This window comes from Mustela nivalis (genome assembly GCF_964662115.1).
Source record: "Mustela nivalis genome assembly, chromosome: 10".
Lineage (NCBI taxonomy): Eukaryota > Metazoa > Chordata > Mammalia > Carnivora > Mustelidae > Mustela > Mustela nivalis.
Genome location: NC_139029.1, coordinates 53,154,491 through 53,298,669, shown reverse-complemented (window position 1 = coordinate 53,298,669; position 144,179 = coordinate 53,154,491). Strand labels below are relative to the sequence as shown.

Below are 144,179 nucleotides of genomic sequence, written 5' to 3'. Positions count from 1 at the left end.
ATGCAACTAATGTTGCCACATATCTTTAAGCATTAGTGCCTGGGAGAGAATAGAGAATTCCCACAATAACATGGGGCCGGGCAGCCAGGCATCGGGTTCTAAGGATACAGCAGAGTGATTAAGAGGCAACTGAAAATACATGGATTCACACTGGGCTCTGCCCCTTACCAGCCCAGTAACCTCAAGGCAAAATTATAAGCTCACTGAAACTCAAGATTCCTCTTCTATAAAACAGAGATTATAACACCTATCTAATAGGGCGGCAGGGAGCTCCTGGCCTCCCCAGTTCCCGCAGAACTATCAAGGTGCAGACCTGGGTAGTTATCTGTAATTAGGTATCTCTACTGGGTCTAAGCACTTGATTTACGTGTACACACACTAAGTGGCCTTACCTTGTTTCATGTTTCTTTATGATACTTAACTGCCACCTGACTCTTTTCTTGTTGTTGTTCTGTTTATTGTTTTTCTCCCCATCTGTCCAAAATGGAAGCCATGAAGACAGGACCTTTGGTCATTTTTTCTTTTTTTCACTGCTGATTCCCCCCTACCCAGAACAGTGACTGGCACATAGGAGTTGCTTAATGAATAAATGAATAAATGAATAAATGAATGAAAGTCTCAAGAATGTCAATGTAACCTGCAAAAATTCTGATACTATTCCTGCCAGATTTCTATGCAGGGAGATAAATGGTGTATCAGTGGTCAGAGGTGAAATAGTTATGCCTAACGTTTTTCAATTTGCAATTTCTATTTAGGGTATATTGGTCCATTGCACAACCTGATCTCATAATTTTTTTATGCCTAAAACATTTAGGTAAGCTCATCAAAGGAAAATACTGGGTCATCCTAATGAAATAGGAGCTGGTATCTATAAGAAAAAAAACACAGACTCAGGATTTGAAAAACAGGATTTGAATTTTAGTCTGTCACTTAGTATGACTTTGGACAAGTTCCTCAGTTTCTCTGAACTCCAGTTTTCTCACATATAAAATAGATACACAATACTTTTCTCACCTGGTTGTTTTGAATATTGAATAAATGGTGTGTACAACCTCCTAGTACATGGTAGACACTCAAATAATGTTTTTTAAGAAGGAGTTTTGGGGTTGTGAGCCCCACACCCATTGAAATGAAAATGTATCCAACCGATAGCAAAGGCTGGCTAAGTCCACCTGAATCATTCTTTAAATTCAGTTTTAAGTGATCCTTATTGATTATTTTCCTATAAAAAACATGTAGCATATCTTATTATCAAGAAATTTATGCCTGAAACATGATTTTTCAGTTGGAAGATTCAAATGGCTGATAAGTAAAGACTACGTAAAAAACCCAAGTAGTATTTTCTTACCAGAAGTAAGACGTCCTTTAAAGATGGAAGCAGTTAGATGCTCAGAATTCTGAGTATCATGTTGGGATGATTTCTGTGTGACCTGGGGAACTTCAACAAAATGAAATAGGGTGAGCTTCTTACATTTTGCATTTAGGTTACCCAGTTTCCTAAAAGGGTTCTTCACTTGTTTGGAAATGATTAAAGTACACTTTAATAGGCTTGAATGTGGAATAAAAGCAAAGGCCTTCAAATATGTGTGTATTTTCTTCTCCCTTTTGTTTAATTGGGCAAATCCTAAGGAAGGAAACACTGAAAAGACAATAAAAACTACCTAGGGTTTGTAAAACTTCAAGGTGTGTCCTCTAATTTCATGAGGCTTCTAGGCAACAAATACCAAGGTGCTTTACTTAATTCACTGACCAAAAAAATGCACAGTAACTGGTCTCTACTTGATTCCTTCCAATAGATGATGCAATAAAGTTTAAGTTTCCTGAAGAGCCTCCAGGATGTGTCACTTCTGCCTTTGCACAATCTTTGAGATACTGTTGGGGAACAGTATCTTGGCTCCAAAGAAGCAGCCCAATTTTGATTAGCAGACACTTTGAGGTTATAACTCAGGTGTGGAATTCTATTAATGACTTCCCTCTGCTGCTTTCCCACTGGCAAAGATCCTGACCAGCCCTGTTTAGTCATAATGACTGTCAGGACACAGCTAATGAAAGCTTCTGACCGGGGTGTGGTGAGCAGCCTTGGCAGCTAACTCGCTTTCAGTCTGAACCCAAAAGAGTCCTGGTGCTTTCTTACTCATCTCCCTCCTGATATTTAAAAGCTCCCAGAGGTGACTTCAATGACACTATTCTTCCAGCTGACAGAAGACATTCCTGAAAATGGTTCTAAGCTCTGCATTCCCAAGTGTGCCTCAAGCCCTATTTATTCAGTTATTCTGATTTCAGTGTTCAGATTTTTCTTTTTGAAGAATTACTTGCAGGACCAGGGAGGAATCATGATTTGAGGCAGCTTTAACTGCCGCCATGATATCACAGGCTTGTATAACAAGCTGTATGGCCCAGACAGCTCTCTTTGAGAAAACCATCATGGAGTTTCAATAAAAAGGTTCTTATGGTCTTTGGAAATTTTTGAAAAAGGTTGACCTGGGTGCAGGCAAAAGCTCAGTAGTTTTCTAAGAACAATGGGTAGGGAATTTTAGAAGGTGAAAACATCAGAAGAACCAAAAGTTCTTTTCTATGTTTTTATTCTGTCTTTTCTACATTGAGAGGAAAATGTTGCACTGTGAATTGTGACAAATCAGGAATTCTTTTTGGCTTCTCAATGCTTCACTAAGTCTCTTTTGTTCCCGAGTATGTGGTTTCATCAAACTCTGGGAGCAAGGTTATGCCCCAGTGGTCACCAGCCAGGTTTATTCATCTAAATTAGTATTTTGTAGACTGATGTTCAGGCTTGGGAAGCCCAAGCAGGAGTCTGCATCTACATGATTTTGAAATTTTAAGACTAGATATATTACATTAAAATGTAATGCAATTTTCAACTTGGCAAGATCATGGGTTTATAGCATATATTGCTAGATTATTTTTGTTTTCACTTTCATTATTTTAAAATTAGCATTTTTATTTAAAAGTAATACGTGGTGCTGTGGCTTTTAATGCAGGTTAACTTAATTCTGTTGTATAATGTACAGGTGATTATTTAGCAATGAAATTTTGGTTATTAATTTCGTTTTACATAAAAGTAATGTACATATCTAACTAGGGCTTTATTAGCCCTAATAGGGAAAATAAACACAATTATCCTTTAGGGTCTTTTTGTTATCATAGTTTCAAATCAACCAGGTGCATTAATTTAAATTAGATTAGTCATTTTAAAATTCTTTTAAGACATGATTAATTATCAGAGCGTAATTTCACAAAGAATCAGATATCTGAAGTAAGACAATTTATAAACAAGATTGTCAGAGAGGAAATCAAGCCAATGACAAAATTTTTAAGCATAGGACTGAAATTAAACTATATATAGTGTAATTTCATGGTATACTGCCACCATGTGGCTAGGTCATTTCTTTTAAATCATACCTAATATTTATCATTATAAAAGCAGTAACCTTATGGAGAGAACTGTAAGAGGAAAAATAAAAGGGAGAGGAAAAGAACCATCCCTAATCCTATCCCCTTAATCCATTTGCTGTTAGCATTTTATAGTATATCCAAGTATTTTGACACAGAAAAGCATTCAAAAACGCAGAATGATGTACACACACACAGAGAAACCTTAGAACTAAAAAAAAATTTGTGTCTATCAGCTCTAATCATCAGTGTGTTGCCTAATGTGCCAGAAAAATACCATGATATTTTCATTGTTAATTTAATATCTATGGTGCTATATCCATAATGAGACAATTCTGTCCCTGCTTGTTTCCCTCCCAGCTCATACCTATACTCAGAAACTCAAATTATCTCTAAGTTGGTAAGAATTTTTATAAATCTTATGCAAACTGGTATCTGACTTTAGAATTAGTCTAGTCAAAGACAGTGCATTTAAACGAAATTTAGAGGGGAGTTAGAGTGGTTTTTTAAACAAAAAATGTAGTCTCTTGTTCTTGAATAAGACTAGAAACATATAGCATAACTACAGTCTGTACCATATCAAATGCCAGCCTATTTTAATCAAATATGCTCAGCAGTGCTTGGTTTTAGTCATGATGTATTTCATCTGTTTCTGAGGGATGATACCAAATCTTCTCTTGAGCCTTTCACTCTCTGGCCATGCCATGGGGCCAAGTGTGTTTTATTATTCTTTTTAGGTGACCATTAATTGAGTACTGAATATGTTCCAGGTAATGTTCTAGACATTACATGCTTTCTCTCATTTAATCCTTATAACAACCCAATCAGGCAGAAAATATTATTGTCCTCATTTCATGGATGAAGAAACAAAGGTGTACAAAAGATAGATGACTTAACCGAAGTCACCTAGGTAGAGGTCAAAGAGTGAAAATTCCCATTCAGTCCTGATGTGTAGTTTTGCTGGTCACTGGCTCCATTAATTAATAACCTCACTTCCACAGCAGGATGGCTGTGGGTGGGGCAGCTCAGTCAGCCCTGCAGCAGGGGCCCGCAAGCTGAGACTTAGCCATTGCGCCTCTGGGGGCTGGCCACGGTTTGTTAGAGCTGCTTGGCCTTGTAGGACTCCAGCCCCCACCACAGCGGGCTATGGTTGGGCTCACCCATGTAGTACTGATTCCTAGAATCTTCCAGCCTACAATTCTTTCCTCCTGGAAGCCAACTATTTTCTTTGATTATACATATAAGGCACACTAATTGTAGGATGCTTAAAAGGTATGGAAGAGTATAGAGAAGAAAGTACAACTTTATATTTGTTCACAGACTAGAAGCAATCATTTAAAAAAAATTTTGTGAATAATCTTTTGTGTATCTCTGTACCACAGGGTAGATCACACTCTTGCTAAATGTTGTGTCTTGTTTTTTCCTTTCTTTCAATATTATATCATGAACATTTCCTCATTTTATTAAAAGGTGTTCAAAACTATCATACTATAGCAATTTAATATTGTGTTTGTGTATTTATTCAGTCATCACCCTGTTGAGAAACTGTCTAGTTTGGTGGTTTCAAATAAATCTTTGGATTCAGACAAAATTCACTTCGAATCCTGGTTCCACCACCTGGAGTTGCATGGCTCTGGATAAGCTGCTTAACCCTTCTGTGTCTTCATTTACAAAATGAGATAATAATAGCACTTCACCCCTGAGATCTAGTGGAATAGTTCATATCAAGCAGTTAGTACTGTGCCATATGCAAATTAAAAGCTTAATAAGCATTAGCTATTGCTATTATTGGACTTTCAGGTTGTTTCCAAATTCTTACTATTATAATTAGTTTTGGGGTAAATATCATTGTACATAAATATTTTTTCTATATCTCTCATTTCCTTTTTAAAAAAGATTTTATTTATTTATTTGACCGAGATCACAAGTAGGCAGAATGGCAGGTGGGGGGGTGGGGAAGCAGGCTCCCTGCTGAGCAAAGAGGCCGATGCAGGGCTCAATCCCAGGACCCTGGGATCATGACCTGAACTGAAGGCAGAGGCTTTAATCCACTGAGTCACCACGGTACTCCTTATTTCCTTAAAAAAATATATTTTATTTGTTTATCAGAGAGGGCGATATAGAGAGTGAGCACAAGCAGGGGAGCAGCAGGCAGAAGGAGAAGCAGATTCCCTGATAAACAAGGAGGACAATGCAGGACTCAGTCCCAGGACCCTGGCATCAAGACCTGAGTGGAAGGCAGATGCTTAACTAACTGAGCCACCCAGACGTCTCTCTTTTTATTTCCTCAGGCTAGATTTCTTTAGTGAAATTACTGGCCCAAAGGGTATGGACATTTATAAATCTTTATTTACTTTTGCTTTTGCCAATCTTGGTGTCAAAGCCATGCTACCTGAGGCCTGTATCTTAAAGGCTTTGACCACAGCTGACACAATAACTTTTCTAGACCCTCCTTTTAGTAGCTTCTAGATAAAAGAGGTGTCATATTAAAAGACACAGAGGCACAAAGGGTGTTTTACAAATTATTTTTCTTAAAACAGAAACATCTCCTTTTGGGTTCTCTCTTTCTTATCTCCTAATAATCTCAGCTGTTTCACAGTGTTTATGTGCTATTTAACTAGGCCCGTTTAGTTCTAGGGTTGGAATTCAGCCTTTTTGGGTTAAGAGTAATAGTAAGGATTTGACACTAGTCTGAGTCAGTTGGCAAAGCAGAAGACAATGGGCAGACCTATCAAATAGGCACCAGAAGCCCAGGCCAGGGAAAATGATATGTCAGGACAAACTCATTACCACACCTAGAAAAACAAGTCAAATGATGAATCATTTCATGAGTTACAGTGTTGTCCTTGTGTATTACAGATATCTAGGAGGGTATGCCTAGACCTATTCAAGTATTATCTTCATGCTTATGTTCCTAGGCTCTAAGTACTTCCCATGTATAGGGAGAAGAAGGTAAGAAAGAGAAATATATATAATGTGATCACATGTTTAAAGAAAAAGATTAAGAAGAGAAAAAAGTAAAAAGCAGCAGTAAACGCAGGAAATTTTCCTAAGTGACATGGAACACACAGAGGCATGGGGCTGATGTCATTGTGTGACAAAACTCTACGTGCAGGAATGGGCAGCTTCCAAGTCTTACTCAGTAGTTTTAGATTCTTCAAAAGTGCGACCTTGCTCTCAAGCATATAGCATGTGCCAATTCCTGAGTCTGAATAGACTAGTGGACATTTGTCATTTTTTAGTTGCCCAGCCCCAGGACGTAATTCTTTGTGGGCATCCTAAAATAGGTAAAAAACAGGTAAGGCTTCCCACTGTGGAAGCCTTGATGGAACAAAGCTTCCCTCTCCCCATTGCCAACAAGTAGCTACAAGCAGATGACCTAAACCTACCCATTCAGATGCTTCCACAGGTACAGAGCATTCAGCTCCAGGAAATTTCTTATAGCAGCAGCTATACCAAGGGTCTGGTAACCGTAGCATCATGGGCAGTCCAGACAGGGCGCAGGGCAGGTAGTGGCAATGACCACAGTGCCAGCTGCAGGGTCCTCACCTGATTCTTCCTAGGCTGCAATTTTTGACTGCAGTTCTGGCTCTTGCTGTCCCTTGTATCCTACTTATGATCATTTTGCCAGCCTTCATATTGATTTCTAGCTATCTTTCCAATAGTTCCTTTTCTGCTTAAAAAGAACCGATTTGGTTTTTTTGCTGGCATCAAATCACAATAATTGTAAAAATTGCAATAATAGGTGGTGAGGTAGATAGGTGAGATGTGGTAGGATAAATAGTGATATATCCCTACCCCCTCAAAATATACCTGTCCCAATCCTTGGAGCCTTTGAGTTTATATATATATATATATATATATATTTATATAATTGATATAGCAAATATTTATTTGCTATATTTATATTTAACTATATTTTATATATAATTATTTGCTGTAGTTATAAATATTTATTTATAGATATATAATATAATATTCATATAAGTATATTTATATAAACAAATAACATATAAATATTTAATATTTTAAAAATTATTTACAAATAAATGTTTACATATAAATTATGTAATTTATGTAATAAATATATATTTATATTTATATTTATATAATTTATAATAGCAAGAGGGACTTGAGATGGGGAAATTATCTTAGATTATAGGGGTAGGTCTGAATGAAATCACATTCGGTGGGAGGGTCAAGGCACAAGGCAGGAGGGTCAGAGAAAAAGAGAATGGAAGATACTATGGTTTTGACTTTGAAGATGGAAGACAGGACCACAAGCCAAGGAATGAAGGCATTCTAGAATCTGGAAAAGGCAATGAAATTGATTCTCTCCTAGAGCCTCCAGAAAGAACATAGCTTTGCTGATATCTTGACTTTGGCCCAGTGATATCAATTTTGGATTTCCCACCTCCAGAATTATAAAATAATAAATTTGTATTGTTTTAAGCCATGTAGCATGTGACTTAAGCTTTAATAACTTGTTAAAGCAGCAATAGGAAACAGAAGATATTACTTCCTCATGGAAAATCATAATCTTTATTCTTAGTGGATATTGTGAACCTCAGAGAGATTGTAGCTCTTATGCATTATTTTTTTATTCTATAGAACTCTGATTCTTTTTTAGGAATAGGACATGAAGAAGATTAAATAAATTGAGGTTATTAAACTGCGTAGTATATCAGGGAACATTGTGTGTCAGTTTAACCTGGTTTAGTAACCATGAATCTATGCATTTATTTACATTTATTTATTTACATTTACATCTCAAATGTGAATGAATCAGAAACCCCTAAATACAAATAACAGAATTTTTGAAAAGTACAATTCTGTGTGCCAGCCTCTAATCTGTGTTTGATTTAATATCATTTATATTTAGTTCCATTGACATAACATTTGTTTTTTTCTCTTATAGTCTTTATAAGTTCTGAAAAACTAATGAGAATCTTCAGTCATCAGTAATGCAATAACCAATGGTGTTTTGTAAGAACAAAACATCATGTGGTTTAATACCTTGCTCATACTTGCCTTCCTCTGGAGAATTGTCAAAAAAAAAAAAAGAATAATACGATTTCTCTGGGAAACTTTCCTACTTCAAGTAGCAATTCAAGCAAGTTAACTAATCATTATGAAATATGACTGCCCTTCCCTCAGGCCTCTGACTTGTTGTTAAAGGGATTTTGGAGCCTATGCCTTTCCTTCATTGCAAAGAGACTTGTATACAGCAGAGTTGAACAACACTCCTGCTCAAAAGTCATCTGTTCAATATATATATTTCAGTAGTATTTAATTTAGGGAACTGACTTTCACATTTACAGTGTTGGTTTTCTACACTCAGAAATTATCTTTTCCCCTTTGGGATTCTTTCTGTACTGCTTAAAGACCCCAGGAATTTTTTACAGTGACTTTCCAGGGTGGTGGTGTTGTAGCTCCAACTTCAGCAGTCCTCATTGGTTCTCAGAACCTCAGCTGAAGCTTCACATAGAGAGGTGGGGCAGGGTCGGGGCAGAGGGGGTGATATGGGAGTATGATGGTTCACTGGCACAATGGTCCTGCATCCTGTGCTTCTAGGGACCCTGAGCTGCCAAGGTGGGCTGGGGTGCTCAGTAACTCAGGAGTGGCGGGCAGGAGAAAGAGAAGAGAGAGAGAGAGAGAGATGACCAGATAATACTAGAGAGAATGGCCTGAAATTCTCATGTACCCACCCTGTTCTGACCCCCAAGATCACTATTACTAAGGCAATAGCTTGAGCAATCAAGTCTCCCCATTTCTGTCCACATTTCCTGCCCACACCCTACGTCATTTTTCATGACACCTCTTTCTCTTAAAGGGTGTCTAACCCCTAGAGCAGTGGTTTTTACACTTTACTGTAGAAGTATCACTTGGCTAATGGCTCAGCAATCTGCATTTTAAACTCCTACCCAAGCATTTCTAGTGCAGATGATCCACAGACTCCACTCTGAGAAGTACTGCTTTCTAGATACTTTATTGGACCAAGACCAGCTAGAAAAACACATTATGAGTGCCCCTGTGGAGGTCCTATCTTTTTATTTTATTTTATTAGTGTTCCAAGTGGAGGTCCTATCTTTAAGAGAACCACTTTTCCACCTTTACTTTGTCTTCATCTCAGACTGCCCCATCCTATTCCCTGTTCTCCAGGTTCCTGGGGTCCTGTGGTTTCATTTTCATTGCCATAACCCAAACGTGATTCCTCATCTTGTATTCAGGTCAATATAGGATTAGTTGATAGCATCCTGTGGTTTCCTTTTTTTTCATTTATTTGCATTTTCATAACAAACATTACATTAAAAGTGAACTTCTTCTGACATTGTTTTATTTTTAGCTAATGTACAGAGGAGGATTTGGTGGGGTGGTTGAGGGGAGGTTGATAAAGGACCCTCTTAGGTCTCTTAGGAAGACCAGCAAAGCCATAGTGCAGGTGCTGGAATCCCACCGGATGGCTGATGTCCTGGCTTAACTGTTACCAGCTTTAGAACATTTGGAAAAACTGATTAATCTCTCTGGGCCTCATCTTCTTCAACTGTACAACTGGAATAAAACTTTCATAGGGCTTTAGTGATGGATAAAGGACAATTTGTATGTAAAATGCTTATCATGGTGCCAAACACATAGTAAGCATCCAATAAATGTTAATTATTATCTACATTATATTATTTATATATTTTACAGATAATATAATACAACTTACGTGTTATATATAATTTATATATTATAATTTATATTTATATACTATAATTCACATATACTATATATAAATTATATACAATATATAAGTTATATTAAACTATTTTATTTTCTATTATTTGCATACACTCTTCATTACCAGGATAAAAAAATATGCATCTCCAATCTAGAGAAACTTCTCCTGTGTGTTTGCTAAGGCCTGCTATTATATTCTGAGGTTTTGTTTGTTTTTTTCTTTTTTAGTGGAACACTTTGTTTTTCATTAAAGTCCTAATACTCAGGATGCCTGGGTGGCTCAGTCGATTAAGTGTCTGCCTTTAGCTTAGGTCATGGTCCCAGTGTCCTGGGATGGAGCCCCACAGTGAGCCCCACATTGAGCCCGTATATCTGGCTCCTTGCTCAGTGGGGAGCCTGCTTTTCCCTCTCCCTCTGCCTGCTTCTCACCCTGCTTGTGCTCTCTCTCTTTGTCAAATAAATAAAATCTTAAAAAAATAATAAAGTCCAAATGCTCCAAGGAAGGAAAAGAGAATAAGTGTAATAAATCATTTAATTCTTACTATAAATGAGTTTGCTTGGGGTTTTTTTGGAAACTAGGTTTTTAAAAACCAAGGGAATTGATACAGAAGAAAGCTGGGGGTTTGCAGGATAAGCCACATCTACTGGATGATTTACTCTGCAATACCATTTTGGCATAATTTTGAAAATACATTGCTTGGAGATAAATCTCTTCAGTGGTCCATACATAAGGATTTTAGAGGAAAATAGCAAATTCCTGCATGGGGGATATTTATTGCCTGAGCTATCTTTCTTCATAAATAAATCAGCTTTTAATTAGTGGGAAAATTGGCTGGTCAAAAAGCCCCATTTTCAAACAAGTTGGTTAATTAAAGTATTATAGAAATTGTATTTTTTAACTTTTTTGATTGTGAAGGAATTCAAATTTCAGTTGTGAGGTTTGATTCTTACTGCTTTTGTTTATATTTATAGTGCTATGTAATTTATTTTTTTATGATTGCTTTTATTGACTGTCTTCTCTAAAAGTCAGAGATCTTTGTCTCCCTTGTTCACAGAGATTCTGCAAGTACACAGCAATGGCTGGAGCATGGTAGAGGCTGCTTGAATATTTCATGAATGGCTAAATAAGTGACAGTCTTTTCCTAGATATCTTTTTAAAAAGCAATTAATATTAAAGATTTATTAAAAAGCAATTTGGAAAATTGCATCAAGCATCTTAAAATGTGCTTAAGTCTTGATTCAATAAGGTCTAAACATATAAGGAGAGTTTACCTAAAGGGCTATTCCAAGAAGTTTATTGATAATGGAAAAAATGGCATGACCTAGTATTGCCGAAATGGGGAAATGATTCAGTGTATTAGAGTACACCATACACTGTGTGACCATAAAATAGATTTTTTAACTCAACAAGAGAGATGAATTAAGAATATAAAACAATATATACACCACAACACCAATCATTAAAAAAATGACAGAGAAAGACACATACCTATGATTTTACTTATATGTAGAATATAAAAAACAAATCAAATGAACAAACAACCTCTCTCTTAATGCAAAGAATTGGTGGTTGCCAGAGGGGAGAGGGGATTGGGGGATGGGTGAAAGACAAAGGAATTAAGAGGTACAAACTTCTAGTTATAAAATAGTTAAGACATGGAGATGAAAATTATACCATAGGGAATATAGTAAATAATATTGTAAGGATGTTGTATGACAGATGGTCACTACATTTATCTTGGTGAGCACTGATTCATGTATAGAATTGTTGAATCAATGCCATAACCTGAAATTAATATATCATTGTATGTTAGTTGTATTCAATAATAAAAAGGTGCATGAAAAACTAGTGTTAAATTCATTAAGATGTAAACAGCAGTTATTTCTAGGTTGCATATTATAATAAATTTGCATTGCTTTTACAAACAAAAAATTGTTTTGAAAAGATTTAATATTAATACTTTCCCTACACATAATCACCATTTTTCATTTAATGTGTCTTGGAAGAAATTTGTATGGTTCCTCTTAGCTACGTGTTGAATTGGATAGATGCAGGTTTTCAGGAATATCTAATTTTAAGTAGCATTTTTGCCTCAAGTGATTTCTTCTCCCCCTTAGGAAACAAAGACTTTACATTTAGACTCATTGTAGGGTGGCTATGGATTCTGTTTTCTTCTACCTGAGGTTCAGGACCTTTGCCTTTAAAGGAGAACATTTGTGGTCCTATATTAAACTTGTAGAAAACTTCAGTAAATTGCTCCTTCACTTTGATGTAATTGGTTAAAGAAAGAACTTGATGAAGTTGCTGAAAGCTGGTGATGACTAAGAAAACTTATGTTCTTGTTTAGGTGCTTTTAGTCACTAGCAATGTGCTATTTAGCAAGTCATGCCTCAGTTTTCTCATTTGTAAAATGGTGCCAAGTAGACTACCAAATATGGCTGGTGTAAAGATCAGACAAGCTTATACATAGTAGTACTTTGCAGATGGTAAGTAAATATTAGTCATCATTTTGAATCATCTTGCTAGACAATTCTAAATTTCATTTAAAAATAACTGAGTTATCAACTAAATTCTCACTGTTATAAAATGGCATATAAAGTCTGAAGAACTTTTAGCAATATAAACTTAAGAAAGAATATTGTAATTTAAAAACTAACTTTTAAAAAGGAACTGATGGGATGCCTGTGTTGCTCAGTCGGTTAAGCCTCTGTCTTAAAGTCCCTCAGTTGGATAAGACTCTGCCTCAGCTCAGGTCATAATCCCTGGGTCCTGGAATCAAGTCCCACATCAGGCTCCCTGTCAGCAAGGAGCCTGCTTCTCTCTCTCCTTCTGCCACTCCCCCTACTTGTGTGCTCTCTCTCTCAAATAAATAAATAAAATCTTAAAAAATAAAAATAAAAAGGAATTGCTAGCATTGCAAATTATTCCCTTGATAATTCATTTCTAAGATATAGGCATTAGGGGGCGCCAAAAGAACTGTTTAGTTTGTCTGCCATTTCACTCCCTCTGCTTATGTAGCAGTCATCAATGTTTATAATGTATGCTAAAGTGTTTGTTTAAAAAAAAAAACCTCAATTCTAAGATGCTATATTATAATATTATAATAAAGATGGTATTAGCAATCCATGTGATTACAATTAAGTGCTTCAGTTCTGAAAAGAAAATTTCAATCTAGTATATAAGCTACCTACGATAGGGAGACATCATGAGGTTAATGAAAGACATTGTAGAGTATTATGACATTTGCAATAGATTCTCCTTGCTACTATTGAAGTTTATTTAGCCAAGATTTTACTGAATGATGTGTAAATGGATAGAAAATTAAACTAATAATATTAAGAGCAGGGAAATATCTAAAGATAAACAATAGGTCAGCTAAATTTTGCTGAGAAGAGAATTAAGTAATCCCATGATTGTCTTAACTTTCTGATTACTTTGCATATGGTAGGTAATCAGTATTTATTGATATGATTTGATTTGTGTCACTCGGGAGAATATATTGTGTCAGAGTGGCCTAAAGAGTTTAACGTAACTCTTAATAATGTGTTTCAAAATAAAGTCTTAGATCATTATATGCCTCATGGTCAGTCTGGATGCCTGTAAGATGCTTACTCTTGAGCAACCTGCACACCCACTCCCTTAAACCCATGGACACAGACCCTCGGGGAGCAGGGACGATGATCATGTATACCAGCTGGTTTTTAATTGGTTTTTATTCCCAAGAATGTTTGAGAACCATTACACAAATTATAGCCAACCTTAACAAAATCAAAGCAAAATGACAATTTAAATGTAACTACAAAACTTGTATCAAGTTTTGTAAATATTGATACAAGTAAAGAAGAGAGAACATATATATGTATATATATATATATATATATAAATATATAAATAATAAATTATATAGATATATAAAAAATATATTATATATATATGTGTGTGTGTGTGTGTGTATTTAGGAAAGACAGATGTCAAAAGAAAAGCCTAAGAGATTAAATATATAAATACACTCACCTGTTTCAGGTGTTTTGTGAGAAAAGGGGGAACTCCAGGGCTGCCAGTACTTTTTACCTGTTTCTTGACATCTCACTTGAAATATATAATTAGTGTCTGACTCCAAGTAGAATTCTGACTGTTGCTCATCTGTAAAATTGGCATCAAATTCTTTAACCTAAAATGAATGAATAACAATGTGAAACAATACAGTGTTCTTCGAAAACAAACAGTTCTTGTATTTAGGCAGAAATGTATGGAGAACCTATAATTATTATGATGATGACGATGATGATGATGATGTTCTAGGCACTCCTCTAGACCCTAGGAAAACAAAGAATAGGGCCCTTTATATAAAGCATGACCATAAATAACCAAATACGTCTTATTTAACATTAAAAGTGAAATACACATTGCTTTGTATTTGACAGTGCATTCAAGCTTTTAAATCTCAATTTAAGTCCAAAATGTAATATATTCTTAATTTTGGAGTAGCTGATTTTGATGGGATGGAGGAAGTGGGGAACCTCAACACAGTTGTTTGAATTCAGGCTTTCCCCCGCCCCCTTCTCCTTCAATCTTTCTCTCTCACTCTCTCTGCAGTTGGATATTTACATCAATAATTCTTCATGAATATTGAAATAATTTCACTTGCTAGTGATGACTTTTGGAGAAAATTACTCACAAACTAAGCTGCTAAACTGGTCCTTATTGTAGACTTTTGCTGATTCTATAAAGCCTATGTGTGTGTGTGTGTGTGTGTGAGAGAGAGAGAGAGAGAGAGAGAGGGAGAGAGAGAGAGAGAAAATAAAACACTTAAGAAGGCTGAGCTATGAAAACCCAATGGAAGATAAGCATGCACATAGCTGAGGTCTAAACTTACAAATCATTTTCTGGAACACTATGACCTGCTATAAACCATAATGAAAGATGACCCCCTGACAAGCTGGTTCAAATAGGAGAGAGAAACCAAGGCATTTACATACCTTCCGTATGTTGTGAGAAGTGGATTGACTGAAAAAAAGTGAAGCACGATTGCAAGTAACCATAAAACATGTCTAAAAATGCACTTATACAATAACCAGGAAGAAACAGTTACAAATACTCATGAAAAAGAAAGTTGAAACTGTAAAGATTTTTTTTAAAAAGAGCAAACTATCAATCCTACTGAGGGATTCTTCTGTGGAAACACAATCTTAACATAAATCTTTAAAACCTGCAATGTAGTGAAAATGTAAAATTCATGAAACTATCTGTTTTGGGAATGTCATCCATTTAAAGTACCATTCCGAGTTTCCATAAGCTATGTCTCCACCCTTGGCCCTTGGAATTTTGTGCCATGTAAGTATGACAGGCAGGCATCTAGGGTCTCGTGGGATCCAGGGAAGATTTTACTTGTAGTTGGAAGTTTGACTTTCAAATGTACTCTGCTTCTATTTGCTTCTCTTGGAAGGGAGTTATTCTCTAGTATGTCTCTTGCCATTACATTTATAGATAAGTCCCCTTGAAGAAGAGAAGTACACTGAAGCACAGCCAGAATTCTAAAATGCAAGAATTTTACAGAACTGTTAACAGACTTTTTTCCACCATGAGGCAACCCAGGTGACTGCTCAGGGTCTTGTAAGCACAAATTGTTACCTCAAGTTATTTTCAGAGGCTAAAACAAACATTGAGAGATGTAATTGAGTGCCTATGTAGAGATTATGATCTCAAGTGCAAGAAATATGACTATTTTTTGGCAGTTTATTTCTATTTAAAATCTTAATTCTGAATGGAGGTGAGGCATAGAAACTGATTCTCCATCAGTTTCTCTTAGGGGTACATTAAGTTTCCGGGAGCATCACTGGGTGGAGGGAAGGAGAATCTCCAGCCTAGTCAGACAGGTCTCTAATGTCCACTTCCTCCAGCCCTCTAGCTGGGGCAAGCCCAGGGTGAAGGAGCCCTTCTCAGGGACCTACCACTGTCTAAACTCTTTTGGTTCCTCTTCCTAACTCCCTCCACCCTTCTAACTTTCCCCTCTGCCTGCCCAGTTAATCTTTACATAGTGTTTGGTGGAGGAGGGAGTGGGATGTTGATTGAGAAAACTTGTCCTGACTAATCTCCCTTCTTTGTGATTATACCAGTATTTACACTTTTGAAATGCAAAGGTCAAATGTTTGATCCTTTGCTATCTGTACACTGTTCTATTAGCCTTTCCTGGAAAAGAAAGAATGCTTGGTTTTATGCACTCCAAGAACTGAGAAATGTTTTTACATTTTTAAATGGTTGTATGAAAATAAAAGAACATTTTGTGATGAATGGAAATTATATGGAATTCAAATTTCCATTTCCAAACTTGAAATTTTACCATGCCTATTCATTTGTATATTGCCTGTGGCTGCTTTCATACAACAAATGCAAAGTCAAGTCGTTAGATCAGAGAACTTAAGCCCTGCAAATTCTAAAATGTTTACTCTCTGGTCCTTGAATAAGAAGTTTTTTCACTTTCCGTGCTGATACTGCTCTTGCAAACATGGTGAATGTTTATAAAACCCACTGCATTTTCTGTAAGAAGTATAGCAAACTACCCCACAAAGTGATACAGTACAAGAAGGGCAAGGATTCTCTCTAGGTGCAGGGAAAGTGGCATTATGACAGGAAATAGAGTGGCTATGGTGGGCAGATAAAGCTGATCTTTTGGGAAAAGTCTAAAAAGTACAAAGAAGATTGTGCTGAGACTTGAATGTGTTGAGCACAACTGCAGATCTAAGAGAATGTTGGTTGTCAAGAAATGCAAGCATTTCTTGCAAGGGCCAAGTTCCAGTTCTAAGTTTCATATTTTGTTTTGTTATGAAGACAATAAAATCTTGAAGTTATATTAAAAAAAAAACAGGTTACCAATACCCTAATCGAGTTTAGTTAGAGAAAGGAGTCACCCTTAATCCACTTACTGGAATGTGCAGCAAAGACTTCTCTGCCTTACTATCACTACTGGTGGGCTCTTATTAAAGGCAAACAATAATATTTATAACTAATGTTTCACGTGTCATCTGCATGAACTACACGTTATAAAAATCATTGAAGATACAAAATACGATTATGGAACAGCCTGCCTTCCAGGGGACTATAGTTAAAGGATGGGGAAATAGAAGTATAAGCAGGTAAATATACAGCATGGTAATGCTCTTGAGATGGGATATACAGAAGTGAGCAAGGATTGCTGGTGAAGACTGTGAGCTTAATTTTTAACACAAGTTTGAGGTGCCAGGGAGATAATCCATGAGGATAAGCAACACGTAGATAAATATTTTCCCCATGGTGTCAGCCCTGCAGGATCACCTGAAGAACTGGCTGGTTCCCTTCAATACTTCAAAGTCTGTATAGGTTAGTTAAAGGCGGATGAAAACCAACCTCAATTCAGTAATCTTGATTTTTCAGGAGGGCTTCCTTTGCTCCACCGAACTAGTTGCATGGCTCTCCTCGTAGGTTAAAGCGAAGAGTAACAACAGCCAGTATTTACTGAACTTGAACTCTATTCCAGACTCGGGGCTAACTATATTATTTGATTGTCCCCACAACCATATGAGGTAGGTGACTATCTTATTCCTACATTAGGTATTGGGATAATGAGGCACAAAGAAGATAGGAACTTGCCCAAGGTTGCATAACTAGAAAATGGCAGAACCAGGCTTTAAATTCTAGTACTGTGCTCTAAGCCACATGGTTTTCTTGCATGGTTGGCTGCCTGTCTCTTTTAAGTAAAGAATCTTCCTCAAGTAATATGACAGAGGCACAGATGAAGTTGAAGATCAAATATGTAGTCCTTTATATCTCCTCCTCTCCTTGCCTCTGATTTCCTGTCTCCTGACAAGGGGATAAAGACAACACTTTGTATATGACCCAGATGAAATTGATAAAGTAGCAAATGTTAAAAATCAAACTTTCATTCTGGCTCTTACTGAGTAGACGGGTCATCTGGATAGAAATGGTAATTCACATTTCTCTGGGTGAATGGTTATATTTAGAGGAAGCATGGTAGAAGGGATAGGATATAGGTTTTGGATTGAAGCCTGTTCTTTCATTTCCCAAGTATTTTGGGTGCCCAAAGTAACATAAGGTCTGTGAGAGGCATTTAGTTACTAAAAGTGTAAGTTTGAAAAAAAACTGGCTTGAGGTCTTTCCAGCTCTGCATCCTCATTTCTGTAGCGGAGCTGATACTTACCTGTCCCAAAGGATCAGCATCAAGAGTAGATGAGATAACAAATGCTCTCAAGCTCCTTCATTTGCCTGCTTCTGGGTTACCAAATCTCAAAATGGCATAGTAGCACCAGCAGGGGGAGCAAAGAACAAGAGTTTCAACCAGAAAACGGTTTCTGAAAACTGTTCAGTGATACTGAAAGTGTAATTACTTTCTATTTTCTAAACATTTTCATAGCCTATAATCTCCTCCTAATTATGCCAAATAAGGGATTTCTGTATTATCAATAATATTATCCTATGATCATGACACTAAACAAAAGGCCCCAGGTGTCCTATTAGAATTAAATCCTATTGACTCAATATCTAAGACTCAGAGGATTTCATTTGAGTTGTTCTCAAATTTACCTAAATTCCACATTTGCAAGAGGATTGACTGTGGAGTTGTGTTTTGTTTTTATCCTGCTTGTCCCAGGCTTTAAGCGCAAACTTGCTGGGCACACATACGCCGTAACTATTTAGTCAATGAGTCCGGCAGGATCTTCACTTGATAATTGACCAAATGATGCACAATGTGGGATCACTTCTAAATGTAATCTAAACTGTAAAGTTCATATCACATTTCTGATGTAAATGAACAGGGGTAAATAAGGTTGATGTTAGGGATTTATTTTTAGAGAACAATCCTTAAAGCATGTCATGCAATCAGTATAGTTTTACCCTCACCTTCTCAACACTCTTGAAACACACTGCTCTGCAGCAAAGCTGATGGTTAGCATGATTCCAAAGATTAGTGTTAAATACATACCATTTTATTTAACTCCCTGAAAACAGATAAAGTCAAATATGGTACATAACTCTTAATTAAACAGAGCCAGAAATTCCAGTCCTTAATTAGTTTGACTAAATGGTAGTTCATTTTACTTAAAAATAATAAAATAGCATTTATTTTAAAATACACCAAAATTGGAACATTTTCCTTAGTCAGACTAGTGTTCTTCCATGGTTCAAATTAGTTTTTATTATAATGTTCACAAGTGCTGTTATGTGACATGACTTCATTAATGAACCTTGTACCAATGACTCTTCTAAGTCAGTTGGTAACTTGCCATTGACATTAAAGGATAATTTGTCTAGACATTCACTTTTTACTTTAACTTCATATAAGACTGAGGCCTATATTAGTTTTTTAAAATTTATTTAGAGATATAACTTATTTATTTGACAGAGAGAGAGACAGCAAGAGAGGGAACACAAGCAGGGGGAGTGGGAGAGGGAGAAGCAGGCTTCCTGCTGAGTAGGGAGCCCAAGGCGGGGCTCATCCCAGGACCCTGAGATCATGACCTGAGCTGAAGGGAGATGTTTAATGGCTGAGCCACCCAGGTGCCCCTGAGGCCTATATTAGTAACAAATCTTACATTTTGACTTGCATTTTTAATTTAAAAAGAGACTCTCATAAATCGGAAGTCCTTTTTTTGAAGTTATTACCAGAGATGCCTTTAAATTTTAGCATAGAATGCTTACATCTTATATATCATCACTGATGTAAATTTCACTCTAGGAGGCACGGAATTAAAAGGAGCCAAATAGATCTCTCTTAGTTGGTACTTGTCCATTTAACAACTTAAAAAAGGTTAAGAGGACATTTTCAGGAAACATGTATCCATTTGGAAACATATGGTAATGATTATTAAAATAAAAGTGGTTTTAGGGCCCCTGGATGATTCAATCAATTGAGCCTTGGCTCTTGATTTTTGCTCTGGTCATGATTTCAGAGTCGTGGGATCTAGCCCTGAGTCAGGCTCACACTCAGTACAGAATCGGCTTGAGATTCTCTCTCCCTTTGCCCCTCCCACCTCTCTCTCTCTCTCTAATAAATAAATAAAATCTATTTTTTATTAAAAATACTATTTATTAAAATAAATAAAATAATAAATAAATAAATAGTTTTAAACAAACAAAACTAAAGTGCTTTAAGGAGTGGTTCTAGGTAAAACTAGAGTGGTTTAAGGAGCACCTGGCTGGCTGTTGGTAAAGCATGCAACTCTTTTTTTTTTTTTTTAAGATTTTATTTATTTATTTGACAGAGAGAGATCACAAGTAGGCAGAGAGGCAGGCAGAGAGAGAGAGAGGAGGAAGCAGGCTCCCCGCAGAGCAGAGAGCCCGATGCGGGACTCAATTCCAGGACCCTGAGATCATGACCTGAGCCAAAGGCAGTGGCCCAACCCACTGAGCCACCCAGGTGCCCCAGAGCATGCAACTCTTGATCTTGGGGCCATGGTTTGAGCCCCGTGTTGGACATAGAGATTACATAAAAAACCCAACAAGCTAGAGTGGTCTGAGTATCAGACAAACAGATGAAAACATGTGAAATAGAACATCATAAGTCCATTGCAGGTTGACTTTTCTTTCATTCACTTATGTGCTAAAGAACAGTGAAAATTAGCTTACCTTCCAAGTTTGGTTTGTTGTAGTCCTGTATCTCATTTCACAGAAAACCTTTTCAAATTTTGTTTGACTATTCCAGTGAATTACTGTCTTGGGCACTGCAGTATTTATATCCTCAGCCCTGGAAATGATGGATGCAGAAGGTATCACTAGAAAATTAAATGAATAAATAAATACTTAGCAGTTTAAAACTTGCCTTGGGAGAAATCAATATCTTTTCATTAATAAATAGACGTTTTAAAACTCAAAATACTAAAAAACAATTTCGTGATCTGATTAACAATATTCACTTGTTTTCTAAGCTATTGTGTAGGCAAAACCTGCTGCTGTTAAGTAAAATTCTGTTCAACCTATTTTCTATTTCTTTTAAGTGGGACTCTTATAGTCCACCTTTCCTCCACATCCTATTCCCTTATAATCCTAAATGATGAAATTCCAAAGTCTGGCCTTATTAACAAAAGAGAGTGAAAAATAGATAAAGGAGATATCTATTTCTTCCTGCATCCATTTAGGGGAAAAATGATGTTTTGCATTCTAAATTTAGTTCAGAGAATCTGATTTGATAAGATATTAAATTGAGACCTTTCACAATAATATTTTTATTCTCTTGTGTCTTAGGGAAACATATGGAAACATATGAATAATTAAATCTATTGGTAACTTATTTTGTTATCTATTAAAATAAATCTCTACTTGAAAGTATGATTTGAACAAAGCAAGTCTCATAAGACTCTAAGGCTTTATAAATTATTGCCATGCTCTGTGATAATAATTTTCAAAAAGAAAGTGAAATTCTGTTGGGTTATGTTACTATAGTTTTGTTGTACCCTATAGGAGTAAAGGTGTAACTGGAATTTCTGTATTTCTAAATTGTATTAATTCTTGTACATTTGTTCTGTCTGAACAGAATTAAATCATTGGCACGTCCCATTTCTCCTATGTGTACCACAGAACAATGAAAACCCATGACTTTGTTAGACTTATTATTTAACAAAGAACTGAAGAGCCTATATGTGTGTTTTTAAGGACCATTATTGTAGCTTAATATTCTCTATGGATTAGTTTCCTTTTCATTTATTCTAGGGGTATAAAGGATTCTTTGGGAATATGATTGTTTTATTATTAATGATTTAGTATCTAAAACTATTTGCCCAGGTATATGATTTATAGAGAAATACAAAAATTAAAGAGTTGCTGTTTAGTAGCACCGTCCTATAATACTATAATAAAATCCTTGAGCTAAAGCTAACGTAGGAAGGAAGTAATGACAAAAATCAGTCTAATTAAAGAGATTACTGCACTGAACTTTTATCATCCGAATGCCACTGTTGATTTCCTTTTACTAGTGTAGGCTTCTTGTAATGAGGATCAGTATTTGCAGATTTCTGTAGTCAGAGAAGTTTCCCAGGGTTCTGAGACCAATTGGGACCATTTAAGCACCCTCAGGCTAAATTACCCACCCACTCTTCCCTCTCTTTTCTGAGTCTGGCCTTATTGGTAGAGTAGCACAAGCATTCCTGAGACCCTTCTGCAGAAAGAAATACTTCAGGGAGGAAGCAAAGTCTGTTTAGTCCTATGAGAAATGCAGATGGAACAGTAAGTCAGGTTTAAAATAGAGTCAGCACAGGGCAGGTCGATGCAACAGAGACCTAAGCTTTTAGGTTTGCATGACCTCATATGTTTTCAAATAAACATGCTATGTAATAAATACTTGACTATGTTAAATGACTCAAATGTTGAGCGTTTGCTCCCATTGCTTAGGTTTCAAACATTCCCATCGTATCTTAGGTTTTTAAAAAACTGTCAAATTCATCATAGATATCATGTGTTTAGTCTTCACTTGTATTGAAATGAAGTACTGGATTTATAGTCTTTTGGTATCTTCTGCTCCATAAATATGAGCTTAACCGAAATCATCCCTAATGATAAAAACAGAAATAATTGGTACTGGGATGTCCAAATAGATGTCCAAATGTCCACATATATTTACCTATGTGAGAATTAGCTTTCAAAATGGCAGCTAGAAGACACTGCACTTTCTGCACTGGCATTTATTTCTCCACAGAAGCTGAGGCACACCTCTCCCAGTCCCTTTGGCACAGTGTTACTGCACTAGTAGCTCAGGCCTGCCTTTCAACCCAGCCATCTAACTTAATTAAAGCCCAGCCCTGTAGCTGTTTTGTGGAAATTGTTCTCAGGGGAATCCTCTGCCCCCAGTTTCATAGAACAGTTCATTTATCTAACTTGCAATGTCTTATTCTTAAAAGTGTGACAAATGAATATAGCTCATCCATTAATTATCTGGTAGCTTTGTTGGGTGGAGTGTCCTACACAGTCAACCTATGTTTTTCTACCTGAGTTTCTAAGAGTCTGTTTTGAGATTTAGAGAAAAAAAAAAAAAAAAGAGGTGGAATAACAACTCCAAACAAGAGGCTTTCTGGTCCACAGTGTGAGAAGTCAGATTTGAAAGTGGTAGCCAGATGAGATTTTCCCTTTGTGGGAGAAAGGGTGGTGATTAACCTTCTTCACAAGACAGCAAGTCTGCAATAAAATCTGGCTCTCCTTCTTACCAACTGTGGGATCTTGAGCAAATTATTTATTTCTTTCTTTATCTGTAAAACGGGTACAGTAGTACCATGTATGATTGTTTCCAGAATTAAGTGTGATTTACATGTTAATTGTCTGGAACACTGTAGGCGTTTAATAAATGGATGTGATGATAGTAAGATCACAATGATATTAATAGCAGTGATACTAGTAATAAATAATTTAGTTCTAAAAGATGATATTGCCAAAGTGTTAACAGGACATGGTAGCCTCTAAACACCCTTAATCCGTTGAGGGGACCTTGTTTTAAGAAAAGGGAATTTTATGGCATCCTACCTCAAACTGTAAATTTACAAAAACAGGTACACCATGGTCAAGAGAACTATACATTGTGGACTACATCATCATAGTCAGCAGTGTTTGTTTTCAAATCCAATATTCAGAGCATAGGGACAGACTTTTCAACCAAACCTGTTAGCTGGAATAGTTGAGTTTAGTTGAAGCAGAAGTTGAGAAGTTGAGATATTAGTTCCAGTGGAAGACCACAGTGGTCCCCAAAGGATACCCATGTTGTACTGCAAAAGGTGAAACATCTTCTAGATCACTAATCAGCAGGGAAGTTGTCATGCTTTTAAATAAAGACTGAGGATAGAAGATGAGGATATTGGAATTGGAGCTTCCTAGCTCCACAGTCTCAAAATTTATAATGCCACCTAGCCTTGATTCCCTTAAGTAGAAATTACAGTCTCTTCTACAAAATAGGGTTGTTTGGGGGGTTAAATGAGGTAATTTTTGTAAAAGCAGTTAACACTTAAGAAAGCGCTCCATAAATATGAGCTTAACTGAAATCATCCTTAACGATAAAAACAGAAATAATTGGTACTAGGATGTCCAAATAGAGGGTGATTCACTTGGTGCTCTTTGGCTGAACTTTGGCTTTAGGACTGGGATGTAGCTCTAAAGAACTCAGGGGCAATTACCTTTTGGAATTTATCTTAAGGGAAAAAAAAAAATACCAGTGATGCCTAGGTGGCTCAGTTGGTTGAGCACTTGCCTTTGGCTAAGCTCATGATTTCGGCGTCCTGGCATGGAACTGAGTTGGGCTCCCTGCTTAGTGGGGAGTCTGTTTCTCCCCCTCTTTCTCCCCTTCCCGCCCATGCTTGCACACACTTTATCTCTGACTCTCTTAAAAATAAATAAATAAAATCTTAAAAAAGAAAAAAAAAAATTATCCAAAAGGTTATTCATGGTACTATAGTTTATAATGGTGAAAATTTGAAAACAGCCTACATTTCCAACAATAAAAGAGTGATTAAAGACATTCATTAAAAATAATATTGTAGGGGTGCCTGAGTGGCTCAGTGGGTTAAGCCTCTGCCTTCGGCTCAGGTCATGATCTCAGGGTCCTGGGATCGAGCCCCGCATCGGGCTCTCTGCTCAGTGGGGAGTCTGCTTGCCCCCCCCCTCTCTGCCTGCCTCTCTGCCTACTTGTGATCTCTCTGTCAAATAAATAAATAAAATCTTTAAAAAATAATAATAATAATATTGTAGATTCAAAAAATAGAAGTATTTATATTATAAGTTTTAGAAGGGAAGTTCTAAAGTATCTGAAGCAAAACCTGGCTGGTAAAAACAGAGACGTCCACATAATTCACCATTTTTTATGTTTTTTGTAAAACTTAAAAAAAAAACCCACAACTTTCAAAATAGTATATACAATAGAATTCTTTAGTATGCTATACTTCTCACAATGTAAGACTTATCATAGTTTATTATAATCCTTGTTTCTTTCCATCTTCCCTGGTAGATTACAAGATATTTAGGACAGTAGATATCTTGCTTATCTTATTATTCCTAGCCCGTAGAACAATGCTTGAACATAAGAAGTTCTCAATAAATATGTGTAAAACCACATGCATCCATGTAGAAATAAGACTGGAAAGATATGCAACAAAATGGTAGCCGTACTTATCTTTGAGTTGTCTCAGGCTGGGTAGTTCTTGTTTTCTGTATCATGACCTGCAGGACCTTTGGGGGAACTCCTTTCAGAGCTAGACTTCGTTTGACTAGGTCAGTACAAATGAGTTGTTTAGTTGTAAAGACATATTAATTTCTCATTCTTACCTATATCATCCAGATTAATTTGCAGTTGTTTTGACTTCTCCATGCCCAATGCATTTGCAGCTTGGACCCAAACCAAATATTTCTTGCCACCTTGCAATGAATCAGTAGAGATGTTAATACAACTTGAAGAAAGATATTGTTGCTCTTCTTTTGTCTCTAAACTTAAAAAAAAAAAAGTTGTGATGACAGTTATGTTTGGTTTGAAAGAGTTATTCCTCAATTTTTTAAAATATTTTATTTATTTATTTGACAGAGAGCTAGAGAGAGAGCACAAGTAAGCAGAGCAGCAGGGAGTGGGGGGAGAGAGAGAAGCAGGCTCTCTGATGAGCAGCGAGCCTGATGTGGGGCTCGATCCCAGGACCCTGGAATCATGACCCGAGCCGAAGGCAGCCGCTTAACCAACTGAGCCACTTGGGTGCCCCATTCCTCAATTTTTTCATACTACTTTTTTAGCCTGCTTTCAGAATACAAAATTTATTTAATTTTGAAAATTTTTAAAAATAAATTCAAGACTCTTCAGGGCCAGACTTTGACTTTCATGAGTCTTACGTCCTTTTGCCTTTATGGATTGATTCTTATACCCAGAAAAAAAATAGAACATATGTGTGTGGGTATGTGTATACTTATATAGATACATATATATGTTCATATAGGTTTTGTTCTATGACTGTTGATATAAAAGCAAATATATCAATATTACATCTTAAAACATTTTCTTTGACCTAATGGTTTTTTTCTTCTGATTTTATTTCATTTATATATTTTTTGAAGATTTTATTTATTTATTTGACATGGGGAGGGGAGGGAGTGAGAGCAAGCACAAGCAGAGGGAGAAGCAGGTTTCCACTGAGCAAGGAGCCCAATGTAGGACTCTATCCCAGAATCCTGGGATCATGACCCGACCTGAAGGCAGCCGCTTAGCGCACTGAGCCACCTAGATACCCCTTTTCTTCTGATTTTAAATGAAATTAAGCATTTTCATGGACTCCTAAAGATATCATTGGTCCTGGGCATTATGCCTACAGGATAAGTTGACTCTAGACTGAGCTTGAAATAAATGAGTACCCTCTGGGAAGGAGCATTGCATAGGAGCTCAGTACATGGGCTTTGAGTTGACATTTCTACCAGATATAGAGTGAGGGGTAAGAATGGCTTGAAGGATCAGGATAGGGTGAGAGATCTGGATGGGGTAGAGAAAGACCAACCTTCCAGGGGAAAAAAACAAAAACAAATAAACAATAACAACCCCCACCCCCGGCATGTTGTAAAACAAATAACTGAAGTGGCATGCCATTTTCAAGAAAGTTCCGCATGTTAATTCTCTGGAGCATGAATGTGCAAGAAATATCTTGAAGTAGACAAGATCAGAAAGACTTCCTGTGGACTTTGAAATGAGCACTGGCTGGATCTGGTGGCTGATTAGGTAAGGCAAAAAGGAAGTCATTTGCTGCCAAAGAAGATGGAGAAGATAGAGGAGAGAAGCACAGTTTGGAGTGAGAAATAGAGCTACTAAATCATCACTTCAAATTATATTTATCTAAGCTTTTATAATGGAATGAGTGAGAATCTCTAATCAGCCAGTTTAACTTAGTGAATTTTCAAATGTTATTTGTTAAGGCTAAAATTTTAAATTTTATTAGTTTCATTGGCTTTTGTTAGCAAGTTTGAGCCTTTCTGTTGTATCTGTTAAAAAATTTCTGGGACACCTGCCTGGCTCAGTCAGTAGAACATGTGTCTTTTGATCTGGGGGTCCTGAGTTGGAGCCCCATATTGGGTGGAGAGATTACTTAATCAGTCTTAAAAATTTCTACTCCACAATATTTTTAAGGGGTAGAGACTGAAGGTAGTGGTGAGGGGAGTATTGGGAAATGTTTCTTCCCTTTTCTTCTGGTTTCTGTGAGGAGAAACTGTTCTCAAAACTCCTCTGTTCTCCTCTGTCCCTCCTTCCCTCATCCTTCTTGAAGATAGACCCGATTCTACTAATGAAGAACTGGATTGTACACCTCACAGTCCCTTCCTCTCTCCCATTTTCCCTTGGGAGTCAGAAGACCACAGGAATTATCTTTTCTGGTCTTCTCTAATAAACTATAAGATTTAGAGGAGTTGGTCCCCAAGTGGGGTTGTGCAGCTGTTTAATACTGGCTGTGATTGAGGGCAACGGAAGTAACTCTGTTTATTCTGGGAAGATCAGTTTAGAAGGTTTACTTTTGCCACATACCAAAGCCATGCTCTCCATTAACAAGCTTCTTCAGTAATAAATATTATAAAGTATTTAAAATGCTTCATTATTTAAATATATATTTTAAAATATTTAGACATAACTATTTTTATATTTCTGTTTTCACCTATTGGCTTTTTTATTTCTCTCAGTTGGTTTAGAATTCATGAGGAAAATTTGCAGAGATAAATATTGAGCCACCTCAGACTCTTAAACACCATTATCTGTACTCAGATCCATTCATAACACGAAAGTGGTTTTCACTAGACTTCACTAAGTTTGAACCCTTTGAACTATGAACTCTTCTGATTTCCTTTTCTTAAGTGTCTCAATCAGATTTTCAATATCCTGGTAACTACATCTAAGTTACAATTTCCACTTGTTCTTTAAGCTTTTTGTTGTGACTTCTGTCTTCATTTTTCCCATGAAAATACTCTTCTAAAACGGTATCCTTTCCAAGGTGAAATCCTCCAAATCCTCTTTGTAGCAGTCTTCCCTCTTGAAAACTTACAAGTCTTAGCTTCCTTTGGCTACCCAGATCCTGCCTTCTGAATGAAAGAGCCTACATCTTTTTCTCACACATGCTTAGTGACGTCTTTCCTTCTTTAGCCCTCTACTTGGGTTGCCCACTCTACTCCTCTAACCCCACCACAGTGAGGGTCAGTCTGTTGGTGCTTACTGTTCTTTCAGCTCACTCAACTTCCTGGTCCAGTGACAACAATGGACAAACATTCCACACATAAAATACTGAATATCTGTACTCTCACTGGGAGCAGTTGCATTTGTATATCTGCCTGAGAACAGAACTATAGCATATTTATAACTGAATCATATATTCTTCTTGCCCATTTCTCCATTATTGTCAACAGTATGCTGCCTTTCTGATGTCCTTGGTTTACCATTTAACAACTTTTCCTCCATCACTTAAGAGCCAACCATAGAAGGTGAAGTATTTCTTTAACTATTATTTTCTTATCTTTTGTTCCTGTTTTGATAGCTATGGCCAGGGTCTAAGCCTTAGCTCTATATTATCTGTTTGGTATATTACTTATAGATTCCTATGTTAATTTTATTACATTGTGAAACCTAACAATATAGATCTATTAACTTGGAGGGAAACAACCTTGGAATTTGAACAAAGGTGAAAAGACAAGTACCCTAAATTCTTATATTTGACAAATAGAAAGGCTTCACAAATTTGTATGTCATCTTCGATTAAGGGTCATGTTCGCTTTCTCTGCACTGTTCCAATTATAGTATTTGTGCTGCTTAGGCAAGCACAGCTGGGTTTCTTTATCTAATACCATCAACTTTTTTCTGTCCTGGGGGACTGACTTGATAGGATTTATGTGGAAGGAAGAGTTTAAAAATCACAATCATTTCACCTCTACGGGTGCACGCTTTAGGTCCTATTAATCTATGCATCTATTCAGCAACTCCCCCAATTTCTCCAGCCCCACAGTATCCCAGCCAGGATTATAACTTGCCAGCCACTATGATCTGTTAGACTCTAGAGTGGCATGTTTGCTGAGACACAGAACTCAAGGGAGGAAAAGAGAGACCAGCCTCACTCTACCATGCGATAAATGCATTTATGAATCAAAATACTATAGAGTTTATATATCTGTATTTTTAAACTTAAAGCCACCACCAGAGCAGGAGAAGCTCAGCAGGCAACCAAGGAATCTCTTTAAGGCTGACAGGAATAATGTGGATAAGGGTGAAGAGTCTACATGGCATGGAGGTGGCAGTAACTACTCTAGTTCAGCTCAGGTTTTTAACCCTCAGTGTATAGTTTCCAATGCTACCTCTTTCCTTTCAGCAGCAGGGAGATCACTATGAGCACCAGGCTAGGACAAGGACATGTCATAATGATGAAAACCTCAGGGCATGGGTTTTAGAAAAAAAAAAAACAACCTAGGTTCAAATCCCAGCTCTGCCCCTTGATAAAATGTGGGACTTGGAGCCTGTTACCTAACCTCAGTGTACTTCGGTTTACTCATCTGACAACAGAATAACATCATTGTGATCATGAATAATAAGTGAGTGAGAGAAGGAAGCATGGAGCAGGTGGTTTCACATGCAATAAAGAGCTTATTGAACACACAATAATTATTTTGAATTAAAAGGTATTTATGATAAGATTTACACATTCTAAAGAATACAAATGAAACCTTTAAAGCTGTTATATTTCAACAAGCAAAATTTCTTTTGTATTACTTGTATATGAAATCAAACCCTTCCATTAAATTCAGATGTTTGCATAGTTCCCTTATATTTCTTTTGAAATAAGATGGAATGTAAATAAATTACAGAGAGTTTGTTTTGAGGTATGCTAAACTCATGCTCAATAAAATTTCAAATGTGAAAATAAGAAGATGGCAAATATAGGTAAGTAGCAAGTAGGGCATCTCTGAGTATTTTCCAGTTACAGAAAACCACATGTATGTCCTTGGTTTGTGGCTAATTCTTTTATCTTTTATATTGAGACCACAGTCAAAATGGAAATATATTCTTAAACCGACATTAACCATAGTTATTAGGTAATTTAATTCTGCTTTTAAAGTCTAACTCCTTATTAGCACCTAGATTACAAACACTGTTTTAGATGAAGAACTAGTAATAATGAATGAATGACTATAACTTTGGGGCAATTTTTACATGAAACTGTATATTGCAAAGTTTTCAAATTTCTTATTTCTATTTCTGGTTTCTGTGTGCTTATTAACACATAACGGATTATTTGTTGAAGGAAATCAGCATGATTTATATGTCTCCAAAGTTTCCTCGCCCTAGCTGTTTTTAATAGATTTTCAGTAAACACTGCCAATCTATGGTAATAATGGTGAATGGTATTTTCTATTTATTTAGCCACTCATTCAGCAAATATTTATTTAACTTTCACTATGGTCTGAGCACTACTTAAGACACTGGGAGTACAACAATGGACAAAACAGATAAATGTCCCTCTCATTCTTTCTTTCTGAGCCTATAGCACTTTCGCAAACATGGAGAACGTTTCCAAAACCCATCGGACTTTCTGCAAGAAGTATGGCAAGCACCAACCCCACAAAAGTGACACAGTACAAGAAAGGCAAAGATTCTCTTTAGGCGGGAAAGCAGCCTTATGAAAGGAAGCAGAGTGGTTATGGTGGGCAGACTAGGCTGATTTTCCGGAAAAAGGCTAAAACTACAAAGAGGATTGTGCTGAGACTTGCATGTGTTGAGCCCAACGGCAGATCTAAGAGAATGCTGGTTGTTAAGAGATGCAAGCATTTTGTATTGACAGGAGATAAGAGAAAGGGTCAAGTGATATAGTTCTAAACTTCGTATTTTGTTTTATCATGAAGACAATAAAATCTTGAGGTTATATTTACTTCATTTGTTTACAGTTTGTCTTTTAAGAGGAAAATAAACTAGTGCCAGCAGTGAAATTCCTCTTGTGGGGCAGTTTGTGCTTGAAAACAAACAAAATACAACAGGTAAAGTCCCAGCCTTCATGGAGCACGCATTCTGGTGGAAACGATATGCCACGTGGTGATAATGTTTAGAAAAAAAATAAAGCAAAAAGGGAGTAGGAAGTGCTTGAAGCAGGAGTGGGGATTTTTTTCTTTTTCTTTCTTTCTTTTCTTTTTTTTTTTTTTTTTTTGGAAGGTGAAGATGAGGAAGGCCTGTCTAGGAAGGTGACTTTCCTCCTTTCTGGAGAAAGAGCATTCTAGAGATACTCAATGACTCAGAATCTTGCTTGTCCTGTTCAAGGAACAGCAATGACATCAGTGATGTTTGGTTTAGGCAAGACTGATAGAAAGGGATTAAACATGAGATCAGAGAGTCTGGAGGAGGGGAATTTCAAAGTTATTGTAAGGTCACACAGAGCCATTGAAGGATTCTGGCTTTGATCTGTGAGTGAAATGGGAAGTTTTGAGCAGAGGAGTGACATGATCTGAGGTGCATGTGAAAAGAATTACTGCAGCTACTTGTATAATAATAACTGTAGGATAATAACCGCAAAAGTGGAGGCTAGGGCACATTTAGGAAGTTCTTCTACAAACTCAGCGGGAGGGATGATATTGTTTGGCTCAGGGTTGCAAAGTAGGTAGTAAAAAGAGGTCAAATATGATAGGTTTTGCTGATTAATTTTGTTAAGGGCATGGTGGAGAGGAATCTAGGAGGACTCCAGTGATTTTGACCTAAATAATATGAAGATGGAGTTGCCATTTACTGAGAAGGGGAATGCAGTGTGAGTAAAGGAAACAGGGTATTTGGTACTGAACAGGTTGGCTTAGAGATGGCTTTTGGATGTCTAAGAGAGAGTGTTGAATAAGATGTTAGATATATGGTAGCTGTGGACAGAGGAGATGTCGAAATGAGGTAAATTGTGAAGTTTTACACTTTGAATTTGCGTTATGTCTTTTAGGTAATGAGTATAGATAGAAATAAAAGAAGATCCTAGGAATAAAGCTATGGGGACCTATTACTTTACTAGAAATGAAGAGGCAACAGCCAAAGAGTCTAAGAAAAAGTGTTCAGGAAGTTTGGAGGAGAATCAAAAGGCAGCAGTGTCCTCCACGCCAAAAGAAGGAAGTGAAAATCTTAATTAAATGCTCCTGATAAGAAAGATAAGGACTGAGAGAAACCATTGGATTTGCTAATGGGGAAGTTGCCAGTGACACTGATAAGACCTGTCTCAGTCTACCGCAAAAATTTGACTAAACTAGGTTAAAGATGAGAGAGGAAGTAGAGACAGAAAATACAGACAACTCCTTGAGTTTTGCCACAAAGAGGAGCAGAGAGATAAGATAGTGGAGAGAGGAAGGACCAAGAAATTTTGCATTTTTCAAGAGGGCAGATGCTGAAGCTTGTTTGAAAACTGGTGGGAATGATCCAGTAAAGATAGAAAAGATGACCATGCAGAAAAAAAGAGAGGAAAATTGTTGGAGCAGTGTCCTCCAAGAGATAGGAGGGGTAAGATCTAGCACATGAGGTGGAGAGTTGACCTCAGGGCAACTGCAGTTCATCCACAGTAGTAGAAAGGAAGACCAAGTATTTGGGTCAGATGTTAATGCATCAGTAGATGGAGGAGACTTATGGTATTTCTCATTGCTCCCATTTTCTCAGTGAAATTAGAAAGCAGGTCATTAATAAAGAATGAGGAGGGAGAAAAGACACCGAAGACCAGAAATGAGAGGAAAAAGTAATGAAATAATTATTGACTTAGTGGGTGAATGACTTGGCCAGTGATAGGTGGCAGGATTGTGGGTGGCTATCTGGGCCCATTGAGATTAATGGTCATTAGTACAAAGTCCCATCAGTCAGTAAGTTTGTGTTTGTCCCCAGTCAGAATTAGCTTTCCTAATATGGGTGCAGAATCAGTGAGGAAATGGATTTAAAAACATGAACTGCTTATTAGGTCCTAAAAGAATTACTGAAATATAAGATCACAGTCTTCTAAATATTTAGAATCATGCCTAGGAACTCTTTCTGCTTATTAGGAATATGCATATGGAGGAGAAGTAGAAATGGCCCAAACAAGCAGAACTTATGAACTGACAGAATAGGCAATTGACCTAGAGGGTCTAAAATGATATTTCATCTAAAAATAATTGCCTTACTGATCTCTCACAGTGCCTGAAAATTCCATCGTTGGTGTTATTCTAATAAGTTTATGACCTTGTCATGCAAAGAGATGGTGCCTATCTACAAAAAAAATCTCTAGAATTTAACATGGTAATGAGAAGTCACAAAATGCTAAATAAATATTTGCTAAATTAGCTTGAATGGAATGGAATGAAGGGCCATCGTGCATTCATTTTTATTCAACAAGTATTTATTGAGTAGAAGACACTGCAATAGACATTGCAAGAATTTCCAAGATAAAGAACATATTTACATGACACTGTTGAGGGTAAGAGACAATAGTAGGTAGATGTTTATTAGCAGAGTTTCTTCTTCTTTGGTTTCTCCTATCACCACTTATTGATATATAGCAAAATACAGAGGGGTAGAGGAGGGTGTGTGAATTGCTGTGCAATTCTGCTGGTGGGATTACCAAAAAGATACTAGGGAGAAAGAAAGCTTTTGTAGCAACACAGATATAATTCCTTTCTTTCACAACTTAACCCAACACCAGTAGAGAAGCCCTGATGGACCCATAGGGTGCAGTGGAGGGAATACCACCTTTCTGCCACTAGTGGAACACAGTGGGTGGACTGAGGTAAAATACCTCTTCTGTATATGTGATTTTACTGGAAAACAGAACCACATGGGTTGGAAGTGAAACCTTACAAATGCTGATCTCTATACCTATCTGCCAAAGTGGAAAACACCCTGAGAACCAAGGATCTAGAATAACCTTTTTAAACTATTTCAACCACAGATTTTTTCTGGGGGGAAAGATCTTTTTGATGGTTATAAAAATTAACTTTATTTTCTCTAATTTTTTTCAACTCATTGGTGTGTTTTTAATTAACTATAAGATGAACAGATATTTATTCCTTTTCCCAATTTGTCTTAGAGGAGCTCTTTCTTTGAATTTGCTACAGGAGAATGTTCGTTTTTATGCTAATCCTTCACATCTTTTACATCCTTTTTAAAATATGATAAAATTACATTAATCTGGATTTAATTCGGAATTTGGGTTAAGTTTGTCTGAGTTTGACTATAATTTACTGTTATATTTCAGAAATACTGTGAAAATGTTTTTTCTAATATGTAAGACTTTGTATTATTATTATTTAACTAGATTGTGAAGGGAGAATGTGGGAAATGTCTATTCCTACTTATTGGAATAATCACTCAATAAATATTAATTGAGCAGTTACAATGCAGCAGGCCCTAGTTGAGGCTCAAGTGATAACAGAAGTGAACAAAAATTCTTGCCCATATTGAGTTTACATTTCTAGTCTGAATGAATATGTGGAGTTTTCCTTTGACATAGGCACAGCAGCTAAAAAATTAGTCTTACTTGTAATTTTTATTATTTTTTCCAGGAAAGTCTTACTTTTAGAATGCATTAAACATCTCTTTCTAGATATTCATCTACTTACAATAACTATTGCTTGGAAATAATGTAAATAAAATTATTGTTTATAAAATCTTATAAATGATCATTTTATTGGCCTTATGTTAATCTCCTCATCCAGATCAGTCAGTTTTGATGTAAGAACAAATCAAACAAGCCTAGGATGTCAGCCTTGAGTGTTGCCAAAATACTCTGCCTTTTTGTTGTTGTTTTTAAGCATTTACTATTTGCAATATACTTTTTATAGTTTGTGTTCTTATAAACTTTGGAACCCAGTATGGTATTATCCTCATTTCATAGGAAGCTATGGCTCGGCAAAGCTAAATAACTTTTCCAAGATCACACAGCTAGAAATTATGTCAGATACTGTTAGATGATAGTACTAGATTCTAGCAACCATACTCTTCTCCTAAGTACCCATCCAGATAGAGTAGACATGTAACCCAATGGGATGCCATGGAAGTCTGTGGGTGGGGGGGATGTTATTTTTCCTTCACCACTTTTCCTGCTTGGAACTGCCCAGAGGTGCAGCTTCTAAGGATTAAGGTCAACACAGTAAAACTTGTAGAGGAGAAAGGTGGAAAAAGCCTTTGGAATATCATGCCAGCTTTGTAATTCCTACCACTATGGCTTGATATAAGTAAAACCTGGTCTGTTTAAGTCATTGCATTTGGGTTTTCTGCTATTTGCATCAGAAAAGACAACGAACTGATAAATCTCAGAACTGGAAATCCAAAGTAAAACTTGAAACTCTCTGTTCTTTCCAATGGATAGTTCTGAAAGCATGCTCTTTTAATAAATGTATTCTTACCACTTTAAAGGTGACCTTTTGAGTACCGAGAACAATCTCAATACTCATAACTGCTACAGGTATTTCTCACTTTATAAGCTAGATGTATTTCTCAAAAAACCCATGTGTAAATAACTTAAACATATGAAACTGAATGCAATTAATGGATTTTAAGAGAAACTATAATAAACAGTCAAAATATTTGGAGAATTTTTTTAATGATACAAAATAGGGAATTAGGTGGTGGTTGGCAAATTTTTGTTCAACAAATACATCTTCTCAAATTGTGGTATGCCAGTTCCAAATTTATAATGCAATTTCATTGTCTGGAACCTGAGTTGGCAAGTAAGTGGGACCTGAAAGAATTAACTCATATCCACTAGGTTGGCAATAACCAATAAGATAAAAATAAGAGTTGGCAAGAATGTGGAGAAGTTGGAATCTTCATATACTTCTGATGGGAATGTAGCTGTTTTATAAGACAGTATGGCACTTCCTCAAAACATTAAACAGAATTAACACATGACCCAGCAATTCTATTCCTAAGCACATGCCCAAGAGAAGTGAAAAACCTATGTCTACCAAAAATCTTGTACATGAATATCTCAGAAGCATTACTTATAATAGCCAAAAAGTGGAAACAACCCAGATGTCCATCAGCTAATGAATGGATAAAGTAAATGTGGTATATTCATACATTATTTGACCATAGAAAGGCATGAGGTACTTATACCTGCTAGACCACGGATGAACCTTGAAATCCTTGTGCTGAATGAAAGACCCACTCAAAAAAGACCACACATTGTATGAAGTGTCCAGAGTAGGCAAATACCCAGTAGATGCCTCAGGATGGGAAAGTTGAGGGAAATTGAGTGATTACTATGGATAGTGTTTACTTTTGGCATAAGAAAATGTTCTAAAATTGTGGTGATGGTGGCATAACTCTGTGACTAATCATTGAATGCTATACTTAAAATAAGGTGAATCATATGGTATGTGAATTATACTCCATGAAGCTGTTATATTAAAAAAGAAAGAAAGAAACTAATCAATGAAGATCAGCGGACCCATGAGGTAGTAAAAGTTCCAGGAGATAGCAAAAATCCTCAAGGTGCCATGCTTTCTCTCTAAATCAGGCACTATCTAGTTTTTCTGTGAGCTTCCATTGCAGGGGGTGCTTCCATACTGCCTTCATTTTCAGATTTCTAAAGTTGACTTTATAAAGAGACTCTTGAGTTTTCTTGTCCTTGTGTCCTCTTTGCATGTCAAAAGGACTACTTTACCCTAGAGGCAAAGGGTAGTGGTTAAGTCTCAGATGTGTGTTAGAACCCAGCTCTCTTGCCATCTTGGCCAAGTGACTTTGGAGTGGTTATATGAGCACTGTAAAGTGAGGACAGTAATAATAGTTACTTTACAAGGTGGAGTTGAGGATTGAAGATGTAGTGCACCTGACAACACAACCTATGCCTAATATCCATGTTTCCGTCATTTCTTTGATACCCAGGCTTGCCTCTGTGTAATCCCTTCTTAGAATGAAAGGTGTTAGCATCTTGCCTGTGGCATGTAGCTGATGACTGCAGACTTTGCCTAGTTTTTACACAGAATTTCTTGAACAAAAAGGTTTTACCTTTTTTGTTTCACTTAATTAAAATTACTCTGAGTATGTCACAGGTGGAGAGAAAGAGAGCAATATTGGAAGATTTTTCTCTTCTACTGTGATGAGACCTGGTTATCATCTTTCAAACATGCCCTGTGGTCTGGTTCCCACACCATATCAGCAGAAAATAACTGAATTGGGAAGAAGGCAGTCAAGCCTGTCCAAGTTCAAATCCCGCCTCTCCCTCTCTAGCTGTGTGGCCCTGGATGTATTGTCTAACCCCACGGAGACTCAGTCACTTTGTCTACAAAATCAGAAAAATAATCATATGTACCTCACAAGGTTGTGTAAGGGATTAAATGAAGTAGCACATATAAAGCTTGTGGCTGAATGCTTGACAAATAGTAAGGTTCCATAAATGCTTTTTAAAAAATAAGTAGTTTGGGAAATTTTTTGAGAGTTAAACAAACGTAAAAAAAGTATATCTCAAATACACCATTGAAAGCATTCTTAAAAAAAAAAAACAACAAAAAACTAAACAAAATGAGAAACATGGATGGGTGACCAACTTAATCTTTTTTTTTTTTTTCAATTAATGGTTTCATTTCCAACTTTAACACTAACAGAGGATTCCAAAACAGACTAATATACGTGAATATAGTTTAAATGTAACAAAGAAAGAATTCAGCTATGTACATTGGAGGGAAGGGGATTTTTTCTTATCAACCTTTTCCTATTTTGCCATTTCTGAATGAGCATACATGTTTCCCAATTTCATTTAGTACATAGTAGTACAACTTTTATGGTCAACTATTTGTTTAAGCATAAAACTTAAGAGATTTTGGCTGCTTGGTCATTTTAGCTCTTGAGGTCTGGTTATTCTAAAAATGTAACAAAAGAGTATTTCCTCAAAGCCCTCTGGACTCCAAGTAGAAAATGATCACTTTTACTCAGTTATTACTTTCAGTTTTAAAACTGAAAGTCTTGTGTCCTGGGAACTTCCTTAGTCTCAGAAAAAACAGAAAAGATGGTCAACTATAGAGACATCTCTCTGCTCAGCAGGGACCCTGCTTTCCGCTCTCTGCCTGCCTCTCTACCTACTTGTGATCTCTCTCTCTCTGTCAAATAAATAAATAATAATCTTTTTTAAAAAAGTTAAAAGAAAGATTTGGAGATCATTATTAATAACTAATGGCTTCCATGAAATAATGCTAACGGTGGACCTGGCCCCGTGCTACATGCTTTAAAAGCTAAATTCCACTGAAATGATTAGAAAAAAACCTGTGCATTAGGTTTTATTGTTATGCCCATTTTGAAGGTAAAAGAAAGACAGTTTGGAGAGGCTGACCAATTTGCCTAAACCCTAGAAAGAGGAGAGAGCTGAGATGAAAGAAAAGATCCTTTTAAAACTATTCTGTGCTATATTGCCATTAAGTCCCTGCCCCCAATTTACATACCATTGAATTAAAGGATAGAAAATTTATAGAACACATTGTCCCAGAGAGTGAAAATATGAATGGCCCAAAAAAGGTGTGGGTAGCTTCACTGATGATAATTAGGGAATTGGGGGTTATCAGTGTACATTTACTGTTAAAGGCTCATTTTTTTGAATCCCTGCTGGAGGCAGAACACTGGCTGGACTGGAGTGGAATTGCTTGCGTTAAACTATTGCAGGAACCTACCTCTTCACATACACCACATACTTTGTATCTATGTAGGTGGGCTTCCCAGAATTCCAGGTACAAGTCATGTTGCCTGAATATTCATAAATGACACAGGTTACCTTGTCAGGAACATCTGGTGGATCTGCAACAAAATATATCACTTAGAAGCCACCCAAGAAACATGAAAGTTCTTTATCAAGTTGTTAGTTGATAAACTTCCCATTTTATTTAGGAAACCAGCCCAATCAGCACTCAGTACCTCCCTCATTCCATCCCTACCATCTCACCTAACAATCTACTTTGCCATCAAGCATTGCTATTCTTTGTAATATTTTACTATATTCTCTACTCCTCTAATATGATTAAGTTTCTCTCATAAAAAAAAAAAAATCACTCCTTAAATCCTCTCTCCTCATCTACTACAGTATCTCCTACTCTTTTTTTTTTTTTTTTTAAGATTTTGTTTATTTCTTTGACAGAGAAAGAGATCATAGTAGCCAGAGAGGCAGGCAGAGAGAAAAGGGGTGGAAGCAGGCTCCCTGCCGAGCCGAGAGCCAGACGCAGGGCTTGATCCCAGGACCCTGAGATCAATGACCTGACCTGAAGGCAGAGGCTTAACCCACTGAGCCACCCAGATGCCCCTGTATCTCCTATTCTTAGTATCTAGACTAAGGGTCCTATATTATACTGGCCATTTACTTCATCTCCCATTTGCTCTTTATATGTCTATAAGTAAACACACTCCTAAAATACATTTCAAAACAAAGTTATAGACAATAATTTAAGTATCTAGCCTCTGGAAAGCACTAGAAATACATTTAATGAAAGAGATTCTGGCCATATGATAAAGTGAAAAATGCAGGTTTCAGAATAATATAGTGATCTCATTGGAGAGAGAGACAGACAGAAAGAGAAGAGATTGGGAAGGAGGAGAGAGGGAGAAAGGGGAAGGGAGAGAGAGAAACTAAAACTTAAAAGACATATTTCAAATGATCAAAGAGGGATTGTTAGTAGTGAGATTATGGGAATATAGAGACAATGGGTGTTTCCTTTCTGTTGGCCTAAATTTTTAAAAGCTTTCTATATTGTATGCAATTTGATTTTACAATTAAAAAACAATTTCAAGCAGTAAGAACATACTAAACTACTTTAAAACATTCTGGTGAGTTGTAGCATTGAGTTTCAATGGAGAGAAACTGGACTCCAAATTAGTGAAAAGAAATATTTAAGTTTTATTTGGGTCTTAAAGGAGGTAGGTCTGGAAACATAAATTAAAGTCATTTTGAATATTGATTGAGTTGTGGTCCCTCACTGATTACAGTGATTTGTGCTAAAGTTATTTTCCCCCCTCTAGTTTTAGACAGCGTATCATTGATTTGGCCATCATAAAAGATAATGGTCAATCTTTTGGGCTATGTTATTCCACAGTATTCTATATAAAATGAATGCTCAGGGTTATAAATGCCTCATGGTTAATTAACTTTATAAAAGATCAAATAGAGTATATACATACATGCAGATAAGTGCAATATTTGTTAATGTGAAGTATATAAAGATGGGAGTATGATTACAATTATGAGAGTAAGACCTTATTGTTGTTAATCTCATTGTCAGTTTACCAACATCAAGGAGGAAAAACCTGCTCTATGGTCAGATATCAGGGAATACTCTAAAATACACAAGGATGAGGCTTATGTGTTTGCTTTATCCTACCAGTCCCATCCCTCCCCTATTATTGGAGCACTTAGTAATCACAGGCCAGATTTGTTAATTCAGAGTCTAGCCAAGGATCATTTTCTACCGAGAGTTTCTTGAAGGTAGAATCCTTCTTCTTTTAATTTCTATCATTTAAAACATTTTTGGTGCATGGCAACCACTCAGTAAAGATTATCTCATAATATGATTAGCTTTATTAATAAAGTGATAATGAGGAGAATTTAAAATGAACAGAGGCCCAATATTTCTGGCAAAGATCACTGCAATTCCTTTCTCAAGGAGAGCACAGGCTGGCTTAATTGTGCCCGGAGTGAGACGAGATAGCAGTGTTAAGGACAAATATTAAGGGACCTTTTTGGATTAAAAGGCTGTTTTTCCCACAATAAGTAGAGATCAAAGATGGTCAAAATTTAAGTCAAAGATATTTAAAATTTAAATAAATGATTAAATAAAAACAGACTGTTCCATGTATGGTTTACTTCTAATTTGGTATTTGTGAATGAATAAAGACACATTATAATATTTTATCCCATGATTGGCATGAAACTAATAAAACAAACTTCCCATAATATGTGTGCATTTAATCATAGATGAGATTCTAGGAACTGTTTAAAATGATGACTAAAAATGGAGATTGTGATATAATACTTTATATTTCACAAATTACATTTTAAAGTACAGAAACTTCTAAATATATTTGGATTTCTTTTCAAGGAAAACACTGACTCATTTATTTTCTTTCTCTTTTATGATCTGTTTCCAGTCTAAAAAATACACATAATCATTTTATTCAAAACAGTGATGATAAGTTAACATAGCAAAGCTCACAGGACAAATATCCTGTGATCAAAGTAACTCAGTGAAAGCAATGTGATTTCTAGAGTACCACAAAAACCTTCAAAAAACTTTTTTGACCTATTTAACTAGGAAGTTTTATTTGCTAAGAATGCAGAGCCCAAGAACATAGGGGTTCTTGGATCCAAGAGTTAGAGTAAATTCTTACCTGGCAGTTACAATTGAACACTCATAACCAAAACCCTATGTAAGAAGTCACAAAGTACATAAATGGAAAGAGTGATGTTCTTTCTAAGCAGCTAGCCCCAGTGAATTGAAATTTTTATGTGATATTGTCCCAGAGGGGAGCAAAGGCCGTTGCCTGATTCTGAACATGGCTTGGTGGTTGCATTTGGGGGCAAAACTAGAAGACCTGCTGGGGGTAATTCGTTACTCAAATTTCGTCACTCAAATTGCAAACCAAGGAAGGAGGCCATACTTCTTTTGACTCCTTTCTTCCTCTTTTTAAACTAAAAGCTAACCTTTCCTCATATTTGGAGGAAATCATCATATTTTCTTATTTGCCCTCCAAAGAAATTGCATCTTTTCTCAACACCCTACCTCCACCCAAAAAAGATAAATAGTAAAATATTTAAGCATTAAGTGATGTTTATGTGTCCTGAGGATGTGGACAAGCTAAGGAGTCCTCATACATCAGATAAGAAGTCTTCCTATGCCTTCAGTTCCCATAATTTAGGGCAAGTTTAGTATGCTATTATCAGTTTAAGGCATGAGTTGGCCAACTTTATTCTTTGACCCCAAAACCCACTGTGGTCCTTCCTCAGTTCACTTCTACCACCTCCCATAGCTCTTTTTTATTTTGAAAATCATGCAAGATCAGGGTCCCAGAATTAAGGACAACAGTGACCTTATTTAGAACAAGGAAGCCTCTTCCTTCTCTTGTGTCCACTCTAGGGGCAAGTGGTGACCAGCAGGTGGTCTTGTTCTTGCTAGTTAAGATCTGGAGATGCGGAAGAATAAGAACTCATATTTGATTGTCAAAAATATGGAGCATGACAGAGACACCAAAGCCGTCTCTCTTTCTTCACTGGAGTTGAGTCCAGATGCTCTAGGGAATGAATCTCTGGGTTAAAACAGTGCTGAATTTATTGATCTATTTCTCATATTACAATAACCAAGAATTAAGTATGTAATTATACAAGTGAGCTCATATTACTATGATAACTTACACATCTTCAAGATACTATAAATACAAATTGAATTTAACAAATATTTTTAAGATGAATGTGATTTTTTCTTTTTTTAAAAAAATATTTTATTTTTTTATTTGAGAAAGAAAATGCCTGCATGCATGTGCACACTAGAGCGGGGGGAGGGGGGCAGAAGGAGAGGGAGAAGCAAGCTCCCAGCTGAGCAGGGAGTCTGACAAAGGCGCTGGATTCCAGAACCCTGAGATCGTGACCTGAGCTGAAGGCAGCTGCTTAAACCATTGAGCTATCCAGGCACCCCTAATCTTTTTCTTAATAGTTATAGTAACAAAAAATGATTCACATTTGTGGCAGTGGGACTAGGAGCCGGAAATTAAATCAGAATCTCCTCATGTTTTATCAAAAGCATGTAATTTTAAGTGCATTTAACACACTGGTCCTGTACTTTAAAGTGTATAATATACTTTCAAATAGTTTATTAAAATTTGATGCTTACTACAGCTGGAGTAACTGGCCTCATTTTACAGACATAGAATCAAGGCTCAGACAGATTAACTGGCCCAAGGTCGTGCAGCTGGTAAGAAGTATAGCAGGAACACAAAGCTAGTTTGCAACTGTTTTTTCACCCTGAATTTTAGCTTCAAAATTTCTTGACGGGATCTGCTTCAAGGCAGATGATAGTAGTTTGGAAAACAAATAAAAAAAATAACTGTAGAAGAGATGAAAAGAACAACATTTAAAATCTGAGGACACTGCCCCTCATGTATGCCACTGGGACAGGCTAGTGTCAACTTTAATTGAATGCATCAGAAGCATTTAAAAAATTGTAAAGTTGATACTGAAAGTTTATATGTCTGTCTTCTTTTAAAGATTTATTTATTTATTTATTTGACAGAGAGAGATCACAAGTAGATGGAGAAGCAGGCAGAGAGAGAGGGGGAAGCAGGCTCCCCGCTGAGCAGAGAGCCCGATGCGGGACTCGATCCCAGGACCCTGAGATCATGACCCGAGCCGAAGGCAGCGGCTCAACCCACTGAGCCACCCAGGCGCCCCATGCTGTCTTCTTTTAAAGAGTCAAAAGAATTAGGAATACGGAGTCATCATAAATGATGGAGCTGGGCGGTGGCTGTCCCCAGTAGACTATCTATGTGCTTTCCTCTCTGCACGGATCCCACCAGCCTCCTTGACTCAAATTTTACCAAACTGGCCCCTGGAAGCATCTGGGCTTGCAATTCCTATATTAAACTAATATAAGAAGTAAATTCTATCTTTTGTCTTTATTGTCAGACAAGATTTTATTTTTTAATTATTTTTTTAAGGTTTTATTTATTTATTTACTTGATAGAGAGAGAGTGACAGTGCACAAGCAGGGAGACTGACAGGCAGAGGAAGAGGGAGAAGCAGGCCCCCCTGCTGAGCAGGGACCTTGACAAGGGGCTCATTCCCAGTACTCTGGGATCATGACCTGAGCCAAAGGAAGACACCCATCCAACCCACTGAGCCATCCAGGCGTTCTAAAAAGATTTTAGACTAGTTTGCTAGATGAGCTTTCATTTGAATTTTGAGTGTGTCCCAACACTTACATCCAGAAAAAATGTCTTTTCCACATATCAGTGTCTCTTGAAAATATCCAGGACATTTAGCAGTGCAGTACATAGAGGCGTGTGGCTCCAAAAAGTTGTTATACCAAAGCTGAGCTGTCGTTTTATTAATTCTTGTGATCTGAAATCTTTCTTTGATGCCATTTTTATAAAAATAAAATTTCCTTGGTTGGCAGTTCTTAATTGCTGCTTGACAGTATATAGAGATATTCATACCCATCTTAAAAACTGTGGCTGGTTCTACCCAGATGTGGCCAGAGCAGTTTATATTTGTAATTCCTGGAAACAAATGGATAAAATTTTTAAAATTCCATGTAAAACATTAGAACAAGAGATTCAAAAGAATATGCCATTGCATTTAAATTTTATTCTTTTCTATTAACTAAATGATCTTCATTGGAAAAAATTTTAGGACTAACTGTATCTTTTAATTGATTATTTTTTAAAAAAGATTTTATTTATTTATTTGACACAGAGAGAGAGAGATCACAAACAGGCAGAGCAGCAGGCAAAGGAAGAAGCAGACTCTCTGCCGAGCAGAGAGCCTGATGTGGTGCTTGATCCCAGGACCCTGCGATCATGACCTGAGCCAAAAGCAGAGTCTTAACCCGCTAAGCCATACAGGCATCCCTGGTTAGTTTATTATAATGTGTTTTTACTGTGCTTTACTGTGTTGATGCTCAGCAACATGATACAAATCTTTAAGGGTCAGCCTTTAAGCTACTCTGTCTCAAGAACAAATATAATTGGCTCTTCTATTTTAAAGTAGAGTGGGGCATTATGAAGCTAGGCCATTTTCAAAGGTAAGATTAGAAATAATACTTGGCACTGCAGAACCCAAACCCCATTCTTTATCTACTCAATCAGTCGTTCATTGCTCTGTAGATAATGGCTACTTTTATCAGAAAATTATGAGTTTAGAGGTGCCTGGGTGGGTCAGTTGGTTAAACGTCTGCCTTTAGCTCAGGTCGTGATCACAGCGTCCTGGGATCGAATCCCCCATTGGGTTCCCTGCTCAGTGGGAGCCTGCTTCTCCCTCTCCCTCTGCTGCCTGCCCTGCTAGTGCTCTCTCCCTCTCTCAAATAAATAAAATCTTAAAAAAAAGATTATGAGTTTAATGAATAAAATTATACTCTTACTAATGAAAAAATCTATTGTTTGATAACCACTTAAAATTCATCATTAATTTAAAAATATGGGAAAATATTCAGAATATATTTTGTTAAAAAGCAAATTGCAGAACAACGTATTTAATATAGGCTTAATATCAGAAACAAATGAGTGAAGAGAAATACACTAAGATATTAACAATGATGATCTGTGTGTTAGACTAATTTTTCATTTTTAATTTCATTTTTTCTGTGTTTTAAAAATTACATAGTGAAAGTATTATTTTTATAGCCCAAAATAATAATTTAAAGTCATTTTCATAAGCTCAAATGACAGTGCAATGCAGTATCAGTTAAATAAAGTTCACAAAAGGAAAATATATTTTTGTCTTCTGGAAATATTTGCATTAAAATATCTTAAAATAATGATAAAGGTAAATATTTGATTTTAAAAGGTCCTTATCTTTAGATTTCAATGCCTAAAGAATTAACTTGTATAATACAAATGTAATTCAATATTTCCATTTACATAATGAACATTTATGTATAAACTATAAATATTTAAATGTTGAAATACTGATAAAAATAATTCCATCATTATTAAGAGGACACTGAAACCAAAGACATGAAAAGTAAGTTTTAAGAAAGCATCCAACTGCTTTAAATAAGGTCAGCAATTCAAGTTTAGACAAACTGAATCCCCAGGACTTTAAAAAAAATATATCAATACCAAAAAGAATTATTATGAGTAGTGTTTGAAAAAAATAGAAAATATAAAAAATGTCAGAAGACTTCAGATTTGGACAAATGTCCTGGTTTTCAAAAATAGAATAAAGAAGAACCCCAGAAACTTTGGACCACAGAGCTTTAGTATATTCAGGAATAAATTAGTAAGCCAATGATTTCTCAGTACTTAAAAAAAATCAGTAGCCAGTGGGAATCAACACAGATTGTGTAAGAATAAGTTATACAAATATGTTAATTTCTTCTTTTAATAGGGCTAGTCAATTGGTCGAGGAATGTTAAACTTCTCTTAAATTTTTGTTTAATTTTGGCAGAGTTATTTATTGAAAAGGGGGAACTTGGAAAAAATGTAGTCTGGATGATTTTAAAACTATTCATAGGTTGAACAATAATATATAGAATAATTTCTTTAATCTTTTTTAAAGATTTTATTTATTTGAGAGAGAGAGAGAGCACAAGCAACATGAAGGGCAAAGGGAGAACCTGACTTCCTGCTGAGCGGGGAGCTCAGTGTTCCCAGGACTCCTGGATCATGACCTGAGTTGAAGGAGGATGCTTTACCAGCTGAGCCACCCAGGCATCCCTATAAAATAATTTCTAAGGGACAGCCTGAGGGTCTCTAAGGCCATATCAGAGAGGATTGACTCATTTTTCTACACTCTATATTAATTACTTGAATGTATGAACACAAGTCCTACTTATGGTTTGCATATTTCAAAAAGCTGGAAGAAGCTAGCTGGGGACTTATTTCTTCTAAATGTTTTTAGATACCTGTGGTCTGACTCTGGGAGTGTGTGATACCTGCTGGAGGAATACTAATTCTGATGATAGGGCTACCTCTACATCTCCAATATAATCATGTTCCAACTTACAGAAGAGAGTTTCCTTTTGTTGTTATTCTGAGTAACTTCACAATTTACAAAACTTTCTTCAAGGTCTAGAAACCTGCCCAGGACACAAAGCCTTCAGTAGAAACTCTCAAATGCCAAGAGTTATCCTGCCTAAATTTCTGATGATCCCCCTCCTGGATTCCTCAAAGCTGCTTATGCCTGTATCTATAATAGTGCTACATGTTTGTGTGGGTTATAAAATGTAAATGATAATAGCACAATAGTATTGCACAAAGTTGTGAGGACTAAAAGGCTCAACACAGTGCTCGTTACATAGTAACTGTCAATAGTGGTTTGTGGAGTTGAATTAAATTCAAATGTTTGATGGATTATCATGTGACAGTTATAAGAGTTCAAAGATAGAACACGGCAGCTCAGAATATTTAGGTTTTTCATGGAAATATTCATATATGAGTTAGAGATTTGATCCTTAGGGATGTTTGAGAAAGGAATCCTGACATTAGGAGAGAGTTTGGACTGTTTTATTTCATTTACGCATAAAATTTTTATGTGCATATAGTTTTTCCAATCTTATAATTTCTGATTCTTCAGAGATCTTACCATAATGCTTTGAAAATAATAAACACTCAACATTTATTTAATAAAAGATAACAATAAGTACTAAAAATACTATACCTCCGTGACACCAGTTGAAGAATATGTAAAGAGTTATTACCACATCCCATTGAATTGTGACCTGATTCATTCCTAAAAGCAGGAAAAAGCTCTTTGTTCCCCTCTAGGAAAGAAAAAATATGAAAAATGTTTAAATTATAATATTTTAATAAAATAACAATAATAAAAGGCATTACGTTTTTTTCCCCCGACAGTTCGTATTGCCTTTGATGAGACCATTTCAATAGGAAGAAAAGAAGAAAGGAGGAAAGGAAGAAAAGAGGAAGGTGAGAACGGAAGGGAGGAGGAAACAAGGCAAAGAAAAGTCACTGGTATGTGAGGAGATACAATACAGATGGAAGAATAAAGCAAAAGGATGGCTTTTATCCTTCAAAAGTCACTGCGAATTACCTTAGTAGATTTTTGACCCTTGATAAAATACAGTTTTATCTAATCTTATCTCTCTCCTCAGAAACCTCTGCTCTAACTCCAGATGATAAATTCTCCTGACCAGATTTCTGTGCCTAATAGGCTCCAGAAGTATCAGTCTTTGATGAGTTAAACTTGGGAAAAGACAAAAATTGCAGAACTGCAAGAAAAAGTGTGCCTGGGTGGCTCAGTCATTAAGCGTCTACCTTCGGGCTCAGGTCATGATCTCAGGGTCCTGGGATGGAGCCCTGCTTTGGGCTCTCTGCTCAACGGGAAGCCTGCTTCTCCCTCTCCCACTCCCCCGGTTTGTGTTCCCTCTTTCACAGTCTCTCTCTCTGTGTCGATTAAATAAATAAAATCTTTAAGAAAAAGAAAAAGAAAAAAGAACTTCCAGAAAGAAAGCATAATTTTGATTACAGAAGATTAAGTAAGACAAAGGCATAGGTGCTCTCACCAGTTACATTTATTTAAAAAAAGCCTTTTCATCTGTAGGTAGTTGAAAAGAAATGCATTATATAAATTCCAAACAATATTGCCATCAGTTCACAATTAGAGTTACATTATTTAGTATTTACCTACATTATTGAATAATTCACTTACTCAATAACCAACATTATTTAATTATTTTTATCTATTTAATAAAACCTGAGCCATTCATATAAAACAGCAAAACAAAATCATGACTTGTCATATAGCTTAAGTATCTGATAACATTTTTTTTCTTAAAGATTTTATTTATTTGAGAAAGAGAGCATGAGCAGGGGCAGGAACAAAGGGAGAGGGAGAAGCAGACTCTGCAGAGCATGGAGCCTGACATGGGGCTCGATCCTAGGACCCTGAGATCACGAACTGAGCCAAAATCAAGAGTCAGATGTTCAACCAACTAAGCTATCAGGCACCCCATCCATATCTGATAACATTTTTATAAACTGGGGTACCCATGACCCCCATGAATATAAGAATCCCTTTCATAATTTGTTAGCAATGTTAGGTCTTCTCTTTATAAATAATAGGCAAAGCAAGGCCTAATATGTTCCTCGTTAGAAGTTAACTACTCACCCGATAGAATATTAATTATTTTTTAAAATGATGTGATATCAGACAGTATTTTAGATTCACCTTTCATCAGTAACCACCATATGAAATATCATAAGAACTTAAAAGAAAAAAACAACCTGGCCCATGTATTTCCAAACAAAAATGTAGCTGTTTTTAGGTATTTGGGTGATCATTGTCTCTTTACCTTTTAACTTGCTGGAAGCACGTAATTCCACTTCAGGGCCAGGTTGCTATCTTGTAGCCTGCGTCATGTCCTCTGTCTCCACTGCCTGCTTGTCAATAATCACTTCAGATTTTCAGCAATGAGGCAAATGGAAATGTCAGCAAAGCCCTGACCTACATTTCAGATTCTTGAAAAGGAACTCAAAAACTGTCCAATTCGAAATGACTGGCTCACATGTCACTATTTGGGAAAACCCAGATTACTGAACGTGAACTGCTTTGTTAGTACTTTTTTCTCAGTTTAATTTAAAAAGATCTGTCTCATCCAAGAAGTAGAACACATATGTAGAGTCTATCTATCAAAATATAACACCAAAATATACAAAAATATAATGCTTAGTTTTAATTTGCAATTAGCGTTGATATTTATTATGAACCAGTTTCTTAAGACAGTTTAAATGCTACTGTTGACCATTTATTTATTTACTGAGCATTTTTGAGTGTCTAATATGTGTCAGGTATTGTTCTGGGCATTAAAGATATAATGTTGATTAATTACCAGACAGCTCTTTTGTTGTATGTTTAAAGTGATTTAATAACAAATCAGTTGAACTATCACCCATGCTTTAGCAGGATTCTATAAGCAAATAAACAATTACCAGATATTTGGTGCATTTGTAGTCGGTATCACCAGGGGCTTTTCCCAGCATAATCTTTCCTCTCACATCCTTTATTACTTCAACATGAATATCTTTCCACTTCATGTATTTCTTTTTATTGTAAATGAGAGTTAAGTCACTTGTTTCAATGAAATTCTTTTTTATAACATTTTTTAATTGTTATGTTAGTCACCATATAGTACATCATTAGTTTTTGATGTAGTGTTCCATGATTCATTATTTGCATATAACACCCAGTGCTCATCACAACATGTGCCCTCCTTAATACCTGTCACTAAGGTACCCCACCCTCTTCCCTTCTGTAATTCTCAGATTATTTCCTGGAGCCCATAGTCTCTCATGGTTCATCTCCCCCTCTGATTTCACTCCCTTCAGTTTTCCCTTCCTTCCCCTAATGTACTCTGTGCTATTCCTTATGTTCCACATATGAGTGAAATCATATGATAATTGTTTTTCTCTGCTTGACTTATTTCACTTAGCATAATCCCCTCCAGTTCCAGCAGTGAAATTCTTAAAGCCAGAAACTCCATCCTGCCTTTTAAATGTTTTTATCTTTGGTATCCAGCACATTAGAATACTCTGGGGAAACATTTGAAACATTTCTATACTCAGATTTATTCTAAACAACGAAAATTAGAAATTGTGTGGGTGAAGGCTGGGCATTGATTCTTTTAATTCCAAGTGATTTCAATAAAGAGTCAGAGTTGAGAACTACCTGAATTTAAGAATAAGAGTGTCTTTGAAGACCACACAGAGGAATGGACTGTTGCCTGGGTTTTAATGATTAGTGACAATTTTCCAAGCTGTGAAAGAGAGGGTATGGGAAATATTTCACATATAAGAACAGAATGTGCATGTAATAGAGATGTTTTGGGACTGACTAATTGTTTCTTCAGGTTGAAGGGAATAGGATATGAGCTGGAAAACTAAGGTCAGTGGCAGAATGTAATTAATAAGAGCCTTGTATGCCAGCTAAATGGTTTAATCTTTGTCTTGAAGTCAGTCAGAGATAGCCAAGGTTGGTAAGCAGAGAAATAACATAATTAGATTCGATTTTTAAAAGATAATTCTAATTATTGTGTGGAGAATTGAATGAAGATTGAAGAGCCCAGTTAGGAGGCTATTGAAAAGCAAAAGCTTAATGAGGGTCCAAAGCAAAGCAGAGGTAGCCAGAACTAAGAGGGAAATATGGAACTGAGAGCTATGTGGAGGACGACTGGACAGTCCATTGTGACCAGTAAGGGAACAGAAACCCCTGGAGTTACGCAGTGAACAACACATGTGTGTGGCAGGGTGAGAATTCAGGAGCATGAAGAGTGACTCTGGTGGTGATTTTTACTGACCTAGTAGACAACATTAACCAAGCACACAACAGGAAGAGATGTGGGGAAGTGATGAGTTTGGTTCTGGTCATGTTCATTTGGAGGAGCCAGACAGCACTGTCTGGTGGGACATTATAGATACAGATAAGCTGTATCTAGTTTGAGCTGGAGATCTAAATTTGGAAGGTTTCAGCATGTCAGTAGTATTAAAACTAAGATAAGAATAAGAAAACAGAGCACATCCAGAATGATAAGGGAAGGAAGTAGGGGGCCAAACACAGAAAATCTTACCAAAGGACAAGAAGAGATACAAGGAGTTTGTGGCCCTCATCAAATGGTCAGAAATTAAATATGATTAGAACTAAAAGAAAGTATTGGATTTGACAGTAGTCTTCCCTTAGAACAGTTTCAGAAAAGAAATGGAGGTAGAAAGGGGATTGAAGTGAGTTAGAATAAAAACCAAAGAGGACATTGGTTTTTGGCTAACCTTTCAGGAATTTGGAGAGTGAAGATGAGACTGATGGAGAGCTCAGTGCAAATGAGGATTTATTTTTTTAGTGGGGGTCACTTGTCGTTTCTCTTCTTTAGTGAGCAGTCTGTTCACATCTGCTATCCATTTCATTGGTTGGTTGTTTTTCTTATTGTTGAGTTTTGAGAGTTCTTTACATGGTTTTGGAAACCAGTTCTTTATCATATATATTTTACAAATATTTTGTCCTAGTGTGTGGCTTGTTTTTTCATTTTTTACCCATGCTTTTTGAGATCAGAAATTTTTAATTTTGATCAAGTTTAATTCATTAATTACTTTATTGTTTCATTTGTTTTGTGCTGCTTGCATTCTCATCAACGGATTAATTCATAATCTTATTTTATGTGTGTTTCTGTTTAAAGACACCTTAATTAATCTATATTGTTGATTAACATTGAACTCAGGGCCAACATTATAATTTATGCTTGAACAAAGCTCATCTAACACATGGAGTTTCTTTGTAAAGTACATTGCTGCTTTCTTGTATTTATGAACACTAGCCAGTACTTCAGGACTATGCTTGGGGGCTGTTTTAGTGAAATCACCAAACAAAAGTATAAAATGGGGGAAATGTGGTACTAACAAGACCTCCCAAAGGACATTTGTTTATAGTACAAGAGCTGAAACAAGTTTTTTTAGCTGGGAACTTGCACATTGCGTGACTCAAAATTTTCACTACTCTGCACATGTCTTCAAAATTACAGACAAATGCCGCAAGTATTGATTTGGGGGTTACAACTAAATTTTAGCTGGTTAAAGAATTCACAAATTTGGAATCTGGGAATGATGAGGATCAACTATATCAAATCTCATATGTAAGTGGTCTGACTTCATTTGCTAATCAGAAAGCATGAAGACCCACTGTCTTGGCTTTTTCTCCATAGACAAGGTTACCATCTGGGTGTACCAGGACAGTCTAATTTAAACATGTCCCAGGGTAATTACAAAAAGCACTCCATTTTATGTTCAAAACTTTTCTAATGTTTGGGCGCCTGGATGGCTCAGTCATTAAGTGTCTGCCTTAGGCTCAGGTCCTGATCCCAGAGTACTGGGATCAAGCCCCTTCCTGCTCAGCAGGAAGCCTGCTTCTCCCTCCCCCACTCTCCCTGTTTGTGCTCCCTCTCTCTCTGTGTCTCTCTCTGTCAAATAAATGAAATCGTTAAAAAAATTTTTTTTTAATTTTTTTTTTAGTGTAGGAGATATATTGCCACTCTTTTAAAGGCTTAAAAGTTTCCGAAAAGTCATACTATTTCAAGTTTTCTCTGGTATTTGGTAAAAGTTTGGAATAGTTGTCGGCTGAGGGGAATGAAAATGATGATTTAGTATAAAATGCATGATCCAGAAAACACCATATTAAATTAGTAAGCATATTTTGAGTTAGCTCATCATCAAGGCAAATATATCATAATGGAGCATTTCAGATTTTCCCCCAAATTTTAAAAAATCCTCTTTAGGGCACTTAAGGCTAGAATAGAAGAAAACAGCTAGAACTGTAGTACTTATGTACTTATGTAATCGTGCTTTTCTATAAATTGACCTTACTATTGTGGATTGAAAATATCTCCAGTTTCCCTATCCAGAGACAACAAACATTGTCATAAACTAACTGGCTACTAGAAGGAACTCCTTGAAGTAGATTAGTTAGGATTTCCCAGTTTAAGAAGTATAGCTGGACCAAGACCTGTAATGTTTTTTGTTTTTTTTTTGTTTTTTTAAATATTTTATTTATTTATTTGACAGAGAGAGAGATCACAAGTAGGCAGAGAGAGAGAGAGGAGGAAGCAGACTACCTGCCTAGCAGAGAGCCCGATGTGGGACTTGATCCCACGACTCTGAGATCATGACCTGAGCTGAAGGTAGAGGCTTAACCCACTGAGCCACCCAGGTGCCCCCCAAGACCTGTAATGTTAAAATGGTTGCCTAGCAACACTGGTCTACCCACTAGGGAGCAGGCCTAGAGGGCTCTTCCTTGCCTCGGAACACTGATGCCAAATGTTGATGAGAATGAGCAGACCAGGGAGTGAACTGTTGACCCCTGAAAAGGGAACCTAGAGACTTGACTCTGAAGAGAGATGGAAAACCTACCACTTCTATATGGGGAAGTGATACAGCAGCCCTCGTGGTTTTAATAGGCCTGGTTTAGGGCTATTAAATAATCTGGTTAGAGAAGGGGAGTAGGAAACTAGTCCTGAGTTCCTATAGAGGGTACACCATTTTTACTTAGATTGCTGCCTTTCTTTGTGGTAGCTTTAGCAAAGGTGAGTGACTGAATATTATCATGTGTAAAGCTCCTCAGACACTCCATGGGAGGTATCACTAAATTGGCAAATCCCATTAGGTAGACTTGATTTAGGAGGCTTAAGATTTTGTAGAGTGATCTAGCAATTCTGTATGAAATAAAGAAATCAGGACGTATGGGTGTCTCATCCGGTTAAGTGTCTACTTTTGGCTCAGGTCATGATCCCAGAGTTCTGAGATTGACCCCGCATCAGGCTCCCTGCTCAGTGGGAAGCCTGCTTCTGCATCTCCCATTCCCCCTGCTTGTATTCTCTCTTGCTATCTCTCTCTGTCAAATAAATAAATGCAATGTTTTCTTAAAAAAATAAAAATAAAAAAATCAGTATCACTGAAGGGTGGGAGAAACTGATAGGTGGTTGGATGAATCGGTTTTTGAAGCAGAGAAGATGGCAGTAGCTACCCATAAGGGCCAGAGGAAGTCCCCTGATACATGGGTATGCTTAGGGAAGATGCTTTATACATATCTGCATATTGGTAGGTAGGGTGCAGGGTACAGCCTGGTCTGTCTCTATACCTGGGTGGAAAATAGATGTCCCTGTTTAAGAGGGTGTATGGTACTATAATGGGTTAAGTGTGACTGCATCTGCAGGGGTGGGTCTCCAGAGAGTAAGGATAAAAGCAGAAAAGCCCACTGTGACTGTGGATGGACTTGGACAGTGAGTCACATGTCATAGCCTGGGTAAGACCTGTACATAGTGCATTAAGGGACTTAATCCCAGGTTAAAGGACTCTTCTGTGCTCTCCAATATACTGTAGACTGTATGTGTAATTGAAGTGAAGACTTCTTTCGCTAATTTATTGTGACATCCTGCTTTTATGCTGTTATAGGCCCAGTGAAAGAGCTGAGTATTTTTTAGGGCCTTTTTTGCACCAGCCATGTGCTGTATGTGGGGCTATGACTACAGAGAGGATGTTAATGACTTTTAAGGATCCTTCAGTGGGAAAGGAGATTGTATTTAAAAAATTAAAGTGCAAAGGAATAAAATGCTAAATGGGAAGATAGGAAAACAGTTAAGGAAACAGAAAGGAATGTACAACAGCCTCAGGTCCACACTTTTGCAAGCCTCAGGCCTGAATGCCAACTCCTATAGGATAAAACTGACCTGGATCAAGGACTCGGGCTCAGTTTCTTGTGTGTTCCCTCCAGTTTGATCACACTTGTGCCTCTGAAGGCGATTTTATCCTGTCAGCATCCCTCTTTCAACTGCCTCTCCTGCCCCGTCATCCTTCAGTGAGTGTGTACTATACCATGCCCACTTTGCTTCACCGATGGCGTCCAACTCAGTGTCTGAGCCTGCCCTGCTTTTCAACACTCACGACTGAGTAATTATAAAAACTGCAATTTTAGTTTTGCAGTCTTTATTTAAGAAGGTAACAGAAAATGTTATTCATTTCAGTAAGTTTATTATCAAAAATATTGAACTTATTTTTTGAATTTCATGGCCTTGAAGTTGTATTTTAATTATCTCGAGGGTTGTCTTACCTGGAAGAACTCAATTTTGCCAGATAAATGAAGTGTCATTTTGTTAATTTTCTCAACCACTGAATTAATAACCCCATTATTCATAAAGAGATATATAGACTCTTTGAAGAGAAATAAATATCATAAATCTTATGACTCATCCAGAAGATGGTATCTTGATTCCTCTCAGCTGCTTGATTCCAACTCCTGATGGTAGGTTTAACTATGTTGAAAGCTGATGTATGTACAAGCTGAATCACCACTATTTCCTGTGAGGTGTGCATTAAAGGTCAGCTTTATCTCATTTACTATCCCCGTGTTAGAGTTAAGAATGCTTAGAAGTGGGGTGATTTCAAAAGCTTGTCCTCATTTCTAGCTCTTGGACAGCATATACACTTTTAAGGAGGTCAGTTTCCTGAGTCTGGTGGACTTCCCTCATTGTCATGTGCCCTTTTCTAAATTTGATTCCTCAGAGAATGAGCCTGGGTAAAAATAGTTGCAGGTGCTTTAAACACTCAAAGCTTCTCTAGTCTTTGCCTGAATTTTAGATATATTTTTAGAAATGTGAAGCTTACCAAAATACTTGCATTTCAGCTTATGTTGAGGTTCTCTGACCCATAGCCAATTTGGATCTGTTTTGGAATAGTCTGAGTGTCAAGTGTCAGAAGCAATATGGGGACTTGTGTTTTCATTTCTTTTTCTTTTTTAAAAATTTACTTGAGAGAGAGAGAGAGAGAGAGCAGGGAAGGGCAGAGGGAAAGGGAGAGGGGAACTCAAGCAGACTCCACACTGAGCTTAGAGCCTGACACAGGGCTCAATTTCATGACCCTGAAATCATGACCTGAGCCGAAATCAAGAGTCTGATGCTTAACCAACTGAGCCACCCAGGCATGCCAGTTATTTACTTAAATGTAAATGAAATTTTTGATGCACTATTGCAGTTTTTCTAGACACTTTGGATAAAATGCATGTGTTAAAATGTTACTTTTTTCAGATTTAATGTACTTCATTCCATAAGGTAGTTCATGGCATATTTGTTCCTATTCCAGCTTAGTTGAACCTGTTTCATCATCTAAATCTAAATCATCATCATCTCAATGTTTAATAGTTTCTATAGTCTTTATCTATATAAACTTCTATATCTATGTCTATATCTATATTTTGTCTATTGTCTATATAAAAAGAAATATACTATTTAGACTTATGTTTACTCTTTTAGATATTAATTAAAAATATGCCAGTGGCATCAGGGAAATACAAATCCAAACCACAATGAGATACCACCTCACACCAGTCAGAATGGCTAAAATTAACAAGTCAGGAAATGACAGATGTTGGTGAGGATGCGGAGAAAGGGGAACCCTCCTACACTGTTGGTGGGAATGCAAGCTGGTGCAACCACTCTGGAAAACAGCATGGAGGTTCCTCAAAATGTTGAAAATAGAACTGCCCTATGACCCAGCAATTGCACTACTGGGTATTTACCCTAAAGATACAAATGTAGTGATCCAAAGGGGCACGTGCACCCGAATGTTTATAGCAGCAATGTCCACAATAACCAAACTATGCAAAGAATCTAGATGTCCCATCAACAGATGAATGGATAAAGAAGATGTGAGATATATATATAATGGAATACTATGCAGCCATCAAAAAAATGAAATCTTGCCATTTGCGACTATGTGGATGGAACTAGAGGGTATTATGCTTAGTGAAATAAGTCAATTGGAGAAAGACAACTATCATATGATCTCCCAGATATGAGAAAGTAGAGATGCAATGTGGGGGGTTTGGGAGGTAGGAAAAGAATAAATGAAACAAGATGGGATCGGGAGGGAAAAAGCCATAAGAGATTCTGAATCTCACAAAACAAACTGAGGGTTGCTGGGGAGAGGGGAGTAGGGAGAAGGTGGTGGGGTTATAGATATTGGGGAGGGTATGTGCTATGGTGAGTGCTGTGAAGTGTGTAAACCTGGCGATTCACAGACCTGTACCCCTGGGGCTAATAATACATTTTATGTTTATAAAAATTTTATAAAACATATATAAAAAAAAGTCAGTGGGTACCTATTTTTAAAAGCTTCTTCTAGGAGTATTTAAGGAAAATATTTGGTAGACTACTGCACTAGAGATCAACTCTACAAGCCAATCAAAAACCATGTTGGAGGGATGCCTGGGTGGCTTCCTCATTAGCATCTGCCTTCAGTTCCTGTCATGATCCTGGGCTCCTTGCTCAGCAGGGACCCTGCTTCTGCCTCTGACTGCTGTTCTCCCTGCTTGTGCTTGCTCTCTTGTTCTCTCTCAGTCTCTGGCAAATAAATAAATAAAATCTTAAAAAAAAAAAAAACCAACAACAACATGGTGAGGGGCACCTCTGTGGCTCAGTGGGTTAAAAAAAAACGTGGTGGAAAAAAATACATAAAAATATCAATAGTGGTTTCTTTGGATTGTTGAATTATGGTTATTTTTTCTTTCTTTTGCTTTTCTATGACTTTCAATTTTTTAGGATAAGTATATTATATATGATACTTTTAAAATATTGAAAAAAATACTAAATATGGGGAACCCTGTCGGCACCCCTCACTCTTGAGAGCTTTTCCTGTGTCTTCACTTAATAAACTTCTATCACTTCACACACACACACACACACACACACACACACACACACACACAAAGAAAAGAAAAAATAGTAATTACACCAAGGACAAGGAAAACTTTAAATGAGGGAATATAAAAGGAATTTCCCCTCTAGTTGATTCTAAAATATATGACAGCTTGAGGGAATTATTGATATGTCTACTGATGTACACATTTCATATGCATACTTAACCATAAAGGGTAGGAATGAGGAGAGTTCTTTTTTCCTATAGAAGAAAAATAAATTCTTTTACACCTTTTAATATAGACCTTAAACCTTTATGGCCCAAAGAAAAGAAGGCCAATGAAAAAATGCAATAATTATTTTTTAAACTGAAGTAAAATGAACAAATAAAATTATCAGTTTCAAGTGTACATGATGATTTTCTGTGTGTATATATATATATACATATATATATATATATGTATATATATATGTCTCATATATGTATGGCATCATTACCCAAATGAAGTTAATTAACACATTCATAACCTCACATACTTTTTTTTTGTGAGGACACTTCAGATTTACCCTACCCTCTTATCAAATTCTTTTTTTTTTTAAGATTTTACTTATTTATTTGAGGGAGAAAGAGAGAGATAGTGACAGAGATAATGACAGAGAGCATGAGTGGGGAGGATGTCTCTCTTATCAGAGAGAACCAGTCTTCTTAGCAGGCCAAGACTCTAGTTCAGTAGTCTACCAAATATTTTCCTTAAATACTCCTTAGGCTTAGCATCAAGCTCCTCCTAAGCAGCGAGCTTGACGCAGGGCTTAATCCCAGGACCCTGGGATCATGACCTGAGCTGAAGGCAGACGCTTAACTGAGCCACCCATGCACCCCTAAAGTTCAAGTATGTAATACAATATTATTAACTATAATCACCATGCTGTACATTCAATCCTCAGAACTTACTCATCTTATAACTAAAAGTTTACACCTTTCAACCAACATCTCTCCATTTCCTCTATCCCATAGTTACTGGCAAATACCATTCTACTCTCTGTTTCTATGAGTTGAACTTTTTTTTTTGGATTCCCTATATGTGATTCCATACAATATAAGTCTTTCTTTCTGGCTTATCTCATTTAGTATAATGTTCTCCAGATTCATCTATGTTGCAAAGGACAGAACTTCCTTCTTTCTCATGGTTGAATAATATTCTGGGGAGTGTGCGTGTGTGTGTGTGTGTGTGTGTGTGTGTATGCACGAGTGTATCATATCTTCTTTACTCATCTTGTCAGAAACTTAGGTTTTATTTTTGCTTATTTTATATAATGCTGCAGCGAACATGGGTTATAGGTATCTTTTCAAGATAGTGATTTCAGTTCTTTTGGATATATATACCCAGGAGTAGGATTGCTGGATATTATGGTAGTTCAATTTTTAAATTTTTGAGGATGCTTCATAATGTTTTCCATAATGATCGTCCAATTTTACATTCCCACTAACAGTAAATGAGGGATCCCTTTTTTCCATATACATAATATTTGTTATCTGTTGTCTGTTTATAAAAGCCATTCTAAGGGGTATGGTTATCACTGTGGTTTTGAGTCGCATTTTGTTGACAATTAGTGATGTTGAGCACCTTTTCATGTACCTGTTGACATTTGTATATCTTTTCTGGAAAAATATCTATTCAGTTCCTTTGTCTGTTTTTTGAATCAGATTATGTGTTTTGCTGCTATTGAGTTGTAGAAGTTCTCTCTATATTTTAGGTATTAACCCATTATCAAATATATGGTTTGCAAATATTTTATCCCCTTCCAAAGGTTGCCCTTCCATTTTGTTGATTGTTTTCTTTGCTGTGCAGAAGCTTTTCAGTTTATTGTAGTCCCACTTCCTTGCTTTTGCTTTTATTGCTTGTGCTTTTGTTGTCATATCCAAAAGATCATTTCCAAGACAAATGTTGAGGAGTTTTCCCTCCATGTTCTTTTCCAGGAGTTTTAGGGTTTGGGGTCTTACATTTAAGTCCCTAATTCATTTCAAGTTAGTTTTTGTGCATGTGAAAGATAGTTTCATTCTTTTGCATGTAGATATCTGGTTTTCTCAGCACCATTTATTAAAGAGACTTATCCTTTTCCCATTGTGTGTTCTTGGCACCTTTGTCAAAGATTAATATATGCATGAGTTTTTTTCTGGGCTCTTTATTCTGTTCCAGTGATCTGTATGTCTGTTTTGAAGCCAATACCATACAGTTTTGATTACTATTGCTTTATACTGTAGTCTGAAATCAGGAAGTGTGGTGTCCTCAGCTTTGTTCTTCCTCAAGATTATTTTACCTATTTGGAGTCCTCTTTGGTTCCACACAAACTTTAGGATTTTTTTTTTCTATTTCTGTGAAAAATGCCATTGGAATTTTGATAGGGATTGCATTAATTCTGTAGATTGCTTCAGGTAGTATGGACATTTTCACAATATTAATTCTAATCCAAGAACACAAGACATTTTTCCATTTATTTGTATCTTCTTCAATCTTTTTCACCAGTGTCTTCTAGTTTTTAGTGTACAGATCTTTCACCTTCTTGGTTAAATTTATTCCTAAATATTTTATTGTTTTTGATGTTATTATAAATGGAATTGTTTTCTCAATTTCTCTTTTAGATAGTTTACTATATAAAATTCAACTCATTTTTATATATTGATTTTGTATCCTAAAACTACTGAATTTGTTAGTGTTAATTATTTTTTTGGTGGTGCCTTTAGGGTTCCTATATATACTATCATTTAATTTGCAGACAGAAATCATTTTACTTTTTGTTTTCTGATTTGGATACCTGTGATTTCTTTTTCTTGCCTAATTGCTCTGTCTTGTTGAATAGAAGTGACAATAATAGGCATCTTTGTCTTATTCCTGATCTTAGAGGACAAGCTTTACACTGTTTTTTGTTTGTTTGTTTGTTTGTTAATTTATTATTTAAATTCAATGTAATTAACATATAGGGGTAGTTTCAGGGGAAGAATTTAATGATTCATCAGTTGTATACAACAGCCAGTGCTCATTACATCAAGTACCTTCCTTAATACCCATCATCCAATTACCCCATCCATCTACCCACCTTCCTTCCAACAACCCTGTTGTTTCCTATAGTTTGTTTGTTTTTTTGTTTCCTATAGTTAAGAGTCTCTTATGGTTTGTCTCCTTCTCTGTTTTCATCTTACTTTATAAAGCTTTTCACTCTTGTGGATGATATTACCTATGGGATTGTTACATGTGGGTTTATTTTGTTGAGATACATTTCTTTTATACCTAATTTATTGAGAGTTTTTATTATGAAAGAATGTTGAATTTTGTCAAATGCTATTTCTACACCTATTGTGATGATCATATGATTTTTATTCTCCATTCTGTTAATGTGTATCACATTTATTAATTTGCATGTGTTGAACCATCCTTGCATTCCAGGGATAAACCCCACTAGGTTATGGTATATGATCTTTTAAATGTGCCATTGAATTCAGTTTGCTAGTATTTTGTTAAGGATTTGTACATCTCTGTTCATCAAGATATTGGCCTGTAATTTTCTTTTCTTGTGTCTTTGTCTGGCTTTGTTATCATGGTAATGCTGCCCTCATAAAATTAGTCTTTTCCACTTTTTTTGAAAGAGTTTGAGAAAGATTAGCAGTAATTCTCCAAATGTTTGGTAGAATTCACAAGTGAATTAAGTTATTTCCTTGTTGATCTTTTGCTTGGATGATCTGTCCATTTCAGTGAGGGGGGTGTTAAAGTCCCCAACTATTTTTGTATCATTGTGGATATGTTTCTTTGATTTTGTTATTAATTGGTTTATGTAGTTGTCTGCTCCCATGTTAGGGGCACAGATATTTAAAATTGTTAGATCTTCTTGTTGGACAGAGCCTTTGAGTATGATATAGTGTCCTTCCTCATCTCTTATTATAGTCTTTGGCTTAAAATCTAATTTATCTGATATAAGGATTTCCACCCCAGCTTTCTTTTGATGTCCATTAGTATGGTAAATTGTTTTCCACCTCCTCACTTTGAATCTGGAGGTGTCTTTGGGTCTAAAAGGAGTTTCTTGTAGACAGCATATTGATGGGTTTTGTTTTTTTTTTTTTTATCTATTCTGATACCCTGTATCTTTTGATTGGGGCATTTAGCCCATTAACATTCAGGGTAACTATTGAGAGATATGAATTTAGTGCCATGTGTTGCCTATAAGGTGACTGTTCCTTTTGTTGCCTATAAGGTGACTGTTTTCTCTGTTCCTTTCTGATCTACTACCTTTAGGCTCTCTCTTTGCTTAGAGGACCCCTTTCAATATTTCCAATAGAGCTGGTTTGGTGTTTACAAACTCTTTTAGTTTTTGTTTGTCCTGGAAGCTTTTTATCTCTCCTTCTATTTTCAATCATAACCTAGCTGGCTATAGTATTCTTGACTGCATGTTTTTCTCATTTAGTGCTCTGAATATACCATGCCAGTTCTTTCTGGCCTGCCAGGTCTCTGTGGATAAGTCTGCTGTCAATCTAATATTTTTACCATTGTGTGTTACAGACTTCTTGTCCTGGGCTGCTTTCAGGATTTTCTCTTTGTCACTAAGACTTGTACGTTTTACTATTAGGTGATGGGGTGTGGACCTATTCTTACTGATTTTGAGGGGGATTCTCTGTGCCTCCTGAATTTTGATGCTTTTTCCCTTTGCCATATTAGGGAAATTCTCTACAATAATTTGCTCCAATATACCCTCTGTCCCCTTCTCTCTTTCTTCTTCTTCTGGAATCCCAATTATTCTAATATTGTTTTGTCTTATGGTATCACTTATCTCTCAAATTCTCCCCTTGTGGTCCAGTAGTTGTCTGTCTCTCTTTTGCTCAACTTCTTTATTCTCCATCATTTGGTCTTCTATATCACGAATCCTCTCTTCTGCCTAATTTATCCTAGCAGTAAGAGCCTCCACTTTTGATTGCACCTCATTAATAGCTTTTATTAATTTCAGCTTGGTTAGATTTTAGTTATTTTATTTCTCCAGAAAGGTCTTTTATTTCTCCAGACAGTGTCTCTCTAATATCTTCCATGCCTTTTTCAAGCCCAGCTATCATCTTGAGAATCATCATTCTGAACTCTAGATCTGACATTTTACCAACGTCCATATTGATTAGGTCTCTAGACTTTGGTTATTATTATAGTCATATTTTATCCTTCAGTGTCTCTAACTTTATCTTTTGCATACACATAGGGTTTTTTCTTCTAAAAAATTTTTGGGATACAACTTCTTCTAATAGATAAAAATATACCCTAAATCTAGCACAGGGTTTGTTCTAGTCTCCAGCCTGAGCAAATTCTCTCCACTTTCTTTTTCTTTCTTTTCCAACTAACTTATCTTATCAACTCCTTCTTTAGAATTTTTTAAAAATTTTCATCTTTACAATTGTAATCCATCCCTTCATCATGTTTACTGTGACTTGTTCTTTTTTTTGTGGTGAGTTTTCCCACCTTGTCATTTTATCCAGATAAGAATATATGAACGAGAGAATGAAATACTAAGAGGGTCGCAAAGACCCCAGAAAAATGTGTGTTAACCAAATCAGAAGATACCCCAAATCATGGGGAGAAGAAAGGGAGTGAAATGATGTTAAGAAAAAGAAAAAATATATATTAGACTGATGAATAGAACAAAGCCACCCACTTGATTTTGGGAGTATTTTGGTCTCTTAGAAGAAACTACTTCCCAAAATTTTAAAGAAAAGAAAGCATATATATACACACACAAACACACACACACACACACACACACACAAATAAGGGTAAACATGATGAAGGGATGGATTATGATTGTAAAGATGAAAATTTTTAAAAAATTCTAAAGAAGGAGTTGATAAGATAAGTTAGTTGGAAAAGAAAGAAAAAGAAAGTGGAGAGAATTTGCTCAGGCTGGAGACTAGAACAAACCCTGTGCTAGATTTAGGGTATATTTTTATCTATTAGAAGAAGTTGTATCCCAAAATTTTTTTAGAAGAAAAAACCCTATGTGTATGCAAAAGATAAAGTTAGAGACACTGAAGGATAAAATATGACTATAATAATAAAGATTCAAAAAGATTTTTTTGTAAGAAAGGTACTGTTAGATAAACTAGTTAAAAAATGTTAAAAGAGAAAAGAGTAAAAGTTTAAAAAATTAGAATAAGAAAAAATAAAAAAAATTTAATTAACTTTGCAAGACTAAAGAATCATGGGGAGAAATCCATGAATTCCATGCTTTGTTTTCCTCTCCTCTGGAATTCTGCTGTTTTCCTTGAGCTTGGTCTTGGCTGGATTTCTTGCTAGTCTTTTGGGGGAGGGGCCTTTGTAGTGATTCTCAAGTGTCTTTGCCCGAGGTGGAATTGCACCACCCTTGCCAGGGGTCATAATAAGTAATCTGCTCAGTTTGCTCTTGGGAGCTTTTGTTCACTGAATGCTTTCCATAGAGCTCTGGAGGATAGGAATGAAAATGGTGCCTCCATCTCCAGCCTGGTGAGCTGAGAGCTCGGGGCCCCACTCCTCAGTGTGCCCTCGGAGAAAAGCACTCAATCACTCCCATCTACCTGGTCTCCAGCCACACTCCGAGCTCACCTGGTCTGTGACTGGGCATTTCTGTCTCTGGCACACAGCCCTGTTTGGAGTCTCCAAACCCAGCAGATCCCTGCCACTCTTCCAGTGGGGTCTCCCTGGATCTGCCACTTGTGGGGTCCCTGCTCAAAGAGCAGTGGTCTGACTTCTATGGATCACAGTTTAAGGTAACCCTGAGCTGAGAGCTCACTCCTCTGCTCTTATCTCTGTAGCTGGCTTCCCTGCTCTGATACCTGTGAGCTCTGCTACACTCAGATACCCCCAATCCTTCTGTGACCCTGCTGGACCTAAGACCACACTGTCCCCACAAGGGCTCAGCCCCCACTTAGCCTCTGGAGCTATGTTCCTCAGTGGAGCAGACTTCTAAAAGTTGTTGTTTTGTGCTCTGTTGCTCAGCTGCTTGCCTGGGAGCCAGCCCCTCCCCGCCATGGTCTGTCTTCCCGTTGCTTTGGATTCACTTCTCCACAGGTCCTACCTTTCAGAAAGTCGTCGGTTTTCTGTTTCTAGAATTGCTGCTCTGCTTTTCTTCAATCTTCTGTTGGATTTGTAGGTGTTCGGAATGGGTTGATAACTATCTAGCTGAACTCCTGCTACCTGATGTCATCTCAGTCTGCTACTCTTCTGCCATCTTGATTCCTCTCCCCCAATCTAATATTTCTATCCTTATAGGTTATGGACTTCTTGTCCCTAGCTGCTTTCAGGATTTTCTCTTTGTCTTTGAGATTTGCAAGCCTCACTATTATATGTTGAGGTGTTGATATATTTTTATTGATTTTTGAGAGGGTTTCTCTTCCTCCTGGACTTGAATGCCAGATTAAGGAAATTCTCTGCTATAATTTGCTTCAATATACCTTCTGCCCCCCTTTTTTCCCTCTTCTTTTCATATCCCAATTATTCTAATATTATTTCACTTTATGTTATCACTCATCTCTTGAATTCTCCCCTCATGATCTAGTAGTTGTTTATCTCTTCTTTTTTCTCAGCTTCCTTTTTCTCCATCATTTTGTCTTCTATATCACTAATTCTCTTTTCTGCTTCATTTTTCCTAGCAGTTAGAACCTCCATTTTTTTGTTAAAAATTTTATTTATTTGTTTGTCAGAGAGAGAGAGAGAGATTGAGAGAGAGAGAGAGAGAGAGAGAGAGTAGCAGGCAGAGGGAGAAGCAGGCTCCCTACTGAGCAAGGAGCCTGATGCAGGACTTGATCCCAGGGCCCCGGGATCATGACCTGAGCCAAAGGTAGACCTTTAACCAACTAAGCCATCCAGGTGCCCCTAGAGTCTCTATTTTTGGTTGCATCTCATTAATAGGCTTTTTTATTTTGACTTGATTAGATTTTAGTTCTTTTATTTCTCCAGAATGGATTCTCTAGTGTCTTTCATGTTTTTTTTAAGCCCAGCTAGTATCTTTATAATAGTTATTCTAAACTCTAGTTCTGACGTCTTATTTATATCCATACTGATTATGTCCCTGGCAGTCAGTACTGCCTGTTGTTCTCTTTTTTGATATGAGTTTTCCCATCTAGTCATTCTGTCCAGAGAATAATAGATGAACGAGAGAACAAAATGCTAAAAGGGTGACAATGCACCCAGAGAAATATATACTAAGCAAATCAGAAGAGACCCCAAACCGAAAAAAAGTAGAAAGTATAAAAGGTAGATAAAAAGAGAATATAGTCAAACAGGTGAATGGAACAGAGCAATACACTGGATCCTGTGTATATTTTGGGCTTTTTGTTAGAAAACTATATCCCAAAATTATGAAGAAAGAATATATATGTATATATATATATTCTTTATATATATATATAAGAATATATATATGTGTATATATGTATGTGTATATATGTGTATATGCATACATATGTACACATAAATACATATATATAATTAAATATATTTACAGTATAGAATGTTACTGTAAAAAATGAAAATTAAAAAACAAAAAAAGAAAATATAATTAGACAGGTTAACAGACAAGAGCAATGCACTGGATTCTATGTATATTTTGGTCTGTTAGAAAACATACATCCCAAATTTTAAAGAAAGAAAAATTTGGGGGTGCCTGGGTGACTCAGTTGTTAAGCGTCTGCCTTCAGCTTCTGGTCATGATCCGCATCAGGCTCCCTGCTCAGTAGGAAGCTTGTTTCTCCCTCTCCCACTCCTCACTTCTTGTGTTTCCTCTCTCACACTGTCTCTCTCTGTCAAATAAAAAAATAAAAACCTTTTTAAAAAGAAAGAAAGAAAGACATATATATATATGTATATATACATATATATATATATACACACACAAAAATAAAATTAAATACAATGAAGTGATAGAATGTAACTGTAAAAATGAAAATTAAAAGCGAAAAAAAAGAATATGAATAGACAGGTGAACAGAACAGAGTAGTACACTGGATCCTGTGTGTATTTTGGTCTGTTTATTAGCAGAAACTACATCCCAAAAGTGTAAAGAAAGAAATACACACACACACACACACACACACATACATATATAAATATTTGTATATATGTAAAATTAAATACAGTAAAAGGATAGAATGTAACTGTAAAGATGAAAATTTAAAAAGACCTAAAAAAAGAGTTGATAAAATAAATTGGTTGAAAAGGAGAGAGAGAAAAAATTAAAATTAAAAGAGTAAAGAATTAGGAGCAAAAAACTATGTTTTCTATATACTATGTTCCCCTAGTGCTGGAGTTTTGCAGTTCTGTGTGATTGGTAAACTTGGTCTTCACCAGATGTTTTTCCTGATCTTCCACTGGCAAGGCCTGCTGTGCTAATTCTCAGGTGTCTTTGCCCCACGTGGAACTGCACCACCCTTGCCAGAGGGCAAAGCCAAAAGTGAGCTGCAACTCTGGATTTCTCAATGTGGCTTTTGTTCCCTGAAGGTTTTCCACTCTGCTTTAGAGGATTAAAATGAAAATGGCAGCCTCCCAATCTCCAGCCCTGGAGCTGAAATCTCTAGACTCCACTCCTCAGTGTGCCCTCAGGGAAAAGCAGTGAATCATTCTTATCTCCCTGGCCTCCATCTGCAGCCTGCACTCCCTGTTCACCCAGCCTGTGACCAAGTCAGGCAGGCAACCCTTCTATGAGTCTCCAAAACTCATAGACTCCTGTAGCCAACTCCCATGCCACTCCTCCTGGGGGTTGGGCTAAGGGGAATCTCACCTCAGTCCTGCCTTTTGCTGGGCCCCTGCTCAGACAGTGGTCGCCCAACCACGCTGGATCATGGTTTATGGCAACAGTGAGTTGAGAGCCCACTTCTGGGCTCACCAATTACAACCAGCTTCCCCATTCCAATGCTCAGGAACTCTGCTGCACTCAGGCACCCCTGGTCTTCCTGATACCCTGGGGATCCTGAGAAAACCACCTAGGTTTCTGCCCCACTTTGCTACCTGAGTACCTTTCAGGCAGGGATGTTCCTCACCAGAGCAGAAATCTAAAAGTTCTGATTTTGTGCTTTGCTGCTATCTCACTTTCTAGTAGCCATCTTTTGGAAGCACCCTCCCCCTGTGGTCTATCTTCTAATATATCACCTTGGATTCACTTCTCCATACCTCCTACCTTGCAGAAAGTGGTCATTTTTCTATTTGTAGAATTGCAGCAATTCTTTTCTTCAATCTCTGATTGAGTTCACAGGTATTCAGAATAATTTGAAACCTATCTAGCTGAATTCCTGGGACCAGACAAAACTAAAGTCTCCTACTCCTCTGCCATCTTGGACCCAACCTCCTTTGGAGGATCTAAACAGAGGAATGACAATGATTTGACTCCAGGGATTCTGGTCTAAACAACTAGAAAGATTGGATAAAGTGACCCTTGAGATGGGGTAAACCTGAATAGGAAAATATTTTGCAGAAGAATGGGAAGGGAATTAGAAATCTGTTTTGGAACATGTTAAGTTTAGAGTTCCTGATATGCCTTCAGACAGAGATGTTCAGTAGGCAGCTGGTCACATCAGGTTGAGATTCAGAGGAGAGAAGCAGGTGGGATAGAATGTTTTGAGTGTCACCTGCACACAGATGGAATTTAAATCCACAAATATGAGTGAGATTACCAAGAAAGTGGATATAAACTAGAGACCGAAATGGGGAGAAGCCCTAGGACTGTGCCCAGAACATTGATATGCAAAGATATCAGGAAAAATAAACCAGGCCAAATTTTCTACCAACTATTCAAAGGTTACTAGGAAGTACATTTATTTATGATTGGAAAAAAGAATTAAATGCCTATATCATAAAGCTAAAGAATCTTGATGGTAACATAGACCTTAACCTAAGGGATGATGACATTCAACCTGCTGACATTTTGGCAAAAAATACCTTGGCCTTTAAAAAAACTAGATGACTGAGTCATTCATCAAATTCTAACAGGGATTTAATTTCAGTCAAATGATGGGCAATGATTGAAATATGAACTGCCTATCCAAAATGGGTGAATTAGAATAAATGGGCTTACTTGAACGAAAGAGAAAGAGAGATCAAGATCTAGTTTTAACTCAAGGGTTTCAATGGGGAAGCACACAATTTCACAGTTTTTATTCAGTGCCTGTTATCACTTGAAAGGGTCACTGGGGAAATACAGATAATTTAAATTAGACACTTTTTCTTCAGAAAGATTGCAACAGAAAAATTGACAATAAGCTAAGTAAAATATGATAAGAGACATAGAGAGGCAGACACACTTCATGGAGGGTCAAGCTTAATAAGGTGATTCTCCATTGGGTGCATCTGAGAATCTCCATAGAGGACATGGCATTGAAGATAGCCCCTAAAATATGGGGTAGAATGGGATATTGACAGGTAGAAGATACAGTATGAACAAAGGCCCTAAGGTGGGAAAACTCAGGAGTATGTTTCACTGGTGGGTGGTCATGTCCCCAAACCCTTGTTATTGTTATTCATATTTCATTCATTTTTTTCCTTCCAAAGTACAAAAGCAGAGATTGCATAAATAATTATTAGCTTGAATCCACTAAGAAGATAAGTGTATATTTGCACAGTTATGTCCATTGCAGCATTATTCACAATAACCAAGAGGTAGAAACAATCTAAATGGCTATCAATGGATGAATGAATAAGGAAATTGTGGCATACACGTAATGGGATATTCTGTAGTCTAAAGAGAAGAAAATTCCATCAGATGTACAATATGGATGAACTTTGAGGACATTAGGCTAAATGAAATAAACTGATCACAAAAACAAAGATACTGAATGAATCCACTTCACTGAGGTATCTAAAGTAATTAAACTCATAGAAACTGAAAGTAGAATGGAGTGCCAGGGTAGAGAGGAGATAGAACTAAGAAGAAAAATGGTTGAGAGAGCTATTGTACAATAACATGCATATAGTTAACACTATTGTGCTCCATTCTTTAAAATAGTTAAGATGGTAAATTTTATGCTATGTGTTTTTTTTTAAACCACAATTTAAAAAAAAAAAAGAAAAGAAAAAATGTGACTGTGCCCATACTCCTTCGATTGTAATTAAATCTAACCCAAATAGCTTAGTCAAACAAAGGATAATTTATTGGTTCAGAGAACCTAACGTAGGGTAAGGATACTGCAGAGCCTTAAAGAAAACTACCAACGAGGGACTCTAAAAAGCCCCTAGCTGTTGCTCTTTGCCTCCTGACTAATTTTATTTCTCTCTGCAATTCTCTACAGGCTGATGGTAGCTCCCAGGTTTTACACGTTGGTCTTTCTGCCGTAGAAAGAATGCCTGATGTTCTCCCTCTGAGTTAAAAACATTGAGAAGAGTTATAAGTAGCCCAGTCAGCCTCTGGACCAACTGATGACAGGATCTTATAAGAAGATATTATAGATCTTATAAGAACTTGGTAAGTCCTGTGGGAACCATATGATTGGGAATGGAATGGGGTGAAGGTTATATCAGCTAACTATTAACATTTTAATGCTGTATAACAAACATCCCAAAATAGTGGTTTAAAACAACTGTCATTTATTTCCATCATGTGCTGATTGGCTGGTGCAGCTCTACTTCAGACTGTGGTGACCAGGATATCTGTATTCCACAACTTGGTCATCCTCCCTGGAGCCAGTAAGCTAGCCAGGGCTAGTGGGTAGCCTCTGAAGTTTTGACCAAGAACCATCCCAATGTTGCCTCTCCTACTCTCATGCCATTGTTCAATGTAAATCACATGGCTAAACAATAATTCAAAGGGCAGAAAAGTACTTCTTACCCACAGTGAAACTATAGTCAAAGTGAGATGGAGAGGATTGGAAAGGATGAGGCTGAATCATTTCATCCATCACAAAGGGTAGATGTGAGAAACAGCTCCCAGAGAAAGACTGGATCTTGGGCAAACAAATATTAATCCCAAAATGCTAAAGTAGAGAGCAATTGGAAGAGAATTAGTTAGTCTTACAATGTAACAAGTACTATACTAAGAATTTTATAGATAGCATCTGAAAGGAGAAACAAAAATGTTATATTTCACCTGAAACAATATAATTTTGCCTATAAACTGTCTTAAGTTCTGAAGAAAGCATCCTTGAGGATTCCAAGTTAATATCTCTTTTTCTAGTTGCTGCTTCTTTAGGAGTAGATCATGGCCTGATCTGATCTTTATGTTTGTGAGAGAGAGGCATCAGGATGGTGCTTCCTTTTCCTCCTGGTATTGGGAAATCAAAATGTTTACACTTGTAAACACATTTAAAAAGGTGATATCTAATATAAATTAGGTTGTCAAATTTTTACAGACTAAATCTTGGCTGATGTATTTAACTAATTTGTCTTCTTTAGACACCTTTATACTTTACACATTTTGTACAGCCTTGTTTATAAGAACATTTATATTTGGATGAGATATCCTTCTTCAGTTAATACTAATCAAGTGTTTAAAAAAAAGAATGATTCAATGTGTTAGAGTTAAATCTTTGTTCATGTTTCACTCTAAAAGCAATAGAAAACAAATCCAGATCTTAGTATTTTTCAGTAGTAAAGAACTCTCAAAGAGTTTCATTACTTCATATTGTATATTATATCTCTTATTTTCTGGATGGCAAAATTATAGATATATTCTTTTTTTAAGGCAAAATTTCAAATTGGAGTTACAAGAGAAAATAGTAAAGCTGAGTTATTTTGAAGTTATTTTATTACAACAAAACATAAATTTTTCATTACAAAAAACTCTGAAAATCCAATTTCCTTTTCTTGAACAATCTATGAGCCATGATAGATCATAGTAACCACAAATTATATACAGCACACTGATTTCTTTTTAGATAGCTCTAAATATGTGCAACTTATTAAGTCATTTTCCCATTATGAATAAAAGATCACTTAAAAACAAAACAAAAAGATATTTTTATCACTTTAGCATGCTTGTATTTGCAATTGTCAGAACTTTTTTTTACTATACCTTATAGAAATCCAACTCAAACTACCTAAGTAAAAAGTGGGAATAAATGGGGAAGGAATGTTATAGAACTAATGTTATAGAACTTCTAATGGAATTTCTATGGGGAGCAGATCACTTTAGGTATCTCAGGGAGAGAACTTCTAACTTGACCTGACCAGGACCCATTCCCTTTCATATCATTCATCTCTCATCTGCTTAATTCTTTTAGACTTTGCTCTAAGTATCTTTCACATAGAAGTCCAGATTACAACTCTTTCATTGTTGAATGAAAAAGTGGTCTTCCTGGAAAGAGTCTCAAAGAAAGGTTCTGATCATTCTATCATGGGAACAGGGTGGTGTTACTATCCCTGTGGGTTAGTATCTCTGTACTGTAATTGACAGTCCAACCACAGCTAACTGGGAAGAAGGAAAGACAGTTTCTCCAACCAGAAGTGTAGCTGTTAGTAAATGAAGATGAGTAGAGGAGAGGTACTCTGCACTGATTAAACAAACAAAAAACAATAAATGTCTCTAGTCTTAATTCACTAGAATCTGATCATGTTGACTCTTTTGATTTTGGAATTCTCTAGATATGTCTGAAGGTCCTGTGAGCTTCTATCCTAGGATCTGTTTCCATGAAGGACCTTGGTGCCTGTTTGGAAAGACTTCATTGCAAGGGAAGGGAATGTCATGGCACAGAGTAAGGTTTTAAGACAATGTCCAAGATGAAGGAAGATAAATGATGATGAATGTAGCATTCTTTCTGTCTATCCCTCAGATTGGTTTTTAGCCATGCCCCCATAGATTTATGCCCAAGCCCTAGACTGAAAGGGGTACCATAAAAATGCGAGTCAGTCAGAAGAGCTATTATATAGTGATCTCTGTGGGACATAGTGTGAGAAGTTAGCAGTATCCATGACAAAATTTCTGTAGAGACCTGAGACCACACACCAGTATAGACATCTGCACTCTCAACGTTAAGTATCAACAGCATTAGCAAAGACATTGGCAGGCTCTGGGAATCAGTCTGACATGGCAAGGACTTGCAAGGCAGCAGAATCGATACTTTGGTCATTACATGCATAGAAGACATGACCACATTAAGCCAGAATAGGAGAGAAGCTGTTGATTGGGCTAAGCTGAGAGGCTCTTCTGTCCTACATGATATTGATGGGACATGCAGTCATCTTGTTTAGAATATCAAAAGGGCTTATGCTTTGAGCTCATAGCTTGTGTTATCTGGCTTTTGGAAAATCAGCTGGGACTATTAACCAAAGCGCCTCACTTTTCCTCCTTGTATCTTCTCCATGGCTTGGGCTGTTCAGAGCATGTTGTCTGTTTTCCAAAGAGGAATCTCTGAAGCAGAGAAATTAGAAACTGCAGGTATTTTAAGCCCAATCTTAAAGGCTGCATAGTGTCACTTCTTCCACATTCTATTAACTAAAACTAACCACAGGGCCAGTCCAGACTCAATGTGAGAATGGTTTACATTAGGTATGAGTACTGGGAGGCATAGTTCTTTAGGGACTATTTCAGCAAAATGTCTTCTATAACTAGAGAATGCAGTTTTATGGATTTTTTAAAATGATCCTGCTTTTCCTACAAGCTATGTAAGAAATACATTATAGCTAAAAATAACATTCACTAATTTACATATTCATTATTTCATTCAATAGGTATTTGATTATGTAATATGTGCCAGAGCCAGTGCATGGTAATGAAGACATTAACATGAATGTGACAGTGAGATGAACACAGATAAGGGAATAAAGAGCTACATGCAGTGCATAAGAACTAGAAAAAAGAGGGCCATGAGAGCAGAAAAAAGAGGAGCTGGAACAAAGTGTCAGAGAAGATTTTTTCCTAAAAGGCAACAATTAAGTTGAACTTCTTTTTTTTTTTTTTTAAGATTTTATTTATTTATTCTAGATAGAAAGAACACAAATGGGGGTAGGGAAAGGGGCAAGCAGATTCTGTTCTATGTGTGGAGCCCAACATGGGGCTTGATCCCACAACCTTGAGATCATGACCTGAGGCAAAATCAAGAGCTGGACATCTAACTGACTAAGCCACCCAGTTGCCCCCTAAGTTGAATTTCTAAAGATACATAGAAGAGGCATTCCCAGGAAGAGAAGCATATTAGAAAAGCAGAATAAGTTACCTTTGGGAACCTGAATGGGATGAACATGAAGCTGAGGGGAGTGGCCAGTGACGTGTTATTAGGCCTGTCAAGGATCCTGTAGCTCATGCTGCAGAATTAGGGCATTATCTACTGGAGAATGGAAAGCCATTTAAAAATTTTAAATGAGAACAGGATGTTAATATAATATTATTTCAGAAGGGTCATTCTGGGGTGGACTGTGGAGGATGGATTGGAGATGGGGGCAGGAAGATCAGTTATTTAGAAGGGCTAACCTGAGCTGTCCCAATTCAGACAATGAGGGCTTAGCCTTAGGTACTGTGGAAAGAACAAAGAAGAAGAAGAATTATGGAGTAATGAGATTTGCCGATTGATTGAATGTGGAAAGTAAAGGAGAAGGAGAAATTTATTGGCAGATATAGCCTGTATTAGTTAGGACTCTGTGCTCACAAAAAACACTGAAATCCCAGAGCTTATCACAGAGGTTTTATCCTTACTCATATGGAGTCTCCTCTATCTTGTAGCTATGCCATCTGTAATTCATGACCTCTAAGGATGCCATAGGTGAGGAAAAAGACATTGAGAGGAATACCACTTCTTAAATACATTGGCCTGGAAGAGATATGCATCATTTCCATTCTTATTTTACTGACCAGAACTAGATGGATGGTCCCAACCTAATTGTGAGGGAGGTGGGAAAAGGGTTAGACACATATGGATATTTGGTGCTGTTATCATTACCAGTGTGGATTAGTAGTATGGACTCTCAAAACCTACTGCCTGAGTTTAAATCCTAGTTCCTCTACTTACTAGCCATGTAGCTGTGGCCAAGTCTCTGTTTCCTCATTTGTAAAATGATCTTAACAATAGTACTTACCTCATAGGCTTGTTTTGAGCATTAAATAAGGTGATGCACATAAAAGACTCTGCCTGGGACAAGGTAGGAACTCAATTAATAATATCATTATTCATATTAAAATGATTTCAGTATTTCATTCTAATGATCAGGTGAAAGGGAAACGGCTGTGGGATGGAACACGTTTGGGAAGGATATACATTATCTTCTGGGGGCACCTCAGTGACTCAGTAGGTTAGACCCCTGCCTTGGGCTCATATCATGATCCCAGGGTCCTGGGATTGAGCCCCAAATTGGACTCCCTGCTCAGTGGGGAGCCTGCTTCTCCCTCTTCTCACACCCCTGCTCATGCTCTTTCTCACTACTTCTCTCTCTCTCAAATAACTAAATAAAATCTTTTTAAAAACAATAAATTACCTTCTAGACATGTTGAATTTGCAGTGTGTGGGACTTCCAGTGGAGATGTTTAATAGGCAGTCACAAAATAAAACTGGAGCTTTGGGGAGAGATAAGGCTAGGAATATAAGTCAGTAAGTGGAAGGAGATGATGAACATTAGTTAAGAATGAGATTGTTTAGGGGAAATGACTAGGCTGAGGGAAAATAGAAGTTTGGACATAGAACCCTGGATAATAACAACACTTAAAAAGTGAGGAAAGAAAGAAGAGCCCAGTACGGAAAACACCTAATCAGTAGGAGGAAACCAAAAAGGAAGTAGAAGTTGAGTGTGAGAGTATGTCAGTCCTTTAAGAATTAATAACAATTCACCAATATTTAATTTTACATTTAGTTCAAAAACAAAGGTGGTGTTTTATACAAGCTTTTAATTACATTTACTTAACAGGTTTTTAAATGAATCATTGTAAGTAGATTAAGAAGAAATGTGAGTATAACACAGGAATACAAAAAAAAAAGGTTATAGTTATCAGCATTTTGGTTAGGAAAACAGCTCCTCTCTTACTGAAAAGAAAGATCTTTCTGTTTCTATAAAGAATGCCAATATAAAGAGAAAACTCAGGCCTCAAGTAGCAGCAAAGAGTAAAGAGACATACAAAGAAAGTGGGTTAAGTATTAATTCAATAGTTTCAGTGAACTGTAATAGTAATTTCACGACTGTAATAGGTGTAAAAATGGTCAGGGCCAGGGATAGAAGGGAAGCATTCGAGAAAACCTTGCTGAAAACCCTACAATATAGTAGTAGTAGCTTAATCTCCAACTGGAAAAGGGCACATTTTGAGGAAGTTGTTTTGTAACCATTATCATGACATATTTGTGTCACTTCAAGTTAGTCTTTTCTACTCTGTCTGCTTTCCTTCCTTGCTTTCTTACTTCCTTTCTTTCTCTCCTTCCTTTCTTCCTCTTCTCTTCTCTTCTCTTCTCTTCTCTTCTCTTCTCTTCTCTTCCATCTAGACTTTGCTATATTGCCACCAAGTGGTAGGAGAATGTATACAAGTAAGCAAATATTTTTCTCTTCACTTTATTCTACCGAGATATACTTCTGAAACTGTGTTTTATTTTGTTTGTTTGTTTTTTTAAACTGAAGTAAAGCACACATGCACAGACACACATGGTATTATTTATTGGTCCCTATGGCCAAATCGGTTGATGTCCTGTCTGTACTCATTCCCTCAGCCTTCAGGTCACCTGCAACTTCATGGAGAGTTCCTTTATATGCTAATAACATCTTACCTCAAGCATTTGTGTCCCTCTGCCTGGAGACTTTCTCTGGTCTCAAGTATGAGCTCAGCCCATTTGGGGGCAGAGTGAAAGTGACAGGGATATAAAGACACAGAATAACCATTAATCGGTGAGAGATGAGTGTTGCAGATAAATACCCTAGCTTCCTTACCCATGGAAGAGACAATTCTGTTGTGAGTTCTACATCAGTTCCATCTGCTCTCAGAGCTACCCAAGGGTACTGAGCCCCAGTGTCCAGGAGCAGTGACCCCATTCACTACCATATTAACTTTTTTTCTTTTTTTGTTTTACTTCCCCATCATACTTTATAGGGTTACTTGCTAAATAAACTCCTTATACTTGCTAAATAAACAACTTATACCAAAATACTCCTTATGTCTTTGCTTGTTCTCCTTTTGGGAGAACCCAAATAAGACAGTGGAACCCTTTATAATGATCTTTATATTTTCATTAACTATTCACCTTTAATTTTACTTTTGAAGCAAAAATTCTTCCCACCATGGTATCCTGCTATGTTACTCATTTTCAAACAATCTAAAGATTGTTTATCTCTTAGCAGACTATCAGATTTGTCTTGAGTCACAGACAGGATATTCACTCTGCTTGGCTTCTGCCCATGAAGTTCATGTATAGCTTTTGATTCTGTTATGTTGTGAGGAGCAGTAGAAAGATCCTGGCTTTGAAAGGAAAAGGAAAATTAACCTCTCACTACCTAAGTAAATTTGTCAGATTACTTTATCTGAGTGTCAGTTTTTTTTTTTTCATCTATAAAAAGGAGATAATAATACCTCTTTCCTAAGCCTGTGGGGAAGATTGAATGAGGTTACGCCTTAACACAGTCTCATTAAAAGTGGTTTATTCCTTAATGATATAACGGACATAAAACGTACCACACACGTCTTTGCTCTTTCTCCCTACCCTCTTTCTCTTAAAATTTCACCTTCTTTCTCTACATGGTACCAAAAAGAAAATAACAAAAGAGATATCTACAACAGTTTTATTTGTATCATAAAACCTTCCATGATTATTTTTCCTTATTTATAAATAATTTATTTGCTCTTTTATCTCCACCCCCTCCCGTTCAATTTGTTCTACTTTCTCTCTTTCTTGTGTTCTTTCTACCTTCTCTACCTACATTCCTCTGCCCACCTTTGACTGTGGTTTGTCACTGGTCTGTGAGGACTATAATAACATTTTTCTTGTTTAGTTTTAAAGTATTTTTTTCAAGTAGTTTAAAATACTAAGACTTCTGAAAACATTTAAAAAAAAAAGTAATAGAACCCCTTTGCAAAATTTCAAAGAAAATGTATAAATTTTTTTAAAGATTTTATTTATTTATTTGACAGAGAGAGAGAGAGAAAGAGCATAAGCCGGGGGAATAGAGAGGGAGAGGAGAAGCAGGCTCCAGCTGAACAGAGAGCACGATGTGGGGCTCAATCCCAGAGCCTGGCATCATGACCTGAGCTGAAGGCAGACACTTGATGATTAAGCTACTCAGGTGCCCCCAAAATGTATAAATATTGCAAAAATCATGTTAAACTTGCTTTCTATCACTGTTCTACAAAAGTTGAAAACCTGATTTTGGAATTATAAGGTTCCCAACATTAAGGTAATCTAAGCAGGAATTCTATGTTCAGTTCAGCATTAGAGATTCTATTTTAATTCAATTGGTTGTATCCTCACTTATTTTTGCAATAAAAATATTTATATATTATTTTGAATCATAGGAAAAATTAATCTATTATTTCTACTCTGGGATACAATCTGTACGTAGGAGTCCAGCAGTCAAAATTAAAATGTCTTGCTCATTTCAGAGTTCTCCTGCAGATTATATTGTATTTGTAAACTATCTTGGAGAGCAGACTAATTGGGGAGGCTCCAGTTCTTATTCCCAGAAGCGAGTTTTGGGCCCTCCCTCAAGAAAAAGTGCCTCAGCCTGAAACAGAGAACAAAAGGATTTTAAAAGGGCTTGCTCGCAAAGTATCAACAATCTTTCTTTTGTTTACTTTCAGCTTTTTATTTTTCATTGGTTTATCCTTTACTTTTGTTTTTTTTTTAATTTTTTATTTTTTATAAACATATATTTTTATCCCCAGGGGTACAGGTCTGTGAATCAGAAGTGGTGATGCAACATGGGGGTTTATCCTTTACTTTTGAAATCATTAAGTTATTATTGTATTTAGCTTTATGTACTTTTGTAAAAACTTTTTTGAATGTTAAATGGGAGGACATTTTAATTTTTTTATTTTAAAAGGCTTTAGGTTGTTCAAACCTCACAAAAAGAGGCCATATTGGCCATATTGAAGTCTTAAAATAACTTTTTGGCTGCAAAACTAATACATATTCCTATGTATTCTCTATGTGTTAGTTTCTGTGCATTTAGAAAATATAAGAGTGTAAAGCAGTAAAAATATTCCAAGGTATAATTATACCACCCTAAGATAACCATCTTTTAGGACATTTTATCACAGAATTTTTTTTGAGAACAGAGACCCATACTTTATTTTGTTAAGAAGAAAATAATTCTCTATGTAAAGTCTTAGTATATGCTTTTTTAAACTAACACAAATATAAACATTTTTCTATGTCATTAATGCTCCTTTATATCACTTTTAAGAGATGCATTATATATAACTTCATATGACTAGTCAAGAATTTAGACAAGAAAATGAAAAAATAGTAGTAAAGATTATAGGTTTTGGAAACAAATATAACTGGACTTCAATTCTGAATCTGCAACTTAATAGCTTTATGGTTTTGACCAAGATGCTTAATGTATCTGAATCCAATTTTTAAATCTATAGAATAAAGGATAAGTGAGACAATGTTTGTGAAACTAAGTATACCATTTGATAATAAATAAATAATAGATTATTATTGTTTAATTATATAATTATTTAATTATATAAAATTATTCTATTTTTAATTTTTCATACTGTTATAAAGACTTGTTACATTTATATCATTATTTCTAATTCTTTGTGATTTCTATGATTAATTTCTAAATATAAATTTTTGGAAGTGGAATTGTGGGACCATAGGTTATATATTTTTAAAAGTTTTCTGTAAATTGTAAGTTACCATCCTAATAACTTACTCTTGTGCTCTCAGAACATATGAATATGTATTTCTCTGCTCCTTTCTCCAACTTACCAATATAAGGGAGAAATTCATATTTTGTTGATTTAATGCACATATATGCCTTTGAATAGTTTGTTGATATTAAAAATATAATTAATGGTCACTTGTAGTTATTCTTTTGCAAATAGACGGTTTATATATAACACATATTTTGTTTTCAGTATGGTATTTGTCCTTTTCTTAATGATTTGTAAGATTTTTTTTTTTAAAGATTTTATTTATTTATTTGAGAGAGAGACAGTGAGAGAGAGCATGAGCGAGGAGAAGGTCAGAGAGCGAAGCAGACTCCCCATGGAGCTGGGAGCCTGATGTGGGACTCGATCACGGGACTCTGGGATCATGACCTGAGCTGAAGGCAGTCGTCCAACCAACTGAGCCACCCAGGCATCCCGATGATTTGTAAGATTTTAAGATACTCTGTGTTTACATATATTGGGCAGTTTCCCAAGTTTAGTATGTTTTAAAATTTTGTTATGGTGTTTTCTAATATGCAGAAATTTTTAATATAAAGTCAGATCTAATAATATTTTACCTTAAATATCACATTTTTGCATGGATATAGACAAAACATTTTAAGATGCTGTGTAAAAGAATGTGTTTAAACTTGTGGTCTTTAATAGGAGGAAAGGATTTATGGAAAAAGTCTATGATTTAATAACTGAAATATTTAAGAATATGTATTTTCTTAAACTATAAAATCAAGTGCAGGCAACAGTTTTGAATTGTGTTGTGTGGATTTTGTGGGGAAAGGGAAAGGGCTAGGAGCACAGAAACATAAGGAAAGTTTTGAGTATTTGCCTTTTGCTAGGCACTGTGTTTGATGCTTCAGATTGGTAAATCCTTTAATTCTCAGATTAGTCCTATGGGATCATTAATCTCCTAACTTTACCATTTCCATTCATTTGACAAATATATGTTGAGCATAGTATCAGTTTTTAGATTTCCTCTTATACAGAGTGAAAAAATAAATCCAAACTAGTTTATGTGCAAAGAAAATTTATTTCATCACATAAGCTGACAAGGTCTAGCATCAGTGGTAGCTTTGCCCTGGGCTCAGATGATACCTCCAATATCTATCTATCACTTTGTTTCCTCTGGATCAGCTACATTTTCAGACTATTTATGGTGGCCCCCAAAGCCAAAACGGACTAGGAGAAGAGAGAGAATTTGCTTTCCCAGAGGCTCCATATCCCAGAACTGAATTTTCCGGGTCTTAATTGACCTCACCTGAGTCATTCCCCTTTTCCTGAGCCAATCATTGTGGTCAGAGTTGTGGCCAGTGGTCTCACTGGCACTGAACAAATAAAGTGCTCCTCCTCTGGAGCCACAAAGTTTAATAAGTTCTTTTAAAGTGCCTGTGCAGGGGGAGCAGCATGAACAAAGACATAGAGATAGAAAAAATCTGGAACATCTGAAGAATTCACATTAACTGGTAAGGTTGTCACTTTGTGTACAATAGGTTATCTGAAGAAAAGCTGGAAAAGAAATCAGAACTCAGTTCAACGTAGATAAGACTCAGATGATGCAAGTTTCCATATTCTATGCTGTGTAATTTTGACTGTATTCTGAAGGCAATGTCAAGCCCAGGAAGGGAATGAAGGGAGAAGAAAATAGGAAAGAATCCGAGGGAATGAGTGGAGAAACAGGAGTTCGTAAGGGAGGATAGTAAGGAAATTGTCAGTAAGGCAGGAGAAGTAGTAGAGAGTGGGATCCTTGAAGCCAAGGGATGGGAACATTTCAAAGAACCAAAATTAATGTGTCAAATTCAAAACAAAGATCAAATAACTATAGGGTCTGAAAGATGTCCATTGGATTTGAAAATGGAAGAGATGGAATAAAGGTCGATGATTAAGGGACCAAAGAGCCTATTATCTGAAAGAAGAGAGGTAATGAACTAAAGGGATAAGAGGTTGTGGTTAGAGATGATCTATCAGAGCTCAAGATTTTAGACTCATCATTTTAGAGGATAAAGAAAAAAGTAAAGGTATCTTTAATCTGGTTATAGGTTCATGAGTTTAGAGACAAAACTTTTGTCTTCATGGGTTTAATATGGAAAGGAATACTGAGAACAGTCCTAAATTAGTACAAGTGGGAAATGGTTAGAAATTTTGTTAGTAAGTAGGTGTGCAGGGGCACCTGGGTGGCTCAGTGGGTTAAAGCCTCTGCCTTCGGCTCGGGTCGTGGTCCCAGGGTCCTGGGATCGAGCCCCACATCGGGCTCTCTGCTCAGCCGGGAGCCTGCTTCCCTCTCTCTCTCTGCCTGCCTCTCTGTCTGCTTGTGATCTCCGTCTGTCAAATAAAAAAATAATAATAATTAAAAAAAAAAGTAAGTAGGTGTGCAGAGATGTTTGGCATAAACCTCCTAAAAGGAGACCTCTCCAAAGGAAGAGAAATAATAATGATATGAAAGGGACAATAGGAAGGCTGAAGAATATTGACATGTCTCCTAGGCCTCATGGTTTATGTGAGAGAACAGAAGATGGGGATGGGCAATCACAGGCTTTTCATCATTTCAGAATGGGTAAGTAAAAATTTAGATACTTTCTAAACCAAATGTAGTAGGTGTGTAGGAAAGAATTTATAGTCAAGATTCCCTTGCCCAAAGAGAAGTTCTGGCCTTTGCCCTTTGCTATTCTAGTGGGTAATCTTTGGGTCCTAGGGATGTTGTGCTTGATAGAATGTCTTTGTTTGCTTGGGGCCTTGGATCATTTTGAATAGTCTAGCAGTGTGATTTAGAGTGGAGGGCTGGCCACACCCATATGTTTTAAGGTGGGCGTTGGCTGCTCCAGAAGGACCAACAATGTGACCTAAGGTGGGTGTTTTGGGTCAACATGGAAACTGAGATTAACCGTGTAGGCAATCAGTCAAATTGATGAAGCCCAGTTAAAAACTCTGGCTGCAAAGCTTAGGTGAGTCTCCCTCACTGACAGTACTCCTTATGTATATATACATTCACACCAAGAGAGTAACTTGTCCTGGCTCGTCAGGAAGACAACAGAAACTCTGCATTTAGTCCTTCTCCTTCCTACACTCTGCCCTATGCACTTTTTCCCTTGGTTGGTGATTCTAATCTGTATAGTGTTCCTGTAGTAAACCATAATCCTGAGTATAATAGCTTTCAGTGAGTTCTGTGGGTCCTAGCTAATTACTGAACCAAGGGTTTGAACTTGGTGGCAGAAATGAGTGTGGTCTTGGGAACGTACCCTCTAACTTTGTGGTTGGTCTGCACTCTTTGCAGGAAAAAGTCTGCAAATATTACTTTCTTTGCTTTCTTATATAATTCAGTTTATATTTTAAGAAATTGTATACTTTTGCCTTTTTTTTTCTTTTATTAGAAAGAGAGTACACAAGAGGGTGGGGCAGAGGGAAAGGGAGAGAGAGAGAATCTAAAGCAGGCTCCATGCTCAGAGCAGAGCCCAGTGCATGGTTCGAGCTCAGGACCCTGAGATCATGACCTGAACTGAAATCAAGAGTTGGGTGCTTAAATGGCTGAACCACCCAAGTGCCCCAAGAAATTGTATACTTTTAAAATAAAACCATGCATTAAGCTCTTTTACTCAGTATTTATCTGTAAACAGGTTCATGATCTCATTCAGTAATTTTCTGTTGAATTTAACAGAGAATTCATTTTGATTATTTTAGTGTACATTTTACTGAATGTTTTTTATTAAAGAGAAAATATTTTTCATTATATTAATTGTTACTAATTACATGATGTTGGGGGAAGTCATATAATTTCTTTGAGTTTTATCATTTCTAAAGCTCAAGATAATACTTTCCTCATAGATATTAATTAAAGATTACATATTAATGAAAGATGAAGGATGAAATGAGATATAACATTAAAAATTTCTACTGTAACTTGTGACACAAAGTATGCATTCCATAAATACTAACCAAGATAATGGCAATATTCTAAGAACTTTAATAAGATTCATGCTTTATAAATTTTATTGATTATAAATTGGTGAGTAGCTAACATTCTGAATTCAGTTCTCCTTTATTTAAGAAGCTAATGTCACCTTTGTGCAAATTTATGAGCTGAAGTCATTATATTAATCTTAGGCAAAACTCTACAATCAACTAGATTCTAGTTATGGATTCCCTACAAATCATGTACTTGAATGTACATGGTTTTAAAATATGATAGAATTAAACCACTGTAGTTTTTATTATTGTATTTTTTATATTTTAAATATGTGAAATAAATTGATTCCAATGTTTTCATGCATTGACTATGAATAACAATGTCTACCCAAATTTTGATTACTACACAGTAAAAGCACATTTTTTGCAAAATTTCTCCCATTGCCACTAGCATGGACTTGTGTTAGGATATCAATGCTATTTTTAAAAACTTTTATTTCTATTTCGTTTTGCATAATGAGCTGAATTCCTGAAATGCTTACCAATGTAACTCTTGCCTAACAGCTCAATTTATATTGTAGAAATGCTCCACCATTCTCAAATGAAGAACATTTTCAAGTCAGTCATTTTTTAATTATGATTCTGTGGTGTGTACAAATGGTGTGTGTGTGTTTGTGTGGTGAGGGTGCCCAAACCTGCTATCTGACCAATAAAATACACAGTGATCTTACTAATTACATAGGCAGCTTCTTAATATTAAGAATGAGAATTTTGTTGTTGTTGTACTCTTTGTGTCCTAAGTCATGAAAGCAGCTCTTCAACAAATTTTTTAAATACAGGCTGCTGACTTCCATTCAGACCTGCAGGCTGCAAGGAGGAAGATTTAAGCTTCTTTTCATAATTTTGTGTTTCCAGGAAAGTACAAAAGGAAGGAAGGAAGAAAGGAAGGAAGGAAGGAAGGAGGGAAGGAAAGTGAAGTTACTACTCCTAGTCCCTTTATGCTTGATTTTTTCCTTAACTTCTTTATTCTTCTGCTCTTTCAGCATAGTTGTTCTTATATCTGTAATATAGGTGAGTCACTTTAACTTTTAGTGATTTAAGTGTGTGGGTGCAACCTCTCCCTGGAGAAAGAAAATTGACCTTTTCAAGGTAGGGAAAGTTCTGGAAATTTTCGATGGACACAGGATGTGTTGTAACAGGGCTGGAGGTGGCAGGGTGGTGAGAGAAGAACCAGCAGAACTAGAAGAGAAAAAAAGAAAGTAGAGGCAGTGGTATTGGAAGGCCAGAAATTAAAATTTGTGTGAAGATGGGAGATGAACTAGAAAACACATAGTTTTATTAAATCTTAGGCTCTTTTTGTTCCCCCAGTCAGTGCAACTGTCTCCAGCTGTACCTACTGAGAGAGAGAGAGATTGAGGAGATGTGAAAAGTGGCATGTGTAAAGCTGGGTTGCTGGGTTCTCCCCACCATGGTTTCTCAGGTGAGTATAGGATGGGGGTGGGAGGCTGGTCTGGGGCTCTTCCAGGTTCCTTGAAAACAACCTTTGCATCTTCTGTACTTAGTATTAAAGTATCTTACCATTTGCCCCTAGTTTTGACTTCACATTAAAGGACAAAGGCACAGAGTGTTTTAGTTGGGCTCCTTATTTTCAGTACCCCCCACTCCCCTACCCAGTCCAGGCCAGCTGGGGGTAGAGAAACCACCTGGAAGGTGAACCTGGAGAGGGGTTGGAGGTGGGGGGTGAGCACAAGGTGTGACCCTGCTTGAGGGGACCTGACTGGTACATCCAAACTTGCCAGACAGAACTAATCTGGAATGGGATGGTAAGAATTGATCACTTTTGCAATAATTGTGGAATTTTGAGATTCTCCTGATTGTTGTCTGATTGGTTTTTCACAATAATACTCCCCAGATCCTGTGAACATATTTTTTTCCAGACTTTTATTTATTTTATTTATTTTTATTTTGGGGTAACTTTATTTATTTATTTGTTTTTAATTTAAATTCAATTAACATATAATGGTGTTATTTATTTCAGGGGTACAGATGTATGATTCATCAGTCTTATATAATACCCAGTTCACATAGCAACACATGCCCTTCCCAAAGGCCATCACCTGGTTACCCCATCCCCCCCACCCCCTCCAGCAACCCTCAGTTTGTTTCCTAAGATTAAGAGTTTCTTATGGTTTGTCTCCTTCTCTGGTTTCATCTTGTTTAATTTTTTCCTCTCTCCCCCTATGATCCTCTGCCTTGTTCTTAATTTTTTAAACGTCCTTGATATTTTTCCTTAGAAGCTTCCTACCCAACCTCAAGTTGGTTATAGGCAAATTTTAGTAAAGTTTCAAAATGAAGAGTAAATTTTCTCTCCCTCTCTTATAACAAAAAGACAAGGAAATTATGTGGTATAGATCTAAGCACATGGGCCATATTTAATAGTTACATCTTCTGATAGTGAGCTTTCAAATTAGTTCTCATGATTTATGGGCTATATTAGTTTATAAACGCTGCCATAACAAAATGCCAGAGACCGGGGGTGCTTAAACAACAGAAATTTATTTCTTTCAGTCCCAGAGGCCCGAAGGTCAAGATCAAGGTGTCTACAGGGTTGATTTCTTCTTAGTCCTCTTTCTTTGGCTTGGGGATGGCTGCCTTGCTGTGTTCTCACATGGTCTTTCCTCTGTGCATGATGTCTGTGTCCTAATCCCTTCTTACCAGTCAAATGGATTAAGGTCTGGTCTAATGACTCCATTTTCACTTAGTGACTTTGTAAAACAAAGGCTCTGCCTCTAGCCACATTCTGAGGTACTAGGTTTTGGGGCTCCCAAACAGGAATTTTGGTGAAGCATAATCCAGCCCATAATTATGGACCACTTCTCAATGTTTTAGACTTAGAAAAAAGGATTTTCTTGTATCTGTACTTGAAATGTGAGGTGGAGAAATTCAGCCTGGTATCTCATTAAGTAAAATGTAATTATTGAACAGTGAGTTCGATGTGTGGAACACAGTGTTTGGTGCATGTGTAAGATAAAAGCACAAGATAGATGCTTTTCCTTCAAGGAGTAAATGTTTGAACCAAAAAAAAACAGATAATGGAAGAAAATTTTAATTTAAACTTCCATTTTCTAGATAATTGCTCAGTCACACTCTTTATGTGTTTGAGGCCCTTTTGGTTTTCCTGAGTTCTTCCTTTAATAGGAGACATTTAGACCTTGCTAAAGAAACCTGTTTAGCAGAGCCTATTATGTTGGAAGCATTAGAGTTTTTTGTTTGTGTGCTTTCTGAATTTTCTTCAGTACCAAAGGTGCTAATTTTTAAAAATGAATTATTGTTCTTAAAAGCAACTTTTTAGTTTGATACTGTTATTTTTAGTATGACTCAGCCTCTGATGTGCTTACAATGTTGGCCCTGCAACCCTGAAATTGTTCATTATGCAGACAAGTCTTCACAGCAAGTTCTGTGGGTGATTTACTGTAAGAACCACTGAGAATTTCATTTTGTCCTAGTTGGCAAGTTCTCTGTTTCATTGTGTTCTTTTTTTAAAAAACTGTCATTACTGAGCCAGTAATTGAGAACATAAATCCAAGTTTCCTTTGGAAATAATTTTACTGAATTTAAATTTGGCAAGAAACATATTTTATAATCATTCACTCAAGTTCATGTTTCATACCCCAGTAAATCATCCTGAATTAACATTATCTATTAAGATAAACTGGGATTACTCTCCCTAAAATGATATAACCAGAGATGCCTCCAAATTAAATTGTACTTTTCAGATCCCACTTAGGTATAAAATCCTTTACTTGCTGCTGAGATTCATAGGTGGGTAATCATTGTTTTGCATGAGCTTTCAACACAGTGAGGAGGCAACTTGTCAGAGTGAATTTCTGTAGCACAATGTACCCAATTCTATGGTGTAGGACAAAGCATGATAGGAGCACACATGAGGAAGAGACTGTCACCAAGACAAGGAATACAAGGATGTCAAGGAAAATTTCACAGAAGAGGTAGCCTTCATACTAGGATTTGATAAAGAGTAGGCTTTCGACTGGAAGGCATGAAGAAAAAACATTGCCAGGGAAAGGAAAAGCATGAGTGAAGAATATACCTGCGAGAAAGGCAGGAGGCATCCAGGGAATGAGAATCATAGAGTTTGGCAGAAGACTGGATATGGTGGAGATTAACTCAAAAGGTGAACTGAGCCAGATCCTAGACTGCCTTTTCTTCAAATATCTCATATGTCATCTGAAAAGTTTGCATGTTATTCTGTAGGTAATGGGGACCTAGTTAAGGTTTGTATCCTGGAGCTGGAGTTGGTCAGCAATTCAGTGTCATCAAAAAGACAACTCTGATGGAATTATGAAGTATCAGTATTTGAGGGATAAGGAGGAAGACTGGGGCAGGAGAATAAGGGGCAGTAGGGTGCAGGAACTAATTGGAAGGAAAAGTGAAATCTGAAACCTGGGAAAGACAATGACAATGAAACAAAAGCATCAGAACAACAAAAACAAAAGGATCAGAAAAGTCTTGTTCAGTTGGGATCAGTATTGCTTCACTGTTCATGGAATTGTATGAGAGACTATTGACCCTTCTAACCCCAAGATTCTATGAGTTAGGCTTCTGTGACCACATAAGAACACTACATAAGAACAGAGAGTAGAGCATTTTCCTACAACTGTAAGTACATATAAGAACACTTCAGATATATCTATTCATATTTTAGAAGTGAGATCATCTCTCCTGTCCCAGTTAATGTATTGGTTGAAAGGGGGATCATTAGATCTATTTACTTGAGCACAACCCAATGATATGTTTTTGATTTATATCCAGTATGAAGATATGGTAATGTTTACCAGGGTTGTTTCCCTAAGGCCTGCATACTTGTGTGTGTGGGTTTTTTTTTTAAGATTTTATTTATTTATTTGACAGACAGAGATCACAAGTAGGCAGAGAGGCAGGCAGAAGAGTGGGGGAAGTAGGCTCCCTGCTGAACAGAGAGATCGATGTGGGGTTTGATCCCAGGACCCTGAGATCATGACCTGAGCCAAAGGCAGAGGCTTTAACCCACTGAGTTACCCAGGCCCCCTATACTTGTGTTTGTAAGACACAGTTTTAGTTTCTGTTCAGTGAACTCAGAAAAAGATTTTTTTTAAAAAGAATTTGTATTTATTTATTTGAAAGAGAAGAGCATAAGCTGGCAGAGTAGCAGGTAGAGGCAGAGGGAAAAGCAGTTTCCCCACTGAGCAAGGAGCCAGACATGGGGCTCAATCCCAGGATCCTAGGATCATGACCCAAGCCAAAGGCAGTCGCTTAACATACTGAGTTACCCAGGTGCCCCAGAATAAGGTTTTGGTATAAAATTGAGAAATAAAACTATGAAAAAATTAGAGAAGGAAAGGAAACATAATCAAATGACATGATACAGAAGATACTGAATTGTGGGATTAAAATAGAAGATACTAAATTGCTGAATAAATTCTCATTGTTTATCAAGTTCCAAGGAGTTTGTGTAGTTATAATTTAAAGAAATACACCGTGGAAAAAGTAAGCAGACAGTTAGACATATGGCAAGGATGGCAGGAAAAAATGAAATGATATTCAGGTGAAAACATGCACTTTGCAGCATTTATAGGTATCCCACATGTCTTATTCTTTTTTTTTTTTTAATTTTTTATTTTTTATAAACATATATTTTTATCCCCAGGGGTACAGGTCTGTGAATCACCAGGTTTACACACTTCACAGCACTCACCAAAGCACATACCCTCCCCAATGTCCATAATCCCACCCTCTTCTCCCAAACCCCCTCCCCCCAGCAACCCTCAGTTTGTTTTGTGAGATCAAGAGTCACTTATGGTTTGTCTCCCTCCCAATCCCATCTTGTTTCTTTTATTCTTCTCCTACCCACTTAAGCCTCCATGTTGCATCACCACTTCCTCATATCAGGGAGATCATATGATAGTTGTCTTTCTCTGCTTGACTTATTTCGCTAAGCATGATTCGCTCTAGTTCCATCCATGTTGTCGCAAATGGCAAGATTTCATTTCTTTTGATGGCTGCATAGTATTCCATTGTGTATATATACCACATCTTCGTGATCCATTCATCTGTTGATGGACATCTAGGTTTTTTCCATAGTTTGGCTATTGTGGACATTGCTGCTATAAACATTCGGGTGCATGTGCCCCTTTGGATCACTACGTTTGTATCTTTAGGGTAAATACCCAATAGTGCAATTGCTGGGTCATAGGGCAGTTCTATTTTCAACATTTTGAGGAACCTCCATGCTGTTTTCCAGAGAGGTTGCACCAGCTTGCATTCCCACCAACAGTGTAGGAGGGTTCCCCTTTCTCCGCATCCTCGCCAGCATCTGTCATTTCCTGACTTGTTGATTTTTGCCATTCTGACTGGTGTGAGGTGGTATCTCATTGTGGTTTTGATTTGTATTTCCCTGATGCCGAGTGATATGGAGCACTTTTTCATGTGTCTGTTGGCCATCTGGATGTCTTCTTTGCAGAAATGTCTGTTCATGTCCTCTGCCCATTTCTTGATTGGATTATTTGTTCTTTGGGTGTTGAGTTTGCTAAGTTCTTTATAGATTCTGGACACTAGTCCTTTATCTGATATGTCGTTTGCAAATATCTTCTCCCATTCTGTCAGTTGTCTTTTGATTTTGTTAACTGTTTCCTTTGCTGTGCAAAAGCTTTTGATCTTGATGAAATCCCAATAGTTCATTTTTGCCCTTGCTTCCCTTGCCTTTTGCGTTGTTCCTAGGAAGATGTTGCTGCGGCAGAGGTCGAAGAGGTTGCTGCCTGTGTTCTCCTCAAGGATTTTGATGGATTCCTTTCGCACATTGAGGTCCTTCATCCATTTTGAGTCTATTTTTGTGTGTGGTGTAAGGAAATGGTCCAATTTCATTTTTCTGCATGTGGCTGTCCAATTTTCCCAGCACCATTTATTGAAGAGGCTGTCTTTTTTCCATTGGACATTCTTTCCTGCTTTGTCGAAGATTAGTTGACCATAGATTTGAGGGTCTATTTCTGGGCTCTCTATTCTGTTCCATTGATCTATGTTTCTGTTTTTGTGCCAGTACCATGCTGTCTTGATGATGACAGCTTTGTAATAGAGCTTGAAGTCTGGAATTGTGATGCCACCAACGTTGGCTTTCTTTTTCAATATCCCTTTGGCTATTCGAGGTCTTTTCTGGTTCCATATAAATTTTAGCATTATTTGTTCCATTTCTTTGAAAAAGATGGATGGTACTTTGATAGGAATTGCATTAAATGTGTAGATTGCTTTAGGTAGCATAGACATTTTCACAATATTTATTCTTCCAATCCAGGAGCATGGAACATTTTTCCATTTCTTTGTGTCTTCCTCAATTTCTTTCATGAGTACTTTATAGTTTTCTGAGTATAGATTCTGTGTCTCTTTGGTTAGGTTTATTCCTAGGTATCTTATGGTTTTGGATGCAATTGTAAATGGGATTGACTCCTTAATATCTCTTTCTTCTGTCTTGCTGTTGGTGTAGAGAAATGCAACTGATTTCTGTGCATTGATTTTATATCCTGACACTTTACTGAATTCCTGTATAAGTTCTAGCAGTTTTGGAGTGGAGTCTTTTGGGTTTTCCACATATAGTATCATATCATCTGCGAAGAGTGATAATTTGACTTCTTCTTTGCCAATTTGGATGCCTTTAATTTCCTTTTGTTGTCTGATTGCTGAGGCTAGGACCTCTAGTACTATGTTGAATATCAGTGGTGATAATGGACATCCCTGCCGTGTTCCTTACCTTAGCGGAAAAGCTTTCAGTTTTTCTCCATTGAGAATGATATTTGCGGTGGGTTTTTCATAGATGGCTTTGATGATATTGAGGTATGTGCCCTCTATCCCTACACTTTGAAGAGTTTTGATCAGGAAGGGATGCTGTACTTTGTCAAATGATTTTTCAGCATCTATTGAGAGGATCATATGGTTCTTGTTCTTTCTTTTATTGATGTGTTGTATCACATTGACTGATTTGCGGATGTTGAACCAACCTTGCAGCCCTGGAATAAATCCCACTTGGTCGTGGTGAATAATCTTTTTAATGTACTGTTGAATCCTATTGGCTAGTATTTTGTTGAGTATTTTCGCATCTGTGTTCATCAAGGATATCGGTCTATAGCTCTCTTTTTTGGTGGGATCTTTGTCTGGTTTTTGGATCAAGGTGATGCTGGCCTCATAAAATGAGTTTGGAAGTTTTCCTTCCATTTCTATTTTTTGGAACAGTTTCAGGAGAATAGGAATTAGTTCTTCTTTAAATGTTTGGTAGAATTCCCCCGGGAAGCCGTCTGGCCCTGGGCTTTTGTTTGTTTTGGAGATTTTTAATGACTGTTTCAATCTCCTTACTGGTTATGGGTCTGTTCAGGCTTTCTATTTCTTCCTGGTTCAGTTGTGGTAGTTTATATGTTTCTAGGAATGCATCCATTTCTTCCAGCTTGTCAAATTTATTGCCGTAGAGTTGCTCATAGTATGTTCTTATAATAGTTTGTATTTCTTTGGTGTTAGTTGTGATCTCTCCTCTTTCATTCATGATTTTATTTATTTGGGTCCTTTCTCTTTTCTTTTTGATAAGTCGGGCCAGGGGTTTATCAATTTTATTAATTCTTTCAAAGAACCAGCTCCTAGTTTCGTTGATTTGTTCTATTGTTTTTTTGGTTTCTATTTCATTGATTTCTGCTCTGATCTTAATGATTTCTCTTCTCCTGCTGGGCTTAGGGTTGCTTTCTTGTTCTTTCTCCAGCTCCTTTAGGTGTAGGGTTAGGTTGTGTACCTGAGACCTTTCTTGTTTCTTGAGAAAGGCTTGTACCGCTATATATTTTCCTCTCAGGACTGCCTTTGTTGTGTCCCACAGATTTTGAACCGTTGTATTTTCATTATCATTTGTTTCCATGATTTTTTTCAATTCTTCTTTAATTTCCCGGTTGACCCATTCATTCTTTAGAAGGATACTGTTTAGTCTCCATGTATTTGGGTTCTTTCCAAACTTCCTTTTGTGGTTGAGTTCTAGCTTTAGAGCATTGTGGTCTGAAAATATGCAGGGAATGATCCCAATCTTTTGATACCGGTTGAGTCCTGATTTAGGACCGAGGATGTGATCTATTCTGGAGAATGTTCCATGCGCACTAGAGAAGAATGTGTATTCTATTGCTTTGGGATGAAATGTTCTGAATATATCTGTGATGTCCATCTGGTCCAGTGTGTCGTTTAAGGCCTTTATTTCCTTGCTGATCTTTTGCTTGGATGACCTGTCCATTTCAGTGAGGGGAGTGTTAAAGTCCCCTACTATTATTTTATTATTGTTGATGTGTTTCTTTGATTTTGTTATTAATTGGTTTATATAGTTGGCTGCTCCCACGTTGGGGGCATAGATATTTAAAATTGTTAAATCGTCTTGTTGGACAGACCCTTTGAGTATGATATAGTGTCCTTCCTCATCTCTTATTATAGTCTTTGGCTTAAAATCTAATTGATCTAAGGATTGCCACTCCTGCTTTCTTCTGATGTCCATTAGCATGGTAAATTCTTTTCCACCCCCTCACTTTAAATCTGGAGGTGTCTTCGGGCTTAAAATGAGTTTCTTGGAGGCAACATATAGATGGGTTTTGTTTTTTTATCCATTCTGATACCCTGTGTCTTTTGACAGGGGCATTTAGCCCATTCACATTCAGGGTAACTATTGAGAGATATGAATTTAGTGCCATTGTATTGCCTGTAAGGTGACTGTTACTGTATATGGTCTCTGTTCCTTTCTGATCTACCACTTGTAGGCTCTCTCTTTGCTTAGAGGACCCCTTTCAATATTTCCTGTAGAGCTGGTTTGGTATTTGCAAATTCTTTCAGTTGTTGTTTGTCCTGGAAGCTTTTAATCTCTCCTTCTATTTTCAATGATAGCCTAGCTGGATATAGTATTCTTGGCTGCATGTTTTTCTCGTTTAGTGCTCTGAAAATATCATGCCAGCTCTTTCTGGCCTGTCAGGTCTCTGTGGATAAGTCAGCTGCCAATCTAATATTTTTACCATTGTATGTTACAGACTTCTTTTCCTGGGCTGCTTTCAGGATTTTCTCTTTGTCACTGAGACTTGTAAATTTTATTATTTGGTGACGGGGTGTGGGCCTATTCTTATTGATTTTGAGGGGCGTTCTCTGAACCTCCTGAATTTTGATGCTCGTTCCCTTTGCCATATTGGGGAAATTCTCCCCAATAATTCTCTCCAGTATACCTTCTGCTCCCCTCTCTCTTTCTTCTTCTTCTGGAATCCCAATTATTCTAATGTTGTTTCGTCTTATGGTGTCACTTATCTCTCGAATTCTCCCCTCGTGGTCCAGTAGCTGTTTGTCCCTCTTTTGTTCAGCTTCTTTATTCTCTGTTATTTGGTCTTCTATATCACTAATTCTTTCTTCTGCCTCATTTATCCTAGCAGTTAGAGCCTCCATTTTTGATTGCACCTCATTAATAGCTTTTTTGATTTCAACTTGGTTAGATTTTAGTTCTTTTATTTCTCCAGAAAGGGCTTTTATATCTCTCGAGAGGGTTTCTCTAATATCTTCCATGCCTTTTTCGAGCCCGGCTAGAACCTTGAGAATTGTCATTCTGAACTCTAGATCTGACATATTACCGATGTCTGTATTGATTAGGTCCCTAGCCTTCGGTACTGCCTCTTGTTCTTTTTTTTGTGTTGAATTTTTACGTCTTGTCATTTTGTCCAGATAAGAGTAAATGAAGGGGCAAGTAAAATACTAAAAGGGTGGCAACAACCCCAGGAAAATATGCTTTAACCAAATTAGAAGAGATCCAAAAATCGTGAGTGGGGAGAAAGGGGATAAAAAGAGGTTCAAAAAGGAAGAAAGGAAAAAAAAAAGAAAAAAGAAAAGAAAAAAAAAAAAAGAAAAGAAAAAAAATTTTTAAAAAAAGAAAACACCTGAGAAAAATGTAAAAAAGAAAAAAATATATATATATTAGATAAACTAGTAAAAAATCATTAAAAAAGAAAAAGGTAACAGTTAAAAAAAAAAAATTTTTACCCGAAGGCGAGAAGAAAAAAACAAAAAACAAAAAACAAAAAATGAAAAAGAAAAAATTAAATTAACTGCAAGACTAAAAAAATCACAGGAAAAAAGCCATGAGTTCCGTGCTTGGCTTTCTCCTCCTCTGGAATTCTGCTGCTCTCCTTGGTATTGAAACCGCACTCCTTGGTAGGTGAACTTGGTCTAGGCTGGATTTCTTGTTGATCTTCTGGGGGAGGGGCCTGTTGTAGTGATTCTCAAGTGTCTTTGCTCCAGGCGGAATTACACCGCCCTTACCCGGGGCCGGGGTGAGTAATCCGCTCGGGTTTGCTTTCAGGAGCTTTTGTTCCCTGAGCGCTTTCCGTAGAGTTCTGGAGGACGGGAATACAAATGGCGGCCCCCTAGTCTCCGGCCCGGAGGAGCCGAGAGCCCAGGGCCCCACTCCTCAGTGCGCCCTCAGAGAACAGCGCCCAGTCACTCCCGTCTGCCTGACCTCCGGCCGCGCTCCGAGCTCACCGAGCCTGCGACCGGTTCAAGGTAACACTGAGCTGTGAGCTTACTGTCGGCTCTGTCTCTGCAGCCGGCTTTCCCGTTCCAATACCCGCAAGCTCTGCGACACTCAGACACCCCCGATCCTTTTGTGACCGTGCGGGACCTGAGGCCACGCTGACCCCGCGTGGGCTTCGCCCCGGTTTAGCCTCTAGAGCGATGTCCCTCAGCGGAACAGACTTTTAAAAGTCCTGATTTTGTGCGCGGTTGCTCCGCCGCTTGCCGGGAGCCGGCCCCTCCCCCCGGGGTCTATCTTCCCGTGGCTTTGGATTCACTTCTCCGCCGGTCCTACCTTTCAGAAAGTGGTTGTTTTTCTGTTTCCAGAATTGCTGTTCTTCTTCTCTTCGATCTGCCGATGGATTTTCAGGTGTTTGCAATCTTTAGATAAGCTATTTAGCTGATCTCTGGCTAGCTGAAGCAGTCTCAGCTTGCTACTTCTCCGCCATCTTGACTCCTCCCCCCCCACATGTCTTATTCTTAATAGGGAAGTGCATCATTACTGGTTTTTACTTATTTTATTTGCCAAATATTGTATGTCACTTATATTCATTCAACTGAAACTTATAACGACCCAGTGAAGTAGGTGGTTGTCTTATTTCCATTTTACAGATTGAACAACACAGAAAAGGGGCAACACAGAGAAGGTAAGCAATTAGCCCACAGTCACACAGCTGATAAGTAGCAGAGCGAAGGACTCCAGACAGTCTGACTCCAAAGTCCATGTTCTTAACCAACATGTTATGCTACCTTTCTGTGTTTGAAGGTGGGAGAGAAAGTAATGCTTTTAAATGCTATAGCTTAATCTAGAAGAACATCAACAGGACTTTGACAATTATTTGTGTTAACTTATACATGTAAATGGCAGTTGAAAACTGTTGTAACACTTTATATTTGTCCATTTCCTTTATGGCTGATGGTTATTTCATTCATATTGTTAGGTAACAGGGATGCAAATATTAGGCATGGTTCCTGCTTTCAAGAAACACATGGTCTAGAGGAAGAATAAAATAAGAGTATCAAATGGTTTAATAGAGAGTGATTAAGAACTGGGTTAACAATACACATAGACTATCATGTAAGCACAGATATTGGACATTTAAATCATAGTGTATCAGAGAAAGCTTCCCCACAGAGATGTTATTTGTGTTGGGTCTTAAGGGATGAATAGAACTTAGAAATACAGGGAATGGAAGAACAACTTTGCAGGCAATGGGAAACAGCAGAAGCCAAGCAACCAGTAAAGAAAATACAACACATTTGAGGAACTGCAAGTTGTTCTTCAGGACCAGGGTATCATGTATACATGAGGAAGAAGCAGATGAAGTTAAAGACTTGGAGGCCAAACCATGATTCTTACATGAGAAATCAAGAAGCTTGGCCCTTTCTCCTGAAAGCTGTAGGGAGAGATTGAAGCCTTAATCAGGGAGGTGTGTGTGTGTGTGTGTGTGTTTTCTTGAGAAAATAAGTCAGACAAATGTGAAGGACAAAATGGAAGATAGAATGGATCAAATGTATACACATATTTTGGAACTATTGCAATAATCCAGGCAACAAGTTATGGAACCCTAAACATAAGCAATAGCAATGTGAATAGATATGAGGAGAAAAACTGAGAGGATATGTAAGTTGTAGCGAACACAAGATAAAGATTGTGTGCGTTTAGAGAGGGGATGAGAGGGAGTTTTTCCACAGAGTGGTGACCAAATCCTGGTTTGCGGAATAGTTGCATCAGAATGGCTTTAAAAAATAGTCTTTATCTTCCCCTCCATAAATCCTGACTTAGCAGGCCTGGGGTAGCAATGGGACATCTGTACTCCTTGGAAATTTCTGAGTTCATTCTGCAGCAACAAGGATTGTTATTGCAATGCCTAAGTTTATGGACTGAATGCCTGTAAATATGAGATAATATGATAATAAAGGTTGAAAGAGACTTTTGACTGAGGGAGAAGAAGGATGTGGACAAGTTTACTTTTAGATCTAATTTGGGCTACCTGTGGGAAATCTGGGTTGAGTTAGGAATATTTGTTTGGAACTCAAAAGAGATTTTGTTTGAAAATAGATGGTGGTAGATGAAGCTATGAGTTTGAGAGGTCATCCCAAAGGATGTATGGAATAATGAAAAAGATGGTCTGAGCCCTTAGAAACACTAAGGATGAGGAACACTTCCATCTCTCAAGTATTTAGGGAGTGATTGGAGGAAGAAGGAATCTTCAGAGAGTAGGAAAATGGGACTGTTGTCTTAGAAACCAAGAGAGGGCCGGGTTTACATAGAAAGGAGTGGTCAACATGTATAAGAGTTATAGACATTCATATAAGGTAAAAAGAGCAGAAAAGCGGTCACTAATTGATAAGATGGTGACCCTGGTGGCCTATGAGAGTGGCTCTAGTAGCAGAGTATAGAAGGAAGCCAAATGATGATAAATTAAGAAGGAAAAGAAATGTAAGAAATTAGAAACCCTAAGTAAAGATGAGCATTTTAAGAAATGTGTCAATCAGGGAAGATGAGAGAGAATAACAGCTAGTCAGGTTAGGGGAAGAATTTTTTTCTTTTTTAAAACTAGAAGAGGGGGCGCCTGGGTGGCTCAGTAGGTTGGGGCCTCCGCCTTCGGCTCGGGTCATAATCCTGGGGTCAGGGATCAAGCCCCACATTGGGCTCTCTGCTCAAGAGGGAGCCTGCTTCCCCCTCTCTCTCTGCTTGCCTGTCTGCCTACTTGTGATCTCTCCCTTTCAAGTGAAGGAATAAAATCTTTAAAAAACAAAACAAAACAAAACTAGAAGAGGTGTGAGAATGCTAAGGAGAAGAAATTGTGAAGAAAAGAGATTGACAGATTCCAGAGAGAGGGTGCAAACAGTGGAGGTAATTCTTTTGGGAGCACAGAGGTAATAGAGTCTAAAATACCCTGGGAGGGATTAACTATGGATGGGAGAGGCAACACTTCCATTAAAATTAAAATACAAGTTAGATGCAAATGGATGTAGATAAGACTTTGGCACAAGAAAGAGGAGTTGAAGAAGCTCTTACTTGCTGGTCTCTCTTTTCTTTCTTCCTTTTTCTTTAAAAACAAAAAAATCTTATTATTTATTTATTTTATTTTAGAGAGGGGGGACACTTACAAGCAGGGGCCAGGGGAAGAGCAGAGGGAGAGACTCTCAAGTGTACTGTACTGAGCATGGAGCCCACAGGTGCTTGATCTCACAACCCTGAGATCATGACCTGAGCCAAAACCAAGAGTCAGTTGTTTAAGCAACTGAGTCACCCAGGAGCCAGATGGTCTCTGTCTTCTTAGTGATAGAGGAAAGCCCATCTGCCTTGCGCAGGAAGATAATGTCTGCCAGAGGTAGATTTGGTGGAAAGCCTAGCACAGTATTTCTCAGGTAATGCAGTTAAATGACCAAATGAGGAAATAACAATTAAATGTTTACCATCTGATGATAGTATATGGTCAGAAATAGAATTAAGTAGAATATGTGCTCATAGAAATAGAAGTATGAAGTAGAAGTATGAAACCAGCATGCAGATTTAAAGTAGACATTAAAATTAAAAAAAGAATCAAGAAAGGACTAAAACACAGAGAGTTATATTGAGGAACATGTAATATAGTATTTTGTGTTAAAGGATTAGTTTTTAGTTTATGCAGAACAGTTTGAATATGTCATTGTATTAGAACTGCCTGATGCTCCTTTGCTCTCAGTGTTTATTTGAAGAGATACAGCTAAGCCCTTGGTATTCTTGGTTTAATGATGAAAGCAAGCAAGTTAGTCTGTAGTGTTTCCTCACCTCTACTTTGTCCCAGGGCCATTTATCCATTAGAAGCCACTGGCACACTGCCAAAGACCTACGAAAACATTTGGAAACTGAAAAAAAGTATAGGCTTCAAAATATGAACCGCAAAATAAAACTCCAAAACTAAAATCAATAAAATTCTGTCAATTTCATTAATGGTCAAATTTAGTATTCATGAAACTGTCACTGACACTTAAAAATCATTTGTTGCTTAAGTTTTCTCACTTCAAGAAACCTTGTGACATGCACAGTGATTTGCTAGAAATCATACCATACCTAAGTAATTTACCATAGCAAAATAATTTTAAATAAAACACAATTCCTTTAAATTACAGCTGTGTGTGTGTGTGTGTGTGTGAGAGAGAGAGAGAGAGAGAGAGAGAGAGAATGTGTGTGTGTGTATAAAAGGTGAAGATATGGTACATCCTAAAATGTCTGGTGTGAAGTTGAAGATGTATAACAAGGACATCTTATTCTCTAAAAAGACCTGCTTTCTGTTCCCTCTCACAAGTCAGCCGTGTGCCTCAGTTGTCCCTTGTGTAATTTATCTCTTCCCCAAACTGGGAAACCCATTCACTTCAATATTCTAGTTCTTGAAGTTATTTGCCTTTCTATTCCTTATTGAAAAATTAAAATCTTTATCCCCAATAAAAGAAATTTTGGTGAGGAATATGGGAGCCTTCTCTATGCCCTTGAACTCACATTATGCTTTAAGGAAAAAACAGAAACCAAAATTCCTTCAGTTGTTTTTAGCATCTATGAGAGGACTGGTTCCTGGATTGGAGAAGACAACACATAGTATCCAGATAATCTAGATTCTCTTCTAAAATCTGTCCCGTACTCTTCATTAGGAGACCTAGAAAGTTTGAGGTAACTCATAATTGTTCTAACACACTTGCCTACATATTCCCTCTCCAATCTGCAACTTCAGGTTATATGGTTTGTTAACAAGGCAAATAATCCACCTGCAGCCCCATGGCCCAGAAGAGTCCAAGAGTAGAAAAAAGAAACCAAGTACTAAATAACGAGAGCTTTTGGCATAGAATCCTTTATCCCTATCTTTTCATGCATTATTGTTTTAGGAAACACTGAATAATATATAATATCGGAGAAATAGCATAGATATTTTTGAGCTTGGAAGAACCAAGCTCTTTGGTTGACATTGATGTTCCTTAGAAATATTGAAGAATTCAGTACTTTCTGTGAACCAGACAATGTTTACATTTAAATGCCACTGGAGCACGTTCAATCCACTGAGCAAAAATCTAGACGGAGCCTTGGGTTAACGTTTGCCCCTACTCTACTCCTAGCTATTTGTAGTGCATTGCAAAGGTACTTTGTGTCCTGATGTCTAATATTTAGGTCCCCAAGCCTAATACGAGTTGCCTGACCCCAGATGTAATTTTCAGCAATCTTAATTGATGAGAGATTTTGAGTTATTAGGACAATAGGATTCATTCAGCTTGACAGCCGCTCTCTCTGTGTGACTGATCACTTTCTAAGTGCTGTATTAATAGTCTTGGATCATTGACTAATTTAATTTGAATGCAATTAATTATACAATTGTGAACTCTTCACATTTGCTTTCATTAAAATTACATCACAACAAAAAGAAAATAGGTATAAATCAAGCCACGTGTCCTTGCTTCAAGTATGAGTCACATCAGACATTTTAACTTTCCTAAAGTTCACACACATCTGGGAGTTCCGATCATTTGACCTTCTGTCTAAAAAAAACTTGGATACCTCTATAATCCCATTTTTATTCCATAATCTATATAGTTCTCTTTTGTACTCCAAATAGTAATGTAAATCTGGGTCTCTTATGCCTAACTAATCAAATTATATGTTTACATTTTATTTGTTTTGGAGATTTCTTCTCTTTTCTCCTTTTTAAATAGGAATTTACTGACAGAAAATGGCAGAAAAAATCTTAGAGAAGTTAGATATTCTGGATGAGCAGGCAAAGATACTCTTGGCCAGAAGAGCAAAGGTTTGTAAATGAAAGCTAAAATTAAATTTAATCATTAAAATATTATTATTTCAAATGTGAATGATTTTTAATTTTTAGTTAATGATGCATTAATTTGGAGATATAAGCTAATTTGTAAAAAGCAAATAATTATATTAGTTCAAAAAGTAGACCATGTCAGTGCATACTATAAAGAATTAATTAGATATACATGGTAACTTCTGGATAACTGCCATTTTTTTTTCTTTCAAGATTTCATTTAAATTCAGGTGAGTTAACATAAAGTACATTATTAGTTTCAGGATAGAGTTCAGTGATTCATCAGGTGCATATAACATCCAGTACTCATTTCAACAAGTGCTCTCCTTAATGCCCGTCATCCAGTTACCCCATCCCCCCAGCCACCTCCCTTCCAGCAACTGTCAGTTTGTTCCCTAAAGTTAAGAGTCTCAATGGTTTGTCTCCCTCTCTGTTTTCCTCTTATTTTATTTTTCCTTCCCTTCTCCTATGTTCTGTGTTTTGCTTCTTAAGTTCACATGAGTGAAATCATATGGTCTTTGTCTTTCTCTGACTGACTTATTTGGCTTAGCATAATATTCACTCTAATTCTATTCACATTATTGTAAATGGCAAGATTTCATTCTTTTTGTTGGCTGAGTAATATTCCATTGTGTGTATAGAAGTATGTTTCTCTCTATGTATATATATATATTCATTCATCAGTTGATGGACATTTGGGCTCTTTTCATATTTTGACTATTGGATAGCTGTCATATTATATTAGGTTATAATGTATCTAAGGTGATGAAGATAAAAAAATCAAATAGGCAGTCAAATAGTAAATATGACTACTATAGTTCTCACTCATATTTTCTAACATATAAAAAGTTATTTAATTGGTTTATTAAAAAGAAGAAACTATTTGGTATAGTTACCAAATTAAAAATAAAACTCATAAAATTAAAAAAGGTGGGACTTTTATAAAATTCAATAAAAATATTAATAAGGAATATAGTTTTGGGGATGCCTAGATTGGCTCAATTGCTTAAGCATCAAACTTGGTTTCAGCTCAGGCCATGATTCCTTGGTAGTGGATGGAGCCCTGCATCTGGCTCCCTGCTCAGCAGGAGTCTGCTTCCCCTCTCCCTCTTCCTTTGCCCCTGCCCCTCCGCCCTTATGTGCTCTCTCTCACAAAAGAAGTAAATAAATCTTAAAAAAAAAAAAAAAGAATATAATTTTAAAAACCAGGTTCTTAGCATATATGAGCAATTTAATTTGGTTATGCAAAAATTTGCAAAATAATATAGCAATGTGAGTAAATGAAACATAAAGAGCATCAAGTTTAAGAAATGAAGGAAAACAGCACAGAGAGGAATTCTAAAGTGATTGAACATATTTGTGAACCTGAAAACGAAAATTTGTTGCTTGAATAGAAATTTGATTTTCTTTTATTCAGAAAATAGAGAAATATAGAAAAAACAATAAATTCATTCTGTTATCATTACCCAAATTTTGAAATTGCAAACTAGGAGTAACTTACTAAAGCAACCATATTGGACTTAAGCACTCTGAAGTTCTTTCCTCTTTCATTTTTTGTTTAAAATGAAATGTACTTTAGAAAATATCAGAGATAAATCTATTTAATTTGTCCTGAAATCCCCTTTTATATATGATTAGTCCTTGTAATTCTTACCTTTTACTAAAAACTTCCTTTGTGCAAAGCATTTCAATGCATTTTCTAGTTTTGTGTTACTATGCCCAATTTATGTGTTACTGAGAGAGGATTCTCTGGATATTCTTTTGAAAGTATATATAATCAAAATGTAAAACTTTTCTTATTTTTTCAAAGTATAAAATTAAAACATGCTTTTGGAAATAAGCAACATACAAATATATATAAAAGTTATACTTAAAGAGGGGTGCCTGAATGGCTCAGTTGGTTAAGGGTCTGCCTTGGGCTCATGTCATCATCCCAGGGTCCTAGAATCCAGTCCCACATAGGGCTCCCTGCTCAAGGGGGAGCTTGCTTTTCCCTCTCCCGCTATCCCTGCTTTTGCACATCCTCTCCCTCTCACTCTCTCTCTCTCTTCCTCTGTCAAATAAATACATAAAATCTTTAAAAAATTATACTAATGGAAAATACGTAAAGAAAAATTGTCTCTGGCCTCTTCAACTCTTTCCTCTTGAGGCAAGCAACACTTTGCAGTTTGGGTTTATCCATCCACATTTTCTTTTGTGCTCTCACAAAGATATACAAATATTATATATGTATGTATAAATCAATATATCTTTACATATACTCATAAATATGCAGTTGCACATACACATACATACATTTATGAAAATGAATTGCCTCTATTTTCTTTTTTAATGACCAAAGGATGAGATAACAATATATAAATCACTTTGGCACTTCTTTATTTTTTTAAAACCTTGTATTTTGAAATAATTATCAACTCAAAGGAAGTGTCAGAGGGACTACTGAGAGTCCCATGTCCCTTTCACCCAGTTGCCCCAAGTGGTGGTGACATCTTATACGGGTTGTGTACAGTACCAAAACCAGTATGAGTCCCAACCCATGTTAACACTCGTACATTGCTCTTTACCAGACTACAGACTTTATTTAGTTTTCACCTGTATTCATTTGTGTGTATAATTTTATTGATTTTTATCCTGTAATAGATTTGTATGATCACTACCACAATCAAGGTCAGCACATTTTCATCATCATAAAAGAAATCCCTCATGTTACTTCTCTGTATTTGTATCTATACCGCTACTCTACTCCCCATCTAGCCCTGGCAATGGCTAATCTGTTCTCCATCTCTATCACAGTAATTTTGAGGATGTTATGTAAACAGAATCATTCAGTATGTGAAATTTTGAGATTGACTCATCTTCACTAAGCATAATGTCCATTGAGGCCCATCTGAGTTTTTGCATGAATCAATAGATTTGTTATTATAAATAATATACAGATTTTATTGCTGAGTAGTATGCCGTTATATGGATGTACAGAGTTTCAATCACTCACCCACTGAAGGACATTTGGGTTGTTTTCAGTATTTTGCTTTTAAAAATAAAGTTACTTTAAAAAAAAAAAGCTTAAAGACAGCTGTTCTGAATATTTGTGTACAGGTTTTTGTGTGAACGTAAATTTTCATTTCTCTAGGGTGGACACCTAAGAATGTAATTGTTGGGACAATTTCTGTCTCTTAAATTCAACAAGGTTAAGGGCGAAGGTTTGATGTGAGTTCCCCTTCCCTGCGTCTCAGTGTGGAAACTGCCTTTAATAAGCAAGCTGAGCTATTGTGGGATTTACCTCATTTGTTTCCCTTTTCTTGGGGATTATGTTCTCCTCCCAACCCCCGCCTGCTTTCTAATGCCTGATTACAGTTGTTTTCATATGTTTTGTCTGGTTTTCTAGTTATTTACAGCAGGAGGGCAATTCCTATAACGCTTAATCCTTCTTTGGCAGAAGCAAAAGTTCCTATCCTTTGGCTTGCTTTCAAATTTTTCATCACTTTATTCCTCTATGCAGTGCTGGAGGTTTTTTTAGAAAAGATTTTGGCTCCTTAACTAACTCGTTAGCTATATCCTTTTCTCTCTTCAGTCCATTTCTATAAATATTTGAACAAAGTCTTTTGATTGCTTTCTTAACTCTATTTCTGGCTCATGCAACTAGACAAATGTTGCAGTGATTCACCTCGTTTGTGGGGACAGCAAGAGCAGCAGGTTGGAGACCGTGTTGCTCTCCTTCCAATAACTCAATGTATGAGTATGGTCTTTGCTTAATTTACAGGTTGTTCTGAAATTCTAAATTTTAGAATTAGGAGGGAGCCTTCATGATCATCTCATCCAAAGTCTTCTCATTTCATGGATGGGAAAAGAGCAGCTTAGGTCACACAGCAACAACATTAAAAAATGTTGGTACACAAGGCTCCTAGTTTTCAATCTGTAATATTTCTCCATTATTGACTGGCACATAAATTCTGTTGTGTGTGCATAAAGTGAGACTAATTTCATTCCTTTCCACACAGGATTTTCCCCTCTATGAAAAGAAGTCATTTTTTTCACAATGCTGTACTTTGGCTTTCCTGCAGAAAAACACGCTTCAGAGTCAAGGAAAGAAAAATACTTCAGTTACACCCCTGACGTTTGACTTTCAGTTAGAATTTGAAGAGGATATTGTTCCATTCATATCTAAGAAAGTACCCAAGATCACAGGAGACAATTTATACAGTATTAAAAAAGGGAAAAGGTAACCGTACTAACTACCTTGGACTTTCAGTTTGGAGTTTTAAAGCACTACTGTAGATTTGTCTTAGATTATGTAATTTGTTTTAAATATAAGCTTTGTCTAACACAGGTTATGTTTTATAGTGCTTATGAATTACAACATACTTGATCAGCATTCTGAATCGTCATCATTTACAAAATATCTATTATAATATTTTGCTATTACAGATGGTAATTAGGTACTAATTACAATTCTGAGTTTTTAAAGAAAGACTTGTCTTGAATTCTATTACATTACCCCAAATTAATGTCAGGTTTTATTTCAAGTTTTAGACCAACAGACTGACAAAAGAAGTGCACATAGAAAATCAAGAAGTCAGTTTCTCTGTGTCCTTACAAGGGGTAGCCTGAGTATGTCATACGTGGTTTTCCATTGGCATTCTGTATGTGCACTATGCCATTAATTTTTCTAGGTATCAGAAATGTAGAGGAGAGCCCAGGCAAAAGAAGTAATAAGATGTAGAATTAACAGAATTTCAGTCGTACATTGGTGGTGGTGGTGGTGGGGACACTGTTCTTACCTCATTTATTCTGTATAACCATTCAGTGTGCTCAGTGAAGTTTTACAGACGAGAAATCCATCGGAATGAGGTGAAATAACTTGCCCAAGGTCACACAGATAAGTGGCCCAAGCTGAATTTAAACTCTAGCAGTCTGATTTCAGAGCCTGTGCTCTCCATCAACACCTCCTATTCCGAATGTAGAATGACTTGGGGCTTCTGGGCTTGGTAGCTAGGTGTATTACGACACTCTGTACTTAGGAAGAGAACATATTATGCAAAGCACATTGGGGTGGATAAGAGTGATGAGGGAGTAGGAGGCTGGCTGAGGACAGAGCAAAAGCTGGCGCCTTGCACCCCCCTTCACCCGCTCCCCTCTGTAATGGTGTGTAGCATTCCTCAGGCACCCCTGACTGCCATAAAACGATAAATAGTTAACTTGCAGAGATCACAATCCTGCAGAACAGGAATCTCCCTTGCTCTGCAGATGTCCTAGAGATCTACAAACAGGGAGGTTACCTTATCAATAGCACAAATTTCCAGAAGCAAGTAACTCTCAGTTCCTGAAGCCCTAATGTCTCCCTCCCCACAACAAACTGGAGGAGGCTGAGGTAGAAGGGAATGTAAATGATAGCAGGATCATAACACCCCACCAAGAATCTCCCAACTATCTTGATGTTAATGACCTAAAACGACATTGATCAGGCCATAAGGGCAAGGCCTCCCCCCGGGCACCTTGTAGGCCCTCCTTAACATGTGAAAACTCCCCTTGAAACCTCCCTTCTCCTCACCTTCCCCCAACCACAGGGTATATAACATGCCTACCCTCACAACCCGGGGCAGCAGCCCACCGAACCTCACCTAGGTTCTAGAACTTCATCAAGAGGATTACAGTGAGAAGAGCTAGGTTTTATTTTGGATATATTAAGTTTTAGATGTCTGAAGGTTAATCAGAAGGCGGGGAACATTCTTCTTCCAGGAAGCAACCCATTCTTGCAGCGAGTCCTCTTTAGCTATGACAAAATGATTGCTTAAATAACAGAGCACAAAGCAGAAAGTTTCTGTCCTCATATCAGCAATGCTCTCCTGGTTTCATTGATTATATTGGATAGATTCAGCTCCTCCATCTCTTGAGATGCAGTTCCTGGACTTATAAGTTAAGGAAATTATAATTTAGGATAGTAGTCTCCACCAGTGCTTGCAAACCTCGATCCTACACCAAGCTAAGGTGTCAGATCTAATTCATACAGCTTTCAGCTTAGCCTAAACTTTATGTCATAATTGCCCCCACCTGGACCAGTGACTTTCTGGTCACTGCAGGCCTCTTTCATTTCTGACCTCTAGCCCCTTTGCAATTCAAAGTGTGGTCTTCCATCCAGCAACATCCTATCACCCCAGAACTTGGAAATGCAGAATGTCTGACCCCCTCCCAGACAGAAGCCACGATGAACAAGATCGCCTCTGTGATTCCTGTGAACACTAATGGTAGAGAGGCACTGCTCTAGCCCAGTGAGTCAAACATGGAGGGCTCCTTAAAATGCAGATGCTGGGCTGCACCTGCAGAACTTTTGATTCAATAGGTCTGGCTGGAGTCTGATTATTTGCATGTCATGTCTTTTGAGTCTCCAGGTAATGCTGGTGCTGCTGGGCCTGGAACCATCCTTTGAGCTCTGCTCTAGTTTATATGCTACTCTAATCTTCCTGCCTGGCGCCAACATCTGTTCATTCTGTTTTTTTCCCAGGGTTTGTTGAAAATCATAGCAACTCTCAATCTGGTGCTGTGGTCACCTAATTTGTGAAATCTGCCCAGGTTTATTTGTAGCTGAGCTTTGCTTTCAGAGTAGTAGTTTTTAACCCATCTGTCCATTAGTATTACCTGGAAGCTTTAAAATAATTGGATTCTACTTTCATTAGTTTGGAGAGAAGCTCCGGCATTAATATTCTTAAGATTCCCCAGATGATTCTTACATAAAGCTGAGATTGAGAACCATTCAAATTCTTAGGGCTTCTTTCCCACTTGCCCCCAGAGACATGTTTTCTGTGTTACTATTAGTTCAGGATTTCTGCATTTCTCTTGGATAAGTGGGAATTGATAAAATATTAAAAATATCTCTTGATTAATCTGTATATAGTCTCTAAGATTTCTCAGTAAACCGAAGCCTACTCTTCGCTGCAACTTTTCACAATTGGATGTTTGTCATGACAAAATAGTCATTCTCATTTTACCAAACTCCCTTTAAAAAATTACCTGACCTCTACCCTGAAACAAATAATGTTATATGTTAATTTATTGAATTTAAATTTTAAAAGTTAAAATTAAAATAACTTAATTAAAAAATTAAAAATTACCTGGAATAAGGAATTTTTAAAAGAGAGACAAAGCGTTTTCTCCATTACCTAAGTATTTAGTACTGGATTATCAGCTGAAAATGGAAATTTTACCACTTATAAAGGGGTAAGAAATAGAAAACAAGTTAGGGGCAAAGAGACAGATTAAGAGTATTTAAATTGTTTCTGAAAATTACAAGAGTACTGAGGATACAATAAAAAAAAAGAATATTTTTTCTTTAGATTCATAGATTAATAGGGACTTCTCATTAGAAGATTATTTTCCTAAAAATAGGGCGCCTGGGTGGCTCCGTCGTTAAGCATCTGCCTTCAGCTCAGGTCATGATCCCAGGGTGCTGGAATGGAGCTCTCTGTTCAGTGGGAAGCCTGCTTCTCCTTCTCCCACTCCCCCCTGCTTGTGTTCCCTCTCTCGCTGTGTCTTTATCTGATAAATAAATAAAATCTTCAAAAAAAATTATGTTCCTACATATAAATCTACACTGAGACCTGTCAAAAGAATATTCCTTTTAGAAATAGTTTTATGACAATAGGATAAACTTGCATATAAAAAATTTAATTAAACATGAATAGAACATTCAGCCTATAGTGAACTTGCAGCCTATAGTGAAATTTAATTGGCCAAATTCCTTGTTCCTTTAGTTTAATACTCTGTGTGACATTAGTCTGGCAGAGAGATGAAGAGAAGGTTTATAGGCCAGTTGCCAGATTTGTACTTTACTTTACTTCCTACTAGTTGTAACTTTGGACAAATTATATAACCTCTTTGTGCCTCAGTCTCTCCTTATGCCTCAGTTTCCTGGTCTTCTCATCATTATTCTGAGGATAATAATAGTATATAGTCCACAGGGCTGTTGTGTGAGTTGAATGGATTAAAGTTAAATGGATGTGAAGAGTTTAAAATTCTCCAACATTCAGTAGGCACTCAAAAAAAAAAAAACAAAAACAAAAAACAACCACCCAGCTAATACAAATATAAGCTGTATTTTTGAAATATGCAGTCATATATTCCAGTCATTAAAAGTAAGATAGTAATGAGATATACAAGTCATGTTTACATATGGTAATCATTTCTAGAATCTTAAAGGTAAAGTAGAACTTACAGGTAAGTTGTGGGGGAGGGGGTGAGGTGGGAGCCGGAAGGATAGAGAAGAGGAAGAATTTTATGAGTGGAAACAGAGATTCATGCCTCGCTTGCTGCTGCCCACACTATTTCTCACTTATGTGGGCACAAGCTCCTTCAAGGTCCCACGAGGATTCTGGGAAGGTAACAGCCTCAAATCTAGCTCTCTGTGGGGAGAGTGCACTACTGGGCTGAACATCCCCCTTCTCTGTAGCTGGAGGAGGACTCCTACTTATTGCTCATACCTGGAGAAACCTGACATTCTAGAGCAGAACTTCTCAACAGTGACTGCCTACTTGAGAGGTTTTGGAAAATATGCTGAGTCCTGCCTAGAGATTATGATTTAACTTTTGGGGAAAAGTTGAGGTATCAAAACACCCTACATGATTCTAATATACAGCTAGCAGTTTGAGAAACATTTCTAGAGGCCTCTTCATTTTGTCACTCCCTTAGTCACCCTCTTAGAACAGCTTCTTTGTGGCTGATACATGGCTAAAGAATCTTATCTCTCTCTGACTGATATTACCTAAGTCTCAAATAGCCTGACCTTTATAGCTGCTGAAGAACCCACATTCACTGAAATGAGAGGTCAAAGAGAAATCACAGGTCATTCATACGAAGGAGGGAGACAAAAACAATCAGAACTCGTGACTCCTAATAAAGCAGATTATGGAAGAAACAGAAGAGAACTTAAGAAAACATTTATCTGAAAGGCACAATTAATCAGGGATTTAAAAATAAATGAAAGGATTTAAAAATAATTCTAAAACAAAAAGAGATTTAAGATAATATTTCTGGGGACTCCTGTGTGGCACAGTAAGTTAAGCATCCATCACATGGTTTCGGCTCAGGTTATGATCTCAGGGTTGTGAGATTGAGCCTCACATCAGGCTCCATACTCAGCACATTCTGCTTAGGATTCTCCCTTTGTCTCCTTCCGCCCCTCCCTCTCCTCTCTCTCTCTCTCAAATAAATTAATCTTAAATATATATATATATGTTTCTAAAGTCAAAAATTGAGTAGGAAAATGAAAATAAAATACAGATGAAAACTGGATTGATAATCTAGAAGGTCAAATAGAGGCACAATCTGGAGAAAATAAAAAAGAAATGGAAATCAGATCAAAAAGAGATACATAATAGGGTTTTAGGGTATTTGACCTATAAATATATACTTAATACATAAATCAGGAAAGTAAGAAATATGGTAAGGAAATAAATACTAGGAAAAAATGCCCTTTTTTGAAGACATACTTGAATTTTCAGATCAAAAAGGTTACCAAGTGCTAGACTTAGAGTAACATAAGGAAAGGAAAGCAAATGAGTTTCATACATCTCATCTAAAACTCTGAGGCTAGAAAATAATAAACTGTTTTCAACTTTTGAACAGAATGGCAATTGAAGAATCCTCCATTTGGATGAATCATCATTTATTTTTTTATTTTTTGAATCACTTATTTACGAGAACAAACGACAAATTTTGGGGTATGAAAAACTTTAGAAGGTAATCTGCCGACCTATTCTTTCTGAGCAATTTACTTGGGAAACTATTTTATGCAAATTAAAATTAAATATAATTAAAATGATGATTCAAACTGGAAGTCTTTCTGATACAAAAATGTATTTGGAATTATCCCATGGCACCAGAATGAAAACTCTGGACTTCCATCTCACAGTGGCTGCCATTCCAAAGCATTATCAGGGAAGTGATCCATAAGAGATGTCCAGTTGGGAAGAGGCAGCTTTTCGAGCAATCCCCATGCTTCCAGCTGAGCAGTGTCCTACTCTTGTGTTTCTTCCCTTTATGTGCCATTTCACGTCCATCCCACGGGTGTGCAGCAACCTTCCTTTAACTCTAACCCGTCCAGGACAAAATCAAGGCCCTTACCTATATTCCCTTTAACTCAACTACAACAGGACATAATTTTCCAGGGAATTTTCCTAAATATAAAACCAAAAAAGGGAAAAGTAGAGAGGGATGAATTAAAAAAATATTTAAGTAGCCCAAAACAAATACAATTTACAGAAAACAGATTTATGATTTTATGCTAGTGAATTAAGCCACCAAATTTATAATCCAGGTTTCATTCTTCATATTATAGGAGAACCTAGTGCTAGGAACTCAGTTTTTATTCCTAGGATCTTATCTCCCATTCCTTCTCTGCTATTGGAAAAAATTTTCCATGGATCTCCTATTTCTGTACATCTTGCAAGCAGAGGCACTGGATGCCTTTGTTCCTAACCTCTCAAGGATTTCTGTATAACAAACAGCTTTGAAAGAGTGCTTTCCTCTGAGTAAGAGCAGGCATATTACTGTCCATTATAAAATATCTGGGTTCCATAAGCTCAAGCTTCCACTCTTGTAATATAACCCTGTGTGTGCAGGCATCTTTGGCCTTCTGCTTAATGTCCTGTGGAGCTGGGGTTCAGAGAACTGGTGCAGAAAATGCTGTTCCTATCAATGTGAGCCATAATTCGGCTTTTTAAAAAATATATTTATTTCTTTTCAGTGTAACAGTATTCATTGTTTTTGCACCACACCCAGTGCTCCATGCAATCTGTGCCCTTTCTAATACCTACCACCTAGTTCCCCCAACTTCCCACCCCCTGCCCCTTCAAAACCCTCAGATTGTTTTTCAGAGTCCAGAGTCTCTCATGGTACACATCCCCTTCCAATTTCCCTCAACTCCCTTCTCCTCTCCATCTCCCCTTGTCCTCCATGCTATTTGTTATGCTCCACAAATAAGTGAAACTGTAAGATAATTGACCCTTGCCTCTGACTCAGGAGTCTATTTCACAAGCATAGATGAAACTGCGGTAGGCTAATTTGTTAGCTTGTAAGTAGGGTCAAATCTCAGAACTTTCACAGTTCTTTGCACCTACCTTTAGGAAAGAAGTTTGGAGATATAATGACAGAAACTGTGACACCCCACCCCCCTATTCCTTTACAAACTGAGTGATAAAAATACTTTGGGCTTATTATTCAGTGAAAAGGAGAGCACCGTATCCAGGTCCCTGTGGGCTTAGAAGGACCCTGTGTATGTACCCATTTTGTCTACTCCATAAGTCTATCTGCTTCTAGGTATTAGGATTTATAATTTAGGTTATTCCTCAACTAAATTCACAAAATTAATCCATATAATAAAGTTTTTAAAAAGAAATAAAACAATATGACAAGGGATTATGTAAACTAGAAAAGAAAATCATGATCACTCGAGGACAGAGTTTGTGTATAATTAATCTTATTAACCAAATATCTAGCATTTGGTTTGATTTATTTCTTCTAAATCATGTTAAGCATGCATTTATTGAAAGACAAAAAAATAAAAATAAAAAACCCATCATTTCCTAGTACTTCAACCAACTTTTGGCTTTCCTCTCATAAGCATACTGAACTTTTAAAAGCATTTTACAAAATTAGCATGTCTAACACCTCCCTGAAGAATATTAAAATGACCATAATTTGAGAAATTGAAGAGGAAAAATAGGCAACATAAAGGCACAGTATCTGTAATGAATAAAAACCTACAGAACTATGAATATAGAAGAAATTAAAATAATTATAATGAGTTCTTTGTATAACTATGCTGCTTTGAAACATGGGTGTAATAATGAATAATCTGGAGAAGTATAAATGGGTAAAGAGCCTCAGCAAGAAAATGAAGACATAGGAGAACCTGGGTGGCTCAGTGGGTTAAAGCTTCTGCCTTTGGCACAGGTCATGATCCCAGGGTCCTGGGATTAGAGCCTCAGGCTCTCTGCTCAGCAGGGAGCCTGCTTCCCTTCCTCTCTCTCTGCCTGCCTCTCTGGCTACTTGTGATCTCTGTCTGTCAAATTAAAAAGAAAAGAAAAGAAAAGAAAAAAGAAAATGAAGACATAAGTAAATTAATAACTATGAAATTTTGAGAAATAGTCAAATAACTATCTTTTACAAAACTATCATCTTGGGGCACATGGGTGGCTCAGTGGGTTAAAGCCTCTGCCTTCAGCTCAGGTCATGATCCCAGGGTCCTGGGATCGAGCCCCGCATCGGGCTCTCTGCTCAGTGGGAAGCCTGCTTCCCTTCCTCTCTCGCTGCCTGCCTCTTTGCCTACTTGTGATCTCTGTCTGTCAAATAAATAAATAAAAATCTTTAAAAAAAAAATAAACCATCATCTTGAAGCCGTGTCAGAGGTCTATTTCTTCAAAGTTTCAAAGAATTATTTAATAGGCACCTGGGTGGCTCAGTCAGTTAAGTGGCTACCTTTGGCTCAGGTTGAGATCTCAGGTTCATGGGATCAAGGCCCACATCAGGCTCTTGGCTCAGAGGGGAGTTTGCCTCTCCCTGTGCTCCTTTGCCTGCTTTGGAGCTCTCTCTTTCTCTCTCTCTCTCTCTGAAATAAATAAATAAAATCTTAAAAAAAAAAAAAGAATTATTTAAATGGTTTCTGAGCATAGACAAAAGATGTGATTTTTTTTAAAACCTAAAGTAAAATATTAGCTTAATTGTTTCATTTGCTTATTCTCAACTCAGGAACGTAAAACAGTTTTTATATTTCTCCAATTTCATTCTGATCGCTTTTGGTTATTAAAAGTCAATCTAATTTAGTATTTTGATTCCACATGCTAGCTGAGGCTTTCCCTTCCACTGTCTAGCCAGTCTATTGACACTGCAGGAGCTGAAGTGGAAAAGGAGTACAGCCAGTGAGTGGGAGGTGAGTGTAGTCTTTCTAGCTCACCTCCCGCTCTTCCTTCTCATAATCTTTTGTGCTTCTAGTATAGGAAAATGTGCTAAAGTCAGCTCTTACCAGTTTGTTAGAACTGACTGTTGAGTTTTCAGAATTCTATGAGATAGTTGTTATTATTGTTAAACTATGTAAGCTAAAAATTCAATGACAAAGTAAAAACAAAGTCAATACTCAAAACCCATCCCTAATTATTTTACTATATGTTACTATTACCTGTGGCTGAAATAATTTACATCTATTGTATCCATATGACGGAACTATTATATAATATTATGTTACTACACATTTCTTTTTAATTGCTCATTCAGTGATGTCCCATCAGTATCTTGAAATCAGCCATGGGTGTATTTACACTACAGGAATTAACAAACAGTACAAAAGGGGGGGCTTGATTTGTTATTTGACTAAATTTAAGACAGTGGGGGAAAGTGAGGGAGAAAATGTTGATGAAGATTAAACTTACAAGTATGTCTTGGGGGCGCCTGGGTGGCTCAGTGGGTTAAGCCTCTGCCCTCGGCTCAGGTCATGATCTCTCAGGGTCCTGGGATCTAGCACCACATTGGCCTCTCTGCTCAGCAGGGAGCCTGCTTCCCCCTTTCTCTCTGCCTGCCCCTCTGCCTGCTTGTGATCTCTCTTTCTCTCTGTCAAATAAAATAAAATAAAATCTTAAAAAAAAAAAGTGGGTCGTGCTGTAGCCATTACACTATGAATAGCACACAAAATTGAAGATATATTCTAGAATTCAAAAATTATTGTCTGGTTCAGCAAAAAGAAGGTAGCTTGTGCCATTAAGGAATGAATGAAATTCTAAGATATGTCTTTATTGTTTTACTTTCACGTTATTCATTAAGGTAAATGAAAATGTCAATCAACATACATGTTGAAACTACACTTGGAGAAAAAAGGTTATTAAATATTTACCAGCACCACACCCTCCTCCTCCACCCCTGTATAGGAGTAAGAGAGGAGAGAGAAGGAAAGAACAGCGCTTCTTACTTAACCTAGCTACTGCTATCCTCTTCTTTCTTATTTGTCATCTTCCCGGCAACACTAGTCACAAAGAGCCTTCCTGGTGAAATGGGTGGAGATGGTCAAAAGACAGAAACCTCCAGCTTATAAGATAAATAAACATCCTGAGGATGTAATGTACTACATGGTGGCTATAGTAAAAAATACTGCATTGCACATTGAAAGTTGCTAAGGGAATAGATCTTAAAAGTTCTCATCATAAGAAAGAAGTTTGTGACTATGTGACATGGTGATGGATATTAACTAGACTTATTGTGGTGATCATTTCACAATATATACCATATTTCAAATAATTATGTTGTATACATAAAACAAATACATTATTATAGCTCAACTATATTTCAATTGAAAAAAAAAAAAAGCTTTTCCTGTGTGCTTATATAGTAACACTGTGTTAGGCATTTGGTGGTGGTGTGGGAGATGGTGTTTGTCCCAAAGGAAGAGGAACCTCAGAATTTCTATATTTGACATAGTGCTTGCCCTCAAAAAATTGCAATCCTTACAGTTGGAAGAAGAAGACAAAAACAAAACAAAACAAAACAAAACCCCTAACTCTTTAAGGAGACATGGGTGATAGTTCCTCAGAGAGACCAGTTCCCTAACCAAGGAGAGCCTCCTTCAGCCACACCTCTTCAGATTCATCCTCAACTCTTCCACCTCCAGTATATGTCATAGCCTCTTTTGCTAAGGATCACTAACTTGGCAGTCAGCAATCTGCATGCGGTACCAGCAAAATGACCCAAGCCTAGTTAGAATCTCAGTGTCCATTTTCCCCCTTCAGAAACTCAAGCATCCTTGCCATGCAAAACAATGGGATGCAGTGTGCTCTGATTTCTCCTCCCATTCCACCTTCCAAATTTGTTTTTATATAGCTAAACGTAGGGCAAATCAGCAAGTGTGCTAACAGGTGTGCAACTGAAGAATGAGACAGCAGACTCTACCTTTTGAAAAAGTCTGTCTTTATAAGTAATTCCTTAGGAAACCCCAAGCCTCCCTGCTCCCTTGAACACTGAAAAGAGAAGGAAAAGCTACTGCAGACTCTATGAGGTTAATGACATAATTCTGGTATACCCCCCCCCCCCCACTACAGTTTTCTGCTACTTGGGAGAAGAGGGGAATGTCTAGCCCCAAATGTTGGTGCGTCTTTGAAGAATGCAGACTCTTTATTGTTACTTTTTACTCAGCTGTGGGTAAAAAATCATCTGGTCACCCTCTCTAAAACAACAGGATAGTGCCTTTAAATAACTTACTGTATTAACAAAGTAAAATCTAACACTGTACTAAATAAGTATTACTCTACTGTGACTCAGTGGAGTAAATTTCAGGAATAATAAAAAGTTTAAAAAGTACTATTCATTGGCCTCTTACTATGTCACAAATACTGGCTAAGGACTTTCTAAACTTTATTTTACATAATTCTTATACTAACTCTATAAAGTAGCTATTACCTGCATTTGGCCTGTGAAGGACTGAAATTCAGAGGATATCAGTGTTCTGCAGAAGTTCACATAGAGTTGAGATGCAAAGTAAGCCCCAACTCCAAAGTCCACACTCTTTAGTTCACCATACGGAAATTCATATCTAAAAACACCTCTATATATTCTGTAAATGTATTTGAAAAATGATTTAGTAAGATATGGCTAAAAAAATGATCTCCTTAACAAGACTGTATAGCCAATATCATCCTTAGGGTGTAACACTTGACACATTCCCATTTAAATTGGAAGCAGAAGGATGCCCAGTCTCATTAAACTGCACTATTCTAGAAGTCCTTGCCAGTGATGTTAAATAACATAAGACAAAAATATTAAGTATTTTTAAAAGAACAGATAAATCATTTTATGAAGATCAAATGATTATTTAAAGAAAAATCCAAAGAGAATAAAATCTCATTGGAAATTATAAGATTATAAGAAAGTTTAATAAAAATTTACCAGAACAGTTTGTGTACTCAACATGTTATTACACATGTACTTACTACGTGTCAGTTACTGCTCTAGGTGCTGGGTATACAACAGTGAGCAAAGCAAACTTTCAATTTACATTTTAAGTTAAGATGAGGAGACATATTAAACTAAATGAACAAATGAATGTATAATATAAACCCACTAGTGATAAATACTATGAAGAAAAATATAGTAAGTTAAAGGAATTAAGATTGATAGGGATTACTATTTTAGAGAAGGGGACAGAAAAGATCTTTCTAAAGACATGGAAATTTGAGTAGAGTCTTAACAAAATTCTCTTACAACTTAAGGAAGTAAACTTTGGCAGTAGCCAGGGGAAGAATATTGCAGGCAGAGGGACGAGCAAATACCAAGGTTCTTAAGTGGGAGCTTAAGTTCCTTTCTCATTAGACCAAAAAGCTGGAAAAATTCATTCTGCTTCAATGTGAAGGTGGGGGGTTGTGTATGCACAGAGAGAGCCCTAAAGGGGCATTCAATGGAAGTTCCTTTACTTAGAAACATGAGCAATGGGGAGACAGTTCTGTCTTGGAGTGAGAATTTTGAAATTTATTTGAGTCTAGTAGGAAACAATGGGAGAGAACAGAGAACTATCACTCATATTCATATTTTATGGCTGCCACCATAGTCGCACTGGGAATAGACTGTAGGGGATGAGTGGTAGCAGAGAGAGCCAACAGCAGGCAAGAGACATATGGAAGTAGCTTGGATGGGAGGTGAAGGTGTCTTGGACTAGGATAGAAGTAATGAGGAAAGTAGTAGTTGGATTTGGGATGTGTTTCAAAGAAAGATCCCGTGAGATTTCTCAACAGTCGAGAATGGGGAATGAGAGAAAGAGAAATCAAATACATTGTCAAGTTTTGGCCTAAGCTTCTGGTTGAATGGAGCTGGGGAAGCCTCAAAGAGGAACAGATTGGGAAGGAAGCAAAAGCAAGGATTTGGGTTTCAATGTGTTATGTTTGAGTGCAATATACCTAACGGTGCAATGTGCAATATACCTAACAGCAGAAGGCATGTAGCAGTTGGATATATAAATCTGAAGCTCAGGGAAGAGTTTGAGGGATTATAAATTATAAATTATAATTATAAAACTGGGAGACATCAGTCTATAGGTAATATTTAAAGATCTGAGATTAGATATCAACTGAAGGTGAGTTTCTGCGGTTGAATGACTGAGTCACAGCATTTAGTGGTCCAAAATATGAATTATGTAATATTTTATTATTATAACTTTATTTACTTTATTACATACCATCAATAGCCAGTTCAAGGATTTAGTGGGGAAAATGCCCTTTACAATAAATAAGTGGTGTCATCCTATCTGGTCTACTATTCTGGTATCTGAGCTGACCATAACTCTGTGTCCCATGACTTTAACTCAGGTCTGACAATGTCTCTAATATTTAATGAATTTCTAGCATATTTTTAAAAGGTTAATCAGCTTATGAACTATAGTTTTCTAGAGTTACCCCAATCCTATGACAACAACAGTTTCCTATCTGTTGGTACTTCAAGTGATTATTACCAATATTTTTATCTCCAGGTTAGTCCCATCCTTTTACATTTTGTATTATAGTATTATTAAAACAATGACATCTAATCTATATTACTGGGACTTAACCACATTTCTCCAAATTTATTTTTTTAGATTAGTTTCATAGATTTTTCTGATTATTTTAATTTAGATTAATTTTATGTTTTCTAGGTATGTCTTCTTCAAAAATGAACCTGAACCTAGAAAGAGTGATTTCAAAAAGTTAAATTTAAGATCACACTTTATACCAACAAATATAAAAAATCAAGAAAGTAAGTCAATAGGTAATGCTCTGTGTAACATATTTACTTCTCCTTTAGTTTATTAATGAGTGCTTTTATTTTATTTTATTTGTTATTTTATTTATTTTTTGTTATTTTGTTATTTATTAATGTGTGTCTTAAAAGTTCTTGAAAATTTGATGTCTCTGTTGAAAGAAATTGGTTGAAAGTATAGGGCTCATAATGACAGCATGAGAGATTTCAGTGAGTCAAAAAGGAGAATTTCCTAAGAGGAAGTGATGTTTAATACCAGAACGGGCAATTTATACAAGTCACAAATCAAGAATAAATTTTAATGTTTATTTTTCTAGAAAGAAAATATCTAAGTTTCCTTTCAGGTCAACCCTTAGAGTTTTCTTGTTACTGTTAAAAAAAGAAATCAAGTATGGACATCTTGCTTAATAAAAACTTATTTTATAGAAACTGTAAAGTAAAGGATCTTTCTTTGAAATTTAAGGAATCTGTAAGCTAGGAACTCTTGCTGCAGGTCTTCAGAGAATTTGAGTTTTGTGTTGCCTTTGTTTTTCTTTCTCTGGGATTATCAAAGAACCATTCAATTCAAGGATTCAAAGAATCATTCTCATTGACCCCTTGGACTGAGGCTCCTTGACTCCACCTTGCCATATACTGCCTCATTTCTCTGAAACACTTAATCATTTAAATTCTCAAAGGATTTGTTTGCATACACTGTCTCTACTTCCTCAGCTTTTCTTCAAACTTCAGACAGCTTCAGTCTGGTTTTTGTTTCCACCATTCTACTGAAGTTACTCTGATCAAGAGTACTGAAGATCTCCGTTGCAAAGTACAAATATTTCTCTGTTTTCATTTTCTTCCACTTTTCAACACAAATATAGTTGGTTGATCACTCCCTCTTCCTTAAAACTCTCCTCGTTGGGATCTTGGATCCCATGTATCTTGTTTTTCTGCTCTGTCACTCTTCAGTCTCTCCTCTTAATTTATCTTCTCTATCATTAAAATAGTGTACAATTGACCCTTGAACAACATGGGGGTTAGAGGCACTGACTCCATTGCACAGTCAAAAATCTGCATATAACTTTTGATTCCCCCCAAACTTAATAACCTACTGTTGACCAGAAACCTTTCTAATAATATAAACACATATTTTGTGTATTATTATATGCTATATTCTTATAATAAAATATGCTAAAGAAAAAATGTTATTAAGAAAATCATGAGGAAGAGAAAATGCATTTATAGTGATGAAGTCCCAGAACCTAAGTCATGTTTGGTGGAGTGAGGTTCGGAGCTGATGACTAAAGAAAGAATTCTTAAGACATCTTTGGTGCAAAATGGTGGTTTATTAAAGCACGGGGACAGGACCCGTGGGCAGACGGAGATGCTGCTGCCCCGGGTTGTGAGGAGTGGCTGGTTATATACACAGGAGTTGGGTAGGTGAGGACAAAGGGTTGTTCAGAAGGGCTATTGGGATAAAGAAGACTGTCAGGATATGGAAGGCCTGGTTACTATCAAGCCAAGGCCACTTTCCCTCTAATGAGGCACTAACATAAAGACAATTGGGAGTCTCCTGGTGGAATGTTACATTCCTGCTATCAAACGTCCTTGTTAGTGAGATTTAGGTCTTAAAAGAAATTTAACTTTATTTACTTTTCCTTCTACCTCCATCTCCTTCGGTTTTTTTATGGAGGGGAGGGTGACGTTAGGGCTTGAGGAACTGAGTTATGTATCTTTGGAAATTGGGCTATTGATAAGGCAACTTTTTTGTTGTAAATCTCAAGGACATTTCTAAACCAAGAGAGACTCCTGCCTTGCAGGACTGTGATCTCTGCAAGATAACCATTTGCTCTTCTTTTAGGGCAGTCAGGGGTGCCTGTGAAATGTCACACATATTACCAAGGGGAGTGGGTGGAGAGGGGGTGCAAGGTGCCAGCCCCTGCTCCGTTCTCAGCCAGCCTCCTGCTCCCTCATCAATAGTACTGTACTGTATCAAAAAAATCCATGGATAAATGGACTCATGTAGTTCAAACCTAGGTCGTTCAAGGATCAACTGTATATCACAGTTTATCTATTCTACTGTTGAAATTTGGGGTTTTTGGTTTGTCAGCCATTACAATGCTGAATGAACATTCTTGTTTATGCATCCTGCTGTATACATGTTAAAACTTCTTGAGAGTGTATATCCAGGATTTATATTGCCAAGTGTACTTATCCTCAACTATAATAAATACTGGCAAACTTTCCAAAGTAGTTGTACCAATCTGTACTCCCATCAGATTTGTGAGGGTTCTTTTTGTTCTGCTTTCTTGCTAACATTCAGAATTAACTGATTTTTATTTTGGTGCACATACTAGTATATGATTATGTTTTAATTTACACTTCCATGATTACCACTAAGTTTGAGAACTTCTTCATAACACTATGGATCAATTAAACTTACACTTGTAGAAATCATTTGAGCTTCAGCTCATTTTATTTCCAAAATTTTATTTATTTATTTGAGAGAAAGAGAGTGTGTGTGCATAAGCAGGGGGAGGGGCAGAGGGAGAGAAAGAAGTAGACTCCCTGCTGAGCACGGAGCCTGAAGTGGCTCTTGATCCCAGGATCCTGAGCTCTTGACCAGAGCTAGAATCAGACACTTAACCAACTGAGCCACGCATGTGCCCCTTAGCTCATTTTAAAAGTAGGTTTTTGTCCTTTTCTCATTGATTTCTTTATATATTCTACTCACTAGTTTTTTGTTGGTTTTATATATCATGAATATCTTCCCTTTTCTCTCTCTCTTTTTTTCATTCTATGGTGTCTTTTTGATGAAATTCTTTGACTTTAAATATACCAGATCTTTCCCCCATTTGACAAGTATTTTTTGTTCCATATTTAAGAAATGTTTCTCTACTCTGTGGTCATGAAGACCTTCTCCTAGTTATCTTAGAAAAGACTTTAGTTCTTCTTTTTATATTTAGGCCTAAACTCTACCCAGGATTAAATTTTGAGTGAGGTGAGGGTCAAATATAGGTATCTCAGCATGTAATTTAAAAGGCTATTCTTTCCCTAGTGCTCTGGGCTCTTTGCTCTGGAACTCTTATTGTTTCATTATTTGTCTATTTACCATTAATGCCGTATCACATTAATATATGTAGCTTAAAATAACTCTTGAATCTGGTAGAGCAAGTCTTCTAATTTTGTTTTCTGAGAATATCATGGATATTTTATTTTCCATTATGATTTTTTTTCTCTTACCCATTTGCTATTTAGAAGTATATGTCTCCACTCAAAGTACTTGAGACTTATCTTTTTTTTATTAAGATTTTTTTTTTTATTTGTCAGAGTGAGTGAGCACAAGCAGGGGGAGAAGCAGGCAAAGGGAGAAAGAGGCTCCCTGCTGAGCAGGGGCCCCGTTGGGAGACTTGATCCCAGGATCTTGGGATCATGACCTAAGCTGAAAGCAGGTGCTTAACCAACTGAGCCATCTAGGCGTCCCTATTTGAGGCTTTTCTTTCTTTCTTTCCTTTTCTTTCTTTCTTTCTTTCTTTTTTTTTTTTTTTTTAAGATTTTATTATTTGACAGAGAGAGGCACAGCAAGAGAGGGGAACACAAGCAGGGGAAGTGGGAGAGGGGGAAGCAGGCTTCCCACTGAGCAGGGAGCCCAATGCAGGACTTGATCCCACGACCCTGGAATCTTGACCTGAGCCCAAGGCAGACACCCAATGACTGAGCCACCCAGGTGCCCCTATTTAAGGTTTTTCTAATTATCCTTTTGACTATAGCTTTTTAGCACAATTCCATGGTTGTTTGAGGATACAGTCCATATGATTTCAGTCCTATGTAATTAATGTGTGTTTGTCATTCACTATATGGTTAATTGTAAATGCTCTGTATGTGCTTGAAAATAATGTATATCCTACAGTAGTTGAGTACAGTGTTCTGAATATGTCTTTTAAGTCAAATTTGTAGCCCATATTTTTCAACTTTTATATCCTTATTGATTTTTCTGTTTGCTCTTCTGATAGTTTGTGAGAAATTTCAGACTTGCATTTTTCCTTGTAGTGTCAAATTTTGCTTTATAGATTTTTAATATCCTTTAGGTGATGTTATCCATTACATAAAATTTAAAATTATTATGTATCTAGTGAATCGAACCCTTCTTAATTATAAAGTAATTGTCTTATTATCTAATATTACTGTAGCTATCCCAGCTTTCTTTTGGCTACCATTACATGGTATATCTTTTCCCATCATTTTAATACCCTCTTTTAACAATGTAATCTAGATTTATCTCTTGTAAATATCATACTATTAAATGTAATAACCTACTGTGGTAATCTTTGTCTTTGAAATGGAACTCTTAGTCCATTTGCACTTAATGTCATTGCTGATATCTTTGGATTTAATTTTGCCATCTTATTTTGTTCTTTATTTGCTCTTTTATTTCTATGCTTTTCCCCCCGTTTCTCGTGTTTTTCTCTAGGATTGAATTTTTTAAGTTTCACTTTTCCATTTATTAATTTGGAAGTTATATACTCTGTTTCTATTCTTTTTTAATTTTTTTATTCTATTATCTTTTTATTATGTCCAGTTAGCCAACATATAGTAAATAGTTACCCAAAAAAAAAAAAAAAAGGATCTTAGAACACTTCAGTTATTTTACTGACATCTGACTTTTTATGTTATTATTAAAATCCAGAGTTTTATCTAAATATTATGTAAATCAGACATGGATGAGACTCAAGGTATGATTCCTCTTGATGCAAAATTCCTCTCTACCTGTAAACCCCTGGAACCAACAATATGTGTACTTGCAAAATGCAAAGCTCAGACAAGCACAGGATAGGCATTCTCATTCCAAAAGGGAGAAATAGAAAAGAAAGAAGGGATGATGGGTCGTAAGTGAGCCCAACACCAGTACTTGGCACATAGTAAGTGATCAATAAATAATTATTGATTGAATGAATGCCAGATACTCTTAAGTTTGTTACATCAATTATCTCCTTTAATCCTCACAGCACTGCTTTAAGGTAAGTGCCATTATTTCCCCTTAACAAATGAGAAAACTAAGGCTCACCAAAGTTAAATAACTCAACCCAAGACTACAGGACTTACAGACAAAAATGTAGGGTGTGGTCCCAGGCTATCTAAATCCAATGTCTGTACCTGTCTGTATGCAACCCATCTGTATGCTTGACTAAATCCATCAAAGGATAATCCAGATTAATACATAATTAGAGTTTAGGGGGGGATTCAGTTTGAGGGGAATACTTCTCTCTTCAAAGGCATAATGAGTGAAAAGATTCCTTTAATTAGTCTGATTCCATTTTATTTAGAAATCCATTTTTCCCCCTGAAGATAGCACTCTGTGGTGTGTTCTGAGGTCATAGTTCTGACCTCCCATAGTTTCTGATAAATAGCTAGAAGTAAATAATCAAAAGTTGTATTCTGTTAATAGAAACTCACTTTTAAAGCAAAATAGAATATATTTAGCTCTGAAAATATAAATGTAAAGCAACACAAGCACCTACGTTTATCAAATTACTTTACTAAAAAGTTTACTAGAAGTAGAGAAAATAGTTTATTGATAGTTAGAAGTAGTCAAATAGTATGGAAATATCATTTGTAATTGTATTTGTTTCTATAGAGCCTGTGAAAGAAAATCTGAAATCAAGATCATTTAGACCTTTCCTTTATCTTAAGGATACAGCTGAGGTAGGTTTAATTTGTCCACTTAACAGTTACTTGGTAGAAATTCAGATTAGCGCTGACAATTTTATGTATACTTCTGTAAGTCCCAAATTCAAATGTATTTTAGGATTAAAAATATAAAGTCTTAAGGTGATTTCATCTTTGATATTACTATAACTTTATGTACAGAGATAATACAGAAAATAATATAATATTCGCTTGACAGCCCATACAGCAGAAATTTTTTACCAAGTATGATAAGGAATAACAGTTATCATAAAGTCAGTTAAAACAGGACATCATAAAAAACTCTACAAGCATAATTAAATATTTAATTTCAATATAAAATATGAAAATACAAATGTAATCTTTTCATGTATAGCCAAGATCATTTTTTTTAAGCATGCTATGGTTATTTAAATTATATAATTACAGTAACAATTAACCATAAACAGGTTTGGGACCAACAATACTGACTCTTTTTTTTTACTGAAGTATAATTGAAGTATTGAAGAGTAATACACAATGTGATTTGACAACAGTATTGACTCTTGATAACCATTTGAGCAGAGGTTCAAGGGCATCTTGAAAAGTAGTTGACTAGCCTTGAGCACTGCGCATGCCTTGGATATTATTCATTAAGTTTTATCCAGGATACTAGAAAGAGAAGTTAACTAGAGAATCAGCAAGGAAAGTCATTTAAAAGAGTTTCCTAGGACTCTGAAAAACAATCTGAGGGTTTTGAAGGGGCAGGTGGTGGGAGGTTGGGGTACCAGGTGGTGGGTATTAGAGAGGGCACAGATTGCATGGAGCACTGGGTTTGGTACAAAAATAATGAATACTGTTATGCTAAAATAAATAAAAAATAAATTAAAAAATAAAAAAAAATTTAAAAAGGAGTTTCCTAGGTATTAATTAATTTATTACTAACCCTGATTATTGCTAACATGGAGGATGAAACATGAAGAAATACATACTTTGGACCATAATTAATGACATTATAATTTTTGTTGCATATTGCCACCTTTTATAATTTTTAAGAAGATTTACAGCATCCATTGTCTGGACTATTTTATCCTCAACTACATGTTTTATTTAGGTTCACATTTTTTTAAAAAATCTTTCAAGAAATATATATTGTAACATCATAAGTTTACTCATAATAATAAATTTATTACCATCTTTTAGAAAAATGTAACATTTTAATTTTTAAAAATTAAATTGAAATATTCATATGAATATTAAAAATTAAATAATACAGAAAAGCTAATAAGAACACAAAGCACTTCTATCCTGTACTTTTTGTTCTAATTTTCCCGTTTTAAAGGTAACCATGTTTACCTTTTAGGGGGGTTTTAATTTATCTTATGATTAACTCCATAATTTTAAAGAATGAGCTTCTACTACTACTTTTTTATTTATCTACTTTAAATATTATCTACTGAATAATCAGTAAAATATATTTAAATTAGCTTTTTTACACTGCTCTACACTTCACTTCTCCCCATTTTTTCCTTCCTTTTTTTTCCTCTTCTCTTTTTTTCTCTTCTTTTTTCTTCTTTCTTTCCATTTTCTTATTTTTAATGGTTAACTTTTGCACCTATAAAATATCTAAATATTTATTCTTTTGTTTCAACTTTAGTCATTAACTCCTATTCCCCTTTACATAAGATGAAGATTTTAGCAGTCCCATTCTTTTCTCCCACTCTCCTCCACACCTTCTTCCCCAAGTCAAGTATATATTTACTATTACATTATTGAGGTCAATGATTGTATCACCTTGCAATTCTCTTGGCGCCCTCATGTTTTGTCTATAGGTTAATTCTAAAACTCAAAACTATAAATAATATCTATGTTACTGTGACATTGTAAATAATCACTCATTGCAGAACAAAGTAATGTGCTAGGATTACTATTCTTCTCAATGAGTAAAATGTAAAAACAAAGGCTCCCTTTGCTTATTCTCCATCACTTACTCAAAAAGCAAGTTTGCCTCACATTGAGAATTTGACTGTCCTGTACACTTTTGTATTTTTTCCTGGATATTCTAGTTGGCTTTTTTTTCTTGTGGAGAATGATAATAATAGCAAACATCCATATAGTACTTATAGTACTTCTATAGTATATAAATGCATATATATCTGTATATATATATGTATGTGTGTATGTGTGTGTCTGTGTGTATAATTTACATCTCCAACAACTCAATGAAGTAAGTACTATTTTTATTCCTATTTTATAGATGAGAAAGAAAAAGGCACAAAGAAGATAAGTAATTTGGCTGAGATCAAATTATAAAGAACAGAGCTAGGAAGAACCTAACAGTCTGATACATGCTCTTTACCTCTAAGATATGCTGCCTCTGAAAAAGAAACATTTAACTTTCTCATTATATGTGGATACAGTCAAGCTTCCTTATTTGTTCTCTCTATTGAGTGGAATCCATTCCAATCTTCTTGGAGGAATTGTTCGTTGGAGCCCTGTGACTTTTTGTTCTAAATTTGATCCATTATTCTTAAGCCTGCTCTGGAGTTGTCACTGGGTCATTCCATTCCTGGTTTAGTTGCCAGATTCTAGTACTCCGTGTCTTATTTCTTCTTGGATTTCATCTTTATTTTCCTAGAATATTTCTTCAAGAAACTTCCCTAGAAATGTCATTTACTTATTTTTCCCATGTATATGAATGATAGTTTAGCTGAGTAAAATTATATGTTTAAAATCATTTTTTTCCCTAAACTTTGATGACATTGCTCCACTGTCATTCAATGGTGCTAATGAAAAGTTTTCAGTCTTTTGTAAGTCATCTTACTTTTTTTTTTTTCTGTAATCTTTTAGAATCTTCTCTTTATTAATGTTGTTTTGGAATGGTCTAAGGATATGTCTGAGTGTGGTAATTTTACTTCATTCAATTCATTCTGTTCAGTGTTCTATAAACTCCACCGTAAATTCAAATGTCTTTCTTTAGGTCTCAAAAATGTCTTTCTGTCATTTCTTTTCCAGTTTCCTTTCCACTATTTTCTCTGTTCTCTAATGGTCAGATAATAGATTACTTTGACTGATCCTCTATATTGCTATTCTCTATTTTTTTTTTTTTGTCTCTGAAAATTTGCCCTTTATTCTGATCTTTTTACTTCATTTTGGTTTGGTAATGACATTTTAAATTTCTTTCTTGTTCTTAGTTGTTTTTTTCTTTTCATAGTCTCCCATTATATTTGTTCTCAATGTTTTCTGAGGATATTAGAGTTCATTTTCTTAAGTTATTTTCTGTTTCTTGAATTATCCTCTCTTTTCTGTTGTTAGTGCTCCTTTCATTTATCATGATGGGTATTTCTGAAATTACTGATTTTTATTATATATGATAAATCTTCATTTATTTATATTTAATCTTTTTATGAAACTGCTATTAATTTTATAAATAAGCATTTCTTTAGAATTGAGAACCAGCTCTTCTGTGTATACACCAGAATTCTCAACCAGCTAGCTCTACTTTAGCATAAAAGGGCAGAGAGCAGGTAGTTTGACTGGTAGTCTGTATTTCAGATGCTAAAATGTAGAGAGTTTCATCCTGGGAACCAAACTCATATTAGCAGTAAGTTCAGTAGCAGAAGAGCACTTATTTTATCCTGGGATTAATTAAATACAATTTCCTATAACTTTGTATGTGGGCTAGAGTAAGTGGGAAATGGGGGAAGTGACAACTGGTTCAGAAATTCCATAGAATTTCAGTTAACCTGCCTCTTTACAACTTTTATTTTCATTCTCACCCTAAATATCTGCCAATTTTAAGCCTGGAGTTTCATTGGAAAACAACTTTAATACCAAAAGATTCAAATAAAATTGATAAATTCAATAACCATCTTTGATAAGACTACAAAAAATACTTAATATGATAAAGAATATCAACATAATTTTACAAATTATACCTATATAAAACTAATAACCAATTTCATAATTAATGATAATACATTAATCTATGGCATGGCAAGAGTGACACTTGTCACCATTATTATTTACAAATAATAGTGTATTGTTTTAATGCAAACACTGAGCAATGCAACTGGAAAAGATAATGGAAGTAGTAAAAGCTCTGGAGAATTCTGAGGCAGTATTGCTGAGTAAGTCCCTATTATACCATCCCGTCTCAATGACTATAAACTCTAGACAAGATACTCACAAGACACACACACACACACACACACACACATATGTGTGCCTGCACGCACAAGCCACCTGAAGACCCTAAAGAGTAAACAAAAGAAGGTGACAAAGAAAAAGCATAGAAACTTGTGATAACTGACTTGCCTGGAGCAAAGTTGCTATTTTTATGGCTTTTAGCTTGAAGGGTGGATGAAATTAGCACTGCATGGGGCATCTAAAACGCCAATGGAAAACTTATGTAATTTTCTGGCCAGAAGAGCTAGAGAGCAATGTTCAGGACAACTGAAGCTTTTACTCAGCCATCAGAAAGGATGAATACCCAACTTTTGCATCAATATGGATGGGACTGGCAGACATTATGCTGAGTGAAATAAGTCAAGCAGAGAAAGTCAATTACCATATGGTTTCACTTACTTGTGGAACATAAGAAATGACATGGAGGACATTAGGAGAAGCAAAGGAAAAGTGAATTGGGGGAAACTGGATGGGGAGATGAACCATGAGAAACTGTGGACTCTGAGAAGCAAACTGAGGGTTTTAGAGCGAAGGGTCATGGGGGGATGGGTGAGTCTGGTGATGGTTATTAAGGAGGGCTCATATTGCATGGAGCACTGGGTATTGTACATAACAATGAAACTTGGACCACTGCATCAAAAACTAATATGTATTTTATGGTGACTTACACAATATAAAAAATAAAAATAAAAAAATAAGAAAGGAAAGGTTAAAAAAAAAAGTGAAGGAGGACTAATAGAAGAGAGCCAAAGATGGTAGGTAGCCCCTATCCAAGTCTCTCACTGACCCCTGAACCATGCATGTTTAGGGAGATTGCAGGCAACCCAGCTAAGGATATAACAACTGAACTGAGATTTGAGCTGCTGCTCCAAAGACAGAGGGCATTTTGAACTTGACCAAGCTAATTGTTAAAATAAAAACATCAATAATCTTTGTAAGGATAGAGTAGATCACCAAAATCTCCCTCTATATTAGACATCTAATAGTATCTGAGACACTAACCTAGGAAAGGCTAGATCACTTTTTCCTGTTTTCTCCTTTTACTCAGAAGTATACTGCTGCATCTACTCTATGTATGAGTAAAGTTTCTGTTTAAACTAAGAAGGCTTTTTTGGCTCAGTATTTGAACTTCACACTTTCCTTTTATTTGGAGAAATAAATTTTATATGTGAATATAATGGAGACAAAGAAAATAAAAGTTAGCAAGAAGTGTGAACATAGACCAATTTTTTAATTTCTGTGATTTGTTTCCTCCTCTATCAAGAGTTATTAACATTCATATCATAGGGGTGCTTTTGAGGATTAAGTGAACATTATATTTGGAAGTATTTAAAGAACCAAACAGCTGTTAGTTTTCATAATTAGATATGCCAAATGTGAATAATTAAATTTAAATTATTTATCAATATACCTGGAAAGGAATAATTTCTAAGGTAGTTTTCTATTTTCCCCGATGTTTAGGTGAAGAATGCTAACGCTTTGTGCTACTTACATCCACAGAATACACAACCATGTAGAAGAACACTGGGTCCTACAGTCATTTCTCCTGTACGCAGGATTCAATCCAAAGCTTATAAGAAGGAAAAAGACTCTACTTTATTTGCAGGTATATATTTTGCATTTTTATATGGAAATAGCTGAAAATTAACTGCATCTAACTTTAAGATATAAGTATTAAGAAAATTTTTAACCAAAGAATATCAGTATCTGATCATATCACCACATTATTTCTCTACTTAATAACATCTGAATGATGTTATTCATTCTATTACAAAATGGTAAAATCAAGATTCCTTAGTATGGTATATAAGATTTTTCCAGACTTCTATTCTGTCTCTTTATCCTCACTGATTCCAGTCACGATCTGTTCTGAATACTGTGTAATTTGATCCATTCTGGTCTCTATGCTCAGAACATATTTCTCCACCTGATAGATTCTTTTTTAAAGTTTTAATTTAATTTGATTTAATTTTATAATTTTTTTATTAACATATAATGTATTATTAGCCCCAGGGGTACAGGTCTGTGAATCTCCAGGTTTACACACTTCACAGCACTCCCCATAGCACATACCTTCCCCAATGTCCATAACCCCACCACCCTCTCCCTATTCCCCTCCCCTGACAACCCTCAGTTTGTTTTGTAAGATTAAGAGTCTCTTATGGTTTGTCTCCCTCCCAATCCCATCTTGTTTCATTTATACTTTTCCTACCTCCCAAACCCTCCACATTCCCTCTCAACTTCCTCATTATCAGGGAGATCATATGATAATTGTCTTTCTCTGATTGACTTATTTCACTGAGTATAATACCCTCTAGTTCCATCCATGTCATTGCAAATGGCAGGATTTCGTTTCTTTTGATGGCTGCATAGTATTCCATTGTATATATATACCACCTCTTCTTTATCCATTCATCTGTTGATGGACATCTAGGTTCTTTCCATGGTTTGGCTGTTGTGGACATTACTACTATAAACATTTGGGTGCATGTGCCCCTTCAGATCACTACATTTGTATCTTTAGGGTAAACACCCAGTAGTGTAATTGCTGGGTCATAGGGGACCTCTACTTTCAACTTCTTGAGGAACCTCCATGCTATTTTCCAGAGTGGTTGCACCGGCTTGCATTCCCACTAACAGTGTAGGAGGGTTCCCCTTTCTCCGCGTCCTTGCCAGCATCTGTCATTTCCTGACTTGTTAATTTTAGCCATTCTGACTGGTCTGAGGTGGTATCTCATTGTGGTTTTGATTTGTATTTCCCTGATGCCGAGTGATGTGGAGCACTTTTTCATGTGTCTGTTGGCCATCTGGATGTCTTCTTTGCAGAAATGTCTGTTCATGTCCTCTGCCCATTTCATGATTGGCTATTTGTTCTTTGGGTGTTGAGTTTGATAAGTTCTTTATAGATTTTGGATACTAGCCCTTTATCTGATATGTTGTTTGCAAATATCTTCTCCCATTCTGTCAGTTGTCTTTTGGTTTTGTTAACTGTTTCCTTTGCTGTGGAAAAGTTTTTGATCTTGATGAAATCCCAATAGTTCATTTTTGCCCTTGCTTCCCTTGCCTTTGGCAATGTTTCTAGGAAGAATTTGCTGTGGCTGAGGTCAAAGAGGTTACTACCTGTGTTCTCCTAAGGATTTTGATGGATTCCTTTCTCACATTGAGGTCCTTCATCCATTTTGAGTCTATTTTTGTGTGTGGTGTAAGGAAATGGTCCAGTTTCATTCTTCTGCATGTGGCTGTCCAATTTTCCCAACACCATTTGTTGAAGAGACTGTCTTTTTTCCATTGGACATTCTTTCCTGCTTTGTAAAAGATTAGTTGACCATAAAGTTGAGGGTCTATTTCTGGGCTCTCTATTCTGTTCCATGGATCTATGTGTCTGTTTTTGTGCCAGTACCATACTGTCTTGATGATGACAGCTTTGTAATAGAGCTTAAAGTCTGGAATTGTGATGCCACCAACTTTGGCTTTCTTTTTCAATATTTCTCTGGCTATTTGAGGTCTTTTCTGGTTCCACATACGTTTTAGGATTATTTGTTCCATTTCTTTGAAAAAAATGGATGGGATTTTGATAGGGATTTCATTAAACGTGTAGATTGCTTTAGGTAGCATAGACATTTTCACAATATTTGTTCTTCCAATCCATGAGCTTAGAACGTTTTTCCATTTCTTTGTGTCTTCCTCAATTTCTTTCATGAGTACTTTATAGTTTTCTGAGTATAGATTCTTTGCCTCTTTGGTTAGGTTTATTCCTAGGTATCTTGTGGTTTTGGGTGCAATTGTAAATGGAATTAACTTCTTAATTTCTCTTTCTTCTGTCCTGTTGTTGGTGTAGAGAAATGCAACGGATTTCTGTGCATTGGTTTTATATCCTGACACTTTACTGAATTCCTGTACAAGTTCTAGAAGATTTGGAATGGAGTCTTTGGGGTTTTTCACATACAGTATCAAATCATCTGCAAAGAATGATAGTTTGACTTCTTCTTTGCTGATTTGCCTTTAATTTCTTTTTGTTGCCTGATTACTGAGGCTAGGACTTCTAGTACTATGTTGAACAGCAGTGGTGATAATGGACATCCCTGCTGTGTTCCTGACCTTAGCGGAAAAGCTCTATTTTCTCCATTGAGAATGATATTTGCGTCCACCTGATAGATTCTTATTCATCTTTAATATTTGGGACACTACAAAAGAAATTCTGACTATATATGGCTCAAAAAACAAAGATATTTATTTATTTATTGTTTTAAAGATTTTATTTATTTATTTAACAGAAAGAGAACAAGCAGAGGGAGGAGGAGAGGGAGAAGGAGACTCCCTGCTGAGCAGGGAGTCTGATGTAGGACTGGATCCTAGGACTCTGTGATCATGACCTGAGCCAAAGGCAGACACCTGAGCCACCCAGGTGCCCCAAAGATATTTATAATCTCAAATAATAAGCAGTCTATCAGTAAGGCAGCTCCAGGCTTGGTTAAGTCAGGAGCTTGATGGGATATATCCAGTCCTTCCATCTTTCCTCAAGTTTCTTAAAATGTAGCATGTCCTCCTAGACCTACTGTATGGTGTGGTACCTACTATTCAAGATAACTTGTATGGGTAACAACATCCACTGAAAAAGAGAAAAGCTTTTTGGTCCGTTTGTAAAATGAGAAAAATCCTCCTCAAAACACTCTAGTAGACCTCCCCAGTTGTCTCCTTGGCTAGAATAGCTTAATGCACCCATATCTAAACCAATAAATCATTATCAGCTTAGATAAGGTTCTCAAACCTTTAACATGGTCCATATAAGATATATAATAATATATAGAGTCATATATTAATAATAAATAACATATATAAATATTATTTTATATAATAAATAATATATAATTTTCATATATTATATATAATACAAATAATATGATTCAGCTTCATGGTATCCTAATTGTCTTTTTCTCTGTTAGCTGGACTTGATTGTGGTACCTTAGTGTTTTGTGGAGTTATGACTAAGGACACACATAATACATTGTATTCTATTCTATTTAATTTTTTTTAATATTGGTCAAAAGATGCTAAATTAATTTAGTATCTAAACTGATAGGTTATAGCTCACATTTTGAAAAGCACAGGCTGAAATCATTTAAAGTTTCACTTCCTTGAGTTAGGAAGGAGCCCAGCCTCCCATGAAAGACACAAAAGACTTGGTTGTTTGGAGAAGGGTGAATAAAATAGAGTTCTATTAGCATAAAAGGGGGAAAGGGGACTGTTGAGTAAGCAACCCTCTTTTTACCACATTATTCCTATCTGCAGTGTTTCCTAATAGCGGGCTGTTCTACTCATTCAACAAAGCAAATTTCCCTTTATAAAATTTGTTGAGTCTCTCTACTGAAGAAGCATTATAGTTCTTTTACCAAAGTCCCATATTAAGACATCTGGGAAATTTGGCAACATAAATACAAATTTATCTTGACCAAAGTTAATAACAAAAAGAAGAAAAATTCATTAAATTGAAACTAAGACATTTTACCCTAAACTCAAAGAAAATCTGCTACATATGACAAAATGAAGTAGTTTGAAAGAAGATTCCAGAAGTTGATTCACAATTCCATTTCCTACAAGAAAGCAAGAGTATTTAAAAAGCCGGTAGAAGATATTCTGAAAATACTTCTATTAACCCCACCAGCACACATGCTCAAGGGAAAGGGGCTTGTTATTAATGATGGGTCACAGAAAGATGGAAAAACCTCCCCTCTCACTTTCCTCTTTGCAAATAGTCTAAATCTGTATTAGCAGTGTTTTGAGAGAAATGTAATGATCATACCTAGCCCTTTCTTTCTTTGGATTCCTAGTATTGCTTTGAATGTACTCAGAGGGAAAACCTCTAACTTAGATAAGCAAGGTCTTGAAAGGAGGGTTGACAACAGAAGAGATAAGATACAATTTCCTAGGAATCATCTTTGCAAGTATGAGTAATAGCCACAAGGATAAATGTGTAAAGAAAAAACATATGACCCCATAAAACAGCCCAAGAGCTATGAGGCCTTTCTTTGACTAAATGCCTCCTCAAACTGAATTGCTTACTCCAGACAGAGGTGAAGAACTCTAACCCATGTGGCTCTTCACACGTAGATGGGCAGGGTGCCCACCACCATCACCACCAAATCAGAGGTTTGGTGAAGAGGTTTCACAGAACATACAGTTAACAGAAACAAATTTCCCCATTATGATTCAGGGCTCCAGCTCCCTTGCCAGCTTTCTTAGGCAGCTGGATGCCTGAACTCATAACATAAGGTAACACCAGGATTTGCCTATTAATTTCTAAGATGAGGATTTAATAGTATTCAGATAAACAAGGAGAGTGTCCAAAAATTTCCCTCTATTATTTTTGGACTAGCACCAAGCCTGGTTTTAAGTGTCCTGATTCAAAAGTGAGTAGATGGAAAAACAAGAACATGGGATTTTTAAAATATACTGTAGCAAATAAAGGAGATCATTTAAAAGATAGCTAATGGTCACATTCTGATGGAAATTGTACCCCATGAAACAGGAGGAAATTTAGAGAATACTTGTTTTATATGCTCAAGAGTTTAAAGAATGTGAGGATTCTGTGAAACAAGATTCGAAGATATAAAAGATAATTGCCAAAAATGAAATGGTGCTGTCAGAGCTAAAAATATTTTTAAGGTAATTCACAGCCTAAAATTATGTTAAAAGAGTGAAGAGTAGAATAAACATTGGAGTAAACCAAATCAAAGATACGAAGGACAGGTTTAGGAAAATCACATAGAATGCAATGTGAAGGGACAGAACCATGACTGGATTAGAAAAGATAGTATATGGAGGGAACAAAACAGGTATCCAAACCTGAACTAACCAGTGTGTTTGAAAGAGAAAACAGAACAAAGGGATTAAGTTTGCTGAAAAAGAGCATAGGAAAACTATCTTGAAATAATGGAAGTTCTCAATATCTTGATTTTGTTGATGCTTACATGACTCTATTTGTCAGAATTCATCAAAATATACATGTAAAATGCATACACTTAGTTGTATGCAAATTACACTTCCATAAGTTAGGTTAAAAAAGAAAGCAAGAGACTAACACTGCAGAAGTCTAAAACACCAAAAATAAGATAACGTAGGGGTGCTTGAGTGGCTCAGTCGGTTAAGTGTCCAATTCTTGGTTTTGCCTCAGATCATGATCTCGGGGTCATAGGAGAGTCCTCGGCCCTGCATAGGACTCTGCATTCAGCACAGACTCTGCTTGATGTTTTCTCTCTCTCCTTCTGCCAGTGCTCCACCTCCCTGCTTGCACTCTTGTGCACGCTCTTTCTCTAAGTAAAATCTTTTTTTTAAAAAAAGATTTTATTTATTTATTTGACAGAGATCACAAGTAGGCAGAGAGGCAGGCAGAGAGAGAGGAAGGGAAGCAGGCTCCCCACTGAGCAGAAAGCCTGATGTGGGGCTTGATCCCAGGACCCTGAGATCATGAACTGAGGCGAAGGCAGAGGCTTTAACCCACTGAGCCACCCAGGCGCCCCTCTAAATAAAATCTTTAAAAAATAATCTACTATATCTAAAATGATCTGGAGATTACTAAGTAATAATCTAAAACAACCTGGGAAAAGAGTTGTATAAATGCAATAAATATTAATGCTCCATTTAAAATACAAAATAGGGTTAGTTTTAAAGTCAATGATAGTTAAACATATAACATAATTTATCAAATTCTGTGCTTCTCTCTGTGCATTCTTAGTGAATTCCTTGGTGTTTTCTTCCAGCCCATTAATTCTCACTTTTGTGATGTAATCTAGAGTTATATTATTTATTTTCAAGATTTCCAAGATTTTTTTTATATTGAGTTTTTCCTTCTTCAGCCTGTTTTCATCTCACAATATCTTGGGTTTTTTATATGAATATTTTTCATTCATATTTTTAAAGTTCCTAAACATATCACATTTTGTCAAATCTAAGATGTCAACAATTGACACTGTCGAACTATGACATGATGCTAATATACACCTTAGAATTTTAAAGTTGTTTTTAGATTCTTCTATTTAATTTTATTACTGAATTTATCTTCTACTTGTTAACTTTGTTGACTTTCTTAGCTTTATTATTTTCCATATGTTTTACAATTTTAGAAGTTTCTCTCTTTGCTTCCAGTTACTCACTTCACCTTACTCCTTCCTTTCAGAACTTTTGCAGTTGCTGCCACTCAGACTTCATGGCCCTCAGGCTGACCCAGATATCAGAGTTGTGAATGGAGCTCCCCTGCCAGGGAAATACTGGGGATATGGCAGATCCAGTTATCATGCACCGAAGTGGTTTAACTTAGCTCCTGGTTACCGAGTTGGCCCTGGGAAGAAGTGATTTTTCACAAACCAGGGAACCTCAACCCAGCCCCTTATTTCTATCAGTGGACCTGTCTCTCCTACTTGCCCTTCCCATTTCTGTAAATGGTTTTAGCTGAGGCTAAAACCTAGGTATCATTCTTGATTTCTCTATTTTCCATATCCATCCATGAGTCAGTGTAGTTGGATCAACCCCCAAAATATAACGTGAAGCTGGCCGTTACCCAGATTCCCTCTGCTACAGTCCTTGTCTAATCCACCAACATGTCTCATCTAGACCACAGCAACAGCCTTCTAACTGGTCACTTCACTGCTACTATTGCTATCCACATTCTTCCATGCCTCCAGACTGTCCATCTCAGAGCAGGCAGAATGATATTCCTAAAGCATAAATCAAACTTCTTTCTTATTCTGCTTAAAACCCTCTAAATGATCTCTGTCATAACCAGATTAATGTCCTAAGTTTTCTGTATGCCTTATGTGCCTCTATATGATTTGGCCTCTGCTACCTCTCTCATCTCATCTTTCTCCACGCTCCCCCTCATTCACTACACTCCAGCAATATTGGCCTTTCAGTTCCTTCACCATTCCCAACTGATTTCATGCTGCGATCTTAATACTTGCTGTTTCCTCTGCCTAGTAGTCTGTTTTCCCAAAGCTTCACCTGTTGCATCTTTTCTCAGACTTGAACTCAAATATCTCCTCCTAAGAGAGGCCTCTATAGCCACCATATGTGAGGTGCCATGTTTATTTATTTTCATAATACTTACAATTGGTTGAAATTATTTTATGTATTTATTTGTTGGTTTGTTTCCTTGTGTTGGAATAGGGCTTCTGTGGTAACCTGTTATACTGAAATATTGATCCTTCAGCCTTTAAGACTGCTGTGTTGGCCTTATGTCAGTCTGGCCACAAAGTGTACTCAAGTGTTTATCCCAGTGTACTGTATAAAGAATATTAATTAAAATGTTTGCCATGGGGGCACCTGGGTGGCTCAGACAGTTAAGCATCTGGCTTCAGCTCAGGTCAGGGTCTTGAGGTCCTGGGATTGAGTTCCATATCAAGTAGGGCTCCCTGCTCAGTAGGGAGTCTGCTTCTCCCTCTTTATCCCTCTCCTTCTTTTCCAGCCTCTGCACACACACTCTCTCTCCCTCTCAAATAAATAAATAAAATATTTAAATAAAAATAAAAAAATAAAATGTTTGCCATGATGTGGAAAATGTTGGGAAACATTGAACTAGAATACAAACTACTCGAGGACAAGAGAAAAGTTGAATTTACTGCTAATAGCATATGTGTCTGGGAACACTTGTAAGAAACTAGAGAAATGCTAGAGTGTCCGCTAAGCATACTTGGAAGAGTTCAACCCTGGACATCTCCTTCATGCCAGATGGCAAGATCTGCTTGACCTCTGCTAATTAACCTCGCTCTTTACCAATAGTGTTTAACCATCTGAGGCTTCCTACTGGCTAATAATGACTTTGCATCTTGGAAAGATTTAAAATTTTGGGAATGTCTTTCTTTCACAAAAATCTCCAAGGCCAGTTTTATGTTTGATTTGTCTAAGCCAAACATTAGATCCTTGACCTCAGTCTTTTCCAGTTCTGTCTGGTCCACTTAAGTTCTTACTTTAAAAAAAAAAAAAAAAAGTTCTTACTGAGTAGCTACTGCAGATCAAACCCTATACCAGGTCCTTTCCAAAATTGTTTTATATTGTAAAATATTTTATACAAGATTATTTCTAAATGCCATGATATGTGAGTGTCTTTTATGAAAATCTTTTATAATTTCAGCTCAAACTGAAAAAAATCCTGGGGAATCATTTGATCTGGCTGGTCACTCAGAAGATTATGTCAGTAAAAGGTAATTTATTTTAACATTTTTATATTTTATTGTGTTCAGTGATGTTTCTTATAGGAAGAGTTCTGCCTTTTCTTTTTTGGTAGACCAGAATGCATTTATCCAGGCACAGTATTAAGATTTAGGCCTACACTGCAAGCCAGTGACTGGTCTAAGAGTGCTCTACTAGTCAGCAGCACATTCATACCTTGAACTCACACTCTATCCATTTCAAGTTCACAAGCAAATGGAAAGAGAAACATGCAAAAGTGAATGGAGAGAATACAACTGTGTTTTTCTAGTAGAGACAAGTTTAAATACACTACAATATGGATGTAAGAAAAGTAGCTTTGTAGTCTTTGTAGCTTTGTAGTATAAAGTAGTGATCTTTCTCATTAGATCCTCAGAGTAAAATCTTGTTAACCTTGCATGTTTTACACTTTAGAGCAATAATGTACAGCCTCTCTAAGTTTATCTCAGTCCTTCTGTTTCTTTCCAAGATGGTATCTGAGTATATGAACGAGATGTTCACTGGACTTTGTGACATTGAGGAAAAGGTACTTGAGTCAGTATCTTGGTTAATGCCCTTGTATTGCTGGTTTCATTTCTAGGTGTTCTGTGGCTGCCGACATCTGTAGTTCATGAGTATATGGTCTGTTCTCTCTGAACTTGGATTGGGTCCACTCTCAACTCATTAGTGTGGTAGAACTCTCTAAGCCTCCCATCATGACCTTCATCTTCCCCTAGACTATCCATACCTCACTCATGCCAGGCCTTTGACATAGGCTTCCTCACCTCTCAAATGGCAACCACCTTGGTAAGCCTAAACTCAGTGTCCATGTCCTATGTGAACCAAAGGAAATCTGTAATGAAAACTCTATCTTCTTTCTACCTATAACCATCCCATACCATTGCATTCTGTTAACAAAGCTGGGGCCACCCTTTGTCGTCAGGAAGCTGCCTCGCAAGGCACTTTTTCCCCAGAATCTCAACAAGTGGCAAATATCTCTCTACCTTTGTATAATACTCACTCTACACAGTATACCTCCTCCATACTCAAATGTCAAAGAAGCATATATATTACTACTGTATTGCTTCCACCCCTGCTTTTACTATTTCCCTCCTACAAGGCTGGAAGGAATTGTCTTATCATGTTGAAAGTGTATGGCTGAGGATTTGGGGTAAATGCTGGCAGTGACCCTGAGGGATCAGGGAGACAAGAACTGACAAACTGAAATCAACCCTATAATTATGTATGCTGCAATTGTGTTCATTTTCAGAAGAAAATCTGCCCCACAGATGGATGATTTTAGCACAGAAGAAAACAAAACCATCAAAAATCATCAATTAAGTGAATACTGTTCTATAAGAAAGAAAAGCTTGCTTCCCTTGTGCTTTGAGGATGAGCTGAAAAAGCCAAATGCCAAGATAATCAACACTAGTCCACCAAAGACAGTAACTTCTCATGTGGTAATAATATCTACTATTGTTCAGTAAATATGTGTATAATTACTACTTGTAGGAATCTTAAATTCTAGTGACTGGAATCTTTGACAAATCCTTTTAACTTTTCAGTTTCGCATTGCAAAGTAACAATACTTAGATTCTTAATGCTCTTTTTAGAACTGCCACCACAAAAGTGGGAATTCCTTTGCATCAACTATAAGTTTTGTGTTTTTCTTTATGAAGAAGGCTTTATCATTTTTTTGATTATAAAAGAAAAATGGTATTTTCAAAGTGACTGCATTATATTTCACTTTTCTAACAGTCTACTTTAGCTATTTGAACCAGAAAATACATCCATTGAAGGATATTTGATAGCTCACAGAATCTCTAGGAAGGCTGGAGAGACAATCTGGCTTGAAAACTATACGGTCAGGAGTCACCCAGCTACAACCCCACACTGCTCCACTGGGACCCATGCTTTTGTTATGGAATTAATGACTTTGATTCTGGGCAGGACATACTATTTCTAAGATCTTTGCCACTCCTGCTCTTCAAAGCAGATATATCTGCTACCATTCTCACTAGAGTGGTTTTCACAATAGCTAACTTTTCCCAGTGCTTGCTTTCTCTGAACTGAAGACTATCTCAGGTGTATCTGATTGGCAGAGTCTAAGTCACATGCTTATGCCCTAAACTCAAGGAAAGCTAATAAAGCTAGTTTCTGCCTCTGTGTAAGAGTACATAGATTTGTAACGAAGAACATTTCCAGAGGCGTTGGACAGACCAAAAAAAATGATAAATCTCTACTACCGAGGTTAAAAAGGTGACACTGACAACCCAGTGGATTGCAAAACTAGATCTTTCATTATCTTTAGGAATTATAGACAACAATATATCTTTCTGATGTACAGTTAGATGATCCTGGTTTCTTACTTCATTAATTATATTTCTAAAGGAAAGGTAGTAATCACTGACTTAAAGTTTGCAAAGTAAACACTGGTAATAGGAATATTTGACCAGCTTCTTTGGAGTTAATCTTTTTGCCCTATAATGGAAATATGGGAAAGAGTTGCTATCACTGTGAAAAAATAGCTTATTTTTTCAAGTCAGCCTATTACTCTGGCTATTTTATTCTACAAATATAGAGTGTTTTTATGTGCTAAGTAAGGGTTGGAGTACTAGAATAAATATAATATTATAAAGATACTTTTTATATTCTTGGAATTATTAGGATATCCAGACTTTGTAATTTTTGTTATAATTAGTTATGTCTCTTAAGATCTTTGGCTCAATTCATCTTTTTGGTGGTAAGTAAGGGTTGGAGTACTAGAATAAATATAATATTATAAAGATACTTTTTATATTCTTGGAATTATTAGGATATCCAGACTTTGTAATTTTTGTTATAATTAGTTATGTCTCTTAAGATCTTTGGCTCAATTCATCTTTTTGGTGGTATGCTTCTTATTTCTGAACATGGGAACCTAAGAAATGCCAGAACAACAACAACAAAAAAAGATAAGAAAGAAAGAAAAGAAAAGAAATACCAGAATAATGTTCCATCCCACCAACTATCCTATTTTCCAATGACAACATCTCACACATCTAAGAAATGTATTGATTTGTTAATATCTCACTTTATTTAAAAAAAAATTGTAGGAGGCCAAAAGTTCAGATTTTACCCCTATCATCTCAACAGAATATTAAGAGAAGGAAGTATGTCATATACAAGTACATATACAAGTACATCTTTTTGTGTTTTTCAGTACCATTCTTGTTCATATTTTAAAAAATCTCTGTAATCATTTTTAGAATATTTTACCATTTTATTCTCATGTTTAAAAATATGTATAGCCTTCTTGTCACACTAACAAGACTAAGTACTCTTTTCTTTAATCCACAGGAACAAAATGACACAAATCCCATAATTTTCCATGAGACTGGATATGTACAAATGTTACTTTTGACAAAAAATAGGCTTCCTCTCCATCGTATGGAAAAGGAAAACATTTACCCATATAAGAGAGCAGATTTTGTTTTAGAAAGAAATTATGAAATCCTCAAATCTTTAATTAGTGATCAATTTATTATATCTTCCAAACCTAAAAGAATTATGCCTACAACATGGAAAAGAGATATACAAGCAATATCTTTTGAAGTGGGCCGTAGAGTTGTAGAGGGTAAACTAAGGAAGAAAACTAATAAGCAGACACTTGAAAACATATCCTGGAGTAAACTCTATAATTTCTCACAGACTTTTTCCAGCCTAACAAAAAAATTTGTTGGCTTCTTTGATGGAAGTGATATTCAAGAAATGAGTGCTAGACATGGCAACTTTGAAAGAATGTTTTCTACAATAAAACCAAGGACCAAATTCAATGCCTCACCTGTCAAACATTGCTCAAAGCCTTTAAAAAATATACTCGAAGTCCATAAATTAAATGATGTAACACCAATGGATGATTTGTTAAACTAGTGAAATGAAAATTAGACACCTCAAAAAATATTATATAGAGCAATATTTAAGTAACAAAAAGCAAATAACGAAGTTCCAAGATCATTGACGAAACTCTTACCAAAATAATGTGTGAACGGATGTTGTTAGAAAGCAAAACATTGACATTGGAACTACAAGCCAACAGTCTTCTGTTCAAGAAAAGCCAACATTTTTAGTAAATAAAAGGACAAAATTAGGAAATAATTATCAACAAGAAAAACTAGTTCATGAAATTTTTATGATCTAAATTAGATTCCTCAATCGTCAGCATTTCTATGGTCAAGTCTCATTTGGGACCAAGAATGACACAGACTGTTTCTGGAAATTGGCTGTTTGAAGACAAATAACACCAATAACCTTTCTTAATAATTGGGTATCAGATAAGACAAATGTACCATTAACTTGATGCATGTGGAATTAATTATATATCAGCATTTTGGATAATCATTGGAAAATAGTATTACATTAGCAATTCATGCAATTTAAAAAAAACAGTAAAATTTAAAATAGCTTTTTGTTAGTTGACACTGGAACTTCATTGCCTTTTCCAAGTATAACTTTGACTTTTTTCAGAACTGTTAAATAATTTAAAAGAATAACTTATCCTTAATAAGCTAAAGTCCTATAAAGAATTGAACATCATGTGTGTTATTATATTGCTATTTTACTGTTTCTCATTCACCCAAACAGTAAAAAGGCAGAACTCAAGTTAGACACAAGTTGGATTTCAAAAGTTAATTTTTAATCCATATGTTTAAAAGTTTTTTTAAAAATCTGAACTCTTAATATGTGAGGAGATGTAGTTTTAATTAGAAACATTTATGTTAGGGGAAGCCTTTGGGGGCCTTTGGCAACTTTGGCAACTTTGGCAAAGGTGAGGACATAAATTTTTTCAGGTTCCTGTTTCTGCTTCCGATTTTCTTTACTGTGTGCCAAGGCTCCTCTTGTGCACCTCTTCCCAAGGAGGGTTAGGTTTTGGCTCTAAAACAATCACCATGGGGGAGGGGTTGGGGAAGGGGTGCAATTGGAAACTGTTAATGAGGGAAGAGCAAGGGTAAAAGTCTTTGAGGTAAGATGATGGGCTCAGGTATGAAGGAGGTAGAGGAGGAACATACAAGCTTTCCTGGCTCTTTATACCTTTCTTCAGGTTACTGGAGGAGAAGCAGCAGTAGCTCAAAGTTATGAAGTCATCTTTCTCTTTTCCAGCAAGTAGGGGCTGATCCTCTAGTTTTCTTGGCTTGGTGTCATCCAGTCTTCTCACCACCCCCCACTCCCACCCCATCCCGCTTTTCCCTCCTCCCCGGCTCACTGCAAAGCAAAATAGTTTCCCTAACTACACTGCTGGCTCAGAAAATAAAATGCTTTTTTAAAACTCTTTTTTAAAAACTATCAACAATAAAAATAACGAGAAATAGAAAATGTACCTAATAATATCACAAGTAATGATGGTAGTTTTTCTTGATACTCATTGTAAGATA

At 36.6% G+C, this 144,179-nt stretch overlaps 2 protein-coding genes and 1 pseudogene across 9 annotated transcripts in view; 2 read left to right on the top strand and 1 right to left on the bottom strand.

Annotated features, from left to right (window-relative positions):
* IL23R (interleukin 23 receptor) overlaps positions 1-49,244 on the bottom strand; it is a 61,321-nt gene extending 12,077 nt beyond the window's left edge. Inside the window, exons 1-8 of the mRNA XM_082686434.1 lie at positions 49,061-49,244; positions 47,410-47,512; positions 44,013-44,309; positions 38,729-38,852; positions 25,421-25,581; positions 20,753-20,898; positions 14,147-14,303; positions 1,349-1,438 (exon numbers count right to left, since the gene is read on the bottom strand). Of these exons, the coding sequence (XP_082542560.1) occupies positions 1,349-1,438; positions 14,147-14,303; positions 20,753-20,898; positions 25,421-25,581; positions 38,729-38,852; positions 44,013-44,309; positions 47,410-47,479 (1,045 nt within the window). The 5' untranslated portion in view covers positions 47,480-47,512; positions 49,061-49,244. The remainder of the gene's footprint in view (positions 1-1,348; positions 1,439-14,146; positions 14,304-20,752; positions 20,899-25,420; positions 25,582-38,728; positions 38,853-44,012; positions 44,310-47,409; positions 47,513-49,060) is intronic.
* On the top strand, positions 30,633-30,956 carry LOC309842242 (large ribosomal subunit protein eL42 pseudogene; annotated as a pseudogene). The gene has a single exon. The product of its transcript is annotated as a large ribosomal subunit protein eL42 pseudogene (transcript).
* A 38,967-nt stretch (positions 49,245-88,211) lies between the features above and the next one.
* Positions 88,212-143,226, top strand: LOC309842347 (uncharacterized protein C1orf141 homolog). 7 transcript variants are annotated; one of them, XM_082686439.1, is made up of 10 exons: positions 88,212-88,282; positions 95,816-95,969; positions 100,892-100,983; positions 105,066-105,223; positions 118,655-118,755; positions 124,373-124,440; positions 130,090-130,195; positions 138,713-138,782; positions 140,039-140,228; positions 142,108-143,226. In XM_082686439.1, the coding sequence occupies exons 3-10, from the start codon at positions 100,909-100,911 to the stop codon at positions 142,678-142,680; spliced, it is 1,341 nt and encodes a 446-aa protein (XP_082542565.1). In that variant the 5' UTR covers positions 88,212-88,282; positions 95,816-95,969; positions 100,892-100,908; the 3' UTR covers positions 142,681-143,226. The 7 variants fall into 7 exon arrangements, with proteins under 7 accessions (XP_082542565.1, XP_082542563.1, XP_082542564.1 ...); XM_082686437.1 differs by having other exon boundaries at positions 130,051-130,195; XM_082686438.1 differs by having other exon boundaries at positions 118,655-118,767.
* Positions 143,227-144,179: the final 953 nt, after the last annotated feature.

Bases quoted from the DNA above. Each gene is read 5' to 3' on its own strand.
- LOC309842347 (XM_082686435.1), top strand. From the start codon at position 100,909: ATGGCAGAAAAAATCTTAGAGAAGTTAGATATTCTGGATGAGCAGGCA. The intron at 130,196-138,712 runs GTATATATTTTG...TTATAATTTCAG, and splicing joins AGACTCTACTTTATTTGCAG to CTCAAACTGAAAAAAATCCT. The intron at 140,229-142,107 runs GTAATAATATCT...TTTAATCCACAG, and splicing joins AGACAGTAACTTCTCATGTG to GAACAAAATGACACAAATCC.